General features: G+C 40.6%; 1 protein-coding gene across 2 annotated transcripts; it reads left to right on the forward strand.

Annotated features, from left to right (window-relative positions):
- The first annotated feature begins 13,694 nt into the window (after positions 1-13,694).
- Positions 13,695-120,614, forward strand: C1QTNF7 (C1q and TNF related 7). Of its 2 annotated transcripts, none has more exons than XM_063619411.1 (3): positions 13,695-13,804; positions 112,234-112,479; positions 118,969-120,614. In XM_063619411.1, the coding sequence occupies exons 1-3, from the start codon at positions 13,792-13,794 to the stop codon at positions 119,598-119,600; spliced, it is 891 nt and encodes a 296-aa protein (XP_063475481.1). In that variant the 5' UTR covers positions 13,695-13,791; the 3' UTR covers positions 119,601-120,614. The 2 variants fall into 2 exon arrangements, with proteins under 2 accessions (XP_063475481.1, XP_055102135.1); XM_055246160.2 differs by lacking the exon at positions 13,695-13,804 and adding an exon at positions 54,605-54,858.
- Positions 120,615-121,896: the final 1,282 nt, after the last annotated feature.

Genomic DNA, 121,896 nt, shown 5'->3' on the forward strand with positions numbered 1-121,896 from the left:
TACAACTGTAGGACTGAGATCCATGCATCCTCATAGGCTGTGAGCTGTCACTCTTGGCTCCTAGAGGCTGCCTGCACTCCTTCTCACGTGGTCTCCTCCAGGTTCCAAACAGCAACACATACTGAGTGTGTCTGCTTCAAATTTTCTCACACTTCAAATCTCTCCAAAATCCTGTGTTGCGATCAGTGGGAGGAGGCTTTCTGTCTTTTAGGGCACATGGGATCACATCGGGCCCACCCCAGATCTTAAGGTCAACTGTATCATATAATGAAACTTCATCAGTGGAGCGATATTTCATCACATTCACACATTTTAAGGATTATGGTGGGACATCTTTGAAAGACAGAAGCTCATCTTTGAATTCTGCCTATCACACCAGTGAGTTCCATGTACAATATTAGAGCTTGAAAATCACTATTTTACAACATTTAGAATTATGGATTCATCCACATGCTTCATTCTAAAAATGTATGTCACAGGAGATTCTCACAATGTGGTTAACAAATATAGCTCATTTGAGATTGTGCTTGCACATGCATTATCTCATTTCATTCTCCAAACAGCATGGGTATGAAGAAGACACTTCCCTTCTCAGGGAGCCTCAGTGTCCTGCTGTAGACTTGCTATGTTACCTAAGGCAGGTAACTCAGTGTCCTCAGTTACCTGCCCTATGTGCACAGAACAGCTAGTGTTTGAACCCAAACTCCCACTTAAAAGTCAACCATGCTTTCTCCTTCTCTCCTTCCTCCAAATAACATCCCTGTACACTTACCCCCATACATATGCTGGTGTTAGTAGATTATTATAAAAGAACTCTGGTATTAAGCACATTTTTACTGAAGCACAAAAGACTGAAAGATAGACTAATTAATTGGTTCAGCAATTATATAGTGAGTGACTGGCTGCTATGTGACAGGCTTGTTCATTTGTGACCAAGACCAACTCAAATCCTTATCTTCACTGGAGTGGCATGCCAGCAGCTAGCCAACAGCTGAGCATTCCAGGACTAATGGCACAGGATGACTATGAGGGGTTCAAACCTGGTCTAGGAGGCTCAGGAAAACCTACCATTGTGGTTTGCAATTTATGAGAGTAAATCCAAAGAGAGAGCATTTAAGTAGCATTTTTGAGGATATATTTTTGGATTGGTGTCTTTTCTCTAAAATGCCTCAAACCACACCACACCCTGAGGGTAATGTAGGCATATTCGAAGGCAGGAAACATGGTCTCTAGACCTGGCATCAGCAGCTGTCATTGGGAACATCATGTCCTAGCTCTGAGCCTCTGCTTTTGAGAAATCTTGTTTGGAGAAAAATAACTCTGTGGTCTTTCTGTTAAAGGATGCTGCTCTAGAGACAGCGGTGAGATGTAAGGAGGAGCTCATAGAACAAGAGGGCCAAACACCTGGAAACCATCTCTTAGAAACCACCCCAGCCCTGGTGACCCCAGGCTCTGCTGTCAGTCCACTGAGCTGGGTGGACAGCTGGATCTAGTCACTAAGCAAAACCCAGAAAAGCTGGTGGCATCAGAGAGGGTCAAAAAGAGGTGCCCTGGAAGAACTCTGCTGTTGACGACTTTCTGCACAGTGCTTCCTCATGCCTGAAGCAAACAACTGGGTTCAGTAATGCCATGGATCCCTTCCAGCTATGGGACTAGATTCTTGTTGAAAACACCAAACAATATCCCTCAGCATCCACCATCAGCCACTTTCTCTTTTGACGTTTTAACAGTTCAAATGGAAAACTGTTGGGAACCCAGTTTCTGATGCCTAGTGAGTCATGTCATCAAGTTAAGTGATACCACCTGCATACTTTGTTTCATCTGGAAGGCTTTTAAAGTATTTTTTAAGGAGTTGAAACAGCTGGCCACCAGATGCCAATCTCCACTTCTTAAGTTGTGTTGGTGGCTTATAGTTGGGATAACTTGACCAATCCTTACTCAAGTTGGTGCCTAGTTACCTCTAGGCTGGACTTTTGTTGTTATGTGGCATTTAAATCCAGGACAATGGAAGGCTTAATGAAAAGAAGGTAAAGATGATCCAGAAGTATTGTCCTAACGATAGAGTGGCTGTAGCCAATAAAAGTTTTCAAATTTTGGTTTAGAAACTTGTGCCTAGATAAGTAAATAAATCAAAATAAATATATAAAAATAAGACCAGTTTATAGGTAATAATTCAAAACAACTACCAAATCACAGTACATTTCAATATTTTCTAACATTTATCAGACATATATCTGTGATACGATAATACGAGGACAACTCACAGCATGTCTGAAGATCAATAAATCATCATAATTTTTGCCAAATACTATAGCATTTGCTTTTCTGAACAGAACATGCAAGCTGAAAGGAAGAGTCAGAATTCTCAAGATAACTGAGGAAATTATTTTCAGGGTTTTTTTTGTCTAAATCAATTTTGTAATAAAATGCAACTGTTTTATATGTACAGTTCAATGAGTTGTGACCACTGTCTACCATTGTAACCAAACAAAATCAAGACATAGGAAATTCCCGTCACCCTCTAACGCTTTGCTGGAGCCCCTTTGCTTTCAGTCCTACTCCTACCCCCAGTCCAGGCAACCAGTGAAAGGCTTTGTCACTATTGATTGGTTTTGCCTGTTCTAGAATTTCATGAAATCACACAGTATCTTCTCTTTTGTATCTGGTTTCTTTGGCTCAGCATAGTGTTTATGAGATTTGCCCATGTTACATATATCAGATAGGATTTACACAATTTATTTATTTATTCACCTATTGATGGACATTCGGATTGTTTCCAGTTTTATTGCTGATATAGTTGGACTGTGTTCCCACTCAAATCTCACCTTGACTTGTAATAATCCCACCGTGTCAAGGGCAGGACCAGGTGAACATAATTGAATCATGGGGGTAGTTTCCCCCATACTGTTCTCATGGCAGTGAGTAAGTCTCATGAGATCTGATAGTTTTACAAATAAGGCTCCCCTGCACAAGCTCTCTTTGCCTGTTGCCATGTGAGATGTGACTTTGCTCCTCATTCACCTTCTGCCATGATTGCGAGGCTTCCCCAGCCATGTGGAACTGTGAGTTAATTAAACCTCTTTCCTTTACAAATTACCCAGTCTCAGATATGTCTTTATTAGCAGCATGAGAACAGACTAATACAATTGCTGAGTAGTGTCTTATCATATGGATGTAATATAGATATACCACAAATTGTTCATTTATTCACTTATAGATGGATATTGTATTTCCATTTTTTTGTTATCATAAACTAGGCTGCTATGAATATTTTTTATTAATTTCTTGTTGACTGGGTGTGGTGGCTTACATCTGTAATCTGAACACTTCGGGAGGCCAAGGTGGGAGGATTACTTGAGCTCACGAATTTGAGATTAGCCTGGGCAACAAAGTGAGACCCTGTCTCTACCAAAAAAAAAAAAAAAATTGTTTAAATTAGCCAGGTGTAGTGGCATGCACCTGTGGTCCCAGCTACATAGGAGGCTGAAGCAGGAGGATCGCTTGGGCCCAGGATGTCAAGCCTGCAGTGAGCCATGTTCGTACCATTGCACCCCAGCCTGGGTGACACAGCGAGACCCTGTCTAAAAAAAAAAAAAAAAAAAAAAAAAACTATTGTAGACATATTATTTCATTTATCTTGGGTAAATAACCTAATAATGGAATTGCTAGGTTTCATGATAAGGGCATATTTAAGTTTTTATGAAAGTGCCAAACAGTGGTTATCCCATTTTATACTCTCATCAGCACTGCACTAGTTGCTCCATACACTTGTCAGCTTTTGGCACTGTTAATCTTACATTTTAGCCATGATAGTAGGTATGTAGTGTTGCATTACTATATTTTAAACTTGCATTTCCCTAATGAAATGGACATTTACAATACGTTTTAAGGTCAGAAGAAATGACAATTGGACTCAGGAGCAAAGAAGGAAGGTTAATGGGTAGAGTTACCATATATTCTGGTGTGTCAAGGACCGTCTTGGTTTACACTTAGTATTCTGGTGTAATACTGCATTAGTCAGCTCAGGCTGCCATAACACAACACCACAGTCTAGGTGGCTTAAACAACAGAAATTTATTTCTCTTGGTTCTGGAATTGACCAAGTTCAAGATCAAGGTGCCAGCCAATTCAGTTCCCCAATAAAAGTTTTCTTTCTTGTTTGGAGACAGCTGCCTCTTCTCTGTGTCCTCACATGTCAGAAAGTGAAGAAGCAAGCTCTCTCATGTTTCTTCTTATGAGGGCAATCATCCCATCATGAGGGCCAGCCTCATGACCTCATCCAAACTTAATTACCTCACAAAGGTCCCACCTCCAAATACCATCACATTGGAAGATAGGGCTTCAACATGTGAATTTGGAGGACACAGCTCAGCTCATAGCCTTGTAATGGCAAGGCTTTGAATTAAGTTTTGCTGTTCAATGTGTGATGTAATCCATCTCTTCCCAAAGCCTTTAGTAAATCTACATCTCTCATCAACTTTTAAGGTTGGATTTGTGTTTATAAGTCTGGTCCCAAGAGCAGCTCACCCAACAAGACCCCTTCATATTCATGCTACAATTATTGTAGGTTTCAATTATATTAAAAAGTATGCCCTACTATTAAGAATGATATAACGAACTTTGTGGACTAAGAGGGGGAAGGTTGGGAGTGGGTGAAGGATAAAAGACTACAAATTGGGTACAGTGTACACTGCTTGGGTGACAATGCACTAAAATCTCAGAAATCACCACTAAAGAAATTATCCATTTAACCAAAAACTACATGTACTCCCAAAATCATTGAAATAAAAAGTATGCACTACTCTATGCTTCATATTATTGAACCATTAGCTTTCTTCTAGATAGAGTCTGGTATTTTGGTTTGAAGAATGAACCTTACAGCATAAATTGTGATGCAAATTTCAAAAAACAATATTATCAATGAAAACATATAATATCAAGTTTGAGCTAATTTGAAAATAAATTTGAACATTTATCCTCTCATAGGTTTCTATAACATTTTCTTTTGACCCTTTGTGAATTGAAAGAATCATACTCCATAATCAGGTATGAGTTTATTCATGAAAGCAAAACAAAAGTTGAGCCAAAGATTCTGTCCATTCCTGAGACCAAATCCAAGTAAACGTGGTTTTTTTTTGTTTTTTTTTGTTTTTTTTACTGTCTTCCCATTCCTCTTTCATTCTGGCAATAATCTATCATCAGAATGTAATCATTTCAATTTCATATTATCTCTTCCTCATTAGGGTTCACAAGATAATGCCCAGACCCAAGCATTGTATCTGATAGCACTTAATGATTGTTTGAAAATGGGTGAAAGCATACATGCACACCTGAAATTTACATCCTAAGTCTGACCACTTTTTCACTATATAACCTTTCAAATTGTTTCAGTCTTGTGTGGCTTCCTTTGGCATTTTTTAAAATATGTACATAAACACAAGATATTGTGTGAAGCACCATGGATAATAGAAAGTTACAAAAGTTCAAGACATAATCCCAGCCCTTGAGAAACTTAGACTTGAGTATAGGAAAATAAAAACCACACACACACACACACAAAGGCACATACATGAAGAACTATGACACGAAGCAGAAAGTGGTAAGTACCCTGTGAGTGAGATAAACTACTGCAGCTTGGCAGCATTGAGACTCCTTGTAAGCAGGGCTTTACTCTGCCAAAAGAACTATGCATGCAAGAATTAATAGCCAAGTGAGGGATAAAGTCATGCTTTTATTAACAGCTGAGCCAGTGCCCATTAATAACACCCTCTGGTCGGGGAGAAGAAAAACTGATCTCTGGGAGTGGTGTTGAAAAGCTCAAGGCTTATGCTTCGAAGTTGAAGCAAACCTTGCTACTCTCAGCCTCTAACCCCTTAATCTGCAAAGCCAGTGCTAAATCCAGGTTTTTTTCTTTTAATCAACTGTACAGACCCAAGATCTAAAACACACTAAAATAATGGTGGATTCACTCTGTAGGGAGATGACTTGCCTGTAACTACATGAAAACAGAAAACTGAAAATCATCCACCTCACCTGAGGACAGGAAAAAAATATGTAGACAAGAGGATTGCCCACCCTAAGAAGATAGATAATTTCTTGTTCTACCACAGAATAGGAAGAGAATTCAGCCAAAGAAGCCCTAAACATTCAAGGATGCGTCCCCACAAATAGTGAATCATGGCCAGTGAATTTCAGTCTTGGACCAAGCAGATGATAATGCCTTTTCTGTTAGAGGGAAACTAGAGAAGGGAAAGAAGATTATGGAAAGGGAAGGCAAGTATCATTACATGAATGTGCTTTGCACAATATTTGTACCATAATGTGCTCCTCAAGTTAGCATTCTTTGAATCAAGTGTTTTGTTGTAAAACGTAGAATATTTTACCCCTTAGTAGAAGACTGAATGCACCAATGGTACCAGTATTTTCCACCTTCGTGTATCCATGTCATTTGGTGGACTCTTTCACTGACTCTCTGGTCTTGAGCATGACACCTGCATTAGCCAATGGGTCAATAGCAAACTTGATGCAAACAGAGACTTGAAAAAGTACTTGAATATTTCTGGCTTTTCCCTTGGGCTCTCTCAATTGCCTGAGAACATGTCCAGACTATCCTGCTGGAGGATGAGACACACAGAGCAGAGCCAGTTACCCAGGCAAAGCCATCCTAGACCCACCAACAGCCAGAAGACCACTAGACATGTGATAGCCTCAGCCAAGACCATAACTGCCCAGCCAAGCACATCCAAGATCAGCAAAACTCCCCAGGCAACCCACAGATTTATGAGGAATAATAAATGGTTACTGTTTCAAGTCACTAAGTTTGGGGGGTTTTTTAATATGGAAATAGTTAATTGACATACCCCTCTTGGAGATTCCCATATATAACTATTCCCATATATAAAAATTTCTTTTACCATGGAACATTTTAAGAGTATAATTCCACAGACAATACTCTAGGGAAACACTAGATTTTTAAAAAATGTAATAATAGAAGTGCTCCAGGGTGCCAATTTTAGAGATATAATAAAGAAAAGACAATGTGGATTTGATGACTGAATGTTTTGGGGAAGAAGAGAAAGTAAAACCAATAACACGTGTTTAAAATCCTGAACACTTGAGAGGACTGTGGTATTAATGACAGAATTAGGCACCTCAGGAAGAGTGGGTTTAAGGGGAAAAAGTTGTGATACAGCTTGAGATATTGAACCTGAAGGAAATGCACTACCTCCAGGAAGTGAGATCCTGCAAGCATTAGAAAAGCACAAATGATGCCGAAGGAGAGGTTGGATTATCCTGTAGATTCTAAATGGTGAACACCTGACCCATGAAAGGAGACCATGCAGAGGATGAGAGTCAAGGGCTAATTTAAGAATCTCAGATAGGTGTAATATAGGTGGCCACAATATGCAGAGGCCAAGAGTGGGAAAATGACTTCTCAAGGCCAATAGCAGAGTTGAGTCTCTAACTCAGACTTTTGATTTCTTGGTCACCTTACCGCACTGCTCATGGGTCATTTAGCCATTAATTAGATATTGTCTCACTGGAGGGCATCCAACCAAGATGGTAACCTAATTAAAATCATATTGCATGAAGAACACTTAAAATCATTGAACTTGAAGAAAGGGAGGTAAAGTTGTTGGGTGTGCGGAAGGCATCCAAATTACCTTTGGATATCTGAAAGGCTCTTGCATGTGGAAAACAGAGCAGAAATAGTCACTGTTGCTCAGAGAATTATTCTAATGCCATGTGAAGCCATGGCCCCCTTCCCTAGGAGCAGTCCAGCAGAAGTGATGTGGCCATCTGCCAAGGACGTGCAGATGGATCAGGAATAGAGTGAGAGAGTGAATTAAAACACTCTCAAGTCTTATTCCAAATCTCTGATCCTGCAGTCTACAAACAGATCTTTTCTAGTCTCTTTTTCTAGTTTTGACTATCTGCAATAAGTTGACCTGCTACCCTAAATCAACAAGGAAGTAAAAAGAAGCCTTCAGATTTGCTCACCATGACTGAAACCTATGAAAAGTGACTCAGAGACTGCAAACTCAAAGACATGACTTCTGTGTCTCCAGTACTCCACAGTGACAAGCACATGGTGGGCACCTGTGTGCCATCTGACAATTGGGAAGAAGCTCAGCACCTCCTGAGTGGCTTCCCTTTGAAGTTGGGTTGGATCATTTTCTACCGCTCTGAATAAAAGCATTTCAGTTGAGTTCCAATCTCCAAACATTAGTAATGTATACCAAGGGGAATATGGGGTTTTCAAGCAAGGCTCATTTTTCCTTGACCTCTTCCTCAATGTCTTCACATGTTTGACAGAACTCAGGAAAGACAGTATGATAAAATCCAGATGAAGCCACCTGGGTTTCAGGATATAATTTGAAACTTGGATGCTGTGTGCAAGCAAAGGAGTAGAAATAAAGTTAATATACAAAGGCTAATATATGAAAAACATGAAAAATGTTCAAGCCTTATAATTGCATTCAGATAGGAAAGTGTTTGCTGCTCTAGCAGTTCAGAACATCTTTCAGAAGTAATCTGTACTCATCTCAAATACCCATCTTAGCAATGAATACTAAGGAAAATACATGGTTTAAGCATATTTTCTTCATTTGACATGAATGTGTTTTCACCAACTCTTGAGAGCTTGGATTGCTGGAAACAAACAGCCTAGGTTCAAATCCCAGATTTGTTTTTTACCTTCTGTGTGACGTTGAGCTGGTCACTTAACCTCTCTGTATTTCACATTCTCCATTGGTAAAATAAGGATAATGTTGGTATCTACTTCATAGGCTTGTTGGCAGCATACGATGAGTTTGTACATTTATAGAGCACCAAAATACTGCCTAGTACATAGCTAATGCTCAATGAATGTTTGCAATTCTTGTTACTGTTGCTTTGAAATCATGGAAGGAAAAAAGGGTCTGACCCATTTTTAAAAGGTCTGTGGAATGAAGGAAGCTGCATTTCTAGTGGAAATGCTCCAAATACCTGAGGAGGAAACAAAGTGTATGAACGAGGACCTTCTGTACCTCTGTTCAGAGCAGTTCAAAGCCAGTAGGAAAAGCATGTGGCCTCAGTGAATGGCAGTTTGTAGGAAAATTAGCTCTTGGTCAGCATTAATAAGACATTTACTCTATTTCCACTGAGAAGCAGCCTGGAACAGTCAATGTCAGAACACACAGTAAAGTGAACATTTAGGCAAGGGGAGTTTAGAGCAGTAAATGCTATGGAGAGTATTTAACTTGTATTAATAACTTGGAGCTTATAATTTCCTTTACGCTCTGCTTTGAAGGTTGTTCATGAAAATCTAATAGTAAGTCATTGGATAATTTTCTTAATAAATGCATACATTTTTAAAAGATGGAGAGTAAATTTTGTTTTCAACATCTATTTCTCTCACTAATCTTTCCATGATTTTCAATTTACTTAGCCTATTAGCACACAATTTATAAAACTCAAATTCGTACAAGTACTCACAACTGGCATTTAGCCGGATTATCTTTGCAAGAGCAAGAAAGTAGGGATTTGCAGTTAACATAAAAACAGCTATCAAAGGGCGAAAAGTTTCAGTTATATATGATGAATAAATCCTAGATATTTATCATACAGCATAGTATCTATAGTTAAAAATACTTATTGTATGCTTAAACATTTGCTGAAAGAAAAGATATTATATGAAGTGTTCTTACCAAAAAATAACAATAATAATAAGGAGGGAGAAAAAATTTTGGGGGGAGATGGATATATAGGTGGCATTGATTGTGGTTTCACTGGTGTACATTTATGTCCAAACTCATCAAGTTGTATACATTAAATACGTATAGCATATTGTATACCATTATACCTCAATATGGTGTTCTATAAAACAGCTCTCATTTGTTGAGCATTTACTATTGGGTTGGAACCTTTTCTCCATTCTTTAAATATAGTATTTTACTTAATAGTCCAAGAAGCTTTCAAAGTACTTGTATTAGAGCAACTGACACTAGCTATCTACGACAAATATATCCCAAAACTCCATGGAGAGACACAATGTAAGTGTGTATAGTATTCAGGAAGATTCGATGCAGGCTAAGCAACTCTCCTACAGCAGACCACTGAGGGATCCCCCAGGGTTCAGCCTTCCTTCTATTACTGGGCTCCACCTCCTCTGAGTCATTTGCTTCCAGCCACATGGAGAGAAGAAGGAGAAAGAATGTGGAGTAGGCACATCAGCTCTTGATTACCTCAGCCCAGAAGTACCCACCCCATGACTTCTGCTCACTTCCCATTGACCAAAAATCAATCATACAGTCAACCACACTGCACAGGAGGCTGGGAAATGTAGAAGAATACATAAGCATCAGTAAGCACCAAAAGTATCTGCCATAGTTTACTCCCTGGTTACCAAGAATCAATGTCCTCTCCTCTTTCCAAACACAGAACATCCCTACTGCCCCTGCCACCGTCCCCACTCCAACTCCCGACAGTAAGCAACCTCTAATCCCACCACTCACTGCATTCAGCACCTCCAAGGTGATCTAGACTTCTGGGGCATGTGGAGCTCTCTGTGTAACTCTGGGTGTGGCTGTCTCTTGATCCAGTGACCTATGAACTAGAAAGGAAGTGATCTATGAATGAAATGTACAAGTTCTCTCTCTCTCTCTGTCTCACACACACACACACACACACACACACACGTACACACTGTGTTAGTCTGTTTTCATGCTGCTGATAAAGACATACCCAAGGCTGGGTGATTTATAAGGAAAAAGAGGTTTAATGGATCCAAGGTTCCACGTGACTGGGGAGGCCTCACAATCATGGTGGAAGGCAAAAGGCATGGTCTTACATGGCAGCAGACAAGAGAGAATGAGAATCAAGTGAAAGAGAGAAAAAAAAAGAAGGAAAAAAACAGAAATGAAAATAAAAAGAGAATCAAGCAAAAGGGATTTCCCCTTACAAAACCATCAGATCTCATGAGATTTATTCACTACCATGAGAACACTATGGGAGAACCACCCCCATGATTCAATTATCTCCCACCTGGTCCCTTCCACAACAGATGGAAATTATGGGAACTACAATTCAAGATGAGATTTGGGTGGGGACACAGCCAAACCATATCTCATACACACACACACACACACAAGCACACAAGCACACAATGTACTAGCAATAAGAGAACCGTAATATAAAATACATTTGGAAAAGGGAAGAATGGGAAACAGAGTAGCCACTGATGCCCAGGCTGGCCAGGCCAACATAGTAAAGGCTCACTCCCTTACAGGTGGAGTTGGTTCTTGGCCATGGTTCTGCTCTCCAGGGAATACTACTTTGTCCACCAAAGGAGTATCTCTCTGTGGCCACCAGTTCTTCTTTCTGAGAGGCTCCCCTTGCCCATTCTCCTTGGCCACCTCAGAGGTGGGTTTCGGGGAGCTTTCCCTCCATGCAGGCCTACAGCCAGCCTCCTGCCAGTGGGAGAAGTTGTTCCTAGCCTTGAGAGACATTTGTAGTACAGGATTACAGGTTTTTTGTTTTTAGCAATATACGTCCCTCAAAAAATTGGAAGGCTACTACAAGCCATCAAATGTAGGTACTCTTTCCCAATTGCCTCTTATTTCTGTTTATAAATTAGCTATTTCTTCCTGAGCTCATCACATTCTTGAAACACTTTGCCAAATGCACTCAAAAGTACCAACACACACAACTAACATTCTCTCCCCATCCTTTTCCCTTAGAGCTACACAGTTACTTAGCACATATTGCCTTATAAACTGTCACAGGTGTCAGTTTCACCAAATGTTTAGCTACTGCAAAACATGGAACTTCATCTTTCCAGCCTTTGATATCAGTTCCCTTGACACTCACAATGAGGCCAATGCCACTGTGTTTAGGTTTTTGTCAGAGCAGCATCCCATGCCCATTATCAGTTTTGAAATGGGTCAGGAAAAGCTAAGCTAGCTGCTATCATGAACATCCCTAAATCTCAGTGAGTCCTCAATAGGTCTTGTTAAGTACCTGATGGGCAGCAAAGTGCTTAATTCATATTTGTTGTAGACAATTATGTGAATAGATTGTTTTTACTTATTGGCATTTAATCTTTCTCAACTAAGGAAACCAAAGTTCAAAGAAAGTAATACATCCAAGGTCACATAACTGGAATGTGGTAAATCCAGGATCTGAGTTCAGGTCTATGACACTACACGTGCTGGTGCCTGCAAATCTCTCCTCAATGGAAATTAGAGTGAAAATAGACTCCATCTTTTCTCTGCATTCACAGCAAATAAAACCTAAAACTTGAACATTTCCTTGTAGTTTTAAATCCTTTCTTTCTTTGCACAATTAAAATCAGAGGTATTATCCTCTGCTCATTGCATAATAGTTATCTAAGTGACTCAGAAAACATAGCAGAAAGGAAGCTATAGTTTTTGAAGTAATGAATGAGATTTGTTTCCTGAAACTTGTTTGCATAACTTTGCACAGTGAACATACTTAATAGATTATGCCCATGTCAATATTTCTATTATCTACCAATTGGTCTGTTTATTTAACTGATGTTTTCTATTCATTTAGGAAACTTTAATACATCATAACTATTCATTAATGTATGCCTGACAAAGGTATGTATTGTCCTATGTTTACTTCTATACAAGCTTTGACATATTAACCATCTCTAATGGGAACATATACGCAAACCAAAATTGTCAAAACTGTTGGTTGGTGTGAACATATGCAATACTTTATTTATTCAGTATTTTTTAAGCACCTATTATCTATCAGGTACTAAGCAAGATCTGTTTTGAGATATACTATCAAATATTTTTCAAATCACCATTTTCAGTTGATCACACTGTAAGTTGGCTATAATTTGAATTCACAAATGCTCCTGTGTGTGTGTGTGTGTGTGTGTGTGTGTGTGTGTATGTGGTTTAGTGGCAGTTGATGGAAAGTAGTAAAAATAACATTTGTAACATTGGTTACAGATCAAATGTCAGAAGATTTATTCAGCCACAGATACTGCAAAGTAAGTATCTTCTCTAGTTTATGATTCGTATGTAAGATAAAGTTTAAAATAAGACCAATGCAGACATCATTTTAGGTAGTTCCCCCTTTTGTGAAAAAAATTGCATATAATAATTCCAATTTTTCCCGCAGATAAATTAGGCACAAATTGCATGGAAATAATTCTGTAAGCAAAAGTGATGTTTAAACATAATTTCACTAGCATCACTTTTCCATAAGTTGGGGCATAAACTTTCCTATGTACTCTTTTTGCTTCCAGTGAAATGATACCATTTGGTCTTTAGGCATCACTTTAAAAGGCAAAGCAACCAGAAGTAACATGGTAAGAAAAGCAACGGATAAAAGAGAGAAAGAGAACTGTTTAGATACCTGAGACCCCTGCTTTTCATTTGCCTCAGTCTGGGGTTTGCAGAAGAACACTACCCACTCCTACTTGTTCTTAACTAGTGTATATATTAAGCTCTTTGAAATGTGAGTATTATGGGAAGGATCACAGTTGCTTTAAATTATAGAAGTTGGCAAGTCCCTGGGAGAAGGAGTGGGAGGTTGTTTAAACTGAGAAAGACAGTTGCAAAACTTCGTACAACAGCATGAGCTCCAAGCTTCAAACGCATTCTCATGCTCAGACGAGCATTTTATTTTTCATCAAGTTATTTTTTGCATTGTTTTGGAGCAGCTTCGAATAATAAACACATATTTCTGCTTTAAATTTTTAATGGTTACTACATTCATGGGACAACCAAAGCAAGAAAGCCTCATGTTTTGGGGGAAAGTTTGATATCAGCAATGTCCAGACAAGGTAAGCTATCATTTTCACTGCAGTTTTTCTCTTTTTCCCTCCTATTCGGCCTTCATCAAAATATTTCCTGGGAGAACTTAAGAAAGCTCCTTGTAAAGAAATGGGGGAACTTGTAAAAAGTATGTCAACAAATGATAAATCAGAGGTTAGAAAACCTCCGCAGGAGAGCGTTCTCCTACTTTCTATTCTGCTTGACGCATGAACCTCTGTAAATATCTTTCACTATATAAAAAATGCCATTTGTTTCAGAAAATGTAAGCGGAGTCTTCAAAATCTCCAATCTGATGAACTTAGCATTTGTCAGTGTAGTGACAGGCTAACTTATTACCAAGGTCAGCTTATCTATGTTTTCTTACCCCCTTATATGCAACTCAACTTCCGGAGCTGTGATTCTTCTATTAACTTGGAAATATTTCCCAAGGAAGATTTTAATATCATTCCAAAAATCCTCCTAAGTGCAGTTACTATGGCTTCTTATTAACTTGTTTTGCAGAATATATTTTTTAAAGTTAAATAAATCATTTGTCTTTTGTAACTGACACGGGAGGATGTTACAGATATTATATATCCTGGGAGAAGGAAACAGTTCAACTCAACATTCATTAATTCAAGTCACAGTCTGCTGACAATGTTATCTAAATAGGGTGACTTTGCCTTCTTGATTGTGCCTCATACACAGGTAGGGAGCAGCGAGGATAAGATATTTTCTTGTTTCTCTGTGCATTGGTCACTTGAGAAGTATCTTGTGGGTTGAGGTGGAGGGGCATACAAATATGTGATGCGTTATTCCCTTTTTCCCTGAGAATGTCTCTGTTATCAGTGTTCCCATCTGTCTGAGGCATAATTCCAGGTGCGAAAAACTAGATTGTCACAGAAATCTGCACATTCTTCCGGCAGGCTGAGATTTTATCACAGCTCCACATTCATTCCTTCACACACACATGCGTGCTCACAGGCAAAGATTATAAAACCCTGTGGATTTGACAGAGCTTGAGTGGTTTGGGACATTTAGGTGACCTCAAGCTGCAAAACCCACTGGTACAGAAACATTAGCAAGGCGAATTTCTCACCCATTAGGCCTGAGGGAGCAATGTGAGGGCCGCCTGGGACCCTGCTTTTGGTCTGAGAGGGCTCTGCCTTCTTGCTACACCAGTTCTTTCTCTGTTTCTGGAATATTTTTTCCTTCTGTGTCAAATTCTAGTTACATAAAGTGGACTGTTGTGGCTTCCTCTGCCTCATGGTCTCAATGATAAGAAAGGGATTAAGGTAAGAAAGACACTGTTTATAGAAAACCAAGACGTCAGCTTGATCGGCTAATTGCAAAGTGGTCAGGAGACACCATTAGTCGCCCCTCTCCACACATAGTTAGTGCAGCGAGTGACCCGCGACTGCCAATTCCTTATCCTTCTCTTTCCCAAATCTTCTTCTGTTCTCCCTTTCCCCTCCACTTCTATCTACACCAGCCTATAGAACATTAAGAGAGGGAGCAGTGGGTCGGACACACAATATTACTGTCTCCTTCCCGGTCCTCTCGGCCCATCCCCAGGCCGGTCGGGGAAGCCCCCACCCTATTTGGAGTGGGGTCTCCTGGGCCCCACCCATGACCTCATCTCAGGCAGCTCGAGAGCTGGGATGGCCAGCGTTTGCATGGCGCCTGAGTGCACCCTGGGGACGGGTGCGGCAGAGAAATGCACAGTGTGGCATGACGTGACTGCTGAGAAGCCGGAGCGCGAACTTCCTCACGGGCTCCAATGGAGGCTGGCGGCATCTCTGGAAGTCAGGCCCGCCAGGCCCCACCCCAGGGCCCCAGAAGGCCCCAAAGAGGACAAAAACAAAAAGGCTATTAGGGTTGCTAATGAAGCCCAAGCCAGCTGACTCATCTAAGGCGCAGTCACTGGGGGGCTTTGTAACGAAACCTGGACAGAGCCCTGGAAAGGACAGGTCAGGGTTGTCCCATAAAGGGCGCTGATGAGAGAGGCCCACAGTGACCTAATCGCACCTCCTCGCCTCCGAGAGGCTGGGAGAGAAAGGCAGCGTCTGCAAGGGACAAGAGTGTTAACCAATGAACTGCCGGGAGTGTGGCAGCCATGCTGTATTAGCTTTGGGTGTGAGCCAGGCTTAGTCCACGTTTTGGGTCACAAGTTTGTGAACCTGGACCTGAAATGCCCCAAGGTTAGGGATCAATGGCTGATAGGCCAGAAAAAGAGACCATGGTAATTCAATAAACCTTAACCAAGTGTCCACCCTGTGCCAGATACTTTACCAACGCTCTTTGAACATGTCCTTGACAAAGACAGAAAAAACATTAAAAACAGCATAGGAAAGATGGCAGGAACACAGAGGAGCTTTGCAAATCAGCCTGCTGAAATCAAAGAAAGTGTCCCACAAAGCTGTCCTTGAACTAGACCTTGAAAGGTGAGTAAAATATCATGAGAGAGCCAAGAGGGCCAGGGGTCCCCAGGCAGAGGCCGGCAGACAAAGGCACAGAGGTGCAAAGACCTTGGATGAGCCCATAAGACAAGCAGCTTGGGCGTGGCGGGGCTCTACTCCCCCAAGTGTCTTGCAATGAACAGCACTTTCATGGGTTATTATTATTATAGAAGGATAACCAGAAGTATTTCCTGGTCAGGCAAGTTTTGGAATGTTGAAAACTGTGCACCATGGTGGATCAGCACTCTGGCTTAGGGGTCACAAATGTCTGGCTTCAAATCCCAGCTCTGCTCCTTCAATGATGTATGAACTTGGGCCCATTCAAACAATTAGTTTCTTTATATGTTAAATGAAGATAGTAATCACATCTGTCTTCTATGGGCATTCTGAGGATTAAATCAGAGAGTCTGTGTAAGGGTCTACTATCAAAATGCCTGACATATAATGAGAACTTAGAGAATGTTAGCTATTCTTATTAGCTATTAAATGCTGATTTCTTTACCTCAGTAAGTGTCACATGTTTTAGTTGGCTGATGTGTGTGCTGACTCCTGTGATCGGGTTGTTAATTAAAATCTAATGTTTTCCAAACTCATTTGATCATGAAACCACTTTTTCTGAAGTATCACGTAGACCAACGCATGCTGGAAAATGGTGAGGTTGAGTTGTCCTGGTGAGTTGAGGCCACATGTCCTTTGAGGATTAAATCAATGTTTCCCAAGATTTAATTGAAATGTACTAATCTCCACCAGTCACCACAAATTCTCCTCTGTATTTCTATGAAACAGAAGGCCAACAACTGGGATTCTCATCTCTAAAAGAATTGACTTTTTTTTTTTTTAACTATGTTCAACTTTTAGGAGGAAAAATGTCAGCAAAGCAAATTCTTTTCAGGATTTTCACACTTGGAAAGTCAGCCTTTGCCTAAGTTTGAGGACCTACTGAGGTAAAGGACAATGCAACAGGGACAGTCTAGAAGAAAATATCATCCTACCTTCAAGGAGCTACCAATTGAATGGGGAAATAAAATGTGCATTCCAACATCTAAAATGCAAAATTAGATACTGCAATTTAGAATATAAGAGAATTCACAGTGAGTGGGAATTCAAAGAAGACAAGACCACAGGTCCCTGGAGTAATACCAGTAATTAGTCACATTCTTGGACACTTACCAGATAAAAAGAATTGTGCCGAGTACAATAGAATTAACCCACTTATCTCTTACAACCAGGTCACAAGGTGGGTGTAGACTTACCCATTTGGCAGATGAGAAAACTAAGCCCCAAAGAAATTAAGTAAACTTCCTGCAGTCTTTCAGGACCTAAGTGGCAGAGTAAGGTTTCAAACTCAGGTCCATGTGATTCTCTGTATCCCTCACCCAGGGAAGACTCCTCAGAGGAGGTAACATGCAATCTGGCCTGGAAGAATAGATAAGGATTGGTGAGAAGGGCCTTCCAGGCAGAGAGGAGAATATGAGCAAAAGCACAGGAGACTGAGAGAACAGTGTGGAAAGTAGCAGGAAGGCTTCCCTGCAGGCAAAGTGCATGCATATGGTGCAGAAGGAGATAAGCTTAGAATACTTGGTTGGAATCAGATCACAGAAAGCCTTGAATGCCAAACCACAAAGTTTAGATTTTCTTTAAATGAAGTAATCATTTAGGTTTGTAAACAAGAAAGTAACGTGATGAAAACAATGAATTGGATGAGTAACCAGTGCACAGCTGTGGCAGAGACTAAACTTCCCCAATTAGGAGTCTAGATATGTCCAGGCAAGAGACAGCAGCAGTGGTTGCTCACACAGCTGTTAAGGAGTGGAGGTGCACATTTGACCCAATTAACACCAAGACTTTGACCATCTCAACAGTCTTTCAAAATGACAACACTCAGGCCTCAGTAAATCCAGATTCTACGTGGACCTCAGTTTAACCCCTGTAAAATGGGAAGGGTAGGAGGGGCTAGTTGACCTCTGAGGTCTCTCTGACTTCTCACACTCTATGAAGATAACACTCTAAGCACTTTTATAGAAATCATAAACTATACAGTTCCCTATTCGATCAGCAGGCTCCAAACTTCTCTTTCATATCAAGCAGGCATATTTCCAAAAGAACGTTAGGGTCTACAAAATTTTATGCATTTACTGCTACAGCAATTACATAATAATAGTATTGGCACACAATGATTAGGGGAGGGTGCATTTTTATATATTCCTTCAGGAGAAACTTTTTTCCATCCTCCTGGCTATCTGCCTTTTGCAAAATTCAACTGTCTACTTCTCATGACTGAGAACTCTTTCTGCAGTTTGTGACATATCAGGATCTCACAGTGCTGTGAATGATAGTTATTCATTAGGTGTCTTACGATCTTCTGCAGTTCCCAAATAGGTGGTAAGCTTTTAGAGAGCACAGATAAATTTATCTTTAGATTTTCCAATGCCTTACAACTATAGCAGGTCTGAATCTTATAAACACAGGTCTGCAAGAAAAGTTCTATTTCTTTATTTTCTTGAAATCAACATAAATCTGATTCCATGAGTCTATGCCAGCAGGAACTTTAATTTCTTACATTATTTAGGCTCCTACCTCCACCACCTTTAACACTAAGGTCAGGCAAAAATCCTGGGAGGTATTTCTTCACACCAATTATGCCCAGTCTTGTCTTGTAAATGACCTCTCCCTTTGGAATCTGTGTATTCTGCTTTCAAGCCCTGCTTGGGGACTAGAAGTCACTGTCAAGGCCAAGCACCTGGTGTCTGAGCAGGACCAGGCAGCCCTCCCTTCTGAGGTCTAGCCAGGCAGGGTGACCCTTTCTGCTTCTCACAGATGCACCGACCCCCAGTCTTTCCAGGTGTGAGAAAACCTCCCATCAAGAGTGTCTCATTCCCCTCTCCCCAGCATATACTCTTGGGCTTGGAATTTCTGAAAAGAAAGCAAGTGTTGTTTTCAATAAAACTCCTCCTGTTCTGCAAAACCCTTGAAGCAAGGAAAATACAGAAGGCTGGGCAACACTTGTGAAATGATAAGGCAGAGGTGAAAAACAACACATAAATTAATATTTAAATAAGGTACTCTGTCACTCAGCAAACAGGTGTTCAATAATCATCAGCAAAATAGGTGGCCAACAGATGATAAAACAGCTTCTTCAAAGTTACTCAGTTTGCCAGCAGAGGAGGCATATATTATAATCAGATTAATAGTGTCTTTTTATTAAGTGCCTACTGTGTGCCGTGACTTTAAATATACTGTCTCTTTGTCCCTATTGTTTAGATGAGGAGAGGTAAGTAACTCACCTAATATCCTATATATACTAAGAGATGGAGCAGGTGTTTAAACTTACATAATGCCTGCTTTAAAACCTGCACCCTTTCCGCACTGTCACAGGGATTCTCAGAAAGGATTTTTTTATTTTCTATTTAGCAATCTGGCGTTCTACTTTTGACTAATCCTTCAGTCATTATTTCCAACTAAAATGTATTTTAAATAGAGAATTTATTAATGAAATTTATTTTGCCATAAACATAGTATGGCTTTGTTAGATATAGTAATGAACCCAAAGAATGGTTTATTACCCCATCTCACTGCTCATCTGCAAGGTTATGGGGTGAGAAACAAAGCACTTTGCCTAAGGTCAGAGGGTTAGAAGACAGCTCAAACTTCAATACATGTTTGTCTGTCTTCTGTCTCCGAGTAGAGGAGAGAAAATTGGTTCTAATTAATGGATTATTAATTGGTTCTAATTAATTAAGACTAATTATAGATTAGTATTAAATATTGGCAGTTTTAGGGCCTTCATGTGCTACCAATGATATAAAGCCATGGCTAATGTAGTTGCCTCAAAACACATCCTACCATATATACTATGACAGTATTTTGAGAGCTGTCATGAAAACATTCACTGGTGGCCTTTCCAACAGCTAACATGCCCCAAACAGCTTACTTTCTTAAATTGGTAATTTTTTCCAGTTTCTTTCTTGCACCATTAATTTATGTAGAAAGACTTTTTATGAAGTCATTTTAATACCATTCCACTCTAAAAATCTAATTTGTCCACAGTGGAATCTTATTGAGGGATTCTTTGAATGTATCAGAATTACCAACCCATTTCATCACAGGTGTATCTATCAATTTCCAGATCATTATTAGCATTCCCTCCTTTCCTTCATAATAAAGACCATATTCCTCAACATGGCCCCCGGGGCCTTTGAAGGATCTGCTTCTTGACTGCCTTCCTTGTCCATCTCTGTTCCTACCACTCTCCTCCATATTCCCAATATCAGTACACATTGAACTCTTCACTGTTTCTTGGGCATCCTTCTTCCTTATGCAACAGGGGTCTAAGGAATCTGAGTCCATTCTCTTGACTTTATGTGAATGATGTTGAACCACATAAAATTTCTAACCTTCAACCACTTTATTACCTACAAAAAAAATGGCAACTTTATATGATCCCAACATAATCTAGAGATGTAAAAAAGACTCTCATTTCTTGAAGACAATTTATGTGCCAGGCTGTTAAATATAATAAAAATGTGTTCATTGTCCTCCTTGTTTGTCCTTGGGGCTGAGAGGGAATGGTGTCCAAATAGACTTTTAGAATTTATCCAAGCTACCGATGTCACCTTCAGCTTAAATGCCAGCCTACTTTATAAGGCTGCTCCTTCCATTAATATACCACTGGTCACCAGAAAGTTCTTTATTAAGAACTTTCTTAATGTCTCGCATTCTGATCTTTGCTCTGCTTTTAGAAGTAGCAAGAAAAAGTTATCTTTCCTCTGGCATTTTAAATGCTTGAAGACTCTCATCATCTGCCTTCCTGGCCTTCTCCCAGGGTCTTCCTGTGCTTATAGGGAGGACTTTCCCCAGAAGCCCTGTGGTTCACCTACAATATGCATGCCCTCTTGAAACAGATATCCAGACTTGCTCACCAAATTTCAGATGATTTTCACAACTTGTGCCAACTCCATATGGATGTTCTGGGATGGATAGTGGCTGCCTGAAGCCCTGTACTGAGAAGGAATCTGAACCCAATCTGGAGTTAGCAAGAAGGTGTACAGAGTTCAATTAGTGATATCTAAAGGAGAATCAGATATTTTCCAGGACCACTCTACTCTGGATATTGCCTGACAGCCCAGAGTACGTGGAACTATTACCCTCTCTGATTTAAAGACACTATTTTCCTTAATGCTAAATTGCTAGTAAGCCCATCTCATAAAAAGACCAACTAAAACATTGAGATCGTTTCTTAAACTTGCAGTAAGGCCTATTTTAGTTCATAGTTAACTAAAAAGTGCCAGTTCCAGCCCTAGCCCTTCCTGGTTGTGTGATCATGGTTAAGTTACTCTAGTTCTCTGAGCTCTGTTTGCTCATCATTGAACATGGTAATAATATATATCTGCTCCACTGGACTTATTGGAAGTATTAAATGAGATATTATATTTGCAAGCTAGAAGATAGTTACTTTAAGAGCCCGATATATTTGGTGGGCCAGCTAATCTTTCTCTTTGCCTCTTTGCTATGGGGGATTTCCTCTCCCTGGACAAATTGATATCCAGTGGGGGATTAAAAAGAAAAGTACAAGAAAAAGGAATAAAAACACACTAAGTACTTAGTGAATGGAGTTGCATGTGGGTGTAAACATGTCAAAGGAGACAATTTCAGTGGAGATGAAAGTATTTCCACAATGCTGTCAAAGCAGAGTGACAAGCAAAGTCCAAACTGCCTCTCCCTGGCTTGCTTTGATTATTCAAGGCCTGGGATGTTTGGTTTGGAATGATTTGTACTTGCCATTTGCTCACACAATTCTACATTGCTGCCTTCATGCCTTTGCTAACATTCCTCAGGGATATGTTATCAGCAAGACATTAGTGTAGCTCCAGGCAATACACTAAGTCAGGGGCTGTCATCCAAACCATCTGCAGGACCAAGCAGGAAATGCCCATCAGTAAATAGGCAGGGCAGAGACTCCAGAGACTTAGGTTGCATGCCTTACCTAAAGTGGGCAATGCATGGTGTTCATGGGGCAATATGGCCCACTGGTGCCAGGTCTTCAGATTTTTCAAGAAAACTCATACATCTGGACATTTTTATGTGAAATGTTTCTATTTTTAAAATCCTTGCTGTTTTTGAGCTATAGAAATGGCAATGTCATATGGTTCAACCTAATATAATCTAGAGACATAAAAGGAATTCCCATTTTCTTGCTGTGTGGGAAACCTCAAGAGCCTTTGTCATTCAACACCTATGTCCTAAATCAACATGAACAGGCATGCACAGTGCTCTACAGTAAAACTAGACAGCAGAGCACACTCACTACACAGAAGGCACAGTTGCAGGTAAACCCTCATTCCATCCTCCCAACACTCCTAGAAGGTGGTACTAGGTTTATTCCTATTATACACAAGAGACCCAAAGCCTACCATCGGTTAGAAGTGACACATACATAAAAGAATATGTAATCTCCTTGCCAACAGAGCCAGTCTCCTTTCATCTCTTGCCACACAGGACTGGAGGAGGAAATGTAAAATGCAAATTTCTGCACATTTCCCCAGAGTGGGGCAAACTGGGGTGACAATGATTCTCCAGGCTCTTCTTGGAAACTTTAAATCTTCATTCCCGTTTGGCCCCTTCTACGGAGAATCCACACTCCTTCCTCTCTCTTCATCTTTTTTGTACGCCCACCTCCCACTCACTCTAAATTCTTTTTTCCTTTGCATTTACGCTTTATTTTCTGCAGTATATATGACCCCAGATAACCGAAGGGCCTAGCACAGTGCCCAGGATATAGTAGAAACTGCATAAATTTCAGTTGGCTCTTTCTACACAGGATTTGAGGCAAAATGAAAGAAATGTGCAAAATAAAGCAGTTTAAATGGAAACAGAAAAGCAAAGCCATGACATGAGGAGGAGGAGGAACAAAATATGTGAACCACAAGGACCAATCTGGTTATAATGATTGAGTGTGAAATTTCACTTCCTGGCAGCCAGACTCAGAGCCTTTGCAGACTTAAAGTGACCCATGTATTCTCTCTTGAGCTCTGGGTGAAGGACCAAAGGAGAGAAAATGAATTCCTTTTCTTTTCCTTGACCCGGGTCTTGCCTTGGAACAAATGTTTTTCCTCATATCTGTTTGATTTTCAGCATCCATTAATCTCTCACTGAACATCCACTGCTGTATTGTGCTCAGACTTCACTCAAATCCTATTTAGAAAGATGTTTTGTGTAGTAAAGAATACAAGTCTCATAAGGAAGGCAATTTATAGTTGAAGTTGTTGCTAGGGTGTTGCTAAAGGAAATCTGTAACTCTTAGTTAATCAGAAAGCTCACTGAATTCAGACAGAATCAAGCTACAGCTGGATGGTTTATAGGAGAAAAATATTAGATAAAAGGAAGGGAGGAAGGGAGGGAGGGAGGAAGGAAAGAAGGGAGGAAGGGAGGAAGGAAGGGAGACAGGAAGGGAGGGAGGGAGAGAGGAAGGAAGGAAGGCAGGCAGGCAAGCAAGCAGGAAAGAAGGAAGGGAGGGAAGGAGGAATGAAGGGATGGAGGGAGCAAAGGAGGGAGGCAAGAAGGAAGGAAAGAAGGGAGGAAGGAAGGGAAGAAGGAAGGGAGGGAAGGAAGGAGGAAAGAAGGGAGGGAGGGAAGGAAGGAAGGAGGAAAGGAGGGAGGGAGGGAAGAAGGAAGGAAGGAAGGAAGGAAGGAAGGAAGGAAGGAAGGAAGGAAGGAAGGAAAGAAGGAAGGAGGGAGGGAGGGAGGGAGGGAGGGAAGGAAGGAAGGAAGGAACGAAGGAAGGAAGGAAAGAAAAAAGAATTCTGAAATTTTCTTCACTTTTTCCTAAAGTTACTCATTTTCTTTCCCCTGTAAAGTTACTCCTTTTCTTCCCTCCATCACCATTGCCTGACCTCTTTGAGATCTGCAGACGAATTCCTCTCTCCATCTCTGGCCACTCCCTCTCAGTGGAAATCTAGTCCTTTTCTTCTAACACTTTCTCCTGAACATAGAAATTTAACCATCATCACAAATTATCTATTTTGTTTTGACCCAGCCCTTTTCTTTAGTTGGTTAATGACTAAGACTGTCATTGCTATATTGGACTAGGGACACCACATATTAATAGGGCCATTATCAAGCTGAACCAGAGAGAGTGTGGGTGTCCAAGCAGATGAAATCTACTAAAACCAAAGCACACGAGGAACAGTTGCAGGACCTCAGGATAGCTGCCCTGGAGAAAGAAAAACTAATGAGAAATAGGAGACCGATTTCAGGTATTTGAATATCTCCTTTGGGTAAGATTTTTGAAGTAATTTCCCAAGATTTGATGTTAATTACTTAGGATTCTAATCCAAAGAGGCAGCAAAATGTAGGCTGACTCTGAAGTCCCTCTCAACTTGGATTAAAATCTCAGCCTTCAGTTTCCAGGCTCATGCCCTTGGGCAACTTCTCAACTCCATTTCCTTGCTATAAAAAATGAAGATAATAGTATCCATCTCATTAGAGTTTTTGTGAGGATTAAGTGAGATAATATGGTGCTCTACAAATCATAGCTAATATTAAAATTGCTGTTTCTTTTATGGAGATGAAACAGAAAAGAAAGCATTAGATATGCAGAGTATTGTTAAAATCATAAAATATAAGATTTTCTTTTCTGTCTTCTTCTCTCCTTTTCATCCTTCCTTCTTTCCTCCCTTTTCTCCTCCTCCGTAGCCATCTAGCATGAACATACATTAGGTAAGCTTCCTAATTAAACACAAATTTTAGCTTTTCTTTAACAACACCATAGTAACAACTAAAACTATATGTTGCCTTAATTATAAGATTTGCATCTTTTACTACTCAAAACAACATCCTAAACAAAGTTTGACTGAGATCCTGAAAAAGATTCAAAAGAAGCATTTGGCAAGTAGGAGAAACAGAGCATTGTAATATTACATAAATAAAGGACAGTAGGAATTTTCACTGTTTCTCAACCATGGCTGCATCTTAATGATCAACCAGGGAAAAGTCCCAAAGCCCAAGCGGCGCCAGAGACTATTACATCAGAATCTCTGGGGGTGGAACCCAGGTGTGAATAATTTTTTAAAGCTCCTCAGGTGATTCTAATATGCAGCCGATGTAGAGGACTACAGTTTTAGGGGAAGCACTGGCCAATGGTGTGGAAAGCTGCAGAGCTGATGAGGCTGCATGCTGTGTGCATGACGTGAGGATGTCTGTAACTTTCTAGACTTTACAGAGGCTTTTCAGGAGAGTTGAAGAAATAGAAGTCAGGCTGTGAAAGGAAGGAGTTAGGGGCTAGGGAGAGTCTACACTAATTGTCACTTAGTCCTTAAACAGAGAGAGGAATCTGGAAGGAGAGAGGGAGATAGCTTGAGGAGTTAGCAAAGGCAATATAATTTATTTTTAGAGTATGGGAGGCCTAAGCATATTTGAATCAAAAGTGCATCTACTGTATCTTGAAAGTTTGCAATTTAAATTTTGGAGAATGATGAGAAAATTTTGCCTCTACCCAGTAGATTTCATCTTGATGAGTTCAGATTCATCAGAGAATCTTGACCAAATATGCCCAAGCTGCAGCTTTACATCTATTTATTTCATTTTAACTGCCATTGATTAAATTTCACATCGTGTATCAAATATGTCATTTAAATACATCTCTTCATCCTCACAAAAATTCTATAAAATGGCTGCTTCCCATTTTAGAGCAAGGAAATTTTTCAGATGAGAAAATGAGATTCAGAGAGGTTTGGTAGTTTGTGCAAAGTCATTAAGTGGCAAAACCAGGATTCAAGCCTGGGTCTATATGACCCCAAGGCCCACAGTCTTTTCACTCTGCCACCATGGATGCAACACAAACATTTAATCCTTGCAGAGCTGCATGTTCCCTCCAAAACCTGTAAAATGACAAAAGCTGTGCGCTGAAAGATAATGTCCCAACACCACGGCCTCTGAATAAAATGAACGAAAAGTGAAAATGTATCAGAGGCTGCAGCTAAAACCTCAGGTTGCAGAAGGGCTTGAGAAAGGTTCAGATTGTTTCACAGAGTGCTGGGTGGGCAAAACAAGGCATAACAGCCAGAATCAGGATTGCTCATAACCGACATGAATCAGAGAATGCAGCATCTTGCACTAAGGGTTGTTGGGTTTTGGATAGGAATGGCCATTCTCAGCACTGTTCATCTCCACCATCTGCCTAACTCCTTCCTCCTTCCCTGGACACGTAGTCCTTGCCGACTGTTGCCTGCCAAATCATTTCACACACGCCAGCTCATCTGGCCATCTTCTTTGCTGAAATCAAATCTCTACATCCTTGATTACTCCTAAAAACTGATTAGTGTCAATTTGCAAGCAATATTTTCCTCCTAATATATCCAGGTATGTATGACCCAGAGGGCCGCTTTGATTTCTGGAATATTAGCTTAGAAAAGAATGAAATCTAATAAAAATATCATATTAGCTCCAAATAGCTGCATAATCTGTGTCAATGAGATGATTTCCATTTGGTCTGCAGACTGTAGTTATTAGAACTAGTTATCCTTTGTACTGAGATGGAGGAGTGAGCAAAATATTGTTTTCTCTCCCAATAAAAAGGTCTCAAATCTTGGAAATTGCTGGTGCAATCCCCACTTTAAAAAGCCAGTGACATTTTGTGTTGCCTTATAAAAAAAATTAGTATTATATTTTAAAAGAAACTGGCCTTCAAGTTCATTCCAGGACAACTTTTAGATTCTTTAAGATCAAGTTGGGTAAGACCATAACAGAGACTGTTTAGTTTGGACAGACAAATTGCCAACATACCCATAAAAGGGAGGATTGGCTGAGCATTTTTCTTTCAGCTCGTATTTTTAATTTTCTTCAAAAGCTAGTCTAACAAAAATGTGAGAGGGGCCATGTGACATACCCATAAAATACAAATACCTCAAATAGAGCTTGTGTCTCCGACCAAATCGGTCCAGGGAGCCGATGGAGACGTGGGCAAGGCTGCCAGCTGTGATGTCCCTAATTGGTTATAAAAGTCATCAGAAGAAAGGAAAGAGGGGCATTTTCTTAGTGTGCACCGTGGGTCTGGCTTGTGCCCTGGGTCCTAACCGGGAGCGGGACAACTAACTAATTTGGTCATTCTTCCAATTACCCCTCAAGGTTGGTATTATTTCCATTTCACCCAGAAAGAAAGAGAGGCTGAGGAAGATTTAAAAAAAAAATTTGGACAATACGGCAAGCATGTAGGGCAAGATATGAGGTGGAAAATGAGGCTGAAACTCTTGTTTAAAATGTGTTTAAATTATTGAACTTATGAATCTTAAAAGATTTTTTAAAAAGAAATATATCATACAATGACTCTAGAGGCCCTGATCTATTCTAACCCTTGAAAATTGGAAGCGAATGTGTTGTGGGAATCTAAAGCTTCAGTCAAGGTGCACTGCAGTATTCATGGATCTCAGGGAAGAGGCACCACCTTCTCCCCCAAGGCTGCTGTGTGGAAGGCTGGCTATGCGCACTTTGTCCTCACCCAAACCCATTCTCCAACTAGGGTACATGAGGCTCAGAGGTCTCACACCTCATGGGACATAAGGATGAACAGCGTCTGAAGGAATGGGAGGACCTGTATAAATTTGGGAACAGGAAAGGAAAGACTCACACAGAGTCTTTGGTGAATGCCATGTAGCCCTGTTTGGTCAGTGAAGAATGTTCTGGAAGGAAAGTAGTTAGGTAAGGGTTGGATAAGAGAATACAGGAGAAATAATTTTGACCTTATTCTGAAGGAAACGGGATGCCATCAAAGGTTTTTGATTGAGACAAACATGTGGAAAACAGAGTTTTAGGAACACGAAGCTGACCATGTGTGGGGGAGGGACTGGACGTGGGGAGGCCAGATGGGGAACTCTCCTCAGAAGTATCCCATGACATCTGAGGGTCGTGGCCGTTCTGAGGCTCTGCGTGTCATTTGAGCTCAGCTGCGCTCTGTCCTGGGTTCCGGAAAGCCATTTAGAGGAAGCAGCATATCCAGGCTGCCTGTGCTCTGCCCAATGTGGTTCACATTGGATGGTCTCAATCCCTGGCCTTTGATGTGGAAATGTCATGAGAACATTGAGTGAATTCCAGAAAATCTTCCAGGGAAGAACACACGATAAAAGAGGCCCCACACTACACACATATTGACCTCAGGAAGCAAAGACACAGTGATCAGAGGGAAAAAGTAAGACTGTTTTTTCCTAGTGCTACAAGACATAAATTTACATTATGCGCTCCCAGATGAAACCAACAGAATGGGAAGGGTTCACTTGACCTTGGCCAACACTTTAAGGACAATTTTCTTTAGACATGTTGCCTCACCCCATTCCTGCTCACATACGCATGTGTTTCACCACAGGATTCTTGCATTGGGAAGATCCTAGCCAGGGCGCGCTTTGGGGGATTAATGGGTCCATGCTGTTTACCGGTTGTAAAAATTCAAGAAGGCTGTGCCAGGGAACTAGGATTCAACCTGAGTGCACTTATTAGCCATGTGACCTTGGACAAGTTTGCTCAGTTGCAGAATAGTAATAGAAACATGAGGATCTGAGGAAATAGTACATGACAGCATCTTACCCGAAGTAAGGAGTTGACACAGCAGTGAGCAGGACAGTAAATCAATGCCGGCAGAGCCAGGTGGGAGATGCAAATGAATGCTGTGGGCTGGGTGAATACCTGAGGAAGTAAACTTCATGTGACTCACATGAAGAGGGCACCAGCTACTGCCCCCTCATCTGCTGCCACAGAAATCAGAAATAGAGATTTCTATGTGAAATCGCCCAATTTTCAAATAATAGCAACTAATATGGATCACGTGTTAAACCTCAAACTAAGCAGTGGATCAATTTTGCTCCAAGTCTGCAAACAAGGACTAGCAATTTGCAAGTTGTCATAGATATTCAGATCGTGCACGATGAAACCACTGGAGAGGTGGCTCAGACCACCATTCAGGCCCTTGCTAGTTGTGTATGTTCTCCAAAGCTTACTTTTCTCATCAAAAAAAATGTGGATTATAAAGACAACTCTTAAAGGGATGGTAGGAATTAACTGAGATCACGTGCACAGGAGACCACCAATCAGAAAGAGGATAAAGCTTGTGAGGCAAGTCCCCTGCCATGCAAGGCATTAACCCTGTGGTTGCTGGTCTTTGGGGAGGTCTGGTGGGTTGGACTGGTGGATAGAAAGTTGGAGCAGCAGCTTTAACAAAAGCCCTTTGCCCAGTTCCAAGGCCTCTGTAATGCTCAATAAATAGCCCCAGTATTTTGTTTGTTTGTTTTTAAAAGACAGGTTATCATTATGTTGTCCAAGCTGGAGTGCAGTGGCCCAGTCATAGCTCACTGCAGCCTCTAACTCCTGGGCTCAGACAATCCTCAGCCTCCCAAGTAACTAGGACTACAGGCCCATGCCACCATGCCTGGTTAATATTTTTATTCTTTTGTAGAGACAGAGTCTTACCAAGTTGCCCAGGCTTGGTAATGGGGTTATTTTTTCTTCAGTTTCTTCTTTTTATTATTATATTTTAAGTTCTAGGATACATGTGCAGAATGTGCAGGTTTGTTACATAAGTATACACGTGCCAGGGTGGTTTGCTGAACCCATCAACCCGTCATCTACATTAGGTATTTCTCCTAATGCTATCCCTCCCCTAGCCCCCAACCCCTGACGGGCCCTGGTGTGTGATATTCCCCTCTCTGTGTCCCTGTGTTCTCATTGTTCAGCTCCCACTTATGAGTGAGAACATGCAGTGTTTGGTTTTCTGTTCCTGTGTTAGTTTGCTGAGAATGATGGTTTCCAGTTTCATCTATGTCCCTGCAAAGGACACGAACTTATCCTTTTTTATGGCTGCCTAGTATTCCACAGTGTATATGTGCCACATTTTCTTTATCCAGTCAATCATTGATGGGCATTTGGGTTGGTTCCAAGTCTTTGCTATTGTGAATAGTGCTGTAATAAACATACATGTGCATGTGTCTTTATAGTAGAATGATTTATAAACATTTGATCCAGTAATGGGATTGCTGGATCAAATGGTATTTCTGGTTCTAGATCCTTGAGGAATCACCACACTGTCTTCCACAATGGTTGAACAAATTTACACCCCACCAACAGTGTAAAAGCATTCCTATTTCTCTAAATCCTCTTCAGCATCTGTTGTTTCCTTTCTTTTTAACGACTGCCATTCTAACTGGTGTGAGATGGTATCTCGTGTGGTTTTGAGTTGCATTTCTCTAATAACCAGTGATGATGAGCTTTTTTTCATATGTTTATTGGCTGCATAAATGTCTCTTTTGAGAAGTGTCTGTTCATTGTCTTCACCCACTTTTTGATAAGGCTTTTTTTTTTTTTTTTTTTTGTAAATTTGTTTAAGTTCCTTGTATATTCTGGATATTAGCCCTTTGTCAGATGGATAGATTGCAAGAATTTCTCCCATTCTGTAGGTTGCCTGTTCACTCTGATGATAGTTTCTTTCGCTGTGCAGAAGCTCTTTAGTTTAATTAGATCCCATTTGTCAATTTTGGCTTTTGCTACCATTGCTTTTGGTGTTTTAGTCATGAAGTCTTTGCCCATGCCTATGTCCTGAGTGGTATTGCCTAGGTTTTCTTCTAGGGTTTTTATGGTGTTAAGTCTTACATTTAAGTCTTTAATCCACCTTGAGTTAATTGCTGTGTAAGATGTAAGGAAGGGGTCCAGTTTCAGTTTTCTGCATATGGCTATCCAGTTTTCCCAACACCATTTATTAAATAGGGAATCCTTTCCCCATTCCTTGTTTTTGTCAGGTTTGTCAAAGATCAGATGGTTGTAGATGTGTGGCATTATTTCTGAGGCCTCTGTTCTGTTCCATTGGTCTATATATCTGTTACCATGCTGTTTTGTTACTGTAGCCTTGTAATATAGTTTGAAGTCAGGTAGCGTGATGCCTCCAGCTTTGTTCTTTTTCCTTAGGATTGTCTTGGCTATACAGGCTATTTTTTGGTTCTATATGAAATTTAAAGTAGTTTTTCTAATTCTGTGAAGAAAGTCAATGGTAGCTTGATGGGAATATCATTGAATCTATAAGTTACTTTGGGCAGTCTGGCCATTTTCATAATATTGATTCTTCCTATCCATGAGCATGGAATGTTTTTCCATTTGTTTGTGTCCTCTCTTATTTCCTTGAGCAGTGGTTCGTAGTTCTCCTTGAAGAGGTACTTCACATCCCTTGTAAGTTGTATTCCTAGGTATTTTATTCTCTTTGTAGCAATTGTAAATGGGAGTTCACTCATGATTTGCCTCTCTGTTTGTCTATTATTGGTATATAGGAATGCTTGTAATTTTTGCACATTGATTTTGTATCCTGAGACTTTGCTGAAGTTGTTTATCAGCTTAAGGAGATTTTGGGCTGAGACAATGGGGTTTTTTAAATATACAATCATGTCATCTGCAAACAGAGACAATTTAACTTCCTCTCTTCCTATTTGAATACACTTTATTTCTTTCTGTTGCCTGATTGCCCTGGCCAGAACTTCCAATACTGTGTTGAATAGGAGTGGTGAGAGAAGGCATTCTTGTCTTGTGCTGGCTTTCAAAGGGAATGCTCCCAGCTTTTGCCCATTCAGTATGATATTGGCTGTAGGTTTGTCATAAATAGTTCTTATTATTTTGAGATACATTCCATCAATAAGTTTATTGAGAGTTTTTAGCATGAATGGGTGTTGAATTTTATCAAAGGCCTTTTCTGCATCTATTGAGATAATCATGTGGTTTTTGTCATTGGTTCTGTTTATGTGATGGATTATGTTTATTGATGCATATGTTGAACCAGCCTTGCATCCCAGGGATGAAGCTGATTTGATCATGGCGGATAAGCTTTTTAATGTGCTGCTGGATTCGGTTTGCCAGTATTTTATTGAGGATTTTCGCATCGATGTTCATCAGGGATATTGGCGTGAAACTTTTTGTTGTTGTTGTGTCTCTGCCAGGTTTTGGTATCAGGATGATGCTGGCCTCATGAAGCAGTGGTTATTTTTAAGGCTCAATTAAAGTGTGCCTCTTGTGCCTGCCCTTCACCATCCAGAATGCTTTTTATGCAACTTGAAATTGTGTTCTATGTTAAGGGGGATAAAAGAAAAGAAGCCAGGCTCTGACTATTAGAGGACATACCACATTTTAATGACTCATCACAGACATGGCAATGCGTAAGTGCCTCCTAAAAGGTGCAGAGGAGACAAATAGGACCAAGGAGTGTGGAGGAGAAGGAAGGCAAGGTGAGCCACAGCATCTAGACTAGGTCTGACCCTAGAGCTAGGAGTGGACAGAGTAGGATTCATGGGCTTATGGCACTCACAAGCAGTCCCAGGCATGGCAGTTGACGCTCTATGGTCACTGTCTTGAAATTTCCAATAGTTGCATTTTTGCATTTGTGTTTTGCAAGTAAAGTGGGACAATTGGGCATGCACCAGGGGCTTGGACTCTCCTCTCCTCTTTCAGACAGCAAACTTGTTCCCGCCCAGCAACCACTGCCACCCTCTATTCCCAATGGGCAGCTAGGCACAGGCATGAGGAAGGTCAGGTGCTCACATTCCATACGCCAAATTGTAGGGCAAGGTCCAATGCCTATGAGCATCTGCTCTCACCAACCAGTATCCTTGTGCCCAAGGGAGTTACACGAAATAGCAAATAGAAAACACTATGACAAGTCACGAAAGAGACCACAGAAAAAGGGAAAGACATCTGGCTTTTCAAACAAGGTATCTCACATTTTCATTTTGTTCTGGGCCCATAAATTTTGTTGCTGGCCCTAGGGGTAAAACTGGAGGTGGAAAGAATCTCTGGGAACTCAATGGGTACAAATAAAAGAGAAGTTGATTCACACTACTTGAGTTTTCGGTGCCACAGTTCTACCTTATGTAGAACTATCTAGGGCTTTGTAGGACACTTCGCATCCCAGACCCTTTTCCCCCTAAATAAAAGTGTCAATCCCAAATACTTCCAAGGGATTGCGATGCCACATCCCCACAATTGAATTAAAACTCGTGGAGGTTTTCTCCCAAAAACAGGGTGCTCAAAGGAAATGTTAACATAAGAAATAGGACTATGAGATCTTTAAAATTTCAGCATTGAAGCGACCTTAGAGGCTGTCAATCAAAATCCCTAGAGTTTTCAACTCCTTGAGAACTCTTGATGACCAGTCTGCCCCCAGATTGTCAGGAGTGAGTCTAATTTCCAGTCCCAGGAATACAGCTCGAGCAGGCTCCTTTCCCTTCTGAAGCATGGCCTTTTGCCCAGAGACACATCTTCACAGTGTGTGATAAACACAAGCAAGCCCCAGTACCTACTCTCAACCTTCCTAGACATGGTAAGGAAAAGAGGAGACTTTCTTTTTTTTTTTAATTATACTTTAAGTTTTAGGGTACATGTGCACAACATGCAGGTTTGCTACATATGTATACATGTACCATGTTGGTGTGCTGCACCCATTAACTCCTCATTTAACATTAGGTATATCTCCTAATGCTATCCCTCCCCACTACCCCCACCCCACATCAGGCCCCAGTGTGTGACGTTCCCCTTCCTGTGTCCATGTGTTCTCATTGTTCAATTCCCACCTATGAGTGAGAACATGCGGTGTTTGGTTTTTTCTTCCTTGCAATAGTTTGCTGAGAATGATGGTTTCCAGCTTCATCCATGTCCCTACAAAGGACATGAACTCATCCTTTTTTATGGCTGCATAGTATTCCATGGTGCATATGTGCCACATTTTCTTAATCCATTCTATCATTGATGGGCATTTGGGTGGGTTCCAAGTCTTTGGTATTGTGAATAGTGCCACAATAAACATACGTGTGCATGTGTCTTTATAGCAGCATGATTTATAATCCTTTGGGTATATACGCAGTAATGGGATGGCTGGGTCAAATGGTATTTCTAGTTCTAGATCCCTGACATCCTCTCCTGCACCTGTTGTTTCCTGACTTTTTAATGATCGCCATTCTAACTGGTGTGAGATGGTATCTCATTGTGGTTTTGATTTGCATTTCTCTGATGGCCAGTGATGAGCATTTTTTCATGTGTCTTTTGGCTGCATAAATGTCTTCTTTTGAGAAGTGTCTGTTCATGTCCTTCACCCACTTGTTGATGGGGTTGTTTGTTTTTTTCTTGTAAATTTGTTGGAGTTCATTGTAGATTCTGAATATTAGCCCTTTGTCAGATGAGTAGATTGCAAAAATTTTCTCCCATTCTGTAGGTTGCCTGTTCACTCTGATGGTAGTTTCTTTTGCTGTGCAGAAGCTCTTTAGTTTAATTAGACCCCATTTGTCAATTTTGGCTTTTGTTGCCATTGCTTTTGGTGTTTTAGACATGAAGTCCTTGCCCATGCCTATGTCCTGAATGGCATTGCCTAGGTTTTCTTCTAGGGTTTTTATGGTTTTAGGTCTAACATGTAAGTCTTTAATCCATCTCGAATTAATTTTTGTATAAGGTGTAAGGGAGGGATCCAGTTTCAGCTTTCTGCATATGGCTAGCCAGTTTTCCCTGCACCATTTATTAATAGGGAATCCTTTCCCCATTTTTTGTTTTTGTCAGGTTTGTCAAAGATCAGATAGTTGTAGATATGTGGCATTATTTCTGAGGGCTCTGTTCTGTTCCATTGTTCTATATCTCTGTTTTGGTACCAGTACCATGCTGTTTTGGTTACTGTAGCCTTGTAGTATAGTTTGAAGTCAGGTAGCGTGATGCCTCCAGCTTTGTTCTTTTGACTTAGGATTGACTCGGCAATGTGGGCTCTTTTTTGGTTCCATATGAACTTTAAAGTAGTTTTTTCCAATTCTGTGAAGAAAGTCATTTCTTTCTTCATGGGGTAACTTCATGGGGATGGCATTGAATCTATAAATTACCTTGGGCAGTATGTCCATTTTCACAATATTGATTCTTCCTACCCATGAGCATGGAATGTTCTTCCATTTGCTTGTATCCTTTTTTATTTCATTGAGCAGTGGTTTTTAGTTCTCCTTGAAGAGGTCCTTCACATCCCTTGTAAGTTGTATTCCTAGGTATTTTATTCTCTTTGTAGCAATTGTGAACGGGAGTTCACTCATGATTTGGCTCTCTGTTTGTCTGTTATTGGTGTATAATAATGCTTGTGATTTTTGCATATTGATTTTGTATCCTGAGACTTTGCTGAAGTTGCTTATCAGCTTAAGGAGATTTGGGGCTGAGACGATGGGGTTTTCTAGTTATACAATCATGTCATCTGCAAACATGGACAATTTGATTTCCTCAGAAAAGAGGAGACTTTCTAGACAGAGAGGAGGGGCATGGTTACAGCCCCTCACCCTGTCTAGGCAGAGTTAGACCTGAGGGATGGCATCATCCCTGCTGTCTATGGCTTGCGATATTCTTGGATTTGGCTTCATCCATCAAGGGTCTGGCAGGTGTAACAGCAATGTTCTATCCACATAAAAGGCCTTCAAGGCTACCACTTGGACAGCCAGCCATCCTCTGAGTAGCCAGGGCTTTGGGATTAGGCTGGGAGACCAGGTGTTTAAGCGTTGGGTTCTATGAGTAGAACTAACCCATCGATCTTTTAAAAATACATACAGCTAATTCTCACTATTCACAGCTGTTATATTCTATAAAGTCATCGTGAGTTTGAACCATTGCTCCTAGGGAAATAAAGAGTTAGGCTCATGAGAGCTCCTGGTCATATTTTTGGCAATTGATCATTACATAACCTTGTTTTATGTATGCTTACGTTTAAGAACATCTTATTTTTTATATATATTGCTGATTCATTAACATTGAACTCATGGCCAACATCGCTGTAACTCATGCCTGAACGAAGCTTATCTAACACATGTATTTTCTTCATAAGGCACATCATAGCTTTCTTGCACTTAGAAACACTAGTCAGCATTTCTATGCTTGGAGGACATTTTAAATAGCAAAATCACCAACAGTAAGTATAAAAATGCAAGAAACAGCACTAAATATACTGCCAAAAAGGACACTCGTTTACAGTGTAAGAGCTGAAAGGAGAACATTGTCGTCTTTGACCTGAGATGTGCATATCCATCCACAAAGGACCAAGAAAACACTGTGAGGTTTGACTGGGGGCTTGCAAATAAATTTTAGCGAGTAGATGAATTTGCAATTATAGAATCTTCAAACAATGAGGACTTTTTCTAAAAGTCATTCACACACTTACCTACCAGAAATAGCATCTGTACTTAAACTCAGCTTAGCTGGTCTCCAGTCAAGTCATGTTAGGTAGGTTTATGTCTAACACCTATAAGAGGACACCATAGTAACCTCTGTACAATTGATTGAATTTAAGGATTTTCTCTTCCTTATCTATTGTCTTCTATGATAAGCTACTATATTTCTAATAAGGAAAAGCAATTCTATTTAGTATTTAAAAGGATTAAAGTTAAAACAACTTTTTGGTAATTTCAAGATAAAGTCCACACCCCTGCTTGGGACACCAGACTTCACAAAGCTTACCTCTGGGTTTCATCTTCTAATATTCTTCAGAAGCACTTTCCACTTTGACCATCATGCACCACCTAAAACTTCCCAGATTTATACCCCTGTTTTCCACCTTCTGCTTGGAACATCCTATAGATTAAGAAACAGGCTTGGGGAGATTATTCAAAATTACACAACTAATGGAATGATTAAAAAAAAAGAAACAGTTACTCTGAAGCGCATACTATCTCCCCAGGCTCAGAATGAAAAACTGAAACTGTCAAGGTGATATTTTTCTTATTATCTTTGTGCCATAATCTCAGCATAGACACGTTAATCGCTTACATTGCTTTCAACATTATCTGGGGGAAGAAAAACCCTGAAATATACTCTCTGCCATTACCATATATACAGAAGGTCAAAATGATTCCAGAAATGTGTTTTTGCCTTTTGAGAGGAATGACGCAGTGTATTCAGAGCAATATTTCAGCCAGACATTCAAGCCCAGTTTGCAAACACATGCCCTGTATAGTCAGATTTCGTTAATATCGTCTACTCTGGTTTCTTTCATTCTAAGAATTTAATATTGAATTTCAATCCAGATGGCATAAATAAATTCCAGATGTCTTCCCAAATCCCTAAATCTCATATTAGACTAAGGAGAGGCATTGCTATATATGAGTAGATGGTTACATTTAATTCCTTGAAAAGCCAAAAGGATCTTTGAGAGGCTCTTCAGCCTTCTTCCACCAAGAAAACACATTAACTCTTCTGAGTTTCTTAAGAAGCTGAGTTCTCAAGATCCACAGCCCAGCTGTCTGACATATGTTCTGCTGCATTCCTCCCCTCAAGGGGCAAAAGAGCATCGTGGTGAACTGCAGGGCACAGAAGCCAGGCCGACTAGGTTCCAATCCAACTGGGTGGCTTTGGGCAACTCAATTAAGCTCACCATTCCCCAGTTTTCTGTAAAATGGGGGTAAACATAGTACCTACACCTCGAAAGGCTGTTGTAAAAATTAATAAGTTAATAATTTAAAGTGTTTAGCACAGTGCCAGCCACACAGCAAAATGTCTACACTCATTTCCTAAGAGGCGATGTATAAAGAGCTGACCTGGGAGGTCCTCGATGGCTGAGAAATTCCCTTCCCTCTTTCCCTCTATATAGACAAGTGTAAGTCTTCAACCTTTGATTAGTAAGATTCATCTTTCTGTGGGGGACTAATCAGCTAACTTCAGATCTCAGACCCCTCCCCTAAGTCTGGCCTGTCCCCTACTTTTCCTACCTAAGTCAGCATTCTTGATCCTTATGCGTTAGTCATAGGCAACTTGACCTGCAGCATAACTCCACTTACAAAATGTAAAAGTTCTGTCTTCAGAGCATTTGTGTAGCTTCATGTCTGCAATTAATTAAAGAAGATCATATATGTAAAACACCAAAGGGCTTACAATAAGTGATAAAAAACAATTATAGTTTTCTTCCTTCTTCCTCTTCCGCCGCTCTGTTTGTAAGAAACGTGTGATTATGACATGAAAGAGTCATTGCTAACCTTTGACAGAGCATTTACAGCCCATATATCCTTCAGCATCTCAGTTTCATGCCTCTAGACCACACGTTGGTGCCAGATGGTAGCTGGGCAAGCTTGGCTATTTCACACTTGACTATCTTTTCACTTTTCAATAGTAACAAAAGCTTGCCTAATAGTTTATTGTTTACAAAGTGCTTTCACATACATTCCCTTGAGTATGCTCTATATCAATACTATAAGTAAGTATCATCATCATTATCACTATGATTTGGCAGCATGGAAAACTCAAACCTGGAAAGATAAAAAGACTGGCCCAAATTCACTCTGCTGATAGAAGGTTCAGTGAGAATTTGAACCTGGGTTCCCTGCCTTGAAATTTTGTACTTTTTTTTCTCCCAAACTTCATTGATAATATGATAGGATTAAATAATGAAAACCTTAAAATATACCTCATTAATTATTTGGTTACATGTCTTCCCTTGATGGTATTTTTTTATTTTAAGCTGTGATTTTTCTGCTTTGTCTGGTGTTACCATGGTTGGGAAGATCAAGCTGAGCTTAGTCTTTCAGCCAGGTGGAGCTGTTTTCGTAGGCTACAATGATTGTGTGTTGGATGGTTGGTCTTTTTTTTTTAAAAAAAGACACGTTTAATTGTTATTTTTGTTCAAATAGAACAAAGACTTTGTGGTCATAAGAGACCTAGGTTTATTCTACCTTTCTGTTCCTCCATCCTGGTATGTATGGTATGCAGCTCTCCCTATTGTAATCACAAGACATCTACTCTACCTCAATGCCATGACTGCATTCTGGATCAATGGCAAACAACACAGAACAAAATCTGAACGTGTGAAACCACCTCAGCCTTTCTCTTCTAGGAAGCTTTCCCAGCAACATCTTCCATCAACCTCTGCTTACTTATTATTGTCCCAGCTCAGTGGGTCACAGCCTTCACTAGCCACAAAGGCTCCCGGGAAGGTGGGTATTTACCTGTGCACATTGCCTCCCCAGACAAATGAGGATTCTGTTAACAAGAAATAATGGCAAAATGAACATTGGAACGCAACTAACAGAATCTTGTAAGAAAATTACCATTTTTTGAGAGTCTGAAATGTGTTAGGCACAAACTAAGACAATATGAAGAAAGAAATGTCACTATCTTTGCCTTAGACATATAGAAAGTGATATCCAGAAAGATGTAAAGTGTGAAATGAGATGGCCTTGTCTCTGAACATTGCTATGTGGGTTTTCCTCATGTGATGATACCTGGTTCACAGCAGACACTCAAAAAATGGCTTCAAATGTTTCCTTCCCTTTCTCTCCTCTCTCAAAATTAGAAATGCAATGTCAGCTTCCACTTGGAATGCCTTTATATTCGCATTGTCTAATTAATCTTGTTATGATCCCACTATGGCTACCATTCTGGCCAGTGTTATCTGTATTCTCTAAACCATCACACCCCTGACTTGTCAGATCCTGTCAAACCTTTTCTGTGTCATGTTCTTCTGTCTTTCTGGTTGACTCTCTAGAGCTGTAATGACATTGTTTTCACTTTTAACATCATCAGCTAAGACATAAATAGTCTGGCTTGGTGATTTATCAGCCTCTTCATTGTACTTGGCACTTAGGAGGAGCTCAATGATGTCTGTTGAATGAATGAATCTCAGCTTCATCATTTACCAGCTGTGTGATCTTGGGCAAGTTTCTTAGTTCTAATGAGTGAGAAAAAAATAAATGTTTGTTGTTATAAGCCACTGAGATCTGGGAGGTGTTTATTATGCAGCAGCATCAATAGCAGCATTAGCTGATGACTACAGCCTGCCACCATGTAGATGGGGGAAGGAAATTTATGGAAGAGAGATGCTCAGCAGATAATGCCAAAAACATTTGCCATAGAATATTATCCATGCTCTAATAAGACACGTTTCTCTAGCATTAGTTAAAATGAACAGACAATCCTGAATTGTAATAACTTCACATATAATAAATACTAAAGAAATTACACATAAACTTTCCATATTGTGTACATGCTCTGCAATTTTTAAAACATGTATGGAACATCACCATGGAGAAAAAATATATTTACTGGGCAAGCATCATCCCATTGCATCAGTGGGCAAGCACATGGGATGATCATGACAATTCGAAGTGCCCAGAATACTTCTCTCATTGTCACAGCTGTGTTATAAATACGTTGGGTTTGAGGTATGGGAATGGTCTCTCTGAACAGACAGTAGAATGGGTAAATAATCTCTTTTTTTGTGAAGCAAGAATAGCACCTCTTGATTGTCAGTGAAAACCAAAGCTGGAGTACTTTTGAAAAGCTGACGTTTCATCACCTGGGGCTTCATCCCAAGTGAAATGAAAATACACACCAGAATTGAGCAGGGTTTTTCCTCTTGCTTTGCACACTCGTGTGTCTGACTTCATGAAACATCCAGTGAAATGGAGATTTTACATGCAAACGAGCAGGTGTTTGGCACCATATATATATATGTTCATACATAAAGGTATGAATTAAAATCTAGCATATTTCAAGGCCTTTGTCAAATAGCAAGGGAAAGCTCTTAAGAGATCTCTTTTTTTTTCAGGCAGCATAAACTACTGGAAATGTGTACCTTAGAATCAAGAAGACCTGGTTTTGATTCCCAGGTCTGCTGTCTAACAAATGTGCAGCCTTGAGCATATTATTTCTCACCACTGATTGTTTTCCTCATCTGTGCAATGGAGATAATAATATTTAAAATGCTTCAAATGACATTTCCACATTTGCCGTCAAAAGAAGTTGAATATCGGTGATTTCATGTGGTTCAACTTAGACCCGTCTCTCGGGAGTGACTCCAGAATAACAGAGCTCATGTATGTCTGCTAGTCACAACTCTTTTGGTTGCACATGACAAGCACCCATCTCAAACCAGCTTAAGAAAAGAGGGAATGCATGAGCTTATGAAACTGGGCAATCTAGGAATGGTGTTAGCTCCATGTGTGGTGGAATCCAGGGGCTCAAAAGATGCTTCAAGTATTTTTTTCTCTCTCTCTTTCTCCCTCTGCCTTCCTTCTGTATCTGTTGACTTTGTCATACATGGTGGAGAAGATGGCCCATGATAGGCTTCACTAAGAGCAAAAGGGACTCCTCCCTCCATAGTGCTGTATTCCTTGCATTCCATACTCACCCCTCAACTAATCACTGTTGCCAGAGGTGTCAAAGATGGCCTGTTTTGCTTAGCCTACCCTGGCTGACCCACTCACCTCAGGGGAGGCAGCAGGAGTGAAGGACACTGTGCATGACAGCACAACTAGAACTACATAAAATAGGAAAGGCATTACCCAAAGATTACTGGGGTGCTGAGCAAGCAGAATAAAAAGATGTCCACTACAGTGTACACAATGTAACACAGACCCCAGCACATGGAAGATGGGTTAACAGCTGGAGAGTTTCCTGTGCAATCCTCAAAGGATGTAAGAAACACAATTTACTGTCTCACTCAAAGATAAGATGAACAGCTTTTCCTGATTTGCCTGAGACTTTTCTGGTTTTAGCACTGAAAATCCCATGTCGTGGAGAACTCCTCAGTTTTAGACTGAACTATCCCAGTTTTAAAACTGAAAGCTTCACATCTTGGGAACTCCCTCAGTCCCAGGAAAATTAGGATAGCTGATCACCCTATACAAAAATGGCACTTATAAGTGTAAACCTTAGCTACAGTTGAGGGCATGTTAAGTCAGTTTACCGTTGCTGCATCATGGAAGAATGGCATGGTATGGCACATGAAAAACTGCGGATAGTCCCCTGGAAAAAATGCACAGCCCAAGTCTGTGTTACTTGCGGTTACAGCATCTAACCCTTTGCTTTGCCTCCCTCCTCTGCCTTTTCTTTTTCTTTCACTGTGTCTTTCTCCCTTTTTATTTTTCCTCACTTTTTTCCCTTCCTCTCCTTCCTTCTTTTTTTCCTTCCAAACCTTCTCCCTTCTCTGTTTTATTTTCTTCTCTTTTTTAAATTTTCTTTTGTGGCTACATATTTACCTTTCAAATAACATGGGACTTAGATGTTGTCTGCAGTCTCCAAAGGAGCTGCTCTGTGTTCCTGGACTAAAACAAGCAAGCCTCAGTAAATGTCCTTCTCCTGAATGATCTACCAACTAAGTGAGAGCTTCATTGTTGATTAAGACAGGAAGTGCATGTGTAATTCCTGTGGGCTGGCTGAGACAGCAGGGTCATGCTGATGCACATGAGGAATGGAAAAATGGGGGGAAAAGATAGTGATGATTGTGAAACTAAGAGATTGGAAATTCGAAGGGCTTGAGACTAGGTTCTTTTGAGGGACATTTTGGTTCAACCATTTACATAGGGGATGCATCTATTTATCCATAATGAAAATTGCTGAGATTTGGAACTTCTTTCTTCTTTTGAGTCAATTAATGAAGCAGTATAAATCAGGAAGTGCTTCTTAGTTTCAAACTATGCTTTGAAGCTAGTCCTGCATTTGAATGTTTTCAATCAAAATCTTAAAATTAGAAAGAAGGCAATTTCCAGTAGTCTTCAAAGGAGAACTATTATTTGGGAAAATAGTCTTCTAAATTATACTTTTGAGAGTGATATGAATTTTGTTGCCTTTATTAGGTGCTAAAGTTCTAAAGAATTAACTCCACTTAGGAAGCAAATCCAAATATTCTCTCACGACAAGGTTTCCACCAAGTGGCAGTCATATACTTGGGACTTCCACTACATTTTCAGCATTCATATATCACTTATACAGTTTTCATCATTACCCAGTACTACCAGCACCATTTATTTATCTGGCATTTTTCTACAAGTTGACTTTTTAAATTAGACATACTGAGTTGATGCAGCCAATGCAGCTCACCAGGATGTATGTGTATCAGTGTCAGAGGGACCAGGCTGATTCCCAGATCTTGTTTTTGAAACCCTGTGGGAAAGAAAATTATTGTGACCTACAAGAAAAGCAGAGAAAGGACTTGGAGCTTCACCACGTGGCCCTTATCTTGGTTCTACCTTTTGGTAGCCTTGAAATTTGGTTTAAGTGACTAATTGTCTACCCATACAGTGGTAAATATTAATTAAGATAATGTCCAGAAGAATCAATGAACTTTGCTAGCACCTAGCAAATGTTAGCCAGGAAGCTTGTTTTTATTTTTTTTTCACATGCAAACATTCCTAATTTATTAACTATGATTTTGTAATCAACATTATTGAGGTACAATTTACATACAGTAAAAGGCATCCATTTATAGTGCACAATTCAATTTATTTAAAGTGTTCAATTAGCTGAGTTTTGTACACACCCATGAAGTCACTGCCAAAATTTAAGAAACAGAATATTTCCATTTACCCCTGAAAGTTTCCTTCTGTCCTTTTGAAGTTTTTCTCTCTTTCTGTCCCTGGCCTCATGCAACCACTGATCTGACTGATCTGCTTTTTTGTCACTGTGGACTTAGTTGCATTTTCTAGACTTTTATAAGTAGTATGACACAGTATAGACTCTTTGTGTTGACTTTTAAAATCTATCATAATGATTTTAAGAGTCACCCGTGTGGTTGCATGTATCAGTTGTCCACACCCCCGACTCTTTCACCATGCTTTTTTCTTTTTCTTTTTTTCTTTAACTATTCATTTTACTATACTTTAAGTTCTAGGGTACATGTACACAACGTGCAGGTTTGTTACATATGTATACATGTGCCATGTTGGGGTGCTGCACCCATTAACTCGTCATTTACATTAGGTATATATCCTAACGCTATCCCTCCCCACTCCCCCAACCCCACGACAGGCCCCGGTGTGTGATGTTCCCCTCCCTGTCTCCAAGTGTTCTCATTGTTCAATTCCCACCTATGAGTGAGAACATGCGGAGTCTGGTTTTCTGTCCTTGAGATAGTTTGCTGAGAAATGATTTCCAGTTTCATCCATGTCCCTACAAAGGACATGAACTCATCCCTTTTTATGGCTGCATAGTGTTCCATGGTGTATATGTGCCACATTTTCTTAACCCATTCTATCATTGATGGGCATTTGGATGGGTTCCAAGTCTTTGCTATTGTGAATAGTGCTGCAATAAACATACATGTGCATGTGTCTTTATAGCACCATGATTTATTATCCTTTGGGTATATACCCAGTAATGGGATGGTTAGCCAGGAAACTTGTTAGTCTCACTGGTTGCAAGTAGCAAAGACTTGCATAGTTCTTTAGGGCAGATGGTTCATTTATTCTGGGAAAGCCAACCAAATGGTGAATGTAAAGTGAAGATCATTTTCTGAAATATGTGGTTTCAAGTTGTTACGCTGCCTTGGAGAAAATGATGTAAAAAAATAAATAAATAAGTTACAGCCAGAGACCATCTCTGCAGGCTAGGGTATTTTGAGAGGAAATATGTCTTAATTAGGAAGGGACAAAGAATATGTCATAGTGTTCATTTCCCTCGGCGTCTTCAGACCAGATTTTGATCTCTTGTGGTTAGTGAGTCAGAGGTAAGGATGAGAAGGGAAAGAAAAAAAATATTTAGCAAAATTTTGAGAGTCTCTGCACACAAGTTGTGCTGATTAAGGCTCAAGTGAGAAAACAGCCCAGAATTAGGGAGAAGCGAGTCTCTCCTTCCTCTGCAGGGAAATCAGCATCATTTTAGATTTTAGAGGGTTTTTAAACATTCTGTTTTCTGATTATTTTGATATATAGGAAGGCTACTTTCATGTATGTGTTTTTGTATCTATAAACTCTGTTAAACATATATTATTTCTAATGACCCTTGTTAAATTTGCTGCATTGTTTAGGTGTATAGTTTTATTATCTTCAAGAATGATAGCTTAGCCTCCTCCTATCCATTAGCTATACCTGTTATTGTTTGTTTCCTGCCTTATCATATATAAATTATTTACCATTATTTAAGAATGATTTAAAAAGTTTTGCATTTTTAATCTACTATAGTAAGAAAGACTTTGAAAACTGAGCAATTAACAGCCCAAGAAATAGCTAAAAATCTTTTGTGGTAACTTACATATAATATAATGATATGCTGGGAATGCCTTTGTAATCCTGTGATGAAAACAATGGGAAAGAAGGCCTGTGAAGTTGTATCAGTGGGTGATATTTCAGTGGAATACATGAATGAATATAATGGAAGGTAAGCACCAAAATTTGACTGCAAGTCTTCAAATGTGAGATAACACGAAGAAATTATTAACCACCTCAGTCAGCACTCAGTTAAGAAAATAGCATCAGGTAGAGATTTAAGACAAGAAATTAAAGTCTTAAAGAGCCATTGAAAGAACTGAAAAGAATCTATACGTGAGATCAAATTGCATTCAACTATACTGAACTATGCAATACACAAGCGAATCTACATAAAAACTGGTAAAAACTAAAGAAGGTCTGTAGTCTGCCTAATACTATCGTGCTCATGTTGATTTTTTTTATTCTATGATTATTATAGTGATATAAGATGTCACCATTTGAAGAGGCTAGGGTATTTTTGTAAATTTTTTTGCAACTTCTTATGAGTCTATAAATATTTCTAAATAAAAAATTATTGTTTAAAAGGGGTTCATGGGACCAACAACTGGCAAAAAAAAGCATTCTGTTTGGCTGTAAACCGAGAAGAACAAGCTTGCTGGGAAGCCATAGGAAAGTATGAGATTCTAGGCTCTCACCCAGCAGTTCCTGCCAACCATACATCAGCTGGCTGTTTCCACTCTGTAACTGACACCAAAGAATAATGTCCTCTAATTATTTTGTATCTTTCACAACCCTCTGTGTGCCCTCCTTGGCTGGTTGTAATTAGGAACTCTGCCTACAAGTGATTCTGGGAAATGTAGTTCCAGGCTTCCAGTCTCTGTTCCCTCAGAGAGAGAGAGTAGAAAGGGCCAGGGATGGTGCTGAGTTGAAAACGTACATCCCAACTCACTCATATTCAACAGATACTATAAACTTACATTCTAGCCTTTGAAAGGAGATTATAAGAAGGAAATTAATCAAAACTTTTGGTTTATAAATAAAAGAAATTTATAAATAATTCCATTTCCCAGCATGGTTTCTTAGCCTAATATTCTAGTTATCTTCATCCAAAAGAATTTGTAATAAAAATATTTTCATAGGATTTTTTTCCAGTTTATAAAGCAATTCCACATGTACTCTCTCACTGGCCCTCCAAACAATTTTGAGAAACAGATAATAATGGAAACACTTGATTTATCTGATACTTTCATTTCTACTATCACATTTCATTGTAACTACCAACAAAACTAGGCTTCTTGAGGTTCCCTAAGCACAATATGCTGTCATTCCGTTTCTTTGCACATGTGGTTCCTTCAACTGAAAATGTCTTTCCCTGGTAGAAATTCCTCCTGGTTCCTACACATCTTCACACCCTGTCCCATCAGCTCTGTCTAGGAAGAGACTGAGGCTGATGGGGTATGAACAGGCAGCCCCATGCTGCAGAGGGCCAGGCTGTGCTGCCCTTGCAGGAACCCAGGCATTGACCAGCAGGCAGCAGATGTGACCCAAGATCTGCACCTCAAGCTGCCTCTCTTCACATTAACAACCTCATTCTTGATTAGCCAAACCTAGCAAAGTAGACACGAGAAGAATGCATTTGGTGGTACACAGAGGGCTTAATAAAGGGGCCTCATTAGACTGTTCTTGGGCATATGCTTGCTCGTCATACTGCTGCAGGTGAATTTTGAAGGGGCTTTCTTCTACTATTTATTTTCCCCGGCTTGCCCCTGTCTAATCCTCCCTTGCTCCTCTGCAGCTTCTCATGTTAGTGTCCTAATGGCTGGACATATCTTAGTGAGCAAAGCATCCCTGGCTTACAGGGAGCTTACAGACTGGTGAGGGAGACAACCATTATGCAAATTATCTTAGAAATAGATACCTATTGCTATAACCACTACAATAATAAAACTACATTTATGAGATCTTATGAAAGGAGAAAAAATTATAAAGGGGGAAGTGTAGGACAGTATAAGAGAATATAGCAAGGAAGAGCAAGGGTGGGGAAGGTCAGATTAAAGAAAACAGCCCGGGGAAGTAGCATGTGAGTTCAGTTTCAACTGATGAAGGGACTTATTAACATGAAGGGGGCTGGGAGGGATGCAGGGAGAGAACATTCCAGGCAAACTCTCTACAGCTGTCAGTCTAAGCTCAGTGGGCACATGGAGCTTAGACTGGCGGCCTTCTCATGGTGCTCTGGGTAACAATGTCTTGCCTCCAGGCAACTAAATAGGAAAGAGGGGAAAGGAAAGGAAAGGGTCACAGCTCAGAATCTAGGAGAAAAGAGGAGGTGGAGGCAGAATGTGTCATGAGGGGAGCAGGGTTCTGGTCGTCATGGTTTACATTTGGTCACTGCCGCTTACTAGCTTTGTGACCTTAGAAAAGTCACTACCAAGATATCAATGTTGTTTTGACAATTCAGTGAGGGAAAAAAAAGGCTCAATAAGTATTCGTTCCCTTCTTTTACTTCCTGCAGGCTTGCTATGGACTGAATTGTGTCACCCCAAAATTCATGTGTTGAAGCTTTAACCCCTAGTACAACTTTATCAGGAGATAGAGGCGTTCATAGCTAATCCAAGTTAAATGAGGTCATAGGATGGGTCCATAATCCAATAGGACTATGGTCTCCTAAGAAAAGGAAGAGAAAGATCTCCCTCTGCCCACCATATGAGGACACAGAAGGGAGGCAGCCATCTGCAAGTCAAGAAGAGAAGCCTCACCAGAATCCAACCACGCTGGCACCCAGATCTCAGACTTCCAGACTCCAGAACTGTGAGAAAATACATTTCTGTTGTTTATGCCACCCAGTCTATGGTATTTTGTTATGGCAGACCAAGCAAGACTCTACTAGAAAATTCTTCTTACAGATGATAGAGTGCAAATCTTAACTGAAATAACATTTAAATAATAAATTAATAAAAGGGTAAGAGATGTGAGTGGAACCATAAAATATGAGTTGGACTTATGACTTGATCATTTTCAAGGGGGCCCTGATCTTGATTCATTTGATCTTTGTTCATGGCTACTTCAAAAACAAAGACATTCCCATTTGTGTCAAGACACCGTGGATGCCTTTCTGTGTGACTGAACAAAATATTTTCTCTTTGTTCTTCATTCTTACCATTACTTGAAAAATGGAAGGACAATTTGAGCCCTAACAAAGAAAACCAATAGCAGCAAGCGTGGGAGACAAGTACCAAGAGGTGGATAACAAGGGAAGAAAGATGAAATACACTCCTAAAAGGAAAAAGGGGAAAAAAGGTCAAGGCAGAACCCAGGAGCCCTGGCACCTAGTGATGTCGGCCAACGACACAGATGAAATGGGCAATGGTAGTTGCACATCCTGCTGGAAAATACCACTGTCTCAGCCCATTAGTACTGCTATAACAAAATACCACAGACTGAGTAATTTATAAACAACAGAAATTTATTTCTGACAGTTCTGGAGGCTGGGATATCCAAGATCAAGGTGCCAACAAGTTTAAGGCCTGGTGAGGGCTCTGTCTCTGCTTCCAAGATGGCACCTTGTTGCTACGTCCTCCAGAGGGACAAATGCTATGTCCACACATGACAGAAGGGTAGACGGCAAAAAGGGCTTAGCTAGCTCCTTCCAGCCCTTGTACAAAGTCATGAATCCCATTCATGAGAGCCCTGCCATTGTGACCTAATGACCTCCTAAAGGCTCCACCTCTTAATATTACCACATTGGATCTTAGGTTCCAATGTATGAATTTGTGGGGAGACACATATATTCAAACCATGGCAACTACTTGATAGTTTCAAAGCCTGAAACATTGCAAAGCACTATCTTGATAAACACCTCATTTGATTTTAACCACAACAAAATGAGGTAAGTGCAATGGGACAGGGATCACATACCCAGTGAGTCAACTGTGTTTCGGAATGTTTAAATGACTCCACAGGGCTCCCTTGGCTGTTAAGTGTTCCAGGCAGTGGCCAAGCCTTGATTTTCTATTTCTAGATCTAGTGTTCTTTCTGACGCAAATGTTAAGATATGCTATATATGCTGTATACCCTTTCATCTAATCTTGACCTGGATTTCCAAGGTAAAATTTTCTCCACGTTCTATCTCATTTCCTGGCCACTATACTCCTCCTTCTCCATCCAAAAGTCACTCAATGGTTTCTTTCAGTAAGAAAAGAACATTGAATGGAAAATGAGAATGGAAAGGAGAAGAGAAGCATGTAAATGGGGCTGTGTCGACAAAATTTCATCTTAGGATACAATTGCTTTCATCCTGGACAAAATGCTTTCAGAGAGATTACCACATTGTATGACCAAGCAAGGGTTACTATTACGATTTTTATTCTGCAGCTGTGAAAACCAAGACTCAGAAACATTAAGGGCCATGTCCAGTGATAGGTATCTTAAAGATCGAAAGTCAGATCTCCAGCCCTTGCATCTGCCTCCACCTCCCTACAGTGGACACAGCCCTGGCTTGACAGTCGGCTCTTAGGTTCCCGTCCTTCCACTAACTAGCTGTGTGATCCTGGTCAAGTCCTGTAAGCCCTGGGCATCATTTCTTTCGACTGTCAACCAAAGGGGCTGGGCTGCTTGATCTCTAAGAACATCCTGTAAAGCAGCTGATAAGAAAGAAATTGCAACAGCTGGTCTTTGAAGACCGGTCAGAGGTGCCCTGATTTCTCCCAGCACAAAAATGAGAGGGTGTTCAGCTAATATTATACTTTTAGAAAAAATATTGTCCAGACTCACTGTGCTATTTCCCAAATATGATTTGGGGAGCGAGCCAACAGATAAAGATGGATATTTATTTTTGTTTGTAATGTCGACGTCTTCTTTTGGGCTCGATCAAACAATCAGGAGATCTGTGTAGGCCACAGCGTCATTGCACGTCGGGGTCCTTGCCCGCTCCCTCTCTCTGCCACCGCTCAAAGCCTGGGAGAACGCTTTTGAAAGCGAATCAGGAAATTACTTATCAATCTGAAGCCCCAAAGAGTTATGAATAATCCTCGCTGCCAAAGGGAAGGGGATTTTGAACAAAAGCTCCACATCTGCGCACACTAGAGTTCAAAGACTCCAGCTGTTGGAAGGTCTTGCGAGCAATGTAAGTAAACAGCCCTCTCTCCACTGAAGTACACGTCTTCAGGCTTTTTTTCCTTAGAAAGGCGTCTTTTGGCTCATGTTGGTGTTTCTCTCTCTCTCTCTCTCTCTCTGTGTTTTTTTTTTTTATGATGTTCAGGAGTGTTTACCAACTGGGACTTAGTCACTAACACAACTCCTCTGGGGGTTGCTTCTGCTGAACAAGAGAGGGAAAGCGAAAGTCGTCAGAATCGGCTTTGCTTGGGAAGGGTTAGTTTTCAAAAGCCCTTCCTTGCCAATTATGCTCCTTCATAGCTATAGATCCATACTCAAGAGGAGCGTGAGTCTGACACCTACACTCAAGGGGGCAAGCAGAAGTGGCTCTGTAACCCTACTCTGAAAAACAGAATTGTCAACGTCTCCGTTCCTACATAATTCACATTGAAGGTGCTTTCTTCATTTTGATACACTGTAGGATTTTAGTAGAGGAAAAAGAAAGCATTAAAGTGAATATTGTTCTGTGGAGATTTCCTTATAGTGGCATAAATCCTGTGTTCAATTTAGCTTTCGTTAAGGGTGTTGATTTATTTACTGTCTATTTTATTATTAAACAAATGTGCTCACCACTCCACTTGGCCATGGGAGGATAATGCAATCATTGCAATATGGAAGCAGAAATATCTAAATTGTGTTGGTAAAACTATGAGTTTGCATTAATAGTAATTCTATAAATGGAATGCAATTTCATAAATGATGCATTGCACTGGGGTACATTTCTTTTATAAGTATTTCAAATCAAATTGTGGCTAATGACTGGGAAGTAGTTAAAAGAAATACAATAAACTTGAACGGAATCGTTTTGTTTGGATCAGCCTTTGTCCTCAGGAACTTAAATGTCCATTTTGCAGTTCCCTCATCATGAATTCTATGGCTGCAAGGAACATATGTCCTGAGTCCTCACACTCTGTCTTATCATTAGACTATGTATCTCCCAATTTGTTCTGATTCATGATTTCAATAAGACCCCACACCCTCAGCCTGGTCGTGTTCCCCCAACTCACTGGAAAGGTCCTCCAAAATAAAGAATAATTGCCCTTAACTCTAGTTGACATCTGACTTCCTTTCCTCTCTGAGTAATTTTGGTGTGCACTTTCACACCCTGTACTGTTAAGACGGGTTTCATTCCCAATATGTCAGTCATTGTCAGCACACACATAAGCTACTTCCAAGAGTCGAAAGGCTCTAGGCTACTGTGCATTTATAACAGCAATTTTCTATGTAGCCCTCTCTCAAGCAACTCATCTATACTTTTATTCTAAGGTGATCTGTAACCTTTCACCTTTACCTAATAAACAGATAGTATGTGCCTAATGTGCTGAAAGCAATAAAAACCAAATGTGACACAATGCTCGCCTTCTTGTATAAACATGTCTGTAGTTTTTATGAAGCCCAAGTGCACTTTTGTGTTCACGGGCAATAGCTACATAGGGTTGTACACTGACTGAGCTGTGTGGTGGACTGTGTAACGAAATAGAAGGATGAAGTTTGTAATGTGAAAGTAAGTTATTCAAATTTAGGGAAATATTTACTGAGCATTTGTTGTGTGGCGGGCCCTTCCTAATCATGCCTCGTGTGCTCGTGGGAGCAGCAGGCTCACTGGTAAGGCATAGAGACTCTGAAGCAGAGTTCCTGGAGACACAAACCAGATTGGCGTCTGTGTGAATCTGGGTTGGGTTACTTAATTCCTCTGTGCCTCAGTTCCCTTACAATAAAATAGAGCTCATAACAGCAGGGTTCATGTAAAGTTTGAGAGTTGATATAGACAAAGTATTGTTTTTGTCTCTTTCATATATGAGAAAACCAAGGCTAGCGAGGTTTACTTGCCTACAATTACACAGGTAATGATGACTGGTAGGGGTGGGATTTGGAAGTAAATGAGTGTTTTAATCATAATAGAGAAAGTCCACATTTTAAACCACAGCCTCCTGCCCTTTTGTTGTTGGATCCTTTCTTCTGCATTCCTTTATCCAGTTCTTACAATGGCCTTCTAAATAAACATCATTGACTATGATGATTTCAGACAAGTAAGCTGAAGCTCAAAGATGTGAAGTGACTCATTCAAAGTCACATACCTAGAAATTAGCAGCACTGATGTCTGAACACAGGTTTTCAAATTCCAAGCTTTGTGCATATTTTTTCTTTCTCTTGCCAATCTGTGAATGAATGGGTCAGGCCCACACCTGCCCTTTGGGGAAGAGTGAAATAAATAGCAATGCTAATGGTCACCATCAGTTAAGCCCTCACTCTGTGCTTGGCACAGAATCTCTTTAATTAAAGTAGGTCCCTGTGCCACTTTGTTAATAAATTATCTAGATGATTCTGGTATGCACTAAAGTTTGATAGTTCTATAATCTGGGACAAAATGGAAATTGTTATATCTAATATGACCTAACCTGAAGAAGGTGAAAAGTCCTGACAGAGATGAGAAATTTGACATTTTCCCCAACTCAAATTTGTGGATTACCCTGTGGTCAGAATCAACACTATTTCAGGGTTATTTCCTGTCTTGTTGATATCCGCATGCTTTCTTCATCTTTTGGCCCATGTCATCTGAACTTTCTATCATCTTTGATTGCATCAGGTTTCAATCATCAGCAGATGGGTGGATTTCTTTCTCTGGTAGGGTTTTCATGGCAAATTTGTGCAACTCAGTAGGATTCATCATCAAATTGAAATAAAGCTATAATATCCATGAGAAATTTACTCAGTAAATTTTATACAGAGAAGCACCAGCAACATAGAGTATTTACTGTGTGTTGAATATAATATATTCAAGTTGGTTTCTCTGAAAACTATAGTGCCCAGATAGATATAAGCCAACAGATATAAGCCAACAAACTTGGTGTACTGGGAACTTTAGATGCCTGGGAAGAGGTCATGGAGAGAGTGGTGGAGCAGGAAGCATTGAACACTGGAAATCATTTCTTGTGATGTCATGACTTGAAGCAAAATATCCCTGACTTTCAATTCTGGCTTCTCCACTTTCTAACTGCAAGGCTCCAAGCACATCACTTACCTCTTAGTTTATGTAACACACATAAACAACTTAGCACAGCAACTAGCATAATAGATACCTAAGAAACAAGAGTTCCTTTCCTCTTTAGCTCTGGTCGATTCAATCCACAAATTTGCACTGAGGATTTATATGTCCTAAACATTATTTTAGATATAATAGTGAACAAGAGCCAAAGTCCCTGCCTTCGTGGAGCTTGCACTTTACAGGAGACAAACCATAGAATCATAAACCAGAATGTAACTTCAGAAATTGAAAAGTGGTATGAATAAAATAAAACAGAACAACAAGACAGAGTGACTAGGTGCCAGGAAGGAGCTAATTCTTTAGCTAACATGGTCAAGGACCACCTCATTAAGGGAGGGGCATTTAGCTCAAAGCTGAATCATAAGAAAGACAAAATGAGACAAAGCCATGATTAAGTAAGCCACTGACTAACCACGGGACACTAGACAAGTCACTGAAGTTCTTTTTAAGCCTGTTTCATCACCTATTAACTGCACAGCTGCAGTAAATCTACGGGACTTCTCTAGACTCTGCTCTGGAAACTCTGCTTTGGAACTTTCTTTCTCTTTCTTAGTATCACATGCCATAAGTAATTGTATGAAAAGAAGAAAGAAAAAAATCTCTGAACCAAACTATATTACAGTAGCCGTTTCATTCTTTCATTCAATGTTCTGGGCTTTTTCAACATGTTCTTCCTCATCACAGACAAATTAGTATGTCCTAAGTGAATGAAGATTAATTAACAATTTTTTTAAAAGCTCATATCATCACAATTCCTAGGGATTACATTGTTGGAGGAGACAAGAACCACCGCATGGCAGATTTTTAGGAATGAACTGTGAGGCTTCACAATTACTTCCTGTGTGGCTTCAAGTCTGAAATTGTACATATGTCAGTGGAGTCAATGTCCAAAGCTGCCAGAAGTCAGTCGATCCAACACTCTATTAGCCAAGAACTAATAGAGAGTACAGCTTTTAAAAACAATCCAGGGTCTGAAATGTTCCTTTTCTTAAAATGGCACAGCAGATCACTTGGGTCTAAGTTAGTGGCCTACTCAAAATGAAGATCACCATGCAGAGAACTTGCACCAGAGCAGTAAACTTTGTCTTTCAATTAGCCTAATAATCGTGGCCAAATCCTTGGCTGTAACAATCCAAATGATTGTCTCATTACTCCATTTTGTCTTTGTCAACATAGTGATCTCAATTATGAATCTGCAACCTAGAATGGAATTTGGTGTGTATAGCAAAATAGAATATATGGATCAATGTTTTAATTTTCAAGTACTGTTATTTTTTGCTTACTTTATATAAAACAGCAATTCCCCAGAATGCAAAGCACATTTTTTTTAATATAATTTTTTTGGAAACAAGTTCCCAAGTTAAGATTCAAGGACTGAAAAATAAGAGTAAAGAGGATGGGATTAGGAAATTGGAGTTAATTTGCCTGTAGTGAAGAAAGCTGTGGAGCAATTCATGATGCTTCTTGGGCTCCAACACAATTTCAACCAGCGAACAGTGGTAAGTTGTTGTCCAGTCGACAGAGAAGGGGAAAAAAGAACTGCTTTCGAACACTTACTTTTATGACAAATAATATTCCCAACATTTTACATATATTAGCTCTGAACCATAACTTCAGGGATTATAGTGTAGCTATTACTTTGCTTATTTTACAGATAAGGAAATGAAGCTTAGTGATGTTAAATAACAAGGAAGTTCATCAACTAGCAAGCAGCAAAGCCACAAGTCAACCCAGGACTGCTGGACTCCACAACCTGCTAACTTTCCACTCTGTCACTCTGCTTTAGAAAAATAAGGGGCTTTTTTTTTAACCCACATGCAATATAAATTCTATTTCAGCAAAGGAAGAATTTACTGCGAGATTTTAAATGTTGACATGGTCTCCTTAGGGAAGAGGCTGTGGAATTGTCTTCTTTGGAGGTCTATTAAAACCAGATCAGTTATCATATATGTCTGGTATGACTTCAGTGTGGTCCTTCCCCAAGGTGAAAAGAGACAAAATGATTCCTCAAGTTCCTTTCTAAACTTTCCAATCAAAGGCCAAGTCTACATCCATGCAAGGCAAAATGGTGGGGACATGTTGAGTCCAGCTGTCCTATTCTTCTTCCCCTACCCCAGGCCAATCACGTTGGTTGAAGCGATGTCCAGATTGTCTGGAAAGGCCACAGTTGCTTGGATCATACCATGTGGGCCATTTTTCCATAACCAGGAAGTGGACCCAACTCTGTTGCAGTTAATGCCCAACAAAATGAATATCTTTCCAATGAATCTGTTGTCTAATTCAAAGGCTATACTTGGAAACTACAAACTGGGACAAAAGCTGGCATGAAAGTTGAACTGTGTTAGAAAATAGGAATACCTTTTAAAATTCTGGCTATTAAGTGTATCAGCTAGGATTGTATTTGTAAGTATCAGAAAACCCAGTTCCTTTATTATGCAGGAGGTTTATTTTTCTCACACAACAAGAAGCCCAGAGGGAGGTCTAGGGATGCTGTGGCTATCCAAGGATGCCACCAGGAAACCAGTGTCCTTCTCTTTTCCTTCTCACTAATGCTAGCATGGGCTTTTATTTTTATGGTGGCAATATAGCTGCTGCACCTCCAGGTATCGAGTTCATATTCCATGGAGGAAAACAAAAGACTTTTCCTTGTCAAACTTTGCCTTTTATTGGTGAAACTGTTACCCCTAGCTGCAAGGGAATCTGGAAGTCTGTGTATTCTGCTTTCCAGTCTTTCATGTAAAAAAGGTAGGGGGAGGCCGGGCACAGTGGCTCACATCTGTAATCCCAGCACTTTGGGAGGCCAAGACAGGTGGATCACTTGAGGCCAGGAGTTTGAGACAAGCCTGGCCAATGTGGTAAAACCCCATCTCTACTGAAAATATGAAAATTAGCCAGGCGTGGTGGCAGACACCTCTAATCCAAGCTACTGGGGAGGCTGAGGCAGGAGAATCGCTTGAACCTGGGGGGATGGAGGTTGCAATGAGCCAAGATCACACCACTACACTCCAGCCTGGGCAACAGAGTAGGACTCTGTCTCAAAAAGAAGAAAGAAAAAGAAAAAATGGTAGAGGGAGAAGTGAATTGGGATGGGTCTTCAGTGAATCAACAAACCATACTTGTCAAAATATGCCATAAATTCCTATTTCTGAAAACAATAAATATAGAATTTAATATATAAATTGGACTATATTACATAAACATTTACTAGCTGTATCTCTTTTAATATTTAAAAATTATCAGCTGGGCGCAGTGGCTCATGCCTGTAATGCCAGCACTTTAGGAGGCCGAGGCAGGTGGATCACGAGGTCAGGAGATCAAGACCATCCTGGCTAACACGGTGAAACCCCGTCTCCACCAAAAATACAAAAAATTAGCCAGGCATGGTGGCAGGTGCCTGGAGTCCCAGCTACTTGGGAGGCTGAGGCAGGAGAATGGCATGAACCTGGGAGGTGCAGCTTGCTGTGAGCAGAGCAGAGATGGTGCCACTGCACTCAAGCCTGGGCGACAGTGAGAGACTCCATCTCAAAAAAAAAAAATTGTGAACATGGAAATATTTTCTTAAAAAGTGAAAAGGGGCAGATAGGAACAAAATTCTTCCTGAAGTAGATAAAATGGGGAAAACATGAGTTTGGGTGCACATATCAAAGTCTGAATTCCAGCTGTGCACTTAATTAGGTATGGGATGTCTCTGGACTACAGGTTCTTCATATTTAAAATAAGAGCAATAGTAGCTACCCATAGAATTTCTTTATAAATAAATAAGATATATAAAATGTTTATATGCCACATAAAGAGGCTAGCGTGAACTAGACATTTCAGGAAATGGTAAGTCTCTTCTCCCTTGCTTTGCAACTTTTATTCAGCAAGTGCATAATGGAACGCAACTTCATGGAACCCAACTCAGACAGGACTGACAGTTGAAGAACCAACTCTTTAATTGTGAGAAATTAAAACAAATCTACTGAATGGTGTGTAGCCTTTCTCTATCAGTGCACGCCAAGATTCTTTCATTTGGGGCTTCATCACATTTTCTTAGCAAACCAGACAAAAATGTCTAAGCAATTTCGTTTCCCAAGCTGCATCATATGTTTCAAAGTGCCATCTGTTTGTAACTTGTTACAAAACAGAGTCAACAGAGCCATTTGGTGACATTTTAAAAAGTGACTTCAGTGTTTGTTTCCAAGGGATATAATTCCTAGAATTTGTGCAATTTGGTCTGTGTTGCTGTGATGTGAAATAAAGCCTTCACAGAGGCTCTCAGCTGTTTCAATATATTATCCTCATCTTAACCCGTGAAGCCAGGTTTCAAATTTGATTTTCTTTCTATTTTAATTATCTCCCCATGTCACTGTGACCTTTCCAGTCAAAGATTTAAAGCTTGTCACCTCATAGTCACCATTGCAAAATTAAAAAGAGGAAAAACACAAACAAAAAAAAGAGCCTACAGATTTGCATAGCCAAAATCTATTCATTAGCCAAAAACTCATTTCTGCAAGATGATAAAGCAAAAAAAAAAGAAAATTCTAGAACACAGTTCAAAGCCACGGGTTCTTGTTCACAAATGAATGCTGTGACCTTCAGCAAGCTACCATTTAACCTTATTCTCTCTCTTTCCTTACCTGGAAAAAAGAATTAACTTACCTGTCCCACCCATGTCACCTGGTCAATATGTAGATTGTTGAGATAATACATTAGAAGCCCCATTCAAAACAATGCATGATATACTCAGGCCTATTTTGGTATTTCCTATCTATTGTAGTACAGTTTGCATCATATTGTTAAACATGATGAATCCCATACCCTTCTCAAACTCCCATCTGATTTGTCTCCTTATTTTTGCAGCCAGACTTTCTTTAAAAAAAGCCATTGCTCTTGCTTCACTGTTTCCCTTCCATACTCTTAATCTAGCCTTAGTTGATTCTTCCTGGATCCTACTTGATTCCAACTGTTCGGACTAAGTATCCAGCTCTCGGCAGGCTCACCACCTTTTCCTGGCCCAAATGCTGCCAAAGTCATTACATGTTCATTGAACAAATACTTATTAGTGCTTACCAAATCAGAGGTGATCAAAACAGACAAAAATCCCTGCGCTCTTACAGAAAACATTTTACTTCTCTGGACTTAGGAGCCTGAGCATACTGATAAGGACACTCAAACGTCAATAGTCCAACGTCATGCCCTCTCCTCTCACTGAGCAACTTCACCTAAGTGTTTCTTGATGTCTCTGTGCTCTGCCCACATGTACTTAGGAACTCCAAGGCAGCAGATACTATGCAAACCATGGACCCTAATGTTGTCCTTCTTGGCAATGGTAATATTTGTGTGACAAATGCAATCTCTTATCTTCCCCCAATTCCCCCAAATGATAATTTTCATGCAGCCAGAGTATTGCTAGGTTCAGGGCAGAGAGAGGTAGAGAGAAAGCCACTTCCCTATGTTGATTCACATGGCCCCCAAAGTAGTTACGCTAATACCAAGAGACTTAAGCCTTTCCTAGAAATGCCCTCCTGAAAAGTTTTCCTGGAAGCATTCCTTTCCGTGCCTGATGTTACAACTGTCTCCATAAAGGCTCAAAACCAGTCACTAGGCAGACAACAAAAACAATTTATATCCTCCATTGTCCTAACATATCCCCTTTCCATTTAGGTACTTGTGCATACTCATCCCGCACACCTTTCACTTGTAATGGCCAATCTCCAACTCCTAGCTGGTCTTAGCCAGAACACTGTAGAAACCAGTGAAATTTAGGAAATTTATCTAAGGCTTTGTACCTTCAAATTGTTATTGTTCAGAAACAGTCATTCCCACCTACTCCCAACCACAGAATACTAGGCACAGTTGAATGCTTTCAGGTAGCAACATCTGTAGTATCTTTGGAAAGGGCTGATTTGCTTTCTTCACCCCTTGCTAGTCTTGAAAGATGCCTTTAACCTGTCAGGTCCACCTTCCTTGGAAGGACAGAGATGCATGGTGTTAGAGGTGGCTATGGGAGCCAAGTCAATGTTGTTTCAGAATGGACAAAAATTAAACATTTGTGTAGGTTAAAAGCAACCAGCCAGTGGTAGAAATGGAGGCTATCAGAGAATGAGAGAAGGTAGTTAGACCAGGTAATCTTGGAGAGGCAAGAGATGGATCAAAACAACCACCCAGGTGGAGGACTTGGTCTTGAACAAGCATGGATCCTGACTTACAGCTGTGTCCACTGAGGCAGGTGAGAAGCAAGTGAAGATGGCTAGGAATTTGAATAAATTGGGGATAGTAGGGAAAGTGAGGTGACTATGATAATGTTTTTCTCTAGGAAGTTGAACCTGGGATCATTGCTTAAGATAAAGACAGTGAGCTGATTAAATGTGTGCTGAGAGCTCCCAGGCCAGTGCTTGTCATAGAGTAAGCACTAGAAAGGAAATATATATTCACTTTTGTCCTCCTTGACAGATTGAAATGATAGCAATTGTTTATTTACAAAAGATCTCATCTAAAAATAGCCCATGACACCATGCATATATTTTGCCTTTCAAGTGAAACACAAATACAACTTTTTTTTTAATTTTAAACCCTAAATTATAATGACTTCTCTAAGCTCATCTCAGCTTTGAAAATAACTTGGCCCAGGTGTATACTATTCGAGAAGACCTCTGACCACACATATTCTCTTTCTATGACCCCTGGGTCTAGAGAATCTTCTGGAGCCTCGCCAGCAAAGAGGTGTGTGCAGGAAAAAAACTGAATTCCGGAGCTTTTCTGTTCAGTGTTATAGAAATGGTTGCAGACATGACAAATGAAAGGGAGTTAATCTAAACCATAGACTGTTTTTATACTTGGCCTGTGAAAATTTTTGTAAGCATAAACTTTCCTGGGCCAGATCAGGTTCTTACCTCCAAATATTTCCAATTTTGGCTGTCTTCCTTTAATTATTTGAAATCATAAGGGTTGGTTTGAGGAGGCAGCTGGCAGGCAGACCAGAGCAAGTAGTGGCCTCCGGGGAGTGGAGTTGCAGGATTCTCTTCCACCTTGCCCTACCAGCCCTCACCAGCACCACAGCAGGGAGAAGCAAGAGCCGGGGTGGACAGATCCAGGTCCAGCCAGTGTTTCAGGGCTCCCAAGAGGAGCATTCTCTTGTGAGAACAAGGGTTAGGAGCTTGCGATTTCTTGAACATTGGTTCTCCCCTTCTCTTTCTCTCTTTCTCTCTCTGTCTTCCCAAGCTCTTGTAAATAAGTACTGGTCTCTTTGACTTGTTTTTTAAGAATTCTAGTTACCCACAAGACCAGCACAGTAACAGAGAGGCAGAACTAAGTGCTCACCAAGTACCTGGCACTATTGTGGGTGCTTGGGACAGAGCTGTGATCAAAACAGACAAAGTCCCTCCCTTTAGGCCCTTAGAGTCCACTTGAGGGGTGACCGACAAAGAAAACACGAAGACGTACATGTCAGAAGGACCACAGAAGAGGAAGTCACATAGGGACAGAAAAGCGTAGACAGGTGGGTCAGATAAGGCTGGGAGCCATGGGAAGCCAATGTTGGAGCAGAGACATGAGCCACATCAGCCTCTGGGAGAACAGCGTTCTCCAGGTGAGGAGTGATAAGCAGGACAGAAGGCAGGATGGACTGTGCTTGGTTTATTTCAGGAACAACAAAGATGCCAGGGTGGCTGGAAAGGATCCCATGAGGCAGAGACTTGAGGTCAGAAGGCAGTGGGAGGGAGATCATCTAAGGTCATGAAAAGACTTTGAGCTCTATCCCGGGAGAGGTGGAAAGCTACTGCAGGGTTTTCAACAGAAGAGTGACTGACAGATCTGAAAGTCCACTCCGATTGCTATTTGGAAAATGCACTGTCAGCAGGCAAGGCAAGGTGGATTATACTATCCCCATTCCATTTCTCAGTACCCTGGCTGGGCAATTTCGACAAGAGCAGGCTCACTTGGTGAAGAAGTCACAGGTCAAAATAAAATAGACACACACCAAAAGTTTAACAACCACCTTCATTATGGCTTATATATTATATTAGATTACTCTGTTTGAAGACAGACAAATCACATCATAACACGATAATAAAATGAAATTAATTTCACTAAGGACAGTTCTATTTGTAGCATTTTGTTTCGCCAGCCAGAAAAACTCAAATACCAGACTGTTATGCTCAAAAACCAGACCTGGAAGCCAAAACCAAAAGCCATCTATTCTCCTTCCTTTTCCTTGGACCTGCCTCTCCTGGCAGAGTGCTGTCCCTCAGAGAGCAGGGAGGATGTCCACATCCCATCCCGGCTCCACAGGGTTCTGGGCTCCTACTTAGGAGTTTGTGGCCAAAGCTCCAGATGGCACACACTGTTCCTTTCCCTGGCCTTGTCTCTCATGCATGGAGCTTTTGAGGAGACCGTGGAGGAGGCTAGTACAGAAACTAGCTCATTGAAGTCTCCAGATATAAAAGGTCATGGGTCTCAACCAAATATTATTTGTCAACATTTATGGCTTTAATTTCATTTTTTCATCCAACAAATGCACGTCCCTAATATGCACCAGACACTGTTCTGGATGCTCAGGACTCAGCAACGAAAAGTGCAGACAAAAATACCTGCCCTCGTGGAGCTTACATTTGATGGGGAAGACAGATGATAAAAAAAAGAAATACGTAAAACACCCGGTACCTTAGATGACCATACAAGCCATGGAGAAAACAAAGAAAAGGGGTGTGGAATGGTTTGGACTACAATTTTAAGGAGAGTGGTCAAAAGAGGCTTCATGAGCAAAGTGAAATTTGAGTATAAATCTGGAAGAGGTGGAATAGCAAGATGATGCTATAGATAGGTATAGGTGGAGTCATAGCCACACACATCTGAGGGAAAGGCTTTCTAGGCAGGAGAACAGTGTGTGAAAATGTCCCATGGCAGAAGCATGCACAGCAGGTTGAGGAGCAGCAGAGATAGGGTGGCCAGAGTTGAAGGAGCAAAGGAGAAAGAAGTAGAATATGACATAGGCTGGTTGGGAGAGGCAGGCCATGGAAGGCCTCCTGGCTCACTCTAAGCCTTTAGCTTTTATTCAGAATAAGAAGGGAAGCCATTAGAGAGTCCTACCAGGAGAGCTCTGTCTGCTGAGTGGCTTCTGCAAGGGCAGGAGCAGGAAAATCAGACAGAGACTGTTTCAATCATTCAGGCAGAAGACAGCATTGAAAGGGAGGAAGGTGGCAGCAGTAGGGATGGGGAGAAATGCTGAGACACTCGAGGTGATGTTTATGGGGAGCCAAAGGATTTGTTAATGTACAATTTGCAGGAGAAGGAGAATCAAGGGGCACTCCAAGGTATTTGGCCTGAGCATCCGAAAGAATTTGCTACCAGTTATCTAGACGAGGAAGTGTGGGGGGGGGCAGGTTGAGAGAGAGCAAAAGAAGGTGCTGGATGAGCTAGGTTCATGAAGCCAATCAGACATGCATGTGGAGGTGTCTAGCAGGTAGCTGAATATGAGTGTGGCATTCAGGAGGGAGGTCTGGGCTAGAAATAAACATTACAAGCCATGTGGCTAGACAAGATCACCAAGGGAGAGTGCAGGTGGAGAAGTAAAGGTATTCCAAGATTGAACCTAGGCTTCCAACATTTGCCAGATTCAGAAGAGAAAGAGGATCTGGAAAAGGGGGCAATGAGGAGTCTAGGGGACAAGAGGAAAACCAAGAGACAATGGTTTCTCAAGGACAAGAGAAGAAAGAGGGAGAAGCAAGGGGGATTCCAGTGACTAGTGGGACAGAAGCCTGATGGGGTGGGTTTCAGGAAGAATGAGAGGAATGCAATTGTAGAGAGTGAATAGAAATCTTTTATTCAAGGACTCTGAGATGAAAGGGAACAGTGAAATAAGGTAGTGTCTGAAAAGAGAAGTGGTAGTATATACATAAATATGTATGCTATAAACAGTAATATATATCACTGCATATATTAAATTTACATATCTAATTTTACATACATGACTAGATTATTATATCTGTATATATTACATATATATAGATATACAGATATATACATTATCCTTCAAAGAGAAGGAAATGTATGCAGGACAGGGAGAACTGCTCTAGTGATGTCATGAAGTAAGGGAGAAGAGGAGAGAAGATGGTATCCAGGGCACAGGTGCAAGGTTGACCTTGGATGGAGGCACTAACCATTCATTCTTACTGAAGAGGAAAGGCCAAGCACACCAGCATTATGCAATGTAGAAGGGGTATCTATGTGGTGGTGGGAGATTGTATATCTTCTGATTACTTCTCTTTTCTCAATAAAATGGGAAATAAAGCCACTCATTGAAAGTAACCTGGGGAGAAGAGGTGCCAGAGGTTTAAAGATAGAGAAGAAGATATGAAATGGTTATAAAGGAGAGTTGGATGTAAAGAAATATGAGAATGTAGTATCATTGATATGCAACATTAATTAAGGACTATTTTGAGGTGAACCATCATATGTTGAGATGGAAAGCAGTCGACATGGTTGTGTATTTTCCTCCCGTGCATCCAGCCAGAATGGTGGATTAGCCAAATAAGTTACAATATAAAGAGGGGCCAAGGAGTCAAGTATGTGTTCAGAGAGCAATTAGACTCTAAGCAGAGTAAGGACAGAGGTGAACATGACTAAGGTACAAATTAAAGGTACAGTGTACAAGTGAAGTCAAGGAGTTGTGGGATTTGGGATACACATGAACAGAAAGGATAGAAATGGTGGCAGGACAGTGGGGAGCTTGAATTTGAATTTGTGAAGGTGCTGTAGTTATTGGTAATGACAAGGTCAATGATACGATCATGTAGGTAAGAGGCTGTGGTGGAGAGGAAGACAAGACCATTGGGAGAAAAAAGGTTCAGGAACTGTGAGACCAGGATATGTGATGAGTCTTCCAAGTAGACACTGAAATCACTGAGAGTTATGACAGTAATGTTGGAGAAAGTGACAGGGGATCAGGAGCTGAAATCTCCAAGAAATGAGGAAGGTGGTATAATTGGTAGATGGCGTCATCCAGGAGGACTCGTGAGTGGTGTAGACAGAGGACATGAGATTCACCTCTGGAGGATGGATGGTCTGAAAAGAGCAAGGAGGAGCAGGGAGGTCACCCATATCACCTCCAGGCTCAGTGGAATGAGGAATGAAGGGTTGAAAACAGCCTCTACCTGGTGGGGTGCAGGAGAGGAAGTGTCCTCAGGGGAGAGCAAAGCTTCAGTCAGAACAAGAAGGTAAAGGACGTTCAGAGGGATGGTGAGGATACAGGGGACTTTGCTGATGAGCGGCCTTGAGTTTTAAGGGGCAGTAGGGAAGGGCTTCTGAAATCAGGAAGGGGTTAGAGATAAGCCAGGAAGTAGCCATAGGAGATGAAAGTCCACAGGATGAACAGTGACCAGGGGAGTTTTGAAGGCATGAACTGGGGAGAAGGGTGTGATGAGAGCCTCCGATGGCCTAAAGGCAGTGCATGCTGGTGAGGCTGTAAGTGGGAGGCAGGAGTGAGCTGGGGTCTACACAAACCATGACAGGTCCATGGCTTCTCTTCACTCCTGTGCATGATGATGAGAGGTGGGAAAATCAGGAGTCTTTTTGTTTTTTTAGATGGAATTTTGCTCTTGTTGCCCAAGCTGGAGTACAACGGTGCAATCTCGTCTCACTTCAACCTCCATCTCCCAGGTTCAAGCGATTCTCCTGCCTCAGCTTCCGAAGTAGCTGGGATTACAGGTGCACACCACCACACCCGGCTAATTTTGTATTTTTAGTAGAGACAGAGTTTCACCATGTTGGTCAGGCTGGTCTCGAACTCCTGACCTCACGTGATCCACCTGCCTTGGCCTCCCAAAGTGCTCGGATTACAGGTGTGAGCCACCTCACCCAGCCCAAAATGAGGAGGCTTGTGTGGAGCAACCAGAAATCTCTAGGGTGCCTTCCTTGATCCCCTAGAGATTTTCGTAAACTGTCTTGAGAGGCACAGGTGCAGTGGTAACACTGGATTATAAAATGTGAGTAGGTCAGGGGGCAGGAAATGAGGCTCACACAGCAGGGCAGGTTATGGAGAACTGTGCATCGTGTTAAAGACTTCTTCATTAATCCCACAAATCCGGGTTATTAACCTGTGATGTGAGGGAGGTCCTTTGATATTATGAAGATTATGGACTCTCTTCTACTCCCACATAATCCTACACAACCATTATGCCTATAATTTCAGGGAAGGGAGGAATTTGTCAGTTGTATACAAGATTATTCAACCAGAGAAACAGATGAGTAGGAAATATATATTAAGAGGCATATTGCAGGGATTCGGATTATGCAGATGTGGGGGCTGGCTAGAAGCCTAAAATCTGTAGGGGAGTCCTCCAGGGAGGGCAGGCTGGAACACTAAGGAAGGAACTGATGCTGCAGTCCACAGGCAAGCCACAGCTCTGCTCTTCAATCCTTTCGACTGATTGAATTGAGGCACCCAGATTATCTAGGAAAACTTTACTTACCATCAACAGATTATTGAATTTAATCACATCTACAAAATACCTTTACAGCAAAACCCAGAGTGTTTGATGAATAACTAGGGACTGAAGCCTAGCCAAGTTAATGCAAAAAATTGACCATGAAATCAGTGTATTTCCTAAAACCTACAGATCCATGGCTGGGAGTTCCTTTTGTGAGCAGGGGAGGAGCCCATGAAACATTACAGGAAGAAAGGTGAGATGGTCCACCTTGCATTTCAGAAAGATCAGATCTTCAAGATTAGGTGGTAAGAAATCTTAGTAAAGAATCTGAACAAACAATACTAAAAATAAAATACAACTTTCTCCAGTGCAAATCCATGTGAATTACAGCTGGTCTCAGTGGAAAATAAAGCAAGCTGGGAAGAACCCCAAAGAAAAGTTATTCCAGATTTCCCTGAACACTCAGGAAAGGAATTATTAGTCCAATGTGCAAGAACTTTTAAAGTAATGGATCAAAACTCCCAATAACATTCTAATCTTCCACTGAATTCATGGCTAATGAATTGACAAGCATTTATGGGCACCTAATCAGTGCCAGCTTGCTCATGAAAATAGAAAAAAAAAAATTAGCCATACTTCCTGCCACCTCCCACCCTCCCAAAGTGACAGTCTATTTGGGGACTCCATCGGTTAGCACTCTTTCAATTGAAAGCAATGGAACACCCAACTCAAAATGCCTCAAAGCAAGAAAATGGGGAAGGGTGCTTTTGAATGCATATAACTAAAGTCTGGGGGTAGATCTTCTGACTTCATGTTGTGTTGAATCCAGGTGCTCTAAGCATATGGTCTGAACTCTGTCTCTCCACATCTGTCAGTTCTGCTTGTCTCTGAAGTGGTATGACTGTTGGTCAGGTCTCTCCTTGTAACGAGAGACAGTATCACCAGCAACTCCAGGTCTACACCCTAGTAGCTCAGCAATCCCAGTAGAGAAGACTCCTGGACTCCCAGGGTTGAGTAGACTCCTACAGTCCAGTCTCAGTGGACTCACTTAAGTCACCTGCTCTCCCATGAATTAATCACTCTAACTTGAGCCACGGAATATCCTGAAGATGCTGGAGCATGGGTGGGGAGACCCCACCTGAACTGTACGTTTTGAGAGAAGGAGAAGAAAAGGTCTCCAAAGGAAAATTAAGAGGCTATTTCCAAAGAGGGAATTGGGTGTTCGGTAAACAACAAAAGTCAGTGCCCTTTTTTGGGACATCACCCCTCAAGCCCCAGAGACCAATGCAACCCAGCACAGACCTGAGAATTCCACTGGGCATCCTGCCCTAATGCGAGTCCCAGTGCCCTATCTCCAAAGCGGGAGTAATAACAACACTTGTTATTAATGTGTGTTTGTGTCTCCCAGCAACAACATGTACTATTAAAAATCAAAGGAGATAACATATACAATTATGCCTTATAAATAATAAACATTGCATACAAATAAGGTATGATGAAAGCTTTATCAATGGGGTGGGACTTCAGTTTGTGATGAGAAGGAAAAGGAGGAAAAGGGACAACAAGCAGGAAGAAGCACCACTATTTGGGCAGTTAAGAAGGTGAAATTTGAACACAGGTCCAAAACCCATGTTCTTTCAATTTGGTATTGCAACGTGGGTCTCATGAATACAGACAGGCAGTGAGAGAGAGAGAGGAAGGGAGTGGGGAAAGCATTCCTGAGTGCCCAGGTCCTCAGCCTGAATTTAGTTTCAGCAATAGTTAGCCAGCTGAAAGTTTAACTTAAGCTGAGGACTGAGTGATATTAATTAGAATGAATTTGTTAGAGAATGTTTTAGCCAGGACAAAAAGAACTGAACATTTTAGGAATGTGCCATAGACACCAAGCTGAATTTAAATGCTCTTCTGTCTGAATCCCTAAACCCTCCCTTCATCCAGATATTGAGAAAAGAGACTCCATTTCTTGCCAGAAGACTGGGCTTGCACATTCATCAGATCCATGATTCACACCTGTGTATATATCTAGGGAGCGCTTACTTAAATCACCTCATTCATTTTCCACCACAGCCTTCTCAGTGGATACAGCATCCTCGCAGAACCAAGGTACACACACAATGGAGTGTGAACTGCCAGTGTGTGAACCAAACCTCTCACCTCAAGCCCGGTGCCCCTTCAGCCCCATCACAGGCACCTGTGCAGGGAAGCAGCCCTCACCCAAAGACACTAGCCCTGCCTTCCACATTCCAAGAAGCCCTGAGGCACATTCACATCTGCCTGGGCCCCAGCTCAGCCTCTCCAGGGAGGACCTGGTACAGCCCAACTTCCTCACTTTTCTGAGCATGGAATGATGCCAAGCATCTCTCAGGTGCCGGCAGAAGGAGCAGAGGGTGTGATGTGGGTGGCATTTGGGCCAGGCATTCTGTGTAAGTCTGTTTTGCCTCCCTGTGGGCCTATTTCCTTTCTCCCTCACCTAGCAAAAAACACCAATAATTATGATATAGAAATGAGCAACACGGGATTTTCAAGAGACATTTCAGTGAAATGAAAATGTACAGGTGAGAGTAACCGGGAAAACAGGTGAATGCCGCCTGGGAGTTTGCTATCCTCCAACAAGGAAGTCACCATCATGACTGCAATAAAAGCCCATGAACAGAGACCCTGAGCTGGTCTGGGAGACACACTCTGATATAATTTGGCTGTGTCCCCTCCCAAATCTCATCTTGAATTGTAGCTCCCAAAATGCCCACGTGTTGTGGAAGGGACTTGGTAGGACATAACTGAATCATGGGGGTGGTTCCCCCCATACTGTTCTTATGGTAGTGAATAAATCTCATGAGATCTGATGGTTTTATAAGAGGAAACCTCTTTCACTTGGGCCTCTTTTCTGTCTTGTCTGCCGCCATGTAAGACATGCCTTTTGCCTTCCACCATGATTGTGAGGCCTCCCTAGCCATGTGGAAATGTGAGTCCATTAAGCCTCTTTTTCTTTATAAATTACCCAGTTTCAGGTATGTCTTATCAGCAACGTGAAAACAGACTAGTTTCCCTCTAGCTGGAAACAACGTGGGTCCCACACTCTTCTGCAGGCCATTCTGCAGGACTCTTCCACTGTGGTAAAAACCTACAGGCCCCAGGCTGCTAAATCTTAGAAGGAGGCCCCCAGGAAAGCTTTATCACACTAGAAGCCAAAGGTTCTCAACCCTGCCCTTTCTCAGAATAATCTGGGATCAGGTTAAAATGCAGACTCTCGAGCCCCACACCAAAGATCTTTATTCTGGAAATGTGAAGTAGGGCTTGGGCATCTTTGCCTTTAACAGATGTCCCTGGAAATTCTGAGGACCAATGGATTTGATAATCACCACTCCAGGTAGCTTCCTTGCTGTGTGACCTGGGGCAAGGGAGTTCACCTCTCTGAGCCTGTTTCCCCAACCTTAAAATAAGGCAAACCCTCCTCTTCCACAGGGTAGTTGTAACAACTAGACACCATGAGAGCTCTAGCACCAAGACAGGGCTAATCACTCATTTGCATGTTTGTTGAGGCCTACTATGTGCTGGGCCCTTTCTGGATATAAGAGACACAGCAGTGAACCAGACAGAAACTCTGTTCCCACACAAGCCTTCCTTTCTAATGAGGATAGACAGATAAGAAACCAGTAACCATTTCCTACATCATACAGTGACTGCATTAAGGGGGAAAGTAAGGGGAGAGGGGGTGGGTAGGACCAAGGCAGGAGGGCTCTATTTCATATAGGGCGGAAGGGAAAGGCTCACAGGTACATGATGTTTGAGCAGAACCCTGAAGGAGGTGAGTGAGAGAATGAGCCTGTGAAGGTCTAAAGTGTAAACATTCCAGGCTGAAGGAAAGTCCCATGCAAAGGCCCTGAAGTGGGGGCATGTTTGGAACACTTGAGGAAAGTATGTAAGGTAAATGTGGTTGGGGCAGAGGTGCAAGGGATGATAACAGGAGCTGAAGTTGGGGTGAAACCCAAGGGCAGATTGTATAGGCTTTGCCAGCCTTCTACATGGAGAGTGGGCTCTCAAGAAACAGTGGCTAAATCCAAGACCACCAAAATGTGCCCAGTAGGAGAATGCCCAGATAACTTACAGTCAGCTCATACTGCAGAATGCTAGGCAGAGAAAGGTATTCACCATATATCATTTAGTGAAAAGAGCATGTTGCAGAAAATAGGTATGTTTGGATTCCATTTCAAAAAGAAATTCATCCTCATATGTGTACATGTTTGTGCAGAGTCTCAAAAGGTGGAAGAATGCACACACAAAAGTATGAACAGTGGGAATCCTTGAGGAATTGGGTCCAAAGGAAGGGATCTGTGTGTGGGGACTCCCACATTTTACTTTGTGTAATTCTATATCATTTTTGTTTTTATGACAAACATATTTTTTATAATTTTCAAAAATTACAAACGTGTTGGATTCCGATGGAACGAGACCCTCTACTCTTCACATTCTGGGGATCACAGGAGAGATGACGGTGGGTATCAGGTCTTGAACCATAAGGCCTGGCCCTGGTACTTTTTTACCTAAGGCATCCAAAAGTGCCTTAGGATAGAAATCGGCACCCAAGGGGATTCTCATTACTAAAGACAATTTGAACACCTCAATTGTTTCCCAAAAGAACTTGAGTAGGACTGTCTTAAAATGTACCTGTGGGATTTTAATTTATGGAGGTGACTCAGTGACAACACAAACAGACTAATGCCATTGAAAGAAAAGTTTTATAACTTATATTTCCCAAGAGGAGGGGGCACACCATGCCACACAGGGCCACATGGGAAAGAGCCTGGCTGGTCAGGGGGCAGAAGGGGGAGAGGAGAGAGCCTGGGCCAGAGCCTTCATTGTGTTTTCCATGGGAAAAGCAAGACAGGGCAGGATAAACAGCTTAGGACTGGCTAGTTGGAATAAGTCTGGTGGCTTTGGAGCATAGGGACTGTCCCTAGTTGTCTGTGCCTGGCCCTGGGGTGATTTAGGGAAGAGGGAATATTGTCTCCATGTGTAAGAATTCCATAAAAGAGATGGTGGGGGGCGTGGACTCTGGATTGGTGTTCTTGCATTTAAAAAAAGAGTGCTCTTGGGCAAGCCCCCTTGCTTTCTGTAAGAACTGGCTATGTCTGGGAGGTGCAGTCTCTCCCCAGCCAAATGCCAGAGCATCAGGAACACAGAAAACAAGAAAAGATAGTTAATACAACTGGCCCTGTGATGAATGGATGCCAAATAGACTCTAAGAAAACAAAGTTGTTTACAACCACAACCCAGTTAAAAGAGGCCAGTATACTCAGACTCGTAACTCAGACATTCTCTGCCAGGAGGCATGATGGGCTGGGAGCTGGGGGATGGTGAGAAAATAGAGAAAGGCAGGGCCGAGGGAGGGTCCATTGTTCAAATGACACCGAAAAAACAGCAGCAAATTGTAAGACCTACTCTGTGCTGAGAAAATACAGGGCACCTTAGATATATTGTCTCTAACAACCAAACCCTTTGAAACACATATTAGTATCACCATTTTACAGATGAGAAAAATGAGGCTGGGAGGGGTAAGTATCCTGCCCCTATGGTCATCTGGCCAGTCGGTGGTGGAAGTAGACGTTAAACCTCAGTCTTTTTTACTCCAAAGACACTGTTTTAACTTTAAAGTCTAATTTCTCTGAAATCTGGGCTTGAACCTGGGCAGATGCTAATCTCCAAAGAAATCAGTTTTAGTAAGTGGGGGGCAATGAAGAGGGCTCTAAGCAGTGGGAGTTCCAGGTCAGAGCAAAGCTGCAAAATTCCAAGTAAAGCTTCCAAACAAGTAAGTGGATGTGGCTGAGACCTTCCCAAGGACCTCAGGGCAGATGTCATTCCAACTTGGCCAGGGCACCAGCAATGGATGAGGGCTGCAGCCTGACAGCACCCAAATGTGAAGATTCAGCCACTTGTATTGCATCCTGGGCCTCACTGCTCCAAATTCCCACCAAGGTAGGCCTAAGCCAACCTGATGGAGATCAGGTTGGAGATGATTGAGATTGAGAGGGTCTGGCTGTGACTTCAAATGGGAAGGGCAGGGGCAGACAGCACTGACACAGAGGACCATAAAATGTATCTAGCAGAGCAGGAGAGCCCCATCTGGAGGTCAGGCGAAGTAGTGCAATTGTGCACTGTCTTTTCTCAGCGCTTCCAGTGTTAATCATGGTCTGGGGGCAGCTGAGCAGATCTCATGTATTCAGCAATTATTTATTGAGCACCAAGCAGCATATCATATTTTAGTTTCCAAAAACCCTAAGACAAAGACTTAGAGGGCACATTATTTATATGCATAAAGCAGGGAGTAGGGACAGAAAAAGGATAATAAAGCTAAAAAAAAACGGGTGTGTTATTGAGTGGTTGGCACTGTGGGCAACTGATGCTCAGTCCCTCTGAGGATCCTGAGAGTTCCTCAGAGTACCCCTCAGAACTGTCCCATCAGCAGAGGAGAGGCTGTGTCTTCATTGACTGAGGGTTTCCTGGGTAGCTTTCCATCACCTGCCCTTCTTGGCAGCCCACACACTGAATTAACTTTCCTGTAGTTCCAGAGATAAGGACACAGCAAAGGGACACAGGCAACTCAGGGGGCAGCTGTCAGTGTGATGGCATATTAGTCTGTTTTCACGCTGCTAATAAACACATACCTGAGACTGGGCAATTTACAAAAGAAAAAGGTTTAATACAGTTCTACGTGCTTGGGGAAGCTTCACAATCATGGCAGAAGGCAAGGAGGAGCAAGTCCCGTCTTACATGGATGGCAGCAGGCAAAGAGAGAATGAGGAAGATGCAAAGGCGGAAAACCCTGATAAACCATCAGATCTTGTAAGACTTATTCACTACCATGAGAATGATATGAGGGAAACTGCCCCCTGATTCCACCGGGTCGCTCCCATGACACGTGGGAATTATGGGAGTACAATCCAAGATGAGATTTGGGTAGGGACACAGCCAAACCATATCAGATAGAAACTTCCCACTGCAGCTTCAAGTGAGCTCAGAGGTGGATTGAGAGCCATGGAGCAGGGCAACAGCAGTTTCTGATCCCCTAAGACCCCTCGGAGACTGTTCTCCCACAGTGGACTCTATAGCTACTCGCCTGCTCTGCAACCTCCTGGGCCTAAGCTCAGGGATCCTCTGTCTGAGGGATCATCCCCTACTCAAATTCAGGAGTGAGCTCAGACAACCCTTCCTCTAAAATATGCTTTGTGACCATAAAATCTGAGGCAGGAGTGTGCCTTCGCACCTCTGGCTATCTCTAGAGGCACCTGGATAGTGGTTACAGGCCTGAGCTTACAGCTCCGTGTCACACTGGGCTTGAAGATAGTAAGTCATGGCTCTTAACTTCAAGGCACTTAAAGTGTCAAAAACAAGAAGATCACAACTCTCTCTAGGCTGTGAGCATTCCCAAGAGTTCTTAAGGCTTCACTTAGGAATGTGCTTTCTGAGAAATAAAAAAGAGCAACATTCTATGCACTCAGCTCCACTGTAGATCCTAAATTAGTCATAGGACCCCCAACAGCCCACCTACCAAAGCCCCACCCAGGGAGTTTCATTAACAAATCAAATTAAAATCTCTCAGCAGATGCTGGCGACTACACAGTTCTACTTCCAAGAATACCCAAATCATCCCAACTGATTTTGAAGCTGCAAGAGCACCCAGTGGAATTAAGGCCCACCACTCTCACCTCCCCTCCTCCTGTACAGTCCTTCCTAAACTAGACGCACAAAGGAACGCAGCCACAATTTCAGTCTTTCTTGCTTCTTTTCTCAACTTTACTACCATTAATCTAATTTTTCATTCATTTTTTTCATTTACTCAGCCAACAATTTCTTCAGTGCCAGTCATGAGTCAGTTGCTGTGTTTGGCTCTAGCAATGTAATCATGACTGAAATATGGCCCTAGGTCAAAAGGAGCTTATAGGCCATAGCAATGACAGCAATTTTATTCTTCCACACCCAACTGGTGATTTTAAAAGCACCTGGGGTTACCAAGAGATCTAACGAATCATAGCTAGAAGCCGTTTTCCAAACACTAAAGGCAAAGCTAATTATATCAGACTCATGCTTAATATCCACTATTGACCCCCCACCCCCACCCCATTGATGTCCAAGTCTCTTTATTTACAGCTAAGCATCTTGACTGGATTCCCAGCTACCGTACAAGCCTTGTCCTCCATTATCTACCTTCACAGACTCTCTGTTCCACAATGAACACTTCAGCATATCACTTCTGGGACCACCTGGGTCCAGGCTCAGGACTCCTCTGTCTGAGTAGACAAGCCCTACTCAAATCTCAAAGCTGAGCTCAGGAATCCCTTTCGCAGAAGTGCCTTTTGTGAACATTCTCCTGAGGCAGCAGTCTGCTTCTGTTACCTGTGGCAAATCCGTAGGGTCTGCAGCAACCTCAATTCTTGCCTGCTCAGAAGAAAGAATTCAACTGAGGGGCATAAAGCAGAAGGAGAGACTGAGGCAAGTTTTAGAGCAGGAGTGAAAGTTTATTAAAAAGCATTAGAGCAGAAATGAAAAGAAGTAAAGTATACTTGGAAGAGGGCCAAGCAGGCAACGTGAGAAATCAAGTGCATGACTCCACCTTTTGACTTGGGGCTTTATAAGCTGGTGTGCTTCCGGGATCTCACATTGCCTCTCCCGATTCTTCCCTTGGGATGGGCTATCCATATGCACAGTGGCCTGCTAGTGGTTGGGAGGTGAGCATGCGCAGTGCGTTTACTGGAGTTGTATGCATGCTCACCATGCGTACAACTGGTGTTCTTTCCCCACCAGTTTAGCATTCCTAGATCATGTACCAGTTAAATGCTGCCATTTTGCCTCTTAATGTGCATGCTTGAGACCACTCTCCCTACTCCTGAGATCTTATCAGGAACCTGCTGATCACCAGTTTCAGGTGTTTTCTATCTATTGGGAAACTGCCCTTTCCTGGTGCCAACTGCAACCAATTATTGTTTTAGAGAGACAGTTAACTTCCTGACCATCAACTGATGGTCACCTGACATTCCTAGTGGGTGGGTGGGTTGGGGAGGAAGCCCTCTCCTGCTCTGCCAATGCCTGATGAGCCACCTACTGTAACACTTCCAGCAGCTCTGAATATCTCTGTAGGCTCTGCAGATAGTAGTTAAGGACATGCACCCCAAGTCATACTGACTACAAGACCCATTTCAATCGATGATCTGTGACTTGGCCAGGTTCTTCGTATATCTAAGCCTTGATTTCCTCCCGTTGGAATGGGGATAATAATAATCATGTATGTAGTGTTGTTGTATGGAATAAATGTGATGACCCATTTAAAGACTTAGCCCAATGTTTGAACACATAGTAACCCCTCAAACATTACTGCTGTGATATGTACAACACTTCATTTTAACTGTTAGCTTAATTTGACTATCACCTCCTTACCTATGTCTTGTATAACTATAAGCCCAACTGTCCCACAGCATGCCGGGTATATAGGTATTAAGTAAGTGAATGAATGAACTGAGATGCCACTTGCAAAATTTGGAAGGTGCTTTCAAGTAGTATATACTGAGTGCCCACTTGAAGCCAGGCATTGCTCCAGGGCCTTTCCCATATATGAAATCATCTGTTCTTCCCAAAATTCATGTGGGATTAAAAAGACTACTGCCATTATCACATTTTTATGGGTCAGAAAACAAGTTCAGAAAGTCTATCCAATTTTTCTGAGGCCATGACATTAGTGAATGCCAGGACAGAGATTTAAGCCTAGCTTCTCTGGTTCTGGGGAAGATGCATCAATGTGATTGTAACACACAAGCTAGATTTTAGGGAAATGAGACTGCAACTAAGACATCATCCATTGTTGCTAGGCCCCACAGGAATTCAGAGATGCAAGGTTTTATTCTTCAAAAATGTCTTGGATTGTACACACATATTTTAATTGTTGAGAGAATAAATAATTTGACTGAAAAAATAAAAAAGAAAACAATTACAGCCTGTATATTGCAAAAAGATCTAAAGGCAGCAGCTCCCATGGCTCTTTGAGGGATATAGATGATCAGTGTAATCTATTATAAATCAACCAAGTATGTTCAGTGGCAGTAAATAATGCTGTCAACAGCATTAAATTTGGTGCACGAGAAGACATATTTGTATGAAAGGGAGTGGAGAGAAACAGAAAAGGATTAAGTTCCATTGTTTTGTTTTCTGGTGAACACAAGAAATCTGAAACCTTCTGCAACAAGAAACTCTAACTTTGGAAATTGCACAATATTTTCCCTGCAACATTCAAGGAGACCATTAAAGCTGGTCAGTGTCCTGGCTGGATGATGAACGGTCTGCTCTGATCCACACCTTCCAGCCAGACCTCATGACCTTCTCAATTCCCAGGCTTCCTAATGTTTGTTATAGAAATTATTGGCTTTTCTTGCCCTGTATTAATCAAAGAGGCTAAGTTAGGCAGCACTAACCAACAAATCCCAAATCTCAGTGGCTTCAAACAGCAAAAAGGTTTATGTACTGATGCATAAATACATAGGCCTTTATGTTACATGCTCACTATGGATCAATCAGGGTCTCTGTTCATTGTGGGCACTCAGGACCCAGCCACCATCACCATTTCCCGATACCCCCATCACAGCATAAAGCTTCAGATTTCACCATGGAGGGGAAAGGGGACATGCAGGTAATTCATGTTAACTGCCCACACAATTCTTCTAGCCAAGCTTAATTTTAGAGATGAGGAAGGGTGATCCTGCCAAGTGTCTGAGAGGAGGACAGAACCGGAAATACTAGCGGGCGCACCCCAGTGCTGCATACCACACATAGAAGAAGTCAGAATAGTCCCTTTAGAGAGCTATTTCCACGTTGCATAATAGCAAGGGGGAAGGCAGTGGCAAATAAATGAGGAGGAACTGGAAAAACATATCATTTTTGTTGTTTAGGGATAGTCTCTGATGAGGAGACCATGCCTGGGCTGGAAAGGAATGAGGAGTGTATGGGGAGGAGCGACCTTGCAGCCACAACCCAATCTGCATCTTTAAGCGCTTCAACCTGAGCCACACTGGCCTCCTGGACACCAAAACCTGAGGGGGATGTTTCATCAAGGCCAGCTGAGTAGGAAGAACAGAAACCACAAACCTACTGGGGCCTGGTTAACTGAATGCTGCAAGCCCCCTCTGCACCGTTGTTGGCCAAATAGCTGGAGGCATCTCATCACATTTGAATAATACCAGTACCAAAGCCAGGCAAGGGTCCCAGCATGGGTATTGCAAGAGGGGGGAAACAAGTAGAAAAATCAAAAACAGAAGGCAGATACAAAATTACATACATCATAAATGATCCACCACCAGAGAACACAGAGATCAGTTCCCTTCAGTCTTAGATGAATCAACATCATAGTTTCTCAGAAAAGAAAGTTTAAAAACGAAATAGAAATGATCAGAAAAGAAATAAGATGAAGACCAGTTGAAAAGTAGCAGAGCTCAGGAAATCAATGAAATAAAACAATTATAGACATGAAAGTCAACTTCAAAGTCAACAGAAAACAGATAAATGCTACTGAAAGCACAGGAAAGCTTCAGATATCACACGAAATGAGAAAGACAGAAACAATGTGATAAAAATGATTACAGAGAAGACAACACAAACTAAAGCAAAAGGGAGGCTGACATACCCAAATTGGTATTTTGAACAGAAAAAAAGGAACAGGAAAAAACTTAAAGTCAATTCAAAAAAGCTTTTTGAGTTTAAAAAAGCTTTCTCTAAATTTAAAGGGCACACCATATCCCAGGAAAAATAAGCAAGATTGGTAACATCAAGATATGGACTGTGAAAATTCAAGGGAAAATGTCTTGTATGTGTTGTTTAGAGAACAGATATCACAAGCGGAGCCTGGCAGGTTACTTTAGTCTCCACCACAATCCTCAACACCAGAAAATAGCAGAGCAACCTCTACCAAGTTCTAAGGGGACAAGGTGACCCAAGAGTTTTTTTTCACTCAGCCAAGCTATGCTATAACTACAAAAGAAACAGGCAGGCATTCCTAAACATGTAAGAATTCAAGGACTGTATTAACAAAGCCCTTTTTGAAAAGTATTTGATGATGAAATCTAGCATAGCAAGACATGAATCAAAATTAAACACCCAGCAATGGAGAATCCACCAAATAAGGACATGAGCAAGTGTTAGATCTTTTACAAAACTGAATCAAGACTAAGCAAATAATTCTGTGGGAATTATTTGACAGAAAAGAATATAAATGTTATAATTCCAGGCAATCCAAAAATAATAATGTAACTGAAAAAAATTGAGAGGCTAGGGGTGGAAGGGAAAAATGAAATAAATAAAACCCTCCTCTTTCATGGCAGAAGATAAATAAATATTGTATAAAGTTAAAACATACAAAGTTTTAAAAAGCAAAATGACACTAAATTCTGGAATTGTTTTTCATAGTTGTCATCTAACCTTAGAAATATCTGAAGTTCAGCAATTCCTTCAGTTGGATTCTAGTTTATTTTTATTCTGATACATTCAAGTAACCTTACATTCAATCATTTTTTATAAAAATAGCATGCGTAGTATGAACTTATTTTTGTAAAATTATATCCAGCAAGGCTTCTGGCTAAACCTATGCCTCAGAGAATCTGGAATGATGTTCATCAAATGTTGGCAAAATGACTTCTGAGAGGTGAAAGTTTGTTTTGCTTTGCTTTTTTCTGTTTTCTTTTTTTTAAATAAAATTTCTTGAAATTTTTATGATAAGCAGATACATTTTCACAAAATCACCACAATCTCCCCCAAATAATCACTCTCTACAGATCATGTCAGCTACTTAGGTGCCTGAAAATCTGCCTGTCTCTGAGTTCCATGCTTCCCCAAAATACTATGCAAGCCCAGCAGTCGGCTCTGCTCAGAAGAATGTGCCCAGGCAGCGCAGCCCTTCCCTCTTGGAGTCAGCAATCAATTTCGCTCTGTGTTATTCATTTTGGATGTTCAATGCTGGTCTCATTCTGTCTCATCCTCTTACTCTAGTAATGCAGTGTTAGTTTCCCAGGACTGCTTTAGCAAATTACGACAACCTGGGTGGTTTACATCAGAAATTTATTCTCTTGCAGGTCTGGAGATCAAAAATCCAAAATCAAGGCTTTGACAGGGTTTGTTCCTTCTGGAGGCTCTGCAAGGTCATTCATCCTCTGCCTGTCTCCTGGCTTCTAGTGGCTACAGGCAATCCTTGGGGTTTCTGGGATCGTAGGCACAACACTCCCATGTCTGCCTCTGTCATCACCTCACCTTCTTTTCTGTCTCTTTTCCCCTTCTTTTCTCAGGATACATTGGATTTAGGGTGCACCCTAATCCAGGATGATCTCATCTCAAGATCCTTAATTACATCTGCATAAACCCTATTTCAAATTAAGGTTGCATTCAAGGTTTGGGGTAGACACATCTTTGAGGGGGCTACTATTCAGCCCACTACAAATGGTGTGTTTCTGAATGGTGTAACAACTAAAACTGCTTGCAATATTGCTGTGCTCCAAGAATTGCCCAACTCCAGTAAAATAGTTGTATTTTTAATGTTTTGTTCAAACAGGTTTTTTTCTGTATTAGGAAATGATATAAAATACCTAAATTTTAAAAACAAAAATGTCCTCTATTTTTAACATTCATAAAAATACTATTATCAATATATTTTAGTTCAGTATCCTCCTAGAGTACGTTTCTATGCATATACAAACATATCATGTACTAATAATGTACTTACTGTTTTGCAGCTCTTTACAATGAATCTATTTTAGGCATTTAGTCAAATGGATTCACCTTAGTTTATTTAAGTAGTTTCTTTAACTTGACATTTAAATTGTTTCCCATTTTTTGTTATATCGCAAGCTGGCTACAATAAATATCCACATAGATATAGATGTTTTTATATATATTTTTAAAAAGACCAAAACCATGAGCTGCTCCTTCTATGCAGTTCATGGAAGCAGCAAGTAGCTTGCTAGAAGAGAGTTTCTCACAATACATGGGGCCTAAGGATCCCTGAAGACACAAACAGTTTTGGAACCAGATATATCTGAGTACTAGTTCTTCTTGCTTAGCTCTATGACTTTAGGAAAATCACTTAATCCTTCTCAGTCCTGATTTTCACCAGGAAAATAATCTCTAGTCTGTAAATCATGGTGAAGTTTAAATGATGATTAGAGTTAACACTTATAAAGTATCTAGAATACAGCAAGTGTTTTTTTATGCTAGTATTATAACTTATACTTCAGAGAGATTATTCCAGGAAGATCCACCTCAGTAATTTCACTGTGGAACAGGAAAAGGGTCAAACTCAAAAGTATTTGCATGAGTCAATGACTAGGATCACCTAGTATATTCTCTGATCTTGGCTAAGCATTTATGACTTTACAGCGGCATAGTCAGAGCAGGTTGACTGGGGTAGGGTTGTCATTTTATTCTTAATGGGGACCAAGGGCATGGGAACCAAACAGTCTGAGAGAGAAAGCAAGACTAATCACTTCTCGAATAAGGAATGTCTGCACAGCACAATAGAACTCATTCTTATATTGAGTGGCAATTTAACAGCACATCCCCAAAGCATCTGTGATCACAAGCCCTTATTCCAAAACAAACAATTCGTAAGTTGGGTTCAGTAATTGCCTCAATTTTAATGTACATTGAGATATTCAGAACTTCAATGATTTGCATAATATTCCATGGAATGAATAACAGAGTCCGTTCCCACTTTTTCTCAATCATAAGTGTATCAGTTAGGAATGTTTTAGTTGCAAGCAACAGAAAATACACACAACCATGGCTTAAACCAGTAAAAAATTTTATTTCTTCCTATAACAAGAAGTCAGGGGGTCCCTGGCACTGGTTCAGCTGCTCATTAAAGACATCAGGGAATGAAGCTGTTTCCCTCGTTCCACTGTTTCATCCTGAACATGTTGTCTTTCATCCTCGCGCTTGTGTCGAATGACAGCAGGCGGGCTCTGCACTTGACATTGTATCTGTGTCAGAGGGAAGTGGAGTAGGACACAGGGATGTGCTGATTGGATCTGTGTCCTTTCATCAGGAAAGCAAAAGCCCTTTTCAGAATTTCCCATAAGGTGCCTGCTCATGCCTTATCAGCAAGACTCCTGTCAGATGCCTCCCAAGCCCTCCCACAAAGGCAACTGGGAAGTGAGGATATAGGTGGGCATATATTGCCACCCAGTAGAATCGGGACTGTGGTAGCAGAGGCAGAGGTGGAAATGGATATCAATTTATTAACAGTATCTGCCACAGAAAGAGACCTGAAAGGCTCAGAGAACTCAAGTTCACAAAACCCTGTTGCTTCCTCTTAGCCAATACCAGCTAAAGAGTTATCACTCTCCCTGCGGAGGGTTTATAACCTGGATAATATAGTTGAAGATCAAATTTGAGTAAAGTGATCTCTTAAAAATGGAAATGAGGTCATGTCCCTCTCCTGCTTCCTTCAAGACCTTCCTATTGACCTTCAAATAAAAGTTAAACTCCTCCACAGGGCCTTCAAGACCCTGCATAACCCAGCCTGTGTCCAACCCCTCTGGCTTCACCTCTGGTACCCCGCTTGCTCTGTCCTCTGCCATCTCACTGTCCTTCCTGTGGCGATTGCCCTGCTGCAGTGCCTTTCAGCTGTTAGTCTCTGTAGGAAGAGTTTGTGCCCCCAGACTCACTGGTCACAACTTTGCATCATTTAGATTTCTACTCAAAGGCTGCCTCCTCAAAGAAACCTCTGACCCACTCCTTAAACCTAAACTAACTACCCACCCCTTCTCCAAGATTTTCCATTCTCTTAACTGCTTTCTGGTCTTTGCAGCACTTACACTGTTTGAATAATCACTGCATTTGCTTGCTGGCTTGATGTCTGCCTTCTACTCTACAACACCACTCCCTAAAGGCAGGACTTTTTTCTGTCTTATTTGCCACAGTTTCCTCGCCAGGATCCACACTTTGCACCTAATACATATTCAATAGCTCTCTGTTGAATGAGTGAGAATATAGACCAGAGCTGAGAAGCCAGACATCAAATATCCAAGCAGAACCAGTAATGGGGATGCAAATTTGGGGTAACAGGCTAAGGGTAGAAGCACTCTGAGGACACCCAATAGTGCTAAGTATTAGAGAGGAAAAATGAAGATGAACTATGTGTGCTCGCTGCTCTCAAAGAAGTTTGCGGTCCACCTAGGAAGACACGCATACACAAGCAACACAAGGGACTCTGTAAAGGGAAGTAAGAGGAAAACAGGGTGGGGGCTGAGTATGCTGCCAGCTTCAAACTTCGTAATTGGAAAATGATGCACAAAGAGTTCACTAGAGGGATGCCTATTACGATGTTACTGGCAAAAACAAAAATTAAAAACAACCATACCATCCAACAATAGGGAATTAGTGAAGACAATTTTAACACATCCATATACTATAATTTAAAAATTACTCTGTAGAATTATATTTTACTATTTAAAAATTGATCATATATAGTAAGAGATAATAGGATACACAAAATGAAACGCATAGTTCAATTTTATTAAATCTCTAAAGGGGGAAAGAGACAGGGAGAGAATATGTATCTTTCCAGATGTAGATCCCAAAATGATAACAGGGTTATTGCTGGGTGGTCTGATTACAGCTGATTTCTATTTTCTTCCTTTTGTTTATTCATCCACTCTAATTTTTCTGATTAACATGTATTAATTGTGTAATATTTTTCCATTTTGGAACAACTGATTCAAGTGCTTGTTTTAAATCCCATCTCAACAGTATGATTAAAACACTAGATACCAGAGTGTCATTCCTTGGAGCAGGAGACCAAGCGGCTCTGAATTATTTCAAGCACACGTAAATGTTTAAGAGGCTCTGCTGGGCAGGGAACAAGAGTGTCAGGTGGGTAACACCAATGGTACAGCCCCATTGGTGGTACAGCCCAGATAGCCCTTAACTTGAGGTCAATAGCACCCTGTGGACCTAGGAAATAGCCATCATAGCAAAAATGCCATTTAAAGTTGTATTCTGTGCCAAATTCACTTCATCCACAGAACTTGCAAAGTAGTTATTATTCTCCCATTTTAGAGATGAGAATCCTGAAATTCAGGGAGCCTCAGAGACTTGTCCAATATCCTCCAGAGAGTAAAATTTAGACCAGCTGTGCCTAACTCCAAAGACCTGGCTTGTTTACCTGCACTGATGTTAGCCATGAGCCTAATCAAGTGGAGGACACCTGGCCAGAGGCTCATCCAGTGGATATCACACATTTCCTTTCACTGTCATTCTAGAAACATTGCTTTGGCTAAAATCTTAATCAGTGGTGAAATCAAATAAGTCACAAAATGCAATGTGTTCTACTGAATTGGATCCTGGGAAAGACAAAGAGCATTAGTAAAAAAAACAAAAAACAAACAAACAAAAACTGGTGGAATCTGCACAGCCTGGACTTAACTAATGTTTTATACAGTCATTGCAGAAGAGCAGCTCCTTCATGTTATATATACACATGTTAGCCAGGTGTGGTGGTGGGTACCTGTAATCCCAGCTATTCGGGAGGCTAAAGCAAGAGAATCGCTTGAACCCAGAAGGCAGAGGTTGCAGTGAGCCCAGAAGGCGAAGGTCGCTCCAGCCTGGGTGACAAGAGCAAAACTGTGTCTCAAAAAAAAAAAAAAAAGAATGTATATATGTGTGTATATACAGATAAGAATGTAGGCCGGGCTTGGTGGCTCACACCTGTAATCCCAGCACTTTGGGAGGCTGAGGCAGGAGATCATGAGGTCAGGAGCTCGAGAGCAGCCTGGCCAATACGGTGAAATCCCATCTCTACTAAAATTACAAAAAACAAAATTAGCCAAGCATGGTGGCGCATGCCTGTAGTCCCAGCTACTCGGGAGGCTGAGGCAGAAGAATCGCTTGAACCCAGGAGGTGGAGGTTGCAGTGAGCCGTGATTGCGTCACTGCACTCCAGCCCGGGCAACAGAGTGAGTAAGACTCCGTCTCAAAAAAAAAAAAAAAGTATGTATGTATATACAGATAAGTATGTATATACAGATACAGATAAGTATATATGTATATCTGTGTACAGTGTTCAAATAACTCAATCAGGTCAAGTTTGCAAATCATGTTGTTTAAGTCTTTTACAACATTAAATATTTGTCTCTTAAAAAATGTATGTATGTATATACAGATAAGTATGTACGTATATACAGATACAGATAAGTATATATGTATATATATATACAGATAAGAATGTCTGTATGTATGTATGGATATATGGATAAGAATGTATGTATGTATGTATGTATGCATATATGGATAAGTATGTAGGTATAGATAAGAAGAAGCTGCTCTGGTGGAATGATGAGGGTGGGAAGGGGCTAAACTATTGACTTAGAAAGCTGTCAGCTGCGGTGTTAACACTCCCTCCATCTCAGCCCCAAAGAAGGCTCTAAGCTCCTCTGGAGAGCACTTTCAATATACCTGAACGTGTCCAATCAGACTATCTCATAGTCCGAAAACAGGAGTAACTTTCTCAAGAGCACTCAGCTGCTCATTGGTGGAGAGGATTAGAAGCCCTGTGTTATGGACTCCTCGTTTTATGAACTGAATGTGTGTGTCCACCTCCCACCACCAAAATTCATGTGTTGAAGCCCTAACCCCAGCCAGTACCTTGATCTTAGAATTCCCAGCCTCCAGAACTGTGGGAAATAAATGCCTGTTATTTAAGCCACCAGTTTATAGCAGTATTTTGGTAGGGCATCCTCAGCTGGCTAAGACCCCCAGTCTCAGCAAGTCCAATGTTCCTTCCAGTATCCCAGTTGATACCCAAGAACAGATGGGATTTTCAGATCAATTTTCAATTCCACTTCTGCTCAAAAACATCTCCAACTAAAATAACCACTCTCTAAAATTTTTAGATTTTTGTAAAACTAAGAAAAATTAACTTGCTTTATCAAACATCTATCTTTTTAAAAGGCTGCATGCAGCTGAAATATTATTGACATAAAAAGGGTGAAATTGCTACTATTTTTATTCAATTGGACGTCACTATATCATGGTAGTGATGGTCCTCAGCCTCAGGCCCTTCATCCAAATTATCTGCGAAGCTTGTTAAAAATCCAGAGATTTTCAAGGCCTACAAGACTCTAAGTGATTGCGCTTGGAAATGGGCCTCTGTATCTATATTTATTTAGTGCTCCTTATTTACAATGGTTTTCTCAGGAAAGTCAAACTGGGGATGAAAGATGAATGTGGAAGAAAGACTTATTTTCACTATTCATGCTTTTCATTATGAAATTTTAAAAAGCCATCGTGTACATGCACAGCCATGATCAGAACCTATGAATCTAGTGAGATGCTGTTGGATCTCTTAAAAACAGAGCATTGTGCACAATCACCGGGAGGGTCTTGGGCAGTCTAGTCAGGCTGAGAGCTCCTGGAGGAGACAGTGAACTGTGGAGTCCGATGGCCCAGGGTCTGAACGTGCTCTGCCCACCCAATGAGACACCCTGGGCTTGGTGTGCTCACTTTAGTGAGCATCTCATCTATGAAATCTGTATAATAGGACCCACTTACCAGAGTTGTTAGGCTGAAATAGGACAATACATATAAAGCATTCCACACACAGTTTGGCACATAGGGAGCCCTCAGTAAATCATAAATATGATGACTCTTTTTTTCTCCATTGTCCTTGTGCTGGAATGAAGGTTATTGAAATGATCACAATTGAATTATCTGGGAAAGCAAAACTCTTCTTTGTCTCATAAAACCAAATCAGTTGACTTAAAGCCAGAAAGTGTATGTGCTAAAACAGTTTCTACATACCCCATGAAGTGCTAATGGCCGAAATTTCTCACCCCAGCCTTCCTGCCATTAGCACTAATCCAGGAAACTAGAACTCCTGAGGCATTTTAATTTAGAATTATAAATGTGTGCAGTCATAATTTTCTTGGACATCTTCCACACTATTTTGGAGCTTTGGCTTATTGCTTTATGTTTGCATTTAATTTTTTTTCTTAGAGATGTAAATAATTATGTTACTAAATATATGGGAAATAGAAAGTAGGAAAAAAACAGTTCATAATTCCACCACTTTCACAACGGATACCAGCATTTTGGTATATTTTCTGCCAGGCTGTTAATGTGTGAGCTATATCATTACAAGCATTATAATCGTATTGAACACAATTTTGACTCTCAGTTTCTCTTAACAGTATATTGTGAATATTTTCCTTATTATGGAAAAGGCATTATAACTACCTTTTCAACTAACTGCATAATATTCCACTGAGTGACTAACCCACAATATATTTAATAACTCTACTATTACATGACATTTTGGTTTACTCCAATTTTTTCTGGTTTTCATAGTGCTGCAATAAACATCTTTGTATGTGAACATTTTTACTGAATTCATAATTATTTCTTAGGCTAGATTCACACAATTGGCTAGCCTTCAGTTTTAGAGATATAAAATTACATTAGATTATGGTATTAAACTAACTAGGTAAACTTAGAAAAATCACCAGGATTTCACGTGAATATGCCTTCTCTCTGGTTTTCAGAACTATTAGGGGAATAAATCTTTTGCAAAGCAGCAAGAAGGCAGCCTGTAATCTACCAGAGACATACAGAATTGCAACAAGGTCAAAAGGCACCCCTTTATTTGGCTGCTACAATATCAACATCAATTTCGAGTTACAACCCAGAAACAAAACAAGAGTTTTGAAAAGCAGCAGTGCCTGTCATCCAAATTGCATCTCCTGTTTCACACGCGAACAGGAAGGAAAAGAAACTGCCACTGGCCCCATACTGAAAGAGACTCTCACTGTGGAAATGTATGTGTATTCTAACTTCCATTATTCAGGGAGTCAGCAAATTCATTCCAATAAGAACTCATTGTATTAATAACAATTTACATTTATTGAGCACTAACAATGTGCCAATGTTCTTAAATATCCTAAACATATACTAACTTTTGTCCCATTTTATGGAAGGCACACTGAGGCATAAAGAGAACATCATTTTCTGAAGATGACAATGATTTTCATAGGAAAGACAAATGAGATGAAAGATGAATGTGGAAGAAAGACTTATTTTCACTATTCATGCTTTTCATTATGAAATATAAAAAAAAAACACTGTGCACATGCACAGCCATGGTCAGAAACTATGAACCTAGAGAGATGCTGTTGGATCTCTTAAAAACAGACCATTGTGCAGAATCACCAGGAGGGTCTCCGGCAGCCTAGTCAGCCTGCATTCCTAGGGGAGACAGTGAGCTGTGGAATCTGACAGCCCAGGGTCTCAACGTGCTCTGCCCACCCAATGTGAAAGTGGTTAGTAGGAAGTGGAGCTGGGCTTCAAACCCAGGTATGCTGGCTTCAGAAATCACTGTCTAAACCAACCCGGACACCTCTATTCTTTTTGTTGCCTACAGCCCTGGCGGGGTGTCTTGGCTTCCCCTGGTATATTAATTTTCTATAACTGCTGTAACAAATTATCACAAACCTGGTGGAGCAGTTACCATCTTATGGTTGTGAAGGTCAGAAGTCTCAGATGGGCTTCCAGGGATACATTCCTCTTGGATGCTCTGGGGGAAAAGCCATTTGTTTCCTTGCCTTTTCTATCTTCTAAAGCAGGAGTCCCCAGTCCCTGAACCATGGACCAGTACTGGTGCAAGACCCATTAGGAACGGGGTAGCACAGCAGGAGGTGAGTGGCAGGCGAGTCAGTGAAGCTTCATCTGTATTTACAGCTGCTCCCCATCGCTCACATTACCACCTGAGCTTCACCTCCTGTCAGATCAGCAATGACAGATTCTCACAGGAGCACGAACCCCATTGTGAACTATGTATGCAAGGGATCTAGGTTGCATACTCATGAGCATCGAATGCCTGATGATCTGTCCTGGCTCTGATCACCCCAGAGGGGATGGTCTAGTTGCAGGAAAATAAGTTCAGGGCTCCCACTGATTCTACCTTATCATGAGTTGTATAAGTATTTCACTATACATTACAGTATAATAATAATAGAAATAAAGTGCACAATAAATGGAATGCACTTGAATCATCCTAAACCATCTCCCACCCCCACCCCCACCAGTCTGTGGGAAAACTGTCTTCCATGAAACCAGTCCCTGGTGCCAAAATGTTCAGGGAGCACTGTTCTAGACTTCCCACATTTTCTGGCACAGGGCTTTTTCCTCCATCTTCAAAGCCATCAGTGTAGCATCTTCTCTCATTGTTTCCCTCTCCTTCCATCCACACATCACCTTCTCTCTATAATTCTGAACTTCTGCCTCCCTCTTAAAAGGACTGTTGTGATTACAGCACAGGGCCCACTTAGATGATCAGGATAACCAGCCCATCTCAAGACTCTTCATTTAATCACATCCGCAAAGCCCGTTTCAACACATATGGTAAACACACTCACAGGTGCTTCGGATGAGAACTAGACATCTCTGGGAGGCTATTGTGCAGCTCACCACACCTGGCAAGTAAATTAAACTAAAAGACAACTGGAAAAGACACAAGTGCATCTGCATAACTACTTTTCTGGAGACTTTTACAGAAGGCAAAACTGTTAGACTTAGAATTCCAGCAATCTCAACGAGTGAGCAACAGGAGATAGAGATCACATAAAAAGAATATGAATCAATCCCTCTCAGTTTTTGAGCCCCTAATACGTTCCACAGACTGTTCGCCTAACCCATTTCACTGTCACACCAACACTGGCAGTGTGCAGCCTTGTCTGCAAAACAGAGATGAGAAAACTGAGGTTCAGATCCATTATAGAATTCTCCTGGGAGTTGCACCACTTAGAAGTCTCTGACTTCAAAGCCCAGGTACTGTCCACTGTAGCAAGACGACCAACACCAAATTTGATCAAAATGAACAGCACATTTTAAAGACATCAAGAATCGGGGATTAATAGTTACAGAGGCAGACTCCTGCACACAACCTCCATAGCCATCCTCTGTGTTCACATCATGTGCTTCTACCACCTATTTCCATGGTTACTTATCTATGTTTTTATTGTCATCTCTTCAGAAGGTAAGGACCTTGTCTGTTGCTGACTGCTATTGCACTAGCTCTGAGTAGAGGCCAGGCACCTAGTAGGCACTAAATAAATGTTTGTGTAACAAATGGATAACACTCCTTTGACCCGGAGATAATCGATGTTAATAAACCCAACCACTTGCAACATGGATGGGATGCTAAAAATTGGCAAACACTCCAAAAAGATTTCTTAACAGCCAAAATAAACAGCAATGAGTCCAAGTTAATGCACAATCTCTTTGGAAAACCCTGTGAGACCCAATTCAGAGCTCGTATTCCCTCTTTAAAAACTGATTTCTAACCAATTTGTTGAGCTCTTTATTGCTGTACTTTTTGCTAAAAGGAATATGCTTCAGTTGTAGTTAAAATAAAAAAGGAAGATTAACTTTCTAAAACACATGAGCCACAGAAGCAAGGTAACTGCAAATATAATAGCATTCAAAAGATGCATCAGCAAAGTTGCAGCCTCTGTGGATGGAGACAAGGATTCAGAGAGACTGACTGATTGTATTTCTCAAATTGACAACCACAATACCCCGTGATCCTTACTCAGCCCCTACAAAGAGGGTCATCTCAGTTTTTAGTTCCAATCCTCTCAAACACAAATGTAACTGGAGAGAGCAACCTAGAGTCAAAGAGACAGTATTTTTTCTTTCATGTATATGGAACATTGTCAATACAATGTGTTTTAATTGTTTTTAAATTTTGACTCTGCACACAGGTATAATGGGCACTACCTTTTTGATTCACACTTGGACCTCAAACGTTCCTCACTCATGGCAGCTATTCACTTTGTGTCGAGTCGTGTCTCTCCTAGAGTTCTGTATGTGTCTTCAGGGCAGATAAATAGTTTAATCATCCTTGAAGCTCTAAACTTAATGATTGGAAGCTATGTGCTGAATGAATAAATAAAAATTCATGATCATTAAGAATTTCAGAAAATACAGAAAGGGAGAGAACAACAAACAAATCTGTGATCATAACATAAAACGAGTAACATTTCATGATATTTCTTTCTGGTCTTTTTTAATGTAGAGGGTTTCTTTCTTTTTATTTTTCTCCTTACAAAATCATACACATACATTTTCTGTCAGGACTTTTGCACTCACTACACATTATAACCTAAGCATTGCCCAATGACATCTCATAGTTCTGCAGCTTGATTAAAGCTAAAGAACACACTAATAGGGCTTTGGGGGTACAAACACATTTTCTTCCATTCAACACATTATTAACTCTGGTGTGACAAGAAGAGGGTTCTGCCTGCATCTCGGTGGTATAAATCAGGCTTAAGTTCCCCAACCTGACTAGAATATCCCTTTGTTTTGCTTCCTTTTCTATTTAGAATCTGTGACCTAAATTTAGAATCTCTCCATTTCTCCTCAGTGTGATAAGCAGTAACAGCCCTCAAAACTCTCAGTAGAACCTTCCAGCAAGAATCCTTTGGCAAAACATAGCGTCAGTCACTCTGATTCTAGAGTTGTTCTATTTTTTTTTCTATTAAAGTAAATGTTTTCATGAACTCACAAAATGTGTTAGTCATAGCCATCATAGAGTTCCAGTTGATGATTAAAAAACAAACTAGGTTTGGGATAAAATTCAAGATGCCTTCCTTACTCCAAATTTGTTCTTAGTCAACAAAGAATAGAGGCCAATGCCTTGAAACCAAACATATTTTTATGAAACCAAACATCATAAAACATGAGTGTGCATACCCTTACATCACTCAGACCGCTAAGATTAATAGACATGCTGAAAGCATTTGCTTCACACTTGCTCAACTGAACAAATACATCTTTTCACAAAACAAGTCCAAAATCTTGACCATTCCCAAATGTCTAAAATCCAAGACTCTTTGCTTTCAAATTCCTCAATGAGAAAGCACAGAAGGAGAGAATTCAGATCATTAACCAGATGTTTAAGGTTGGCACCAAGAAGAGAAGGAGCTAGAGTTGCACATTGAGGAACCAAAAAGATAAGAAATAAAAGAGGAGGAGGAGGAAGAGAAAATACACTAAGAGAAATATTCGAAGACACTCTTTTACATTATCAATTATTTATTTCTTTAAGAAAGAGGACATTTCTTTTCATCCACACAAGATATTGTTCGTTAGATGAGTAGAGCAAGCTTGTTTTGTTTTTATGTAGCATTTATTGACTTGTTTCTAAGACCAAAAGGATATTCTTATTTCCCATTGAAAAATAGTTGGCAAATACAATAGAAATAAAATTAGAAAATACAGATCACCCATAACCTCTCTGTATAGCAATGTGGCTGCATTAATATTTTGGTATTGGGCCTTCTCATTTTTTATCTGACGCATATATATATATATATATATATATATATATATATATATATATTAGAGATGGGGTCTCACTATGTTGCCCAGGCTGGTCTCAAGCTCCTGAGCTCAAGCGATCCTCCCACTTCAGCCTCCCAAATTGCTGGGAACACAGGCATGAGCACCTGGGCTGTATATATTATTTTTAAACCGGAATAAATGTTACAAACTAGAGACACTATTTGGTAGCTTCCTTTTTCCCTTGAGCAATATGTTAAAATATATTTGCCTTTGTCATTAAATGTTCTTTTAGTACATAGATTTTTAAGAACTGCAAAATGGTCCTTTTGTTGATGTGCATTGATTTAACTAATCTTTAATTATAGAACAAATCATTTATAACATCAAAAAATGTTACTCCATGATTAACAGTGTTGTACATCGAGCTTTGAGTACTTTTTAAAAATTGTTGTCTTCAAATTACTTCCTAAGGGTGGAAGTGTTAGGGAAAAAGGGTTTACACAATTTTCAGACTCTCTATATACATTTGCCAATATAAACTTTGCACTTCTAAAAGTTTATGCCACTTTATATTTGCATGAACAATCTATAAATGTGCTTGCTCTTTAATTGGTTTTAATTCTTTGCATCTTTACCAAACTAATAAGCCATTAGAAATTATTTCATTTTGCTATTATTCATTAATTCATTGAACAAATATATATCCAGCACTTTCTACATGCCGGGCTCTGTTTTAGAACTAGAGGCACTACCATGAACATAGGCTCTGGCACTGGGCAGACAGGGTTGGAATACCAGCTCTGTTCAACTCCCTCTGTTACCTGAGGCATGTTCCTCATTTGAGATTCCATTTCCTCCACTACAAACTGCAGGCAAACCAACCCCCACTTAGAGGTGATCCTAAACGTTGACCATGCTGACAGGTGCACAGTGCCTGGACCAGGCATGGTACAGGGGCCTCTCAGTAGGGTAGGTTCCTTAGCTCCCCTAACCTGTAACCTGGGCAACCACTCACTAGAGGCACCAGCTCTCTCCACGATACTCGACCCTGCCTTGATTGTAGGGACTCAGTCCTTGACCTTGAAGTGCCCTGATGTCTCAGACAACCCCTTTTCCATCTGAGGAAAGACAGACTAATTGTAAGAAGCCAATTTCTGCAGTTTGTTGGATCTCAGGTTAGCATTGCATTATTGCATTGATTCTAATATAGGAACTGGCTGCAGCACACCAAATTGAGTCTCATGACCTGGAAGTCCTTCCTCTTCTTCTTTTTTTTTTTTTTTTTTTTTTGAGAAGGAGTCTCGCTCTTTCACCCAGGCTGGATTGCAGTGGCGCGATCTCGGCTCACTGCAGGCTCCATCCCCCGGGGTTCACACCATTCTCCTGCCTCAGCCTCCCGCGTAGCTGGGACTACAGGCGCCCGCCACCTTGCCCGGCAATTTTTTTGTATTTTTTAGTAGAGACGGGGTTTCACCATGTTAGCCAGGATGGTCTTGATCTCCTGACCTCGTGATCCGCCCGCCTCGGCCTCCCAAAGTGCTGGGATCTTCCTCTTATGTTAAAAGTCAGAGGCTTCAGTTGAAAGAAAAATCAGCTGAAGTGCAGCCAACACTGCCTTCTTGCTTGTCTATTGCATTCTCTCTAGTCTTAGCTGCATTTCCCTATACAAAAGATTTTTCAGGGATAGCCCAAGTAGTGATAGTTTTTGTTTTCCTCCAGGTCTTTAATGTTATAAAGAAACAAAAAAAATATATAAATTTAGCTAAAGACCCACCTTTTATTCTTTCTCTGTCCTTCGGTTAACCAACGAGGACCTGAAACTAGTGCACTTCATTCCCATGTATTCTTTTTAAATTTTTTTATTGAAATGAAACTCTCATAATGTAGAATGAACCACCTTAAAATGTGCAATTCAGCAGCATTTAGAACGTTAACAATCTTGTGCAGCCACCAACTATATCAAGTTCCAAAACATTTTCATCACTTCAGCAGAGAACCCCATACTACTAAGCAGCTATTCCCCATTTCTCACTCCCCTGAGCCCTTGAAAACTATCAATCTGCTTTCTGTCTCTATGGATTTATCTATTCTGAACATTTAATATAAAATGACTCATGAAACATGTGACTCTGTTAGTCTATTCTTGCATTGCTATAAAGAGATCCTGAGGCTGCGTGATTTGTACAGAAAAGAGGTTGAGACCAGGCACAGTGGCTCATGCCTCTAATTCCATTCCTTTGGAAGGCCAAGGCAAGAGGATCACTTGAGTCCAAGAGTTCAAGAACAGTCTGAGCAGCACAGTGAGAACCTGTCTCTACAAATATGGTAGCACACACCTGTGATTACAGATACTTGAGAGGCTGAGGTAGGAAGGTTGCTTTAGCCCGAGAGTTGAAGGCTGCAGTAAGCCATGATCAAGAAAGGCCCTGTCTCAAAAAAAGAAAGAAGGAAAAGAGGTTTAATTGGCTCACAGTTCTGCAAGCTGTACAAGAAGCACGGTGCTGGCATCTGCTTCTGGTGAGAGCCTCAGGAAGCAAAGGAGGAAATGGGCCACATGGATCGAGTGGGAGAGAGAAGGGAAGAGGTGCCACATACTTTTAAACAACCAGACCTCTCAAGAACTCAGACACTATTGCAAGGACAACATTAAGCCATTCATGAAGGATCCATCCCCATGACCAAAACACCTCCTACCAGGCCCCATCTCCAACACTGGGGATTACCATGGGAGCAGAGAGAAGGTTCGCCAGGATGAGCCTGCATGGACAAGCGCCCAAAAGGCTTCCCATAAGAGGCTACATCTCACCCATCAGCACTTAAACAAAAGTCTGTTGAAAATCTCTCCACTTCTCTCGTTGTCCTTTGCAGCCACAGTGACCAGCCATGATCATCTTTGCCCACTCAGCTGCATCAGCCTTCCAACTTGCTCCCAGCTCCCCTCCCCAGCCCTCTCTAATACCTTCTCCTTCATCGTTTTATGCACAACAAAGATCATGGTCTCCTCTAACCCTCTCATGGGACCCCATTGCTGTTAAGATAAAAGCCGACCTCTTCAGGCCCTGAAATGACTTGACCCCTACTATTTTTCTGACCTCCTTTCTTACAGGCCATTTTGTCTTATAAGCTCCTACCCATTGTCCTTTCAGTTACTAGAATTCCCGAAGTCCTCTCCTGCCTCAGGGCCCTCTCACATACTGTTCTCCCTCCCTGTGAGGTTTTTATCCCATCTTCGCCTGGCTAAGTCATCCTCAGGTATCCCCAGGTATCTCATCCTTAGAGTGACTTTCGCTGATCTCCCAAACCACAGTAGGCACTCTTTTTAATCTCTTTCACCAACCCCTCTTCTTTTCCTTTGTAGTGCTTATCTCTCTTTAGTTATATAGGTATTTACTAAAAAGAGATAGTAAAATACAGTAGTTAAGTGTCCTAAGACCACATGGCCTCAGGCAAGTTATTTACCTCTTCTGCCTCAGTTTTCCCATCTGAAGAATGCAAAGAATAATAACAGTAACCTTCTCCTGTGGTTGTAGAAAGACTGAGTTGGTGTATGCAGAGCCCTCAGCGCAGAGTCTGCCCAGAGCCCCTGGCTGAGACTATGTAGAGAATTTGGGGCATTTATACAAAATGACCACTGAGATGCCACCCAATTCAAAAATGGTACAAATGCCAATACCATTGTGGAACAAGCTTTGACGTTCTCTTCACAGCAGAGGTTAGCTTCACTAACCTTTAAAGTTACTTCCAAATCTGAGATTCTGTGGCTCTGTCTGTGTTCCAGGGACAAAAGGTGCCTGGCTGTGAGGGAACTTAACATTCCCCAGGATTTTGTTTTTATACAGGGACAGGGCAGTGTAAATTCACACAACCTTTTGGAAAGCAGTTTGGCAGCATGTACCAAAAAAGACATAAAACATACAGACCTTTTGATCCAATAATTCCATTTCTGGGAATCTATCCTAAGGAAATAATCCTAAATAGGGATAAAGGCTTATGCACAAAACTTTCAGTGTAATCTCATTTATACTAGGAAAAAATAGAAACAGCTTAATTGTCCTGTAATAGGAGAGAGGGGGGCTAAACAAATTATTGTACAACTACTTGATGGATATTGTTTGGCCGTTAATGGCTCCAAAACATAACAGGGGAAAAACACGTATGATATAATATTACGTTAAAGAAAAAGCACACAGCAACAGTGTATAGGTACTATTACAAATCTTTGAACAGAAGACCTATGCATACACAGAGAGAACAAAAATAACAGAAAGAAAGAAACTAAAGTGGTAACAGTGGTATAGTTCTGAGAAATAGAACTATATAAATAATTATTTACTCTTGTTTTCCTACCTTTTCCTCCTGATATTTCGTGAGAGTATATTTAAAATAAAATACAAATAGTTCCATAGGACAAGTATAGAAAATACATGAAGTTAAAAAAATAGCATATGTATTTTGATCAAAAAGTGTATATACTATGAATAGGAAAAAATATTAGAAGGAAATCACATACATATATACACACACACACAAACATACACACACACGGCCAAACAAAAACCAAACAAACCAAATCTGTGTCTAATCTTCTAGAATCCTACTATATTAGAATCCTTGCCAGTGGTGGGGTGATTTTCTTACCTATCTTTGCCCAAGTCTGCTTCATTTTTGCTGCCTCCCATCCTTTCTCCAGATAGCAGTCCAAGAAATCTATCTATTAATAGGAGTCATATATGATTCTCATCACTGGCAAACTCTTCACTGGCTTCTTAACGCCCTGAAGATAAAGTCTCAGTCCCTCAAGAAAGTTTTAGCCTCAATATCCACAGCCTCTGCAACGGGCTCCACCCCCCATCCTTCTTCCTCCTCACTCTTCTCCAGCCTCCCCAGCTTTCTCACTCTCCAAGGTGCCTTGTTCTCTCTCAATGCCAGGCTTTCACTGAAACCATTAGCTCTCCATGAAAAAACTACTTATTCCATCCTGGCATTTATTTTCTCAGACACCTTACAGTCATCCTTCAGTTTTCAAGAAATTGCTTAGAAGTTCGGTCCCTAAGGAGAGTGTTTCTGATCACGTAGATGAGATTATCCTGAAAACACAGATCTAAAGTGCCTTCAAAGACATGCATTTCCTAGTCCCAACAAGAACGTAAACTCTAAACACTATTGAAAGAAAAAGGAATGCCTCTAACTTAAATCTGCTCCTCCCTGCACCAACAGAAATCAACATTTTTTTAGTTTGAGTAGCACAAATGTGTCAGTCAACAAGGTGCATTACTTCATCAAACTTTAAAACAACCTTACTTCATTTGGACATTTTGTAAAATTTCAATTTATAGAAGAGAACACTAAGGTTTCAGAGGGGTAATCCTCAGAGTCTTTTGCCCAAGGCAATTTGCCCAAGGTCACGTGGCTGGACAATGATGACTTTGTCCTTCAAAGTCAGCAGTCTTACTCCACAAAGAAATGTCAGTGGGAAGGGGGAAGACATGAAGATTTCTGCTAGTTTAGGGTAACATTCCATTGCTTTGTCTTTTTTTTTTTTTTTTTTATACTTTAGGGTTTTAGGGTACATGTGCACAATGTGCAGGTTTGTTACATATGTATCCATGTGCCATGTTGATTTCCTGCACCCATTAATTCGTCATTTAGCATTAGGTGTATCTCCTAATGCTGTCCCTCCCCCCTCCCCCCACCCCACAACAGTCCCCGGAGCGTGATGTTCCCCTTCCTGTGTCCATGAGTTCTCATTGTTCAATTCCCACCTATGAGTGAGAACATGCGGTGTTTGGTTTTTTGTCCTTGCGATAGTTTACCAAACCTCAGTGCTCAGCTTTCCTTCCCAGCACACTATGAGTCATTGTTGGATTTCCCAGCTCTCTCTCCAATGTGATGGAGTCTGCTGAGGACATTGTTTTGGCTGGAAGTGAATGTGTATGCAAGAGGCACCACCTGCCGCTAAATCTTTGCCTTTGTTGCGTCTAATATAGCTCTTGACCCTGAACTTGGCTCATGTCTTCAGGCACCCTCCCCACAAAATGCCTCACATGTTTTTAGCAATAAACAAAGCAGAGAACATGGGACGCCATTATCCAGATAAACGTTTAGAAACACCAAAATGTTCAAATAGACCAAGATACCTGAAAAAAAAAAAAAAGAATTGAAGAGCTTTTACTACTAAATAATAAATGTAAGGTATTAGCACAATATTGTTATGTTCACCACTATTTTTATGCCTGCATAATGTCACAAAGACACTCTCAAAATTCTGTGGCTGGAGTGGTTTGCATCATTGAGTGGAGGCATTGCTTCCAGGTCTCTGGCCTTCGGATGGTTTTCAGGTGCAAACAAGAGGAGCATAGAGAACTCAGGATAGTCAATGACACTTATCAAAGAACAGTAGCCAAAGCTCAATGGTAAGAGCAGCGGCAGCTATGTCAGCACTATTCACCCACTTCACATTTATGGAGCACCCATGAAGTGCTAGGCAACAGGGACTCATTTTCTGGGGATTATTTCAATTAATCTTTACAACAATCCAAGGAGCCAAGTACTATCACTCTCCTCATCTTAAACCAAGAGCTTGGTTTGAAGGTCAGACAAATCTGGGTTTGAATGCCAAATCTATCACTCAGTAGCTGTGTGACTTTGGGCCAGTGCTCTCATTTAGAAACTTCAGTTTCCACATCTGTAATAAGGAGATAATAATACCTACTTTGCTAAGTGGTCAGGACTCAGTGTAGGTAGCACATAGTAGATGGTTAATACATATATAGATATAGATATTTAAAATTTGTGGTACAACCATACAATGGAATACTACTCAGCAATGAAAGAAACATGCAACACGAATGACTCTCAAAAACATTATGTTAAGTGAAAGAAGAGAGCCTCAAAAACCCACATATTGTAAGATTCTATTTATATGACACTCTGGAAAAGGCAAAATTACAGGACAGATATATGATCAGAGGTTGCAGGCAGCTGGGGTGGAGGAGATTGACTACAAAGGGACATAAGGGAACATTTTGGAGGGAATAGAAATGCTCTGTATCTCTTTTTTAGTGGTGGTTACACAATTGCATAAATTGGCCAAAAATCACGAAACTATTAATACCGAAAGGGTAAATTTTACATTTTAATAATTATACTCTAATAAACCTGCTTTTTAAAAAAAAAAAAAAAAGATATTGCTCAGATATGACAGCAAAGGAGCTTCTTAATCCAGATTCCTTGGGATTTGGCAGATTTTTTTATCTCCAGTTCATTGACTTGAACATGCCTAGTTGTTCTTTTCATATTTGCCTATCCGATAATTCATCCTACCTTCCCCAGGGCAGAATAAATCAAGAGGTGAGGGAGGAAAAGAGTGTACTTGGAAAATCCTTCCTCCTGAAGACCAAAGGATCAGGGAAAATGCATTCTCATCTAATATCTACCCTAACCTAATATTATTTCATCTAATATTATTTCCTGTCCAGTCAATGCTAAATTTCCAAATAGCTCAGTGGGTACATGGAAATTCATTATCTACTTGATCTCTGTTTTTTAATATGTTTAAAACTTCCGATAATTTTTTTTTTTTTTTTTTTTAGAAAGGGTCTTGCTTTGTCACCTAGGCTGGAGTGCAGTGGTGGAAACATGGCTCACTGCAGCTTCAACATCCTGGGCTCAAGCCATCCTCTCACCTCAGCCTTCTGAGTAGATGTGCCTATACATGCACTCCAGCAATGGCTGGCTTTTTTATTTATTTATTTTTTTTTTTTTGTAGAGATGGGGTTTTGCCATATTGCCCAGGCTGGTCTCAAGCAATCTTCCCACCATAGCCCCCCAAAATGCTGGGATTACAGTCATGAGCCACCACGTCTGGCCAACTTTCTATAAGTTTTTAAGTTTTTTATGTTTTAAAATATGAGAAGTGATATTTTTTGGGCAAGGTAAAGTATTATGATCTGGGATAATGTTATATTGTTAATTCACATTTATCCACAAGCATGGATATTTATGTAGATTAAAACACTGGATTGTCATCTACATGTGAAGTAGGAACCAGGTATCAGTGAAGGCTGTAGAGCAAAGACTCTTTTGGCCACCCTGCAGGGACCTGAGTTCCAGTTCTGGTTTAGCATAAATACTTTATTTGGGCAAGTCACTTCCTACTGAATCTGGCTTTTTATCTGTGAAACAGGAAACTCAAGCAGATAACCTCTGAGATCCCTTCTTCTCTAACAGTGTGAAATTCCCAATGCAATGTAAGAACTGTGAGTTGAGATCCTGACTTCTGCTTTCAAAACTGTATGTTCAGGGTCCAGCACAGTGCCTGGCACACACAGGGGTCAATGACATTTGTTCATTCCATGAGTCAGTGAATTGCCTTTTTTAAATATGCAAACTCCTTTTCTCATAAGAACCCACCTCTTTCCCTGCAATGAAAGCAGATTCAGTTTACAAACCAAATTGAGTTGTTTCAGCTGGTTGAAGTCAGCTTGAAAAGCCAGGAAAGTGGCAGCAGGCACCATCTCTACCTGGTCAACAGCCTGGTTCATGAAATCCCACTCACAGCCCTTCTGAGGAACCTAGTGACCCCAGGATAAGGACCAGAACCTCCCATGGCCAACAGAGCCCTGCCTGGCCCAGGCACATCCTCCCTGCAGGCTCATGCCTGCCTTTGCTCTTTCCCACTGGCCTCCACTCAGCATCATCCTCTTCCACCTCAGGACCTTTGCATATGACATTCTCTCAGCCTGGATGTGTTTTCCTGCCCTTTTTCCAGGTTCATGCCTACTGTTTTTCCTCCTTTTAGGTCAGATGTCATTCCTTTAGGCACTTTCTCTCTTATTTAGGCAAGTTCTTTAGGCAAGATTCAACTAGGTTGTCCAGCTAAACACTCCACAGTATCCTTTATTTTTTCATTCAGAGCATTCTCCAAAACTTATTGAATTTATCAAATGGTATTAACTGTCCTTAATATTATATGAATAAGAAATAACCTCATTTTTCTTCCATCATTTGTTCTAGCCAAATTCTGTTGGATCTTTCTTCCCTGCCCTTTTATGACATCTCAGGCAAATTTCTTGGCTTTCTGGTAACTTCCAGTTACATGAACAATTTTATTAGTCAATTGTGACTCATTTTCAGATATTAAAAAGACAAATCTCAATCAAATTTTCTATTTTATATCCAATACAATACTTGTCCTTCTCCATGGCTGTAGTTCAGGATATGCTATACCCTTTCACTCTTCCCTCATCTCCTGCCACTTCCTTTCACTTTCAGCTCCTCTTGAGTCAGGTCAGAGAGTAGAAGAATCAGGAAAAAAGTGACTGAATTCTTTTTACTTAATAAGTGCTACTTGTATGATCCTCTCCTGGCTCCAATGTCTGCTGTGCACTCCAGGTAACCAAATGCTGGCTCTTGCAGGGTGAAGGTGTTCCTTGGTTGATAGCTTGCAGTGCTCCCCTGCCAGCCTCAGATTCTGTACTCAGTGATACAGCCAGTGACTTCTTAGTGGCCTCCCCTGACTAGGAGGACTCCTTGGCTCAGGAAGTCCCAACAAGATGGCCCAACTCAGCTGCCTTCCTCAGTACCATCTCCCTCTTGGGGAGTGCATATATTCTTGCCTCTCTAACAGCTGCCCCTGCACTGCTCTCCCTTCTCCACAACTCTACCTTGATGCCTCTCTTCAACGACTAATCCTTTCTGAATTTCTAGTTTTCTCTTATGTGGACTGAAAATGGCTGATGGTCACTGTCAGATCCAGCTGGATTTTAACAAGTTCTAAGTCAATGTATAAGCATTGGTTGCCTATCATTCTCTGCTTTGTGTTCTCAGCTGAAATTCCAAGTGGATGGGAATTCCCAATTCATATCCTGTTAAGCATAGTTCTGTGATTATTTCATAAATATCTCTCTTCCCCACTAGATTTTGTCTCTACAAGGGCTCTTTGTTTGCTCTCTACTGAATACCCAGACCAAGCATTCAGCATCTGATATATAGTAGCAGCTAAATAAATATGTGATGAAGTAATAAATGAAAGAACAGTATGAGATACAAAGAAGACCAGGTTTGTATCACTACAACTCCCTGGTTTGTACGGACAAGCAGATAAGGCATCATATGAGCAAGAGTGGATAAGGCAAAGATTCCTAGAGCCTGGCTGCCCATTGGAATCACCCATAGAGCTTTTAAAAAATATTAATGCCTAACTTAATCTACTGATATGCTCATTCAGTAGATCTAGTTAAGAGCCAGTGAGCTAAAGTGCATGGGAGATTCAAATTATGTGCTAGAAGAGTTCAGGAGAAGACAGGGTTGTACCTGCTTGAGAATATCAGGGAGACTTTCTGTAGAAAGTGATGCATACAGAAGATAAATGTGAACAGATGGAGAAAGAGGCATAGGGGAGACATGCTTGGTAATGGCTTACAGCTACTAGAGATGATATAAGCAAGGCACTGAGGTTAGAAAGAGAAGATTCAATTCCTAACAGAACCCACTAGGAGAGGAGGAGGAAGAAACAGGGGGTATGCAACTGCAAGTTGTTTGGATGCAAAAACATGGTATTTTAAAGTTAGCAACAACCTAGGGAGGAAATATGGTAAGTGGTTAGGTGTGTCAATTGTGGATCAGACTGTCTAAATTACTCATCTGTAGAAAGAGGATAATACAATTACTCACCTCAAGAGGTTACGATGAGGATTAAAGAAAGTGATGCTTGTTATGTCTTAGCACATTGTACATGCTCATTACATACCAGCTAGAACCTTCTTTGTAAAATACTTCTACCACCTAGAAAAATGGTGTGAGTGTGTGTGTATGTATGTGTGTAGTGGTGTGCAGAGTGGCTTACACTTGCCAGCAAGCGCCAATTCTACAATTCTACATTCTATAACTTTCTAACTCTGCATTCAGTGAAGGTCAGATTGTTAGCTTGAAATTGACCATGTTGGGGGTATTCACTCCAAGAAAACTAACAAAACTACAAATCTGAACCTTCTTTTTGAGAGCTAGGTTAGTGGCAAACTGTTAGGTGCTCTGGGAACATTGATGGGATTGGAATGGAATGGACTGCATTCAGTTGAAAAGTAAATAAAGGATATAGGGGTAAAAAAGAGCACAAGTTGAGAAAGGAAGATTATCTGCCGAGGAAAGACAAAATAAGACCCCATCTTTGGGGTGAGTGGCAGGTAAAAATGGAATCTGACTTTTACTCTGAGCCAATACTTCCTTTAGCATATTTTTCTACCCATCACTTCACCACTGCTTCTAAGTGTGAAAATAACTGAGTGAAATAGACACTGACAAGCTTTATCAACATCTGAGGTTCTGAACACTCTCAGAGACATTTTCAAAGGTTCATTCTCTCTGGGAAGAAGAATGAGTTCAGAAAGACATAGATTACAATAAATTATCTAAGATGAAAATAATAAAGAAGAAAAAGGAAAAATCCAATTTTTATTGAAGAACAGAAAAAATACTGTAATACTTTAATGATACAAAAAACCTTATTTTGTATGGTAAGCAACATTAAAGAGAAATAGAGAAGTTGTGAATGACACAGAAAAGAAAATATGAATATCCACAAATGTAGCTTCAAGTCTCTGGACTGACATTAGCTTTCTAACCATAGACAAGTTGTGGGACTTCTCTGGACCTTGGTTCCCCATCTAACCTACCACAAGACGGTTCTGGGGAGGATGATATGGGCTTAGCATTGCCCTCTAGGATATAAAATGTTTTGCAAATGTCAGGGTTTTTTTTTAATCACTGTGCCATAAAGCAGCCAAAACTTTATCAATAATGAATTGTTGACAATAATAAATATTGATGAATTTTTTTTCTTCATTGAGCCTCTACTGTAGACTAGTCTCTGTCCTAGAGTTTGCATTTTAGTGGGGAAACAATCAAGTCAATAGACAGCCATAACACAGTGAAATTGTGTGGCTTTGCAGGGACTTGAGTAGTGCCAGAAGGAGAAGGAAGTTAATCAACACTTTAAGGCAGAAAAATAGGAAAGCATCTATTCTTTTATTGGTCTACAAATTCATCCACTTCTGAGCTCCCTGGCACAGACTGGGCTACTCCAAAGAAGACATAATGGAAAAAGCCCACTTAAGAAGTTATCGCTTATAAACAAATAAATGAACATATTAAAAGGCTGTATCACCTGAAATTAAGCTTGTAAATGGGTGACATCAGACACCATCATTTGGTTCGAGAATATTAAGAACTATGAGAAACCCTGGAAATAATCAAGGACAACCATCTTATTTTGAAAATGAGAAAACAGACCCAGAGACTTTATCTGATTAAAATCTGAATCTAATTTAGCAACTAGCTTCTATGCTCAAGACATTGTTTTGACCATCCTGTGATGGCATTAAGATTTTGGAAAGCCAATAAATTCAAAGGACCATTTCCTCCAGTGTGGAGAGTGGATCCCAAAGGCAAAATTAAGCTGGTCAGAATGGGGAGCCCAGCAATCTCGTTGGTCAAGTGTGTGGTCAATGTCCACTTCACTAACTCTGGAAACATTCCTTTCAATTAGAGTTCTCATTGCTTGAGAAGAATGAGAGGAAAAGAAAGATAAAAACAAGATTTTTTTCAGTCATCTAATTTCCATAAATGACATCATAAATTATATATTGCTGTTGCCAAGGAAATATAAGAAATACATAGCAGAAGGAAACAAAGAAATTGATTGCACCATAGACGACTAGTCATATGCTTTGGAGAGTCATTCTGCCTTTTGAGATGTTATGATCAGTTCTTTACAGGCACAAAGACATATTAGTTTTCTAAAAATACCCAATCATTTATCCATTCAGCAAAGAACAAAGAAAACAAAATCAGTGCAATTCTCATAACCCTCTTTCTTTTCACAGCACATAGAATGAGGGGCTATTTTCCTGCCATATTTACCAAGAATAGGGACAGTGTTCATTATTCCACAAGACACCATCCTAAGTCCAGAATCTAAAGGCTCTACCTCCAAAACTCTCAAATATAAAATGGCTTTTTTCTCTAAGTTAACAACTAATTTCCAGTCAGTGAGTAATTTTTTTCCTGAAACATTCACTCAGTGGAAAACAAATGAAGAGGGAAAAAATTAAGTAAACAAATCTGAAAAAGAGGCCACAACACACAGAGATGGAGAAGCTCTAAACTTACCACTGAAGGAAAGCAGGCACTTAAAGTTTATCCCAAACAAAACTGTAATTTTAACTGGTCCCCGAGTTGAGCCTCACTCGATGAATGACTTCCAGGGCCTTTGGCTCTTTGGGACTAAACGAGAAAATTATTTTTAGCACAACTATTTGGAAATCTTTGAGAACTTGGATCTGTTATTCTGTCTGGTACCAAAGCAAGTTTTTCACTGAGCTCTCATGAAAGATCCTCAGTCTCTTGTGGATTTAGAATCCTGCAGCAGCCCACCATCTAAGAGCAAGGTATGGTGTTTACTCTTTCTTTCAGAATTTTGGCAAATGTAGATGCAATGGCCTGTTCTTGTGACGGGAGCTTTTTAGCTTATTAAACAGATGGTTCTGTAGGAAGAATCCATAAACTGAAGACCTAGCTTCAAGTCTCTGGACTGACACTAGCTTTCTAACCATAGACAAGTTGCGGGACGTCTCTGGACCTTGGTTCCCCATCTAACCTACCACAAGATGGTTTGGGGGAGGATGATATGGGCTTAGCATTGCTCTCTAGAATATAAAATGTTTTGCAAATGTCAGGGTTTTTTTTTAATCACTGTGCCATAAAGCAGCCAAAACTTTATCAGTAATGAACTGTTGACAATAATAAATATTGATGAATTTTTTTTCTTCATTGAGCCTCTACTGTAGACTAGTCTCTGTCCTAGAGTTTGCATTTTAGTGGGGAAACAAGCAAGTCAATAGACAGCCATAACACAGTGCAATTGTGTGGCCTTGCAGGGACTTGAGTAGTGCCAGGAGGAGAAGGAGGTTAATTCATGGCAAACAGGAAAAGCAGTTCTGCAGAGGACAATTGGAGCCCCCAAAGGCAAGGAACTGGTGAACAGCAACATAAAAGGAACTGAGGCATGAGCAGCTCAGGTCTCCATCCTGTCCCAATCACAGTGTCACTCCCAGTGCAACAAGAGAAGCACAAAGCCTGCTGTTGTGAAATCTCCACCTCTGCAGGCCAAGAAAATGTCCCATTTTGGCTTTTCCTGGTTACCTATTCTCTTCTTAATGATTTCCAGGCAAAGCACATTTTCAACTTGAATTAATTATTATCAAGTCCAGCCCTTTGTCATGAAGTAATATGTTATAGTTTCCCTCACATGATGTAGGGACAAACTCTTTTGAAGACAAAAGAACTCAGTACAAATTCTGGCCGCACCATTTCATGCCTGTGTGGACTTGAGCCCACAGAGTATCAATGTTCTTACTTGTAAAGTGAAAATAATAGCACTTACTTTATAACAAGTGGTGTGAGGATAAAGTAAAGGATGTCCTTAAAACACCTGGCACAGAAATAAGAATACTGGTCTCTCCCTGCATTCCAATTCATTTTTTATTCAGTTTTTTTAATTATGGTAAAATATACATACCATAAAATTTACCATTTCAACCATTCTTATGTGTACAGTTCTGCAGCATTAAATACATTCATTTTGTTATGCAATATCATCACCATCTCTCCAGGACTTCTTCATCTTCCCAAACAAACTCTCTATATCCATGAAACCATAAATTCCCATTCCCCTCTTCCCTTCTTCCTCCAACAGCGAGTATTCTACTTTGTGTCTTGATGAATGTGACTACTCTAGGAACTTTGTGTAAGAGGAATCACACAATATTTGTCCTTTTGTGACTGGCTTATTTAACACAATTTAATGTCTTCAGGTTTCCTCCACGTTGTAGCATGTGTCAGTATCTCCTTTCTTTTTAAGGCTGAAGAAGATTCCATTGTACGTGTAGACCAGGTTTTGTTTATCCATTCACCTTTCCATGGACACTTGGGTTGCTTCCACCTTTTGACTATTGTGAATAATGCTGCAGATATGGCTATGCAAATATCTGTTTGAGTCCTTGCTGCTATGAACATGCATGTGCAAATATTTGTTTGAGTCCCTGATTTTACTTCTTTTGGATATATGCCCCAAAGTGGAATTGCTATATCATATGGTAATTCTCTTTAATTTTTTTGAGGAATCACTATATTGTTTTCCACAGGCGCTGCACTATTTTACATTCCCACCACCAACATATTTTATTTTTCCAAGAAAAAAACATACTTGGAGTCTACTTACACTGGGGAAAAAATAATATGCTATTTACAAAGGGATCTCAATCTATGAACATGTTTTCCAGGATTTCAATCTTTGTACTGAGTTAATCAGTATTTCTCCAAGTATTTCCCATGGCTAGTTTAGCGAGAACAAATGGCTCCATGACTAAATAAATTCACAAAATACTATATACAACATTTCTGCCTCAAATATAAGCACATTAACATGGAGACTCTCGAATCTAAAGTAATACAAATTAAATTTTTTAAATGTGTTTTAAAAACAAAAACCTGTTACTTTGTAATCACTACAGAAAAATAGGACTGAGAATTATTTATAATTAGCATCCAGGACAGACATGTTCAAGATTAATAGTATTTCCAGGCTGGGCGTGGCAGCTCACTCTTGAAACCCCAGCACTTTGGGAGGGCGAGGTGGGCAGATCTCTTGAGTTTAGGAGTTCAAGACCAACCTGGGTAACTTGGCAAAACCTCATCTCTCCAAAAAATACAAAAGTTAGCCAGGTGTGGTGGCACACACCTGTAGTCCCAGCTACTCATGAATTCAATTCAATGTTTTAAAGCATATTGTATGTGGAGTGACAGCTAAGGGGTACAGGTTTCTTTTTGGAGTTTTAAAATAGTCTTTAATTGGATTGTGATGTACATTGAGTTGTACACTTTGGTTAATTTTATGGTGTGCGAATTATATCTTTATAAAGCTGTTAAAAATTATTGTAATGTTTATGAAATTGTGACCCACGTGATTTATTCCCAGTCAAAATAACCAAGTTCATTGCAAGGCAGTGGGGGAGTGGGTAAAGAGTGGATTATTCAATAAAAGGAGTTGAAAATATAAAGTTGTATCCCTACCTCACACTTTTTATCAGAAAAATTCTGATGGAACAAATTTTTAAATGTGAAAAAATGAAACAAAAAAATTGAAAGAAAAGCACAAGGATTCTTTTCAGGACCTTAAAGTGATGAAGGCCTTCTAAACACAATAAACTGAACCTCAAAAAATATTTTCATGTTAAAAATATTTTAAAATACATGAGGAAAGACAAAGGACAAACTGGGGGAAATTATTTGCTGCTCATGTCATAGGCCATTTGTAGATTAAGATAGATAGATAGACATATAGATAAATAGATAGATAGATGGATAGATAGATAGATAGATAGATAGATAGATAGATAGATAGATTCATTGTACCATTGCTTATAATAGCAAAAGAAAGAAAATAGTCCAAATACCCATCAGTAGGAAACTGGTTAAATATTACAAACACATCTATATGATGGATTGTTTTAGCCATTAAATAAAAAAGGACAAGACAGCTCTACACATATAGGTGTCAATACAGAAGCTATACATACTCATATGGAAACTAAGTGAAAAGGCAATGTACAGAACATTGTATATGAGATGCCAACACGGGGAAGGAGGACACGCAAGAAACTGGCAAAGAGATCAGCTCTAGGGAGGGAACCTGGGTATCCAGAAGACTCAAAGGGAGGCAAAGAAATTGACTTATTGTTGCATACTCTTTTTTCTTTTGAATTTTATGAAACGTACATGTATTTCCTTACAAAAAATTAATTTTAAAATATTTTTAAACACCCTAGACTTTGTCAAATTAAAACAACTCAAGTTTTGTATTTGTATTTCTCAAACACTGCAAAAAGGACACAGACTCCAGGGAGATTTCTTCAAACCCCATTTCCCTCTTTCTTGTGTAATATTCTCATATTTCATAATTTCTCACCAGTTTTTTTCCCCCACAAAGCTCAAACCTCCCCACAAAATTCTCCTCTTTCTCCAGCCATGTTTTTTGGGTTAAGCCCTCCTGTAGGTGGTTGGACACATCAATGACTTCAACAAAGATCCCTGCCCTCATGTAGCTTACATTCTATCAGGGAAAATGTAGATATAAAATAAAGATAGGAATTAGCTACTGAGTTAGAAGTGAAAAGTACAATGGAGAATAGAAAAAATGTAGAGCAGATAAAAGGAAGGTCATGGGCAGAAGAAGGCAGATTGCAGTGTTAAGCATGGTGATAAGAGTTGAACTTAATGACAAGATGCCATTTGAGCAACGATGTGAAGAGGGAGATGAAGAAGTAGCTATATGGACATCTTGGTGAAGAGGGATTTAGACAATGTGAAGAGACATGTGAGACCCTAAGGCAGGGCATACCTAGTGTCTTTGAGGAGCACCAAGGAATCCAGTGTGACTGGAGCTGACAACGTGAGGAGAATAGAAGATGAAGTCAGGGAAATAAGGAGGGCCTTGTAGACCATCGCACCATGTAACATGAAGCTTTGGGCCCTTAAGTGCAATGAAGAACCAAACAGCGCGATCCCACTGTGATTTTTCCATTATAATGCACACCCCGTGGTCTTCTTGCATCAACTGAGTCCCAGTACTTGACTGACCAGTCACCATCGTGCCACTAGCATGCATCAGGCACCACAACACATTGTTCCTCAATTCTTTTTGTTTTTTGAGACAGGGTCTGGCTCTGTTGCTCAGGCTGGAGTGCAGCAACACAATCTCAGCTCACTTCAACTTCCACCTCCAGGGTTCAAGTGATTCTCCTGCCTCAGCCTCTCGAGTAGCTGGAATTGCAGGTGCACACCACCATGCAGGGCTACTTTTTGTATTTTTAGTAGAGATGGGTTTCGCCATATTGGCCAGGCTAATCTTGAACTCTTGACTTCAAGTGATCCTCCAACCTCAGCCACCCAAAGTGCTGGGATTACAGGCATGAGCCACCGTGCCCAGCCTGTTCCTCAATTCTGATAAGGATTTTTATGGAATAATCACTTTGAGTGCCTTTTTTAAAGTTTTAATTGGGAATGTTTGAAGCATTTAGACTCCTATATAGGCAGTACTATTCTTCCGCACTTGTCATGAAAGCGATCTATTTATTCAATGAATAAATCTGTTTCCATTGTTTTAATTTATTCCTTCTTTGAGTGCCTTTTTGCCTGGCTATTGGCAATATTGAATATCGTTTCTTCCAATCACATTTTTAAAATTTCTACTTCATTTGCCCACCATCAACTAGACACTTACCACACTCCTCTTCACAGACTGTTCCTGTGACTATTGGCATAGTTGGGCTTTCACACCTGCATCACCATGTCTGAGAAGCCACTGTCCAAATCAACTTCTCTGCAGATGCTTTCAGGTCCGTCCTGAAAGCAACTCTGGCCTCAGCCTATAGCCTTGCACCCCATGTCTAGTTAAAAGCCTCATTATGACTATCTTCTATGAACCTTTATTTTTTTGGTAGAGGTGGGGTCTTGCTATGTTGCCCAGGCTCCTCTCAAATTCCTGGGCTCAAGTAATCCTTCCACCTCAGCCTCCCAATACACTGGGATTACAGACGTGAGCCACCATACCCAGCCTTTTTTTTCTGGGGAGGGGGGTGACTTTATCGCTGTCCTGCTCCATCACCACAGAAAAATGGGCCCTGCACGCTCCAGGCCTGCATCATGTATCACCACAGCAAAAACATGACCTACTTGAACACGTTCCCTCCCAGGATATGTATTAAAATTCTTTAAAGAAAGCAGAATAGATTAATAACTTAAGTGATTAGGCACCAACAGCAATTTGAAAAATTAAATGTCCATTTTAAATGGTAACAAGACAAGAACTTAAAATTGGATTTACTCTAGCCCATCTTCTCTTCCTGTCAAATAGCAACAATTCTATGGGAAATGATTCTAAATTTCAAGACACAAGTAGCAGACAAATAAGTAAGAACACGTATCACCAGAAATCACAGGACAGCCTGAATCTCCAGGCGGCCTCCTCGGCAGGTAGCCCACCGTGATTCCAGGCCCCAAAGAGCTTGGCAAGTCCCAGAAAGGTGGCCCCCTGAGGAAGGGCTTTAAAGCTCCTGAGATCAGATTTGCTTCCCCCACATTTTAAAGATGAAGCCCCAGACAGAGCCACTCTCTCATTCCTTCCCAAAGCCTCCTCTAATCGGCCTTTCACAAGGGAGAGGGAACTGCTAATTTAATCAATGCATCTTGTTCTGACTGTGGCAGGGGGTGTGAACAGAATGTTCTTTCCATATATATTTTTTTTCATCTGACGCTCCTTTGGAAGGCCTGTATTGAATGCACTGGGCTTGTCAGAAAGTGCCTTAATCCCAGTTGAGCAATAGAATCAATAATTTTGGATTTGTGCTGTATGACAAGGGCATACAAAAATGTCTACCAGACAGAGCATGGCAAAAATGTTCTCCTTGCTTTTTTTTTTTCAACTAGTAACACCGAGATTTAGTCAAAGTTACAGAGCCTGAGTTCGGATAAGTTGTTTTGGTTTTTCACTAATAAGATTTCTAGGAATCAGCTTACTTCAAAATCACATGTGCACACTGTATTTTTCTTAGTTTGTCATTCCTATGCTCTGGCAAATTTCTGGGTCTAATTCCAAGATGTTGCAATTTCCCCATGGGTACCACAAAAGTGGTGGTGTGCCTGGTCAGTTTTCTTACATGGCTGTCAAAAAACAAAAGAAATTTCATCTGATTGCTTTCCCCACATTTTGTGATGATTTCCTTTGGGAGAGTATACACCAGGTCAAGCACTATATAGATTTCTTGTTAACGCATGGGTCCAACCATCCAAACACAACTCATTCGCATGACCCCAGAACCACCTGTATATGTTCTTCCCTTTAAAAAACTGCTAATCCTAAGGACCATTTAGCCTAAAAAATCGGGTATCTCCAATCTATACCGCTCTCCATCTCACCTTCAGCCTATATGCCAAAGTGCCATACTAATAAATGACCCATCATTCTCAGCTTCTTGGCTTTGTGGGAGAGTAGGGTTGGGGCCCAAGTCCTATTAGATCAGAATTGAAGAGACCTGCTGCCTGCTTCACTTGGGGCACAGGCACCATGCGTGGCTTAATTTCACACAGCTCTTTAATTGAGCCCCAGTGCTAACAGCTTAATGGGACACCACGACATTATATCCTGCAGATTTTAAATTAACGTTTGAGACCCCCCCTCAGGACATACACAGTACTCCAATTAACACTAATTGGCATTATACATGATTACCAAGTGAAAACCATGGTTTTCTTGAAAATGCCTCCTCTTTTCTCCAGCTTTAAATAGCCCATTAAGTCTAAGAAAACAATTATGGGTGCATGCAAAGATTAGCTAGAATGATGTCTAGCATGATGTTTATATTGGGAGAACTTTGGAAGCAACCTAAATATCTATAATGGGGGTTCTGTACATAAAAGATAGTAGAGACAAAAGCAATTATTTTTTAATGTTACACATAATTTTGACATAGAAGGTGTTCATGATACATTGTCAAGTGAAAGAAGTTAAAGAAGTGTAGAAATGGCATGGTATCACTTTCTCCATTGTATAGACAAAAGAGACTGGAAGGATATATATACTAAAATGTAAATCTCAAGGTGGTAAAAATAATGTTGATGTTTATCTTTTTCATTTCCAGGTCTAAATTTTATTCTTTAAAAAACGCACTACTTTTGCAAAAAGAAAATGCCATTTTTAAGTCTATCATTGATTTCTGAAGAATAAATGCAGTGATTTATTTTGAAATGTTTTTAACCAGTTCTTCATCTGCACCAACTCCCGTGTAGGGCACTGAGGATACTATATCAATAATACGTTAATAATTTTCAATGGAGTTATGAAGGTAAACAGGGTTTTACATGTGTGGAAAGATGAACACTGGAGTGATTTGTTGCAAATGCACATTCTCGTGTTCAAACTGATTGAATCATGCCAAACCACCCCTCTCCCAACACAGAAAGTTCATTTACGTCCATGTGTTTCTCTTCCAGAGCCAAAGATGTTTGTCTTGCTCTATGTTACAAGTTTTGCCATTTGTGCCAGTGGACAACCTCGGGGTAATCAGTTGAAAGGAGAGAACTACTCCCCCAGGTATATCTGCAGCATTCCTGGCTTGCCTGGACCTCCAGGGCCCCCTGGAGCAAATGGTTCCCCTGGGCCCCATGGTCGCATCGGCCTTCCAGGAAGAGATGGTAGAGACGGCAGGAAAGGAGAGAAAGGTGAAAAGGGAACTGCAGGTAATGAATGAGAAGTTGCATAAAACACCCTCCTTCACCCCCACCATAAAACTGTTCCCCTTTCTTTGTTACTTTTTCTAATGGGAATTACTCCTTAAACCCCTTCTGTACTTTCATTAATCATAACAATTTACTGAGCCCTTACTAGGCTTCAGATGCTTCCCTAAACTCTGTACCTGCATCCTTATTTCACTGCAATGACAACTCTTTCAGCTGAACGTTATCCCATCTTATAGATGAGAAAATTGAGCCACAGGGTGATTAAATGAATTACTGACAATGGACCGGGGTGGACGTGCACTGCTAGTAGCTGCCAGAGCTGGACTCAAACATCTGATGTCCAGAAGTACCAGGCTACTGCAGCCAGCAGGCAATGGCTGGATGTGCAAGCGCATGGATGGACAGACAGACAGATGGACAGAAGGGGAAATGGACAGACTAATCAGAGGCAAAAACCAGGAGCCAGATGCACAGATGCCATCCTGCTCAGCACGAATATCCTGAACAAAGATACATAAAGGGCTTCCAAATTTTATTTTTCACAGATGAAGTGACAATAGCACTGTAAAGCCTACCTTTCCTAGCTCATCACTTTCCCACCTGACACATAGCAGCTAAAAAGTAGATTTTTACAGCTCTTTACAGCAACACAATTGCTCACTAGTCCTTCAGTAATTTTCACTTTGTTTCCCCCCAAAATAAGTTGGTCCGGGAAGCTTGCCAGATTCTGCAGTCCTTCAGAGTAAACTGAATTGAAATTCTAGACAGGCTGTGTTAACACTAAAAGAGGAAGGGATTTGGAATCAATCTTTCAAGACAAGTTGCTGAGCATAAAAGTTGGGACAAAAGATAGGAAGGAAAAAAATTCTATGTATCTCCAATCATCACACCTGTTTTACTGGAGTTCTGTAAAACAAAATCGTAAAATATATTCAGATTATTGGATAATAATTCATTTCTGAATTTGCCATGCGGATAATATCTGGCAAATCAATTACCACATCTACGAACATTGCACAATAATAAAGAACCTTTAGGGAAAGCTTCAACATCAGATAAGAAGCTTTAATTTGGAGCTAAAATGTAAGTTATTAAAGACATCTATAAGGTAACATCTGTGAATATAAGTTACCACTGAGTCATAATTATGAATATTCTTGAAATCCTATAATAACACCAGGATTATAGTCATATATTGCTTTTAGTTTACTGGGTCTGGAAGCAATAATGTAGTGGCTATACAAACAAACATTGGAGTCAGAAAGACTTTGGCTCAAATCTTAGCTCTTTCAATTACTGATCTAGTATCCTTGGCCACATATGCTCTTAGAGGCTCAGTTTCCTCATTTGTAAGTTGGTGGTAATAAGGGTGATTGTTAAGTTTAAGGTCAAGAGTACATGCAAAACCCTCCACAGGATAACTGCTATGTGATAAAAACTCAGTAAATGTTATAACTTATTAAATTCTGATCTGCAAATATGAGTCACAGCTAAATTTGTGAGTAGCGAAAGCCGTATAATAAACTAGACATTGGTAATTCGTTTCATGAGGTAGTTCTAATGTTAAAGACATATATGTGGATATGCATTCAGATTAAATTAAATGTTCAGAACTGCTACAGTTTTAACCATATATGAGGCCAACTATACCACCACATTCATAGATCCATTCATTCATCCATGCATCCAAGCATTATTCATTCAATAATATTTCTGTGCACCTATTACTATCCAATATTATTCTTCCAGTGTTTCTCAACCTCTGCACTAATGAGAATTTGGGTAGAATAATTATTTACCGTGGAGTGACTATTCTGTGCATTGCAGGATGTTCAATAGCATTCCACTAGATGCTAGTAGCTCTCCTCTCCAAACTGACAATCAAAATTTTTCTATACGTAGCCAGCTATCCACTGGGTAGAAAGATGGACAGTGCAAAATTGCACCTGGTTGAGAACACTGTTCTAGACACTGGGAACACAAGCATAAGACATTGTTCTTGCCTTGATAAGCAGACATTCATGTGGGGGAGGCCAATATATACAGACATAATTAAAATACATCATCATAATAACCATTTACTAAGAACTTACTATTTGTCAGGACCTTTACATTTCATATTTAATATCTACTATAACCCTATTAGCAATAATTATAATCAGCAATAAAATTAATGTTACACATGAAAAAAATTGAGATTCAAAAACAAAATGACTTTCCTAACCTGAGATTATTTAAATACAATATACACACATAGGATACATAACAGCTCAGAAAGAAAAGGTAGGAATAACTATATGATTGATGAAGAGAGGTGTACCTCACTTATAAACTACAGGAACAGCCTGGGAGATTTGGGGATGTGTTTTTAATATGGCTGTAACTGGGCACAACCTGGCTGGGAGTACCTGCTCCCTGTTTCCCCTTTAATGACACTACAGGTGCCTTCTCATTCACGTACTCTTGGTGAAAACCCTCACCACATCCACCCCCAACCAAGTCCAATCAAGCATAATTTTGGTCCAACTTCCCTATCCTAAATGAGAAATGCAGAGTTTATTGCACAAAGTTATAAATTTTCTATTAAAGTATCTGTCTCCCTCACTGGTCTGTTGCAATTATTACTGTAGCATAATATTAACATTTAATTTAATCTGGGTACATATGCATATAAAAATCTTCAGATAACACTAGAATAACCTCATGAAAAAGATCATTCATTCCAGTTTATCATATGGATTTAGGTATTCATGAACTTAACTATGGCCCATATTTGCAGATCCAAGGTCATAAGTAATAACAGCTAATTTGAGGTTCGGGCAGATGTCTTTCATGCCTGTGTTTCACTTAGCCCCTAGTCCATGACTGGTATGTAGTAGATGGTCAATTAATGTTAGATGGTTTACATGGATGCATGTATGTATGCATAGATCCATGGATAGATGGATGGAAGGATAGAATGAATGAATGAATGGATGGAAGGAAGAAATGGCATGGAAGAAGAAATCTAGGTAGACCCATTTCATGGAGAACTATAAAGAAATCCTTTCTGATCTAGTTTCAATACCTAAACATAGACTAACCCTTACCCCCATAATCCTCCACTCTACCCAAGCATATGTCTGACTAAATAGGGAGAAGGACAATGACTCATCCCTTCTTTCCACTCTTAATGTGTGGAACCTAAGCATGTGAGCAAATTCTTCATACAAACAGGAAGAATAACTATACATTATTACAGCTAGTCCATGATTATCTATCACCCAATTCAGCATCTCAAACAAACATTACTATAGAAAATCCAAACTTTCAGGCTGTGAAGGCCTTTTTGTGAACAGCATTGTAAAATTGCATCCCAGAATGTATGATTTGGTCTCAAGGAATTTTGAAGAGGGTGAGACCTCAAACAATCTAGTCCAACACCTTCATTTCAAGGACTGGGAAACTAAAGCCAGAGAGATCAAGCCCTTTCTTAAAATTCACCTAACTAATCCATGGCTGAACTGGGGTTTTATCGCGTGTCTGTTTGCTGCTTTGCCCAATAAGTTTGGATTAGACTTAGATCCAATCTCCCCTTATTACAAATGGAGCATTTAAAACCCAGAAAAGAAATGACTTGCCCAAAATTTAAATTTAGGTTTAGCTTAATAAAAGTTCTCAAGAACAAATACATAGGTAAAGTAAAACACACAATTCATCAGCAATATATTTACTCTGACTACAAAAGTGCACTACAGGTTACTAAAAATTTGGATACTTTTTGAGGAAATATCACCATACAAGCACAATTTGTGAAATAGATTTGGCCATAAAATTGAATGATATCTTTCAATGGTATAAATCACTGCTGCTATGTATATAAAATCATTGCTTTTTTATATATATAACAATGCCTTACATGTAAAATGTCAATGTCATATATAAATCAATGTCTTATATATAATCTATTTTATATATAAAATGTCAATGTCATATACAAAATCAATGTCATATAGATTTTATATATATAAAATATTGTATATATGATGTGTTACATGTATAATCTATTTACATTTTAAACCATTTATATAAATTAAATTGATTTTGCTTATTTCCTTCAACCAGGATCACCATTTTTCTGTATTTAGCCTATAGTTGGTCTGCAGATATAAAGATTTAGACACACAGAAAATATTCCTGTATGGTGATTTGGAATTTGTGAAAATTCTTTCACAGCAATTATGTCTTTTCTGTGTATAAAGAGACTCAGAAAAATTAAGGGACTTACCTAAAATGATACAACCATTTAGTGACAGAGCCAAGCACTATTTAAGATTCTTGACTCCAGCCCCAAAGGTAAAAGGCATTTTGATGAACGGGAAACATCATTTGACTAAGAAGGCTTGGATTCTAGTCCTAGCATTGCTACAGAAGCAACTTTTTTTTTTTTTTTTTTTTTTGAGACTGAGTCTCGCACTGCCGCCCGGGCTGATGTGCAGTGGTGCAATCTCGGTTCGCTGCAACCTCCACCTCCCGGGTTCAAGCAATTGCCCCACCTCAGCCTTCCGAGTAGCTGGGACTACAGGCGCGCACCACCACTTCCGGCTAATTTTTGTATTTTTAGTAGAGATGGGGTTTCACCGTGTTAGCCAGGATGGTCTTGATCTCCAGACCTCGTTATCTGCCTGCCTCGGCCTCCCAAAGTGCTGGGATTTCAGGCGTGAGCCACTGCACCCAGCCCAGAAGCAAGTTTTTTTTACCTGCGTGGGACTCAGTTTTCTCCTCACAAAAGAAGCTACTGCATGGTGGTGGCAGTCATTGTTTTTTGGTTATTGTAGCATGTTGAGCCCTCACTATGTGCCAGATGCACTTTCGAATTTATGCTCCTGCTGGCCGGGCATGGTGGCTCAGGCCTCCCAAATCTCAGCACTTTGGGAGGCAGAGGCAGGCAGATCACCTGAGGTCAGAAGTTCGAGACCAGCCTGGCCAACATGGCGAAACCCCCATCTCTACTAAAAATACAAAAATTTAGCTAGATGTGGTGGTACACACCTGTAATCCCAGCTACTCAGGAGGCTGAGGCAGGAGAATAGCTTGAACCCGGGAGGTGGAGGTTGCAGTGAGCCAAGATTGCACCATGACACTCCAGCTGGGCAGCAGAGTGAGACTATGTCTCAAAAAAAAAAAAAAAAAGAAAGAAAAAAGTAATAATTTATGTTCCTGCCAAATGCTCTGGCTCCAGAGTCAGGCAGGCATGAGGTCAGACCACAGCTCTGTCATTCACTAGTTCTCTTCTCTTAAGTAAAATAACTCCTCTGTGGCTCAGCTTCCTCATCTGCAATGAAAGTAATAATAATTCTGAGCTCATAAAGTCATGTGAAACTTAAATAAGATAATGCATGCAAATAAAGCATTTAACATTGTCCCTGGAACATAGTAAATCCTTCATAAATATAAGCAAATTTAATTTTGATTAATTCTTTTATTATTATCACAAATAGAAATAGAATGAAGCCTCTAGGGATTTGCCTGGTTCTGTCTGCCCCTCTGGGCACACTCTGAGAAATAATATCATCATGCTCATTGAACCCTTCCTGTAGTGCCCAGTACCTATATGTGAATAATATAGTGGCAAGTGATCCATCATCAAAATGATAGTTAATTATGTTAAATTCATCAGGATTTAAATTATTTCTTACATATTCAGGAAAATTGACTTAAATTTTGATGAAAATTTCCTATTTTTATTGTTAGTGCACCAGTGATCTTTTAAAAGCTTATTATTCCCAGCACTTTGGGAGGCCGAGGCAGGCGGATCACGAGGTCAGGAGATCGAGACCACGGTGAAACCCCGTCTCTACTAAAAATACAAAAAAAAATTAGCCGGGCGTGGTGGCGGGCGCCTGTAGTCCCAGCTACTTGGAGAGGCTGAGGCAGGAGAATGGCGTGAACCTGGGAGGCGGAGCTTGCAGTGAGCTGAGATTGCGCCACTGCACTCCAGCCTGGGTGACAGAGCAAGACTCCGCCTCAAAAAATAAATAAATAAATAATAATAATAATAATAATAAAAGCTTATTATTGGCCGGGCGCGGTGGCTCATGCCTGTAATCCCAGCACTTTGGGAGGCTGAGGTGGGTGAATCACAAGGTCAAGAGTTCAAGACCAGCCTGGCCAACATGGTGAAACCCAGTCTTTACTAAAAATACAAAAAATTAGCTGGGTGTAGTGGCAGGCACCTGTAATCCCAGCTGCTTGGGAGGCTGAGGCAGGAGAATCACTTGAACCCGGGAGGCAGAGGTTGCAGTGAGCCAAGATCACACCACTGCACTCCAGCCCTGGTGACAGAGTGAGACTCCATCTCAAAAAAAAAAAAAAGTTTATTATTTAGTAGTACACTGTTAAAGGTTGCCTGAAAAGACAAAGGTGGGATGTGCTGGGACCATATAGGTATACTGTTTGTGATTATATCTTTCAAGGAACTATTAATCAAACTATATACTCTTTTTGAAGGTTTGAGAGGTAAGACTGGACCACTGGGTCTTGCCGGCGAGAAAGGGGACCAAGGAGAGGCTGGGAAGAAAGGACCCATGGGACCAGAGGGAGAGAAAGGAGAAATAGGTCCAGTTGGTCCTCCTGGACCAAAGGGAGACAGAGGAGAACAAGGGGACCCGGGGCTGCCTGGAGTTTGCAGATGTGGAAGCATCGTGCTCAAATCTGCCTTTTCTGTTGGCATCACAACCAGCTACCCAGAAGAAAGACTACCTATTATATTTAACAAGGTCCTCTTCAATGAGGGAGAGCACTACAACCCTGCCACAGGGAAGTTCATCTGTGCTTTCCCAGGGATCTATTACTTTTCTTATGACATCACATTGGCTAACAAGCATCTGGCAATTGGACTGGTACACAATGGGCAGTACCGGATAAAGACCTTCGACGCCAACACAGGAAACCATGATGTGGCTTCGGGGTCCACAGTCATCTATCTGCAGCCAGAAGATGAAGTCTGGCTGGAGATCTTCTTCACAGACCAGAATGGCCTTTTCTCAGACCCAGGTTGGGCAGACAGCTTATTCTCCGGGTTTCTCTTATATGTTGACACGGATTACCTAGATTCCATATCAGAAGATGATGAATTGTGATCAGGACCAAGATCCCTGTGGTAGACACTCTGATTGAATCTGGGGTTCCAGAAGGTGGAACAAGCAGGGATGGGATCCAAAGAGAACCCCACTCAGATTCTAAAGCATTTAAAGACAATTCTAACAGAATTTATCAAAACAAGATGAAACACAGAAAAGTTGAAACCACAACAAAATGAATTCTATTAAAGAATTGCCCCAAATATAAATTCTCTTGAAAGAAATGTTCATAAATATTTAAGCAAATTAAAGACAATGTTAACAAATTTTCTATTAAATGCCCTGAGTGATAAAACCAGTTGGCAATAATATTGCCTTATTAAATCTTCAAAAAATATATTTTAGTCCATTATTTAAGAAAAACATAACATCCCAAAATCTTTGACAATTCTTGAAAGGCTATATAGTAAGTCAAAAACCAAAGGTAAGAGATGCTAACTATTTTTCAAGCAAGCTACAGAGAAATGATAAATGTCTTTTGTTTTATTATTTATTCCTTCACGTTTGTATATATTCACTCAACAACCCTTTAATGAGCCTGTAAGGACCAGACACTGTGGCGCTGAAACAGATTTAATAATGAGTTAAGACAAAGCCCCTACCTACGGGCTAGTGTGTGGTGATCAAACTATCACAATTCAGTGTGATGAGCAGCATAGCAAACAGATGGATTTGATGCTAAAAGCACACAGGGTCTGCTATTCCTGAGGCCGGGGGCCAGAGAAGCTTTTACACATGGAAAAACACTAATCATGCCAAGGTGTATGTGTTTAAGTGGGTGTGATGGATGCAAAGGGAATGATGAATTCAGCACTGCATTCTCTTTGCACCCTCAGTGCATGATTGGTATTCTCAACAGCAAAGGGGTAAAAAATCTAGAGACAGAGGAGGCCTGGCAGGGGCGATAAAAATAAAGATTGAAATGAAGAGAAATAGCCAGCAGGTGATTCTTCTAAATCCTTTAGCGTGATGGTTTCCCAAGACAAACATTTGTCCTAATAGCTTTCTCATAAATATGGGCACCACTTTACATTGTGGTAAGACATTGCTTCTCATGGATCTGCTAGGTATTTAGTTCAAATAAAGCAAGGCATATGTTCACTGACTTATGAGTAAGCTGATGAGAGCAATGAACAGGAGAAGGAGGGAAAGAGCCAAATGTCTGAGTAAACAGACATCCCTTCCAAGTCTCACACCTCCCTTAGTCCCACTCTTGCTTGTGTCAGCACCTTGTTCTTCACTGAACTGCAATTCTTCAATTATTCTCTTCCATGATTCTGTCTGATCTACCATTCCTATGGTTTATGGTAATAGTATTCCCTTCATCCCTCCCTTTTGGTAACTTCCAGTCCTCCTTCTATGTATTCCTTTCTCTGCTCATTGACTTATAGTTTTCATACCTCTTATGTTTGAATCACCATGCTAGATTCTGTGAAGACAGAAGAGTATCAAGATTAACATATTAATAGTATAGGTTCGACTGGTAAATTTCTTTTTTTAATCTTCCCCAATTTAGATTTTTTAATTTAAAAGTAAATTTTACTGTCAAAAATGCAAACTTGGGGAGGGCAGAAACATCACACACAAGGCTGCCACTTCACACTTGGAGGGTTGCATGGCGGCTGGGCAAAGGTGCTCCCCACTTCCCAGATGGTGCGGCTGCCAGCCAGAGGCACTCCTCACTTCCCAGACAGAGGGGCAGCCGGGCAGAGGTGCTCCTCACTTTCCAGACGGTGCAAGAGCCAGCTCTGACTAGTAAATTTCTAAGGATACCAGAAAGGAAATGGCATGCACACACACAAAAATACCTATAATTTTGGAAGAGAAAATGATAAAATATGCTAAGTTCTAGGCTGGAAATAAGGGCAAAATGCTGTGAAAGAAGAGGAAATGTTTACTTTCAAATTAGGATGTGACAGAGAAGGGACAGAGAAATCCTCTGTGCTCATTGGGCCTTACGTGATGGGTGACACTTGGAGTGGCACAAGTTGGAGGAAAGTGCACTTGAGACAGAGGTAATGATGGGGACGAAGTGAGAACAGAGACCCAGAAGGAGAATCAATGGACCATATTTGTAAGAGCTTTGAAAGCCAGCCTGAGAATTGGAGGATTTATTCATAAGAAAGTGTGGAGACCCTGTGTATTTCAGAGCTGGATACTGCCATTACCACAGATGAAAGTTGCAATGATCTAGCAGTTGTGTGTAAGGGTAAGGCTTACTTTTCCTGTCTTTCAACCCTATCTTGCTTTCATTGTCTTCATTTGCCTGCCATACTTTGTGCACTTATTGCTTTCC

Source organism: Symphalangus syndactylus, chromosome 16 (assembly GCF_028878055.3).
Source record: "Symphalangus syndactylus isolate Jambi chromosome 16, NHGRI_mSymSyn1-v2.1_pri, whole genome shotgun sequence".
Taxonomy (NCBI): Eukaryota; Metazoa; Chordata; class Mammalia; order Primates; family Hylobatidae; genus Symphalangus; species Symphalangus syndactylus.

Excerpts from the sequence above, each read along its gene's own strand:
- C1QTNF7 (XM_063619411.1), top strand. Across the intron at positions 112,480-118,968 it reads AGGTGAAAAGGGAACTGCAG|GTTTGAGAGGTAAGACTGGA; the intron begins GTAATGAATGAG and ends CTCTTTTTGAAG.